The sequence below is a fragment of the Uloborus diversus genome, unplaced genomic scaffold (genome assembly GCF_026930045.1).
Source record: "Uloborus diversus isolate 005 unplaced genomic scaffold, Udiv.v.3.1 scaffold_625, whole genome shotgun sequence".
Lineage (NCBI taxonomy): Eukaryota > Metazoa > Arthropoda > Arachnida > Araneae > Uloboridae > Uloborus > Uloborus diversus.
In genome coordinates, this window is record NW_026558819.1 from 1 (window position 1) to 115,494 (window position 115,494).

Genomic DNA, 115,494 nt, shown 5'->3' on the forward strand with positions numbered 1-115,494 from the left:
ATACAAATACAAATACAAAAGTGACGACCAGCAACAGGCTCTGGGCCCAGCTAGACTGGTTCCTAGTCAATTTACAATCCCCAGTGAAGATCAATGGCCCTCTTAAAACTGTCTACTCCTTTGCTCATTACCACCTCTTCCGGTAAGCTGTTCCAAGGTTCCACTACCCTGCTAAAATAATAATTTTTCCTAAATATCCATGTTAGCCTGAGATTTAAATAGCTTAAAACAATGACCCCCTTGTCCTGTTTTCAGTGCTAAACTTTAGCCCCGTAACATCTTTCGTTTTAATAAATTTAAACAACTGAATCATGTCCCCTCGGTCTCTTCTTTGCTCAAGACTGTACATTTTTAGCCTTCTAAGCCTGGAATCATAATCTAAGTGGGAAAGTCCACTTATTAGCCTTGTAGCCCGCCTTTGAACCCTTTCCAATACATTAATGTCTTTCTTAAGATAAGGAGACCAAAACTGAACAGCATACTCCAAATGGGGTCTTACCAAACTTCTATATAAGGGCAGAAGAACTTCTTTAGATTTATTTGAAATAGATCTATTGATAAACCCAAGCATCTTATTGGCTTTGTTGCTAGCAATGCTGCACTGTTGGCTAAACTTTAAATCCTGACTTATTAGGACCCCCAGATCAGTAACTTTGTCTGCCTGACTAATGACTGAACCTTGCAAATAATAACTTGTACACTTATTTCCATGCCCTAAATGTAGCACTTGACATTTCCCAACATTAACAGCCATACCCTATTTATCAGCCCACTCCGTAATATGATCTAGATCCTCTTGCAGCTGATTTGCTTGTTCTTCATTTTCTACAGTCCCCATAACTTTGACATCATCAGCAAAACAATTCATGTTCCCAGAAATATTTTTGTGAATATCGTTCATAAAGACAATGAACAAAACAGGCCCTAACACTGATCCTTGAGGAACCCCGCTTAAGACTTCACTCCAATTAGAATAATTTCCCCTTACAACTACTCTTTGTTTCCTTCCGGTCAGCCAATTTTTTACCCAAATGAAAGTTTTCCCTCCTATTCCTATATCAGCTAATTTGCTAAGTAAAGCAACATGCGGTACCTTATCGAAAGCTTTTTGAAAATCAATGTAAACAACATCTACAGGCTTCTTATTGTCCAAAGCCGTGGTAACTTTGTCATAGAAATGTAATAAATTAGTTGCACAAGATTTACCTTTCCTAAAACCGTACTGAAAACTAGTCAATAGATTATTAGTCTCTAGAAAATTTACTATCTTAATTTTCATCAATGTTTCAAAAATTTTGCAAACCACCGAAGTTAGACTCACAGGTCTATAATTTCCCGCACTCCCTTTAGACCCTTTCTTGAAGAGCGGTGTAATGTTAGCCAGCTTCCAGTCCTCTGGCACTGTCCCCGAATTTTAAGAAGCATTGAAAATGTTTGCGATTACATCTGCTAATTCCTCTGCACATTCAACTAAAATTTTCGGATAAATATTATCTGGCCCCGGAGCCTTGGTCTCTTTAATTTTTTTCAAATGAAGTAAAACGTCATCCCTGGAAAATACAAAGTCCTCAAGCTGTACTATAGCTTGTGTCTTGTTGGTGTCAACTGTTGAGATACAGTTATCGTTAAAAACACTCGAAAAAAAGTTATTAAGAACATTAGCAATATCACTATCGTCCTGAATTAAAATTCCGTGCTCATCAACCAGTGGCCCAATATGACTATTTCGAACTTTCCCCGAATTAGCGTATGCAAAAAACCTCTTGGGATTCCTGTTTATGTTATCTGCCAGTCTTTGCTCCAACTCTCTTTTCTGAATCCGTACCAAATACTTAAATTTACGCCTTGCCTTACAATATTGGAGCCTATCTGCACTGTGACCTGTTTCTCTAAACCTATGAAAAGCAGCTTGCTTGTAATTTAGAGCGTCTTTAGTTTCCCTGGAGAACCACATTGGCCAAATTTTAGTGTTGACACCCTTTCTCCTAAAAGGAACATGATCCCTAACCGTATTCGCTAGATTTTCCTTAAACTCTGCCCACTGAAGATTCACATCGCTATTGTCCAATCCAGAAGAAAAAACTGCTTTCAAACTCTGCCGAAGTGCCACAAAGTCAGTATTTCTGAAATTGGGCACAAACATAAAATTCTCTACTTTGAATATCATATTTAATCCCAAACCTAATACTGTTGTGGTCACTATCTCCAATGTGTTCCCCTACACGTAACCCCTGAACAGAGCCTTCCATGTCGCAGAAAACTAGATCTAAAATCGCGTCCTGTCGAGTACCCTGAGTTACAATTTGATCTAAGAAACAGTCACCAATTACTTTCAAAAAATTCTCTTCTCTGCTATTACTATGGTAAAAATTATTCCAATCAATTCCTGGAAAATTAAAATCTCCCATTATGATGACTGACCCCTTGCTAGAAATGTCCACTAATAATACTAAACATCTGTTCGTCTTGACCCTGGCTTAAGTTGGGTGGCCTATAAATATTCCCCAAACGTAGTTTTTTGCCCTTATTCCTAATCAGCTCCAGCCAAATCATATCAATCTCATTAGGTTTATCATTAATTACCAATTCATTGCAAATTAAAGTGTCTCTGACATAAAATAAAACCCCACCACCTCTTTTACCTGCTCTATCTTGTCTAAAACAAATTATACCCAGCAATAAATAATAAATCATCATCACTTTCGGTAGCCCATGTCTCGGTAACTCCAATAATATCCAACCTCTCGACTATAATTATGCTTTTCAATTCTTCCATCTTGTTCCTAATACTACGAGCATTTGTATAAAAAACCTTAAGTAAGCCCATCTTACTTTTATTTAATGCTGCACGATTGTTTGAATCCCAAGTGTTAAAATATTTTCTCTTATTAGCCACCCTATTTCCGTTTCTACTAAAATCCCGATAGTTAGTACCCTTTCGAATTCTGCTCCTTAAATGTTACACATTGATTGGGAAAAAGTTAAATTCATCATTGCCACAATGGCTTAAACTTAAAACGGACTGCCAAGTTATTTTTACTCAATGTCTGACACTGACCAGCAAAGCAAGAGCTTTTTGCATCTAACAACACTTCTTAGGGATCATTCATTAATTACGTAAGAAAGATTTTGGAAATTTTTGACCCCTCTCCCTTCCCCGTGGAAGGATACGTAAGATTCCCCCCCCCCCCTATTCTTACGTAAGATTCCATTTCAAAACAATAAAAAAACGAATCTTACATACTTGGAATCGAAATTAAATTCACTATAATTAAATTAAATCTTTTGTGTAAAGAGATATTTACTAAAAAGTTGGAATCTAGTCTGAATGTTTTTACATTTTTTTTGTGTATGATGCGATACTAATTAAAAATAAAACATACCATACACAGTGAGATTCTTTTATTATATTTTACACTATTTATTCTTTGTAAAACAAATAAAAAACAGCTTATCTTAATACGTTTTTACCTCCCAGACGCAAATGAAATATAATCAATGTCAAATTGACCGCGTTATTTCTAATGTAAGATATCGTCTTGGAAAATATTACGTAAGAATAAGTCTGAACCCCCCCCCCCCAAAGTAAGGGTATGTAGAGATTTTTCCAACCCTCTCCCCCTCAGGACCCTTACGTAGTTAATAAATGACCCCTTAAAACAATCACTTCTTTGCTTCTCAAACGCTGCCAAAAAAAATTATCTAATTATAAATAAAATTATTCAATTTTAAGTGATGCAATAATGAAATAATGCCGTCTCGCGAGCTATTGCGCGAGATTCGTTGTTGCTGAGGTCAGGAGCGTTACTCGACCATTCGCTATTATATATAATGAGGATTGTTGTGCATTTATTATTCAAATTTTAAATTACTTGGATCAAGTTCAGTTTTCTAAATGAAACTCACTGGACATGTGGGGGGGGGGGGGATGTTTGCATAAATGTTTAAAAATAGAACCAATGAACCACAGAAAAATGTGAATGTAAAAAAAGTGCCCAGTTTAAACATTTTTTTTTGTTTTATTATAAAGATGACCCGCTTTGGGTCTACTTTTCCCACATGTTGCCAAAATCTTGTACGCGCTCGTACCCTGCTATAGTTGATTATTAATTTATTTAAGCATCGTCTTAACGATGCGGACTAAAATATGGAAATTTTATTTTCAAGATACGTCGTTGAGTTTTTCCTTAATTGATTTTGCTTGAGCTTCATAAAACATTCGGGTTCTACTCAGGCCCGTCATTTCAAAATTTTCCGAGGGGTTGACAAAGGTTTTACGTTAGGGAAAAAACGACAAAACACAAAAATACCTTATGCTATTATGTTTCTATAGACAAGGGGGCCAATACCCCCCCCCCCCCCCCAAATGACTGACCTGGTTCTACTGTGCTTTATTGCCAGCGCCACGGTAATGAAATCGTAATCAGGAAAAATAATGTTATTACTGCCGCCATCTATTAACTAGTGAATTAACTAGATTTGTGTTGCTGGCGTGCTCGTTCAATTGCACTAGCGGTATGTTTTTCAAAACAAAACCACAGACAGAGTTTTTAAATAACCATGTTATAAACAGATACAAAAGTTTATGAAATAATGGATCGTCAAAGTTTTACTTGACGTGCTACAGCAACTTAACCTATCAATAAACTTTATTCATATATCCACCAGTTAAATTAGTTTAGTTAGCATATATCTATATATCTGAAATCAATTTGAATTCGTCAAATTCCACTCTTCGTCCATCAAGTGTTCCTTTCTTGTATAACGCGAGAGGGTATCGAATTATAGCGAAATCTGCTTGTCGAGGAACTAAGTTTGAAGCGGTTTGCCATTTGATTTTGCACCCCACTAACCCTGGTTAGCATATGAGGGACCTGTAAGAATCGTAATAAAAAAAATTGACTTTCTTTAGTTCTGATTGTTCTGAAATGGTTCATAATATGTTCTTGTTGGTTTTAAGTATTGATTTGGTGACATTTACTAAAATTATTTAAGAAGTGGCTTTGCACTTTGCGACTATGATTTGAGGAAGACCTATCAGCTCAGCTTATTTTGCAAGTGGTCAGTGAATATAAAAAAAAAGCCTTTGGCATCCTGAGATTCCGATTACATATTTCGAAGTCTAACGGACAAACCAAACCCAACCTCTGCTCAAAGAGCGCCGATATTCAAAATTTAAGGGGGGGGGAGGGGGCCCAGATATTTACCCCATGGTTTAGCAAGATATTTTCCCCATAGAAACCGATTTCAATACAGATTAGAGTTATTACAATTTGACATTTTTAATAACCTATTCATTAATGGCTGGAGAGGAAATGCTTTTACATTTTTGCAAAGAAAAAAGTACTAAAAGCAAGGAAGTTCTAATTTCATAGAGACGGTTTGAACCCCCACTTGCCGTCTACCCTAGAGATCTTATATACGGAGAGATTGGACAACGGCGCGCCACTATCCGCCATGTTTAGTCCAAGTGTTGTCAGCTCGAAATGCTGCGCTGTGTGATTTTTTAGCTTTCCCGCGGAATATAGGACATTAAATCTTTTAAGAAGAGACTTATTTTTTTTTTCTCCTCGTATTTTCATTTAACTAAGTGAGTTCAAAGTTTGGAAATCCGTCGCCAATCGTTTCGTATCGTTATAGCGCTTACAAAGAAAAAAAATTTTTCTAAAAAATTTGTTCATAAAGATAGAAAACAAAGATATATTTGTGATCTGCACATTTCATTTCATAATATCAAAACCAGCCTCTAATTTTTTCGATACAATGTACAGTGATATTTGGGGCAGAAAATGCATTTCGGTCTACGGGCAGTGAGCATCTTTGGACATAAGATGGCCGCCGCTCTGAAGTTGTCCAATCTCTCCGTATTTAGGATCTCTACTCTACCCCATATGGACGCCTTTGCCTCTGCTCCAAACAACACAATGCGCATGGTAACTGAAATTAAAACAACTGCAGAAAAGCTTAGCTTCCTACTACAATTGAGCTGAACCCACTTATTTGGATAGCATTGTCCATCAAAATTGTGAGCTACGTTACAGTTCACGTTGATTTAATTTCATGAATTTATTACTAGTACCTGCTTTTCGACCAGATCCCCTACCGACCTTGAGCCTACCCAACGGGCAGAGCGGGTTTTCGGAAAGGGTCAGTTTTTTGGTGACTTTCAGTGGCGGCGATTCGGGGGTGGGGGTGCCCACTTTCTATGGTTTATTTATTTATTTTATTTTTCAATATAAAAACAAAACTAGAAATTATTTTTAAAAAAAGCAGAAATGTCAAAATTTTCAGAATATAATTATTTGTTTTTACTTAGTATATCGGTTTACGAAACATCATTTAGCACACGCAGTAACTTTTAGTTTATGTATTAATTGTTTAGAACAGTTTCCCAAACTGTGGTCCGCGGACCCTTGGCCAGGGGGTCCGCAGTGCTATCCAGCTAAAACGATAAATATAACTGACATTGAAGGACGAGTAACGATATTTTAATTCAAAAGGAAAGCATATGTTTGAGGAATAGAAAAGTTCTTGCTTAAGGTACGTGCCGGAAGCCATAAAAATCCTACGCATAAGAAAAATTACACACTTATACTAGAGGTTAACAGTGTTTTGTTCACTAACTTCAGAAGTAATTTACATTAGTAAACTTGGAGTAGTAATTTGGAGATTACATTTTTATTCCTAATTGAATTTCAAATAGAATTTTACGTCCTTAACTCAAAATAATAATGTAAGAGAAAAGAGCTCTAAAAACTATACAGAACAGTGAACAAATAAATTTAAAGGAAAAAAGCACAAAAAAAAAGTTTTATTTGTATAATTTTTTTTTTTTTTTGCACGCTCCAGAAGGGGGGGGGGGGGAGGGTGTCCGCAAAATTCGTAATTTCTCCGGAGGGGGTCCGCAGAGGTCTGAAGTTTGGGAACCTCTGGTTTAGATAATAGTAGATCAATTGTTTTACTTAAGCAAGTCATACTCGTTTAATGAAATTATTACCAAGTTTTTGTGACATCTCAAAATACTTTGGGGCAAATAATGTAAGTCTAATTCATGTCTAATTGTTTCTTCGGGGAAAGTTATTGCTCGCATAATTCATCAAAACCTTAAGAAAAACGTGAGTTAGTGAGTTTTTAAGTCAAAACCAGCCGAAAAAAAATTTTGTCCTATTTTTTTTCTTAATTTTTTTGCTGCCACTAAAAGCCTATGACTTTCAGGTGTCGTTCCCCTCTCCCCTTTCAGTTCCAATCGCCGCCTCTGGTGACTTTTATATTAAAAATAATTATCTGTCTGAGTTTATCCTTTTAAATACAAACAATGATTAATACAGAAAATTATGAATGCTAACAGACAGAGTCTAATATTAACATAACCTTTTTTTGTTCTATCAAATTCAACATATCCGCTTCGGGCTCACTCCCTCTTCCTGTGATAGTCCACTACACATCCGAACCATGCGCAGTGTGATCTCGTACTATACCTTGCTCTCATTTCAAGCAACCCTGTGTTGTGGAATAGGGATTGCAATATCGGACCAAAAATCCGATATCGGTTTCGGTATTATTTATTTAACGTGATACCGGAATACCGGTATTAGAAATTTCCCAAAAACCATTCAGAAACGTAATTTATCGTTGTTATTTATTATTTGATGCAAAAAATGCATTATTTACTTATTGTGAACAAATATAAAATGAAGAAACACACATCACTATAAACATAGGGGCACATATGTGTACCAAATTTCGTTCAATTTCATGCGGTAGTTTTTGCTGTAGAGCGGCCACAAAAAACTGGTCACACACAGACGTGACACACATACACACACATACACATACACACACACACACATACACACAGACAGACAGACATTTTCCAAAAATAGTCGAAATGGACTCAGCACACCTCAAAACGTTCGAATCCGTCAAAATTCGAAATTCGAAAATTTGCACGAATCCAATACTTTCTTCTATATATTAGATATAGAAGAAAGTAAAAATCAATAGCAAGATAACATAATACATAGGGCTCCGATGCCGATGGTTCAAAGATTTCCAATTGTTTTTCTCCAAACGGCCGATGGTTAAAAAAAAAAAAAATTGAATTTTGACATCTTGAATTCAAATTATGTTTTTCGCAATCACGTGTTTTTTTGCGTGTGTGCAGGCATGTGTGTGTTTGTGAGTGTGAATGTGTGGGTATGTGTGTGTGAGTGTGTGTGTGTGTAGGCATGCGTGTGTGAGTGTAGGCATGCGTGTGTGAGTGTATGCGTGTAAGAAATGCACGCAATCTGGAAGGTTTTCGCTAGAAGAGCAGCATCGTGAGGCCGGTCGACGGTGGTGCTGTAGAGGGAGGCGGGGGGAAAATAAAATCATAGCACGCCAAAAACAATCAAGTGAGAACAATAAGCAATCGTGATTGCTCAAAAATCAAACGGAAATAAATTGCTAAGATTGTCAGAGATTTGAAGAATCCTTCCCCCTCCCTTTCTTAATCTTGTCACCATTCTCCTGATATTAAAAAAGGGAAGTTTTTGTTTTATTAGTTAGAGTCCAGCTGAAAAAAAGTTTTTTTTGAACCACCTTAATGACCCCCCCTAAAATGTAGTCTGTATCCGCCCCTGCCTGGAACACCGTGCGTGCGTCTGGAAGACATTTTCCTTTACTAGGCTTAATATCAAACAAAAATTGTTCGTAAAAACTAAATTTAACTATGGCAAAGAACCATTAATACACAATTGGCACTGTTAATAAACTATAGGTAGTGCTGTAGTCTCTAGCTAATGGCGGCTGAAAGAAGTAAAACTAGCAAATGCAGTTACTTATAACCTGATTTTAAGCTCAGTGAATGCCAGTTATTTTTCATCGTGTTTATGGGGTATTTTCGTTACCATTCTATTGAAATTACATTGCACCACAAACGCCGAACTTAAATTTTTGTGAGGGCGGAAATTTTCAATTTGCCGAATGGAACTTTAAACACCGCCGAATGGTGATCATTTTGCCGAATAAAACTGCAAATTTTGCCAAATCGTCAGACAAAATTTGCCGAATAAGGAAATTTTTGGAAGGGGCGCCTTACCGCGAACTGTCTGAAGCCTATATTTTACCACTGAGGAAAAACGCATCGGAATGTTTTACTGCTTTCCGTAGTTTTTTATCTCACCGTAAGGTAGCATATTCAAGCTCTAGAATTGCAAGTCGAGATGTTACTGAATTGAATTCGAAAAGCATATTTTTTACTAATAATAGAGCTGGATGTCTGTCTAGACCTCAGAGATGCACAAAGCGTCCGAACCGTTCCGCCGATTTTCATGAAATTTGGCGAAAATTAGTTTGTAGCATAGAGGTGTGTACCTCGAAGCGATTTTTCGAAAATTTGATTTTGTTCTTTAATAATTGCAGTTTTAAGCCTATTTTTAACAGAGTTTTAGGTCATTCGAAAGCATGGAATTTTCTATATAAGATGAATTTTGTTCGAAGCTTTTACGAGCATTAGCAGGGTCGGATTTGGAAGTGTGGAGGTCCCGGGGCAACGAAGGAGTGAAGGCCCTTAAGCAGGGTTCGAAAAGATCATTATACTTTCGAAAATATCCGATACTTTGTTACATATCCGAATATTTTGATATATATGTATATATCCGATATTTTCGACCCGTGAAAGTTAGGATATTTTGTAAAAAATTTATTGTGGGGGCCCCTTTGTTGTGGAGGTCCCGGGGCAGTAACCCCGCCTGCCCTCCCCTAAATCCGGCCGTGAGTATTAGGAGAGCTTTAGGAACCGTTTATAGAAAACCAAAATTTAAGGCTTACCATCAGCAAGCCAAACGGTTCTTAACATAGACTAATAATAAGAGTAGACCGAGCTTTCCCAGACTTGCTGATGAAAAAATTGGTTCATGGATACATCATGTGACTAGTGGAAGGCTTTTCGAAAACTTGGGTAGCATGGTTGCTAGATAGCAACATTATCTATAGTTTGGTACTCGACGTATTTTAAGACGTAATGTGTTTTCGTTATAATTTTTTTTCCAGATGCAGAGATTGAACTGTTTTTCTTTTAGTTATGCATTATTTTGACATTAGTAATTAGTTTTTAATCACAGTTTTCAGTAACTTTTATTTCATTTGGAACTGCTACGTCAGCATTGGCGTGAACGTAATGTCGTAAACGTTTTGCGTAAACGCGAAAATGTACTAATCGGTATCTGAAATTGAAATTGTAGGTAAAAATTTACCGTTTGCCGATTCTTTTTGGGCGCTTGCCTCTTTAATTGCTTAGAGAGTTATTGAAATTGACTAAAGAAAATGCACAGTACTATCTAAACAAAAAACTCACTATATTAACAAAATATTTACAATTTAGAATAACAAGTTTACAAATCGGACTTCATAAAAGATCATTCTTCCGTGTTCCATCAAGTCTATTTATTTTATTTCTCGCTGGCGTTGATCGTCTGGTACGATCAACGCCCGCTGTTGCTAGGATATCCACCAGTCACATGGTTTGGTTTATGAGCAGCAAAAGGGTTGCCATAGCTCGGTCTATTCTTATTATTAGTCTATGGTTCTAATGATTCAGCTCGAGAATAAAATCAAAAATTAAAGATTCGCAACTCCAATAAACTATAGAGGGCGCTGCAGCCACTGTCTAATGGCGGAAGAAAAAGGTAAAACAAACACACGCCGTAACTTATAACTTGCTTTGACGCTTAGTGAATGACAGTAATTTTTCATCGTGTTTGTGGGAAGCTTTCTTTCCTATTCTTCTGAAATTACATTACACCACAAACTGTCTGAAGCCTGTAATTTACCCCAAGGAAAACACGTGGAATGGAATGTTTTACCTTTTTCTTTAGTATTATTAATCACCACAAGGTAGCGTATTCGAGCTCTGGAGTTGCGAATACATGGAAATTATTTTCGAAACAGAAATTAACTTTTGTATGTTACCATGGTGACGTCTTTTACTCCCTTTGGTTGTTTCATTACTCTTGTTTTAATATTACATTTTTAAAAACGTATTTATTTTTGCGATCCAAATCCTTTTCTTTTATTCGCAACTCCAACGAACTATAGGGGGCACTGAAGTCACTGTCTAATGGCGGAATTGAAAACTAAAACAAACGCACATGGTAACGAAGAAAATGCTAAAAGTGTTGTGATTTTTGTTCGTACGTATGATTGTTTCGCTTTATTCTTTTTAAATTAATTTTCAAAGTCTTGTTGATATTCTGACCCACGTAGAAAGAAATGAGAATTCAAGAAGCATTACTAAACGTCAAACATTAATGCAAAGTACGTAGTTCGTAGTTCTAAGCAGCCATTTTCACGATGTTGAATTCGATATTTATCAATTCTTGATAAAACTAAATAATAATTGTGGCCTGACAAGAATAACAATTAATGCTAGAAAATTTAATATGACATTACAAATTATTACCAAAAGAAGATGATACTTCTTTGCTTTGCTTTGGCTAGCGCTTGTTTTACATTTGTAGCTGAGTTATTTCTCTTGAATTCCCGAATCGGTTAATTTAAAAATTTTCTGTTTCGATTTTTCTAATTTCTGAGTTACGATTTAATTGTGTCATGTTATGCAAATCATCAACAAATTTCTCACGGATATATGGTGGTAGTTTTCTTTTCAGTTGATTGACAATTATTTCTTTTTACTTATCGAATTCTGTAATCTTACTACCATTTTATTCCACTCATGATAAAAATTGAAAATGGTTTAACTAAAAACGCGAAATCTCGCCAAGGCTACTTTGCTCGCACAATGCCAAAATTATAACCCTAAACAAATTTGGCGAAACCTTTCAGCTGAGAATAAAAGGAATAAAGTAAATTCTTTCTCGGTTATTCATTTTGTTCTACGATAATATATTCAAGAAAATATTTTGCATACTGTCCATTCCAACTAAATGCTGCTGTAAAATATGGTAAGTTTAATTAATTTAAGATTAAAAAAACTCCCATATTCTTACAAATTCATACAAAACAATAAAATTTTTTACCTTGTAGAACGTTATCCAAGTTTGTTAATCCAGAATTTTCGCTTTCACCTATTATTAAGGAAATAATGAAAACTAACATTATTTTGAGGAGCTCGAGAATGCTACTAAGGGACGAATTAATTTCTGTAGCTGAAAGCAAACTAAGACACATCGATTGCGTTAATAAATACTCAGAACAAACTGCCTGTGTTTACGTCAACAGAAACACATGGAACGCAACGTGGCAAAGTTTTAGTTACATTCGCAGTTTTATAAATCACTGCAAGGTAGCGTATTCGAGCGCTGGAGTTCCGAATTAAAAAGGATTTAAATTAAAATATATTTTGTTAAGAAAAAGTCGTCTGCTTTTATTTCCTTTGAAATTAAATAACTAAAATATTGCCATTAAAACGTTCTTTCTATAGTGTTTAATTTTGGAAACTGTCTTATTTTGTGTTTTAAGTAAGGAAGGGAAATTTCCTTCATTTTTTAAAATATTTCTAAGGCATCTGCTGGTTTCTTTTAGGCTACATGTTAAGTTTTCAAGTCTGCAAAAAAATATAAAGAGATCTTGAAAGGACAAAAAAATGCTTAACGCATAGCAGACGTTAACTGCAAAATGACCTTTTAATTTTTCTACTACGGGCAAAGCCGTGCAGGTATCGCTAGTAATAAATATTAAATGGAAAGCGCTTAAACCCTAGAAAACTATTTCGAAACATTATCGTTTGAACCACTGCTTTTAATTAACTTGATTGCTCAATCTGTTATTGGCCGAAGAGCTGCTTTATTGCAAACCTCAAAAGCTGTTATAGTAATTAAATGTAACAGACGATCAATTTATTTGCTTGAAAAAAGTGCTGTTGACGGTGAAAATCTAATTCCCATAACAGTTTTCACGCGCTCTTCGTAATTAAAAAAAAAAATATTTTGACATGGAATTAATGGAGAAACCTTTTGGCTTCTTGTCAGAGTCTAGCTCAGTTCTAAGTTGAGTTTATGAAATGTATTGTGTCAATACATTGTTGTTCGTTGTTGTCCAAATTATAATCCAGTCAAATGAAGATGACCTTCAAAAATCCACCTTATTTACTTCACAAAATTTGTTAAGATTTTTTTATGAAAAATCTCAATTTCAAAAACCAAAACGATGGCATTCTAAGGAGAAGAGCAGGTTAGAATAAAAATCGTATATTTTGTAGATAATAAAAGAGTCGAACAGGTACAACATTTCACTTGTCTTGGATGTGACATTGCCTTTGAATATGATAAGGATAGCCAAAAAAAAAAAGTCTACACAAATTAAAAACATATTTGCGGCACCCTCAAATGGACAATTAAAAAAAACAACGATAAAATGAAAAATTTTAAAAACCCCCGACGGAATCGCAACTGTAGAATCAAGAGGGAAAATTGAAAATCCTTCTAAAAGCCTTATATTATTAAAAATCAATATCAAGTATTTTATTTGCTATTAAATAGAAACTGGCAACAGATAAACATTTTAAATCATTGCTTTTAGTTTCCTTGTCGGCCAACAATGAATTCGGTTATCAATCGCGTGAATAAAGGCTTAGCCGTTAATAAAATCTGCTTTAAGAAAGCGTTATGATTCGAATTCTATGAAACATGGAAGTTCCAAACACATTCTATCAGATGCGGAAAAAAAATCTCTTTATTTTGGTATTAAATTAAAAAATTTTTAACTATGTTTTTTCACTGCAAAAATCGCGAAAAGCCAAATTAATTAATTAATTAATTAAAAAGGTTTTTAATTAATATCTTCGTTAATTAATGTCATCCAAAGATGAAACCTAGCTAAGAACACTCTCGATCAACTCTCCTTTCGAACAATTTTTTCTTTTTTTTTTTTCAAAATCGGCCCATCCGTTTAGGCACTAGAGTTCCACAGACAGACACACCATACACAGATACGTAGATACGGAGTGATGACAGTCAGGACCCACCCTCGGTAAAGCTACCAAATGTTGCCTAAACCGTATTTTTTGAAGACTAATTTTCAAAAAAAATCGATATAGGTTCCCTTTTTGAGCTCGAGAATTGCATTTTGACTCTCCCCCTACATTTCGATAATGCCCCCTCCAAAACTAGAAACTGGATCAGCCCTTGGCCCCAGACGAAACAATCCAGGCAGCTGAGATATAGTCAGTAAGTTACCGCCCTCTGCTGGAATTGCCTGAGCTGGCGGTGTATTTCAAGTATTTGAGATACGGTTTCAAGATCGCTAAATGGCAGCACACTTACGGACAAAAATAAACACTGCAGATATTGGATGAGAGTTAAAGTTTTTTTTTTTTTTGCTTATGTTTCAAAATCAACCAATATCGTATTACATGAAATACACCGCCAGCTCAGTCATTTCCAGCCGAGGACTGCAGTTTCGTGCTTAAAAGCACTCATCAGCCTGGCATAGGAAAGTGACTGAGCTGGAGATGGAAAATCTCTTAAGGAAGCCTGTGCTAATTCTATATTAGCTACCAGCTTGTTTGGCACTTTTGGCTACCTTAAGAGGTTTTCCATCTCCAGCTCAGTCATCTTCCTATGCAGGGCTGATGAGGGATAATAAGCACGAAACTGCAGTCCTCGGCAGGAAATGACTGAGCTGGCGGTGTATTTCATGTATTTCTGCTTTAGCCCTGGCTAATGGGTGTAATTTACTGAACAATCCCGTATTGATTGCAAAGATCACATCCAACGAATGAAACGAAGGGTCATCATATCATCAATACGTATTGTTACAAATTCTGTAAATAGTAATTATTGTAGTAACGTAACCTGTAAATAGTTTCCCGTAATGAATATACAGCCCCTATACATTCGGTTGAAGTATATCGCCCCCTATTTTTCATTGATAAGATTCGTGAATGAATAAAAAGAAGAAATAAAATAACGGTCTACTATTTTCGAGAAGCATTTGGAATCTTGTGGAATATTTGAGAGTTCTCTTTCGGTGTGTATAAAAAGCGTCATGCATGATAAAGAGTTCAGTTTCGATTGAGAATTTGTACTGAGAGTGTATTAGCTCTGTTTATTGCGAGGCATTTCGCTGCGTTGTTTTTCGTATTTGGAAGTAAATACGTGTGTAACCGTTGAGTTTACGGTGCTGTGTGATATTTGCTTAATTGCTGATGATTAATTAACGATCTTTCCTGTACATAGTGTAAATAAATTTCCTGTGCTTTTAATCAAGAACTGTGTCGTCCTTTCAAGAAAGTTGGAAGTCTCGCCGGATCCGTTACAATTGGCGCCCGTCAACAACTGCTAAATTAATCATCAGCAATTAAGCAAATATCACACAACACCGTAAACTCAACGGTTACACACGTATTTACTTCCAAATACGAAAAACAACACAGCAAAATGCCTCGCAATAAACAGAGCAAATACGCTCTCAGTTCGAATTCTCAATCGAAACTCAAATTTTTATCATGCATAACGCTTTTTATACATACCGAAAGAGAACTCTCAAATATTCCACAAGATTCCAAATGCTTCTCGAAAATAGTAGACCGTTATTTTATTTCTTCTTTTTATTCATTCACGAATCTTATCAATGAAAAATAGGGGGTCCATATACTTCAACCGAATGTATAGGGGCTGTATATTCATTACGGGAAACTATTTACAGGTTACGTTACTACAATAATTACTATTTACAGAATTTGTAACAGTATCCAACGTATGATACAAACCTAGAGCTGCCTTCTACTGCAGTCCAAAAGGCAAGCAAGGGCCTACATTGTACTGTGCTTTTCCCCACTTTCTTCGTTTTAAAGTCACAATGATACATTGATGATATCAATACGAATTACGGACAAAAGCTTTTGTCTCTCTATCTCTCTCGGATGTCTTTTCATCCATAAGCTCATTTTGCATTGAAAACGGCGTTCCCTGTAACGCCGAAACACGTGTCTGCAGTAATCTGCAACTTGTGCTTTTTGACGTTGTTATTTCTTACTTTACCCTTCCAGAAAGTTTTATCCGCTACTAGTAATATATTAGTGTTAACATGGCTTGGACTGCAATTGAAATTAACAAGGGGGATTTTAGAGGGGTTTTTTTTATCTCTCTTTGGAGGATTCTCGTTCTTGGGATGAGGTACGTAGCATTTGAGCATAGACTAAAAATAACGCAAAAATGTGCTAATCGGTATCTTAAATTGAAACTGTAGGTAAAAATCTTACCGTTTGCTGATTCTTCTTGGTCGCTTGTATCTTTTATTGCTTAGAGAGTTATTGAAATTGACTAAAGAAAATGCACAATACTATCTAAACGAAAAACTCACTATATTAACAAAATATTTACAACTTAGAATAACAAATTTACAAATCGGACTCCATAAAAGATCATTCTTCCGTGTTCCATCAATTCTATTTATTTTATTTCGCGTTGGCGTTGAGCGTCTGCTAGGATTAACGCCCGCTGTTGCTAGGATATCCACCAGTCACATGGTTTGATTTATGAGCAGCAAAAGGGTTGCCATAGCTCGGTCTACTCTTATTATTAGTCTATGCATTTGAGGGAATGCGTCATCAGCCTTTCGAGGGATGGTCCCCTGTGCTATGCAAACACAAACTTGCATAACCTTGACAATGTTTACACTTTTTTTGCTGTCATACGGAAGGAGTACTGGAGGTGAGTTGAGTTCGATTACTTTCATAGTAGTTTTATGCAAGTACTAGTGGTACCCGCACGGCTTTGCCCGTAATAGAAAAATTAAAAGATCTTTTGGTTCGCCTGTATATTTACAAATAATGTATGGTGAATTTTCTCGCCAATTGGCTTGTATCCATGTTACGGTTCCACGTTATGATAATTTCGTATCTCGCCAATTGGCTTGTGCCCATGTTACGGTTCCACGTTATGATAATTTCGTAATTTACTCGTCCATCTTATGATAATTTTGTTCTTAAAATTGGAATAGAAAAGAACCACATCGAATTTTCGAAAAATCGCTTCGAGGTGCACACCCCCATGCTACCAACTAACTTTGTGCCAAATTTCATGAAAATCGGCCGAACGGTCTAGGCGCTATGCGCGTCACAGTGATCCTGACAGACAGAGAGACTTTCAGCTTTATTATTAGTAAAGATTCCAAATAAAATCCGCACAAATTAAGTGCCTTTTTCACTGAACCTCCAAAAAAGAAGTAAACATTGTCAAGTTCATGCCTCAACGTATCAGAGCCACACTGCAGTGGACGCTATCTGAACACGTCCTAATGTGAACACTCCTATATTCTGAACCCATTTTCATTCCCGGCGAATACAGATTTCCAGTCTTCCTCTAAAATAAACACTCACATAATCTAAACAGTTTTGTTCGGTTTTATGAATATTTAGAATAGAGAATCAACTGTATACAATTTCTTACTTAAGAAATTGACAATTACTAATAAGGCTGAATTCGGAGAAGATACTTCGAGCCCAGGTGCAGTCCGGGTCTGATGAGTTGACTTCCGCTCCGCTGAGGCCTAAACCATTCCATCTTCTAAATAGGGGTGATGAAAACCAGTTTGCATGACCGATGACGATCATTGGCGTTTCTAAGAATTTTTTCTTTCAACGCAAACATAAATGAGCTCGTCCGAGCTCAAGCTTCTTCTTACCAGATCCAGACTCTAACCATGCATCTCTGTTTCAGGTGCGATTGTCAGCAGGGCAGCCACTGCGTCCGAGTCTTCGACGACATCTCCATCTCCGCCTACGTGTACCTGTGCAGGTCTCAGAATGAGGACATAGCGGTGTGGCCGCACGACAACTACAGCTCACAGACCCCTGCCATGGTCTGAAGACTCCCCCCCCCCCCCTCCCTCACCCCTCCTCGCATACCCATGTCGCTTTTTATTATTTATTGCCTATTTAAATCCGACTCGTCATTTTGAGAAGTGTATGTACATATACATGTGCTGGTCTTTTTCATTATCATTAAACTCTTTGTAAGCCATGTGACTCTGCTTTCTGTTTCCTCACAGTAGAATTTCTTTATGCAAAGCACCATATTATCGTCGCCTCAGAGCAACAGTAGGATATCTTAGTGTTATTCCTGGGATTAGATGTCTTACTGTTGTTCTGAGGCGACGATAAATAGGTATAGAGATGAAAAAACAACGTAAATGAATAAAAATTATCCAGAAAGAACAGCAACCCGATTGGTATATTTACCCTTGTATCTGACCCAATTGGTGTATTTACCGGTGTTCACGTGGTTGAGGTTGAGTTCTCTGATGACTTTTGGCGTGTGTTGAGCATTTTTGCACCGATAAAGAGGCTCCATGGTAGCCTTGAAATACTATCTTACCACGGAATGTATGGAAAGGCCAACATATGGTTAACAGGAAGAAGTGGACGCATCTATTAGTTTTTAGGGATGTCAGCGTTTGCAGATGTATGTTAGCCTCTAAATTGAGTAGAGTCTCATTCGGCGGAACACGTGCATCAAATTTTAATTTTTCTCCCTCATTCAGATAGACTTGTCTTGACTGGACCTTTGCCAATTCCATACAATCCGTGGTTGAACAGTAGCTGTATTTTCTTGATAATGTGTGCTTCATTTAAGTTTTTTTTTTTTTTTTAATCATATTTTAATACAAAGCTTAGTTGATCTTATTTTTAAATACACCTGCATTCACGAGCCACATCTGGCCCGCGGTTCGCAGATTTAACACCACTAATTGAGAATGTGTATCACATCAAATTCAAAAAAAGAAAAGGAATTAAAAAAAAACCTTATAAATAAAAAACTTTAATACAATTCTAGCAAAACATTTCTGCCAACAAAACTGACATACGACGGGAAAAGTCATTGACTACAATCTACAATTATTTGTTTCTCAGTCTTTTCACAAAAGACAACTCCGAGTTGTTACTTATGCCGTAGTCTTTCAATGGCTTATGATCCTGGGTCAGCTTCTGTCCATCAAAATACAACCAATACGTTTTCCAGACGTACCTCCAGCTTAATGTCCGCTCGCAACCCTCTCTTTTCTGAAACACAAATATTCAAGCGATCAGTCTTTTAAGGGATCTAAGGACCATTAACATTCAAAATTTTTGACTTTCTGGGAAAAAAATATATGTTATGCATCATTTAATTCTGAACAATTTGATACCTTATTTATTACCATACGTCGTTAAAAAAAGTTTCAAGTTATCGTAAAAATGCGTACATTTTCCCCATACAGATTTATGTTTACAGCAGCTGTTCAAGCCTCTTTTTCTCAGGTGCTGGTTTCTCGTTTTGCGTGCGTGATATCTCATAAAGTTTCTTATGTATTTCCGTAAAACTTTTCATGCATATTTGTCCAATTTATTATTATGATCTGACCTAAATTTCAACTAAAAATAAAAGTTAATATTTAAAAAAATATTTTTTCACCCAAAATTTTGGAAAATTTTGATATTAACTTATAAAATTTTGAAAAAAAATTGTAAAAAAAAAATAAATAAATTTAGGTTCAGATCATAAAAATGAAACTGACGAACGAACATGCATTAAAAGTTTTCCGGAAATATATAAGAAACTTTTTGAGATATCACGCACGTAAAACGGGAAACCAGCGAAAACGCAACCTGAGAAAAAAGAGGCTAAAAAAGCTGCTGTTAACATAAATCTCTATAGGGAAAGTTTATGCATTTTTTCGATAACTTGAAAAGTTTTTGAGTATGTTAATAAATAAGGTATCAAAGTATTCAGAATTAAATTAGGCATAACATATATTTTTTCCAGAAAGTCGAAAGTTTTGAAGGTTAAGGGTCCTTAGATCCCTTAAGAAACAAAATGACGCATAGTACACATAACGGGGTCGTTTCCATCAGTCAAAAGTAGTTTTCAGTCACTGAAGGAGAAAGAATGAGCAAAAAGAAAACAACATGGAGCGAGGAAAAACTTTTTTCCCCAACTTTTTAATTCTTTTTTTTTTTTTTTTTAATTGTCCGATTTTTCAAATAAGGCGTGGTCTTTATGACGTCACAAGTGATGAATTTTGGCGCGCTACTCCACTGGCGCGCTGAAAGTCGCTTGCTGTCTACCGCGTTTCCAGGTTATGATTATTCAGAAGCGAATTAAATATTGCGCTCTACGCTTGCTATCAACCGTATCGTTGCCGGTTCATGTGAGTAAAGAAGCGAATTAAATATTGCGCTCTGCGCTAATGGCACCAGTGAATAGCATTTCATCACTTGTGATGTCAAGTACGGAAGAGTAAAAAAGGAAATTGAATCTGCGCACCGATTAAAATAACTTTTTTTAAATATTATACTTCGTCAAATTATTTTGAAAAATGGTCAAATCCTATGTTTTTAAGCATGCTCTTTCAGAAAAAAAAAAAAAAAACTTTTGAAATTTCGGAAACGACCCCATTGTACAGCACAGTAACAATATATCAAAAATTCCCAAAAACTTTTTTTGCAAATTTTAATTTATAATTTCATTATTCTCAGCTCGAGAGAAAACAAAATTCTCATTTCACAAAATCGCAGTAGCTCGCAAATTAAGAGAGATGAAAACTTGCAAGAAGTTGGAATTTCTCCCCTGAAAATTGTGAATCGCTAAAAAGGCGATGAAAGAGAGCAAATGGCTGTGTTTAAACTCAATACCAACCGTACTAAGGTTTTATCCCCTAAACTGTTCGTATCGCAATTCCTAGAGCCGCTATATAGACATGCCGACGCATCAGCTTAAGTTTAGCCATTTTGGATTGGAATTATTCATTGCTGCACTGCTTGGTTTACCACAACACAGTTTCGGGTTTCGCCAAATTTGCCGAAAATAACACTTTATTTAATTAACAATTCACGTGCCGCTAATAATCGCTCGCATTGCACAATCACCAAACGGGAACAATCGAAAGAAAAGACAACCAATCAAACTCGCGCTCCGATCCAAAAACGCTGATCTTAAGCTGATGCGCCGGCTCGTATATATAGGAGCCTTAGTAATTCCCAAATAAATCCTCAATAGCAAATGATTGAGTAACTCTGACGTCATAAACAATGAAACTTGCGCCATGACATGATAATTTGATAAAGTGTTTTGGTAATGTTTGACATGCAGGGAAAGACTTTATTGTGACAAGGCTGAACTGGATTCGGTAGCTTAACTGTTTTACTGGCAAGACTGTGTCATTTCAGGGGAACGAAGAAACGAAAAAGTGACCAACAATGAACGCTATCTACTGGAATTTAGGGTTCATCCACTGGAGTTAGGGTTTAAAATTTCAACCAAACAGGCAATTCGAAATCCAATAAACTATAGGGGACGCTGCAGCCACTGTCTAATGGTGGAAGAAAAAGGTAAAACAAACAAATGCCGTAACTTACACCTTGCTTTGACGCTTTGCGAATGACAGTAATTTTTCATCGTGTTTGTGGGAAGCTTTCTTTTCAATTCTTCTGAAATTACATTGCACCATAAACTGTCTGAAGCCTGTAATTTACCCCAAAGAAAACACGTGGAATGGGATGTTTTATCTTTTTCGGTAGTATTGTTAATCACCGCAAGGTAGCGTATTTGAGCTCTGGAGTTGCGAATTGTTTTTTTTCAAATGTAGAAGCAATTTTCACCCGTCATAGCTTAACGGGCAATTTTCTGGCAGGGTTCGTAATTTTTTGGATTTTTAAAAAAATCAAAAAAGTTGGATTTTTTTTATTTTAATCGATTTTTTTAAATTTAAATCAGATTTTTTTTATTTTTAATAAATTTATAATTATTTATTACTTTACTAATAATATTTTTATAAACATAATATATTTCATACAGTAGACGAATTTATTCAGCTTACTTTTCAAACTAAGATAAGTGCTCTAACCAGGGTTGGCTTTCTGCCGGCAGAAACTGGTTTCTGCCCTGCCGGTGGCAGAAACTGGTTATAACCGGTAAAAACCGGCAAAAACTGGCAAAAATTAAAAAGCATCTTTAGTAATTCAAGTAATTACAAAATGATATTTGTTTAAGTAAACTAAAAAATGAAATTTCATTTCATCATTGTAAAAAATAGAATTCATTGTCCTTGATTTAGTTTGATCAGAAAGAGAACTGTTTAACTGCAGATGCTCCTAACATTTGTATTGATCTAAAGGACGAGATTCTTAAGAGCACTTAAGAAAAAGAAGTGACATACAGATTTAAACAGGCAGTTACTGGTTGTCATTTGTTAGCTTATACACGTCATCTAAAATGCTTGGGATTAAAATTATCATGTGCTCAAGAAGAAAATGCCAGAATTTTACTTGCCGATCCTCGATTTTATACCTAATATCACAGCTTTACAAAACAAATTGACCCTATTTCCCAAAACTTATTTTTCCAGTCAAATTTTAAAACCACTCCAGTTACTACATAGTGGACCAGTTTAAAAAATATATACAATTGAGGAAAGTTTCATGAATCTATGCTGGATCCTAGATGGCATCGCCATCTAGTTCTTTTGTTGCGAGAGTATTCTTTTATTTCTCCTCTATTCATATTAAATTCAGAAATCATTTATATTTTCAATCCACCTTTTCTTAGAGACAGCTGCAGAGTGCAAAAAACATAATGTTTGAATTTTAATGATATTGTAATTAAACTGTGCTTTGGCTAACATTTCATAATTTTCCCATGCTAAATTCCTATTGGGTATCAAAGATTTCTTTTATGTCATTTTTTTTGAGTTTTTGCCAGTTTCTGCCGCAAATGTGGCAGAAAGGGGTTTTTGCCATGCCGGTTTTAACCGGTTTCAACCAGTGGTTTTAACCACCTCGGCAGAAACTTGCCAACCCTGGCTCTAACTATTCAATACATTTTTAAAATTTATAAATACGTTATAATACTTCGATAAGAAGTGATTTTGTTTCATGCTTTGCTTAAAAATATGGTTTCCATCACCATGTACGTCTTAGTGTAAAAGAATATGTTGAGCAATTACTTTTCTTTATTATATCAGTGATGGTGTATGAGAAAAACTGAAAATTTTTATTTAGTTCTTATTGAATTGAACTGTAATTTTGGAGCAAAAGCAATATTGCAAGAAGGAAAATCTGCTTCACACATATCAAGAGGGATCTAGGTAGTTATGCCTGTTGAAGTCAGTGTTGCCAGATGGTCAAATCCAGATTTCCCCAATTCCCTTCCAACTTTTCCCCCAAAAAACGATGTTTCTACCAAAATTCCCCAAATTCAAAAATTATTTTTCCACTAATATTTTCATAAAATGAATCGACTTCCTCTAATATTTTTGGCTCTTGAAAAATTTTTTTTCCCCCAAATAGCCAAATTTTCTTATAAAATTCCCCAACTTTTTTTTTCTTCCCATTTTCACTTTTTTTTTGTCTTCTTTATCTTTTTTTTTTTTTAATTTTTACTAATAATAAAGCTGAAAGTCTCTCTGTCCGGATCTCTCTCTCTCTCTCTGTCAGGATCTCTGTGACGCGCATAGCACCTAGACCGTTCGACTGATTTTCATGAAATTTGGCAAACAATTAGTTTGTAGCACGGGGGTGTGCACCTTTAAGCGATTTTTCGAAAATTCGATTTTGCTCTTTTTCTATTCCAATTTTAGGAGCATTTTCCCGAGCAAAATTTTCATAAGATGGACGACTAAATTACCAAGTTATCATAATGCGGAACCGTGACGTGGGCAAACCAACTGGCGAGAAATTCATCATGCATTATTTGTAAATATATCGGGGAACCAAAATACCTTTTAATTTAAGAACATCCTTCATCACACTTATTTTTGCCTGTTTCACGTATCAACTAGTTACTCACGCAGAACTATTAATGCGAATTCCGTAGCATAAATTCCACATAATGCGAAATGTGAATTCCAGAAAGTTGAGCAAAGCTAAACCAACGCTGTTTGATACAAACAATGTAACTACCAGATGTCAAGACGCGAATTTAAATACGAAAAATATATTTTTCCCCCAGGTTTTCTCCCAAGGAAAAAATTTTTCCCCAAAAAATTCCCCTCAAAACCCATTTCCCCAAAATTTCCCCAGAGAGCACCAGATTTCCCCAAAATGGGGAAATTTCCCCCAATCTGGCAACATTGGGTGAAGTTAAGATTGTATAATGCAGTGTAGTTAAATTTAGAGCAACACATTCTAAAAATGCAAAATTAATTTATAAAAATAAAATGAACTCATTTTAGTTAAGGATTTTGATAAAACAAATCACTTGATTCAAATCAATTGATCAATGATTTTTTGTAAAAAATCAATTGATTTAAATCATGATTTAAATCAAGCTGATTTAAATCAACGAACCGTTTTCTTAGTAATTAAAATAACCGTGTAAAAGATTTTTCTCCGCGCGAGCACCATCATTGCAAAGAAAACAACCTACAGCAAGTGTTCCCAAAGTGGGTGCTCGCAAAAGGAGGGGAAGGATGCCGCATGCCACTAAGTGTCTACGAAGAAGCCACTGGTGACTAAAGATACTATTTGGAAACAAGGCGACTATTTTGTCCAAAATATGGCCAAAGACGACTATTTTGCAATCAATTGTACAAAACGGAGACTATTAATAAATTACATAAAAATTAATTCGGGTTGGTTGGGGGAAGTGGCTCACTGAGGTATGTGGGTGACCCCCCTAAAACTGAAATATGGATCAAGTTTTCAAACTTTATTACACTGATCATGTTAAATGTCATCACAGTGATTGGTTTTGCAAGTATTTGGGTTGAAAATAATATTTTTTTTTAAGTTATAGCACTTATAGCCCAGTAAATTTAGGATTTTTTGCGCGACAAATTGATAATTAAGAAATATTTTCAGAATCAGTTCCTCATAGCATATAGAATAAATCCTAAAAAGTCCTCTAAGTTTCCATGTGAGTTTCCACAAAAAATGGTGGATCAAAAGATGGCCGCCTAGTACTTTTTTTGTTTTCCTTATAACTCCGTCAAAAATGAAGATTTTTCAGTTCTAAAAAAACCGTATGCTTTAAAAGCAATACTGTTTCGATATATACCCTAAAAAAACCAATAAAAAAGTTCAAACAATTGCTGTTAGTTTTAAAGAGCTAAACAGATCAGCACTGAATTTTCACACCAAAAACTTTACATTTCATACAAAAAACACAATTTGTAGATCATGTATGTTTATAACTTTTTATGGGGAAATGTCGGTAAAACACAAGCACCAATTCAAACATAGATAGCATTTTTTATAACTGAAAAATAACATCTATTGACTAATATATGAGGAAAAACATTTTTTTTTTTTAAATAACCCAAAAGATTAAAAATATATGTATTTTAGTAGTTTATGTGTTCTGCTACATATTACATAGAACACAGAAATTTCAGTTTTTGGTGTCAAAACAAATGTTAGAAATTTTTCCTTTATTTAATTTTTTCTAGTCCTTTGACAATCGTTAAATCGAAGTTATACGGTATAATCGTTAAGAATATTTAAAGCATTATTTTAAAAAATTAGGATGAACTTTTAGTTCATTAATAATGTCTAAGATAAAATAAGACAATAAGTTTAAAGTCTTTTGTTTCAAAACTTTTGTAGTAAAACCTGTAAAGTTGACCACCTGCCTAAGTTGTCCGCTATTTTCATGCATAGAATTAGATCTATATCATATCATAAAATTCAACCTCTATAAGTTGACTACTAAATTAATGCAGCTTAAGTGGTCAACTACACAGGTTTCAATGTATAAAGTTTCAAAAACAAACTGTTCTTAAAAGAGGTCCCACTTATCCCAACCATTTTTTTTTTTTTTTTTGCCTTAGGACGGACAAAAATTGAAATAAACGTATAAATTTACTTTTACTTTCTAAGGGGTAAAAATGACCGAGTATATATTTTTTAAATTAGCGTTTTAAAAGGCAGGATTTTTTCCCCTTTAGCGTTATTTAGGAAAAATTCTTGGAAAATTTGCCCCGTTTATATGTCTAGCCCCCAGCAGTGAGTGATCCTACTTACATACTATGCAGCCAATGTATGTCTGTTTATTAAAGTACCATTGCATTAATAAGACATAAATGCTATTTCAAAAAAAAAAAAAAAAATACTATTTTAGACATTATTTTCTGCATCTGGCGACTATTTTTCATATTACAGGCTTAGAAGCAAATCTTTTTGGAACAGAGCACGGTGGCAACCCTGTACGTGGTATCAAAATTTTGTTGTTAATGTAACAAAAAAAGCACTATAATCTTTACTAAAAATAAAACTGAAAGTCAGTGTCTCTGTCTCTCTGAATGTCTGTTATGCGCACAGCGCCTATATCGTTCAGTCTATTTTCATGAAATTTGGTACAAAATTAGTTTGTAGCATCAGGGTGAGCACCTTGAAGTGATTTTTGGAAAATTCGATTTGTTCTTTTCCTATTCCAATTTTAAGAACATTTTACCGAGCAAATTATCATAACGTAAACGAGTAAATTACCAAATTATCATAACCTGGAACCGTAACATAGGCGAGAAAATTGGCGAGAAATTCATCATCCATTATTTGTAAACATACAGGCGAGCCAAATGACCTTTAAATTTTCTACTAAGGGCAAAGCCATGCGGGTACCTCTAGTTACTCATAAAATCTTACCCGGTTTTCCGCCTCCAGCTCAGTTACTTCCTATTCTGGGCTGATGAGTGCTAAAAAGCACAAAACTGTGCACACCTTGTGCTAAAAAAAAGCTCTTTCAAATGACACAGAATGCTAAAGGTTCAGGAAATCTTTGATCCCCTTTTGTTGGCAATTTATGTGAAATTTTAGCTTAAAAAATTAGTGACAGAAAACTAACTCGAGATTTAAAAAAAAAAAAAAACTCCAAGTGCAAGCTCCTAGGGTTTTCCAGTAATTTTGTTCCAAATTTCACCATTGTATGTGCTATGGGGCCTCCTGAATGTGATACAGCCCCAATTTCTTTAACAACCAGTCTTCAGGGCAGAAATTAATTATCAATTTATGCATACTTACAGATAAATACACGCAAAATTAGCCATTTTTAATATTAATTTTCTATGGAAGAAGGAATCATTTATTTTAAATGAATAATTATACTAATTTGAACGAGTACACTGTGTATTATTGCTGCTTATTATTATTATACATAACCAGTGGCGTAGTTACGTACCGCAAGATATTGGTTCTGGGGCCCCCTAGAGCCCCAGGGCCCTGGATTAAGATATCGGGGCACCTAGGACTAACAATTTTCTAGCCAAGCCATTTGCTAAAACAGATTTAGCCATTTGGGGGCCTCAATTTCAATATCAAAAGATTTCTGGAAATTTCAACTTCGATTCCCTTCCTTTTACATAACATTCTAAAAACGCATTTGTGGACCACTTTCGAACTTGCCCCGGACCTGAATTTTTTTAAATCGAAGTTCCAAAAAAATATTTTAAGGACAGGGTTGGGTAAAAAATAAATAAATAAATAAATAAAAATTGAAAAGAAGGTTTTTTTTTGAAAAAAACCCAATTTTTTGGTTTAAACCATGTTTTTTTGGTTTAAATCTGGTTTATTTGTTTTTTTTTTTCACAATTTGTTAGAAAAACAATTTCATTTTAAGAAAATCATGAAAATTTTATCAATTAACTCTTACGGAATGTTTAATATTCATATTTGTACCTGATTTCTTAATTAATTAAATAATTAAGAGTAAAATCTTGTAAATTTCCTCATACGTAGAGATTTCTATAGGAGAATATTGTTTGAAAATCTTTAACTATTATAAGAAATACAATACGTAAATGGGCATTGATATAAATAATGAAAGAATTGATTTACTGTGATAGTTCAGACATTATTAATCACTACAAATAACCAAGAATTCATTTTTGTAAATTAATGTCCTCATAATCATAGCTATCTACTATAAACAAAAAAATAAAAGTAAAGTTAAAATCACGCATTCTTAAACATTTAAAGTATTTTGTAGTATCTACAAATGAATCACAAGTCTAATGTACATTACAGAACTTTAAAAATCAAAAGATCAACGCATATTTTGCTTAAAGATTTTTAAAAAAGCTACAAATCATGTAATTTTCTTACCTATTGTATTAATGACAACAATTATAGAGACGGGACAAGTAGGTTTTAAGAAAATCATTATGTTTTCTGTTATAGACATTATTTCTCCTAGTTTAATGCATTTAGGAATACAATTTTTTTTATCAAAGAAAAAAAATAAATAATTAAAAGCCTCAGTATTTATAACATATTTTAATAATGAAGACTGTCATAAAAATTAAAGTTTATTGATTCTCCCACCATTGAGACTTCTTTTATTATATTGGGATAAAAAAAAGTTCTTTGAAAGGTGAAAATTTGGCATTATTATTATTATTATTTTTTTTTTCAATAAGAGCAGTGAGTTACATGGATATTTTCTGTTTTCATAATTTTATATATTTTCTTTTCTTGTTCCGACTGCACATCGTCTATCGGGGATGCAAAAAGTGTGCAAGTATAAGCAGAATTTTATGCCTACTCTAAGTGTGTTGTTGGAATTCTTTAGTTTTTTTTTCTCTTGTCATTTAAATATTCTAGCGTTAAAGTTAAAATTTATATACACTATGAATTGCTTCAATGGTACATAATCTATCTCAATAAATCTTAAGTAATCAAGCAAATTAGGTAGTAAATGAAGTTTTGGTTGAAATATGCTTTTCGGACTATTTTGAAAGGCAAAAGACTGAAAAGTAATTAATAATTGAATAAATAAAAAAAAGAGCTACAGTGAAACCTGTGTAAGTTGACCACTGTGGTGCACTACTTTAGTGGTCAACTTATAGATATTGAATTATATAAGATCTAATTCTGTGCCTGAAAATAGCGATCAACTTAGACAGGTGTTCAACTTACAAGGGTCGTCAACTTTACAGGTTTTACTGCACTAATTTGATTTTTTCTCCATGTAATGAAAGAAAAACTTAGTTGGTCTCCCTTGTATAGTTATGTATCTAATAGGAAAGCTGCATTGATTGAAAAAAAGAAAAAAAACAAAAGAAAAACTATTTAGCAAACTTGCATTATCTTAAAAAATATTAAGTTTCTAAATTTATTAAATCTGTAATTCATCTATAAAGCTTTGCTAATTACTCTTTGCAATAATATGTAAAATTCATGAAAACATCTGGAGTAAAACGATAAAGTTTTTGAAAAAAAAACCATGGTTTAAACCAAACAACCCTGTTTCAGGATAGCTTTACAATCAAAATTTTAAAACTTCAATTTTGAAACATTTTCAAAGAAGGTCCCCAAAACTTGCTTTCGTTCTTAATATTATCACCAAAATTCGCTTAAAATTGCGTTTTTGGAATTTCAATTTCGAAAATTCTGGAGCGGAGCTCTCACTTCAACCCTTCCTTGTAACGTCATCAAAAGTGGCCTACAATTACGTTTTAAGAATTCCATTTCGAAACATTTCTGGGGCAGAGCGCCCAGTCCCCCCCCCCCCCTTCCACTGATGAAGGTGTCTTAAATACCAAAATATTGCTGGAAGAAAGTCACTGACCCCTCTTCATTGCGTTACAAAAATGGCTTACAATTGCGTTTTTCCAACTTCACTTTCAAAAACTTTACGACAAAGGACCCTGAGCCTTCCTTATTATAATTTATTTTTTTTTTGGGGGGGGGGGGAGTCGTCGCGATATTTAGGGGGACACGCCCTTGCTCTTAGGGGGATGGTCACCCCTGAATATAGATTAGCTCTTAACAGGGGAGGTGCGGTCTCACAGACCGCTCAAAAGTTCATCCTACACCCCTATTTTATTTTCAGTCCGATTGAATGGTTTTCCCAATAGCTTTTTGTTTCATGACCTTGAACACCCCCCCCCCCCCTTGCTTATCAGTATCTTTAGACAAGTGCATCTGGTTTAAATTTCATTGCATTCTTTAGAAGCGGTCTGTGAGACCGCACCTCCCTCCCCTTCATTGTTATTTTCGGCATGGCTTTTAAAGTTAGAACCGTAAATATAGGACCCTTTATCTTATCCGTGTTGTGCGGACAAGATACAAAATATTCTAGATTAGGTTGAGATTTTAAATGTTTACAAACGTTACGCAATAATGTTCTAGGGACAATGAAGGCTGAATTTTTCCTCGAAATACTAATAGTTGTACGGCTGTCAAAACTTTTCCGAAATGTGATATATTCAATTTTGTGGTACTAAAATATTTTGTATACATTAAAAAACTAAAATGAAATCATTAAAAAATAATAGATTCGTTTTTATTTCGAGTAATTAGTTATTTACTGTAGCATATGATTTTCTCGAAAAATCTTAAGACTCTTAACAAAATTTCCTCGGAAAAGAAATATATCGATTCAAAATTCAAAAATATTTTTTCCCTGAGCTAATAAAAGTTCAAAGAACATCTGAGGGAAATTACAGAAACGTATCTTAATTACAGTTTTTAAAAAAATTGTAAATGGTGCGGTCCCCTGTTTATGTCCTACTTTTTCACCTCCTCTGTTATGGATTAATACAATTTTTAGTAGGGGGCCCAAAATCAGATTTGGGGAGGGGGCGAATATTTGAAGTTACGCTACTGAACATAATCATACACAGCATTTAATGACTATTTCACGACTACAGGAATAAATTTTAAATTCGTGACTTTCATTAGCTGAATCACTAAAGTCATAAATACATGTGGAAATCCTGCCAAGTCAACATAAAAACAAAGAAAACTTACCAATTTGGTGACAACATGTCTTTGTATTGCTTTCTTCAAATCAATCACAGTTGCTTTCTGTTCCACGACAATGGAGTAAGTCTGTCTATCTGCACGATGAATAATAACTGTCATAGCACGTCCATGCTCCAACGCTAGCATGGAATTCAACTCATCAAGCGTAACACCGGACGGCAGATATTGCAAGAGTGGATCAGTTTTGATAATATCAAGAATCCCACTTTCGACAAATGCTAAAGCTTCTTGATGTGACATAGTTTCTGTTTCTAAATCAAAGGTTCCATCGTCCGTATGAAGTGAACTTGGGTGACTTTCTGCCTCAGGAGGGTTAATAGATTTTTCTTCCATTGTAAATTAGTTTTATAAAGCACTGTAAACAAAGTCTTTCACATTTATAATTCAGATTTAGGTGAAAAACTTATAAAATTCAAAGCTCGTCCATCCTGTTGATGTAAACAAAACTGTTGTTGCCAGAAAACTCGTTTAAATGTTGTCTTCTGATACTGACACTCTGGTTGCGTTCGACGAAACTCACCGGTCGACCGGTAAGTAACGGGTACTAACCGAAGCGTTCCATGATCAACCGGTTACCACAGCGGTTACCATTCTAAGCAGTTGATTGGTTGATTGGAGCAAGTGATCATTAGCTGTCACGTGATTAACTAACCGGTCGCTCTCGGTCGAGCTCGTCGAACGTAACCTCTGTTGTTCGATGAGCAACCGGTAGCTCACCGGTTAGCTGACGTTGCTAGTTGTCACGTGGGGTGCGTTCGACGAACCTCACCGGTTAACCAGTAAGTAACTGGTTACTTACCGCAGCGTTCTATGATCAACCGGTTACCTCACTGGTTACCATTCTAAGCAGTTGATTGGTTGATTGGAGCACGTGATCATTAGTTGTCACGTGATTAACTAACCGGTCGCTCTCGGTCGTGCTCATCGAACGCAACCGTGATCAATCAATCAGTCGCTACCAGCTGAGCTCGTCAAATGTAAGCTCTGGTAGTGCTTAAATACTTAAATATTACAGCTCAATTAAATATTTCTAGAATTTTCCATGGATAAATATTCATCACTTATATTAAAAAATTAATTTTTATTTGAGTATTTTATTTTAGTTTTTCGTTCTATTTTTATCTTCATTGAAAAAAATATGGCAACAACCATTTCGATTGATTGTTTTGTTTACTTCGCACTGGAAGGAAAAACGGGAAGTAGTTATTACTCATTGTTCAAATACCTTTTCCCCGTTTATCTTTTCGTAAAATTTCTGTGATAGCATGTGATGCAAAGCCTTTGTTATTGAAAGAGACCGTGAAGATTTTAAAATTTACCTCCTGTCAAATAGTATGCATCTCTTTCTTTGAGAATTCATTACTTTTCTTATCTTTTTTTGTACTAAATGAAACATGGATCTTGAAAATTGATTTTTAAAAGACATTTTCCTAACTTGTCTGAAATATAGTCGCAACTTCCCTTTTTTTCCTGTTAAAAGTTTTCACATCAAATATACCGATGTAATTTTAAGTAAAGGATTTTAATAATAGTATTGTTATTATCAATATATGTTAATTTAATTTTGTTTTTCATTGTGGTAAATTACAATCGTTTGAAGAATGTTCAAAAAGGGTTGCGAATATTCTGAAGGAACTTTCTGGAGTTCAAGTTAAAAATTAATGAATAAAATCAGATAGTATATTATTTTCTTTCATCAAAAACAATCGGATTTTTATATTTTTTCATTTGAATTATTTGAAGCTATTTAAGATCAGAACTATTTGTGTGGACTAATCAAATGTATTTTCAGTTTGCAACTAAGCATCAGTCTTGATCGCAGAAATTATTGCATTGTTGTGACTTTTTTTATCAGTAATAGATATTCAAAATGTCTGAAAAATCATTAATGATAACCACAAATAAAACTGATCTCAGAAATTAAAAAAAATATAATATGCATGAAGTAACAGAAATTTTTGACTTATGAAAGTCGTTGTGACTTTTATAACTTGTCATCAGTAATGTCTATTTACGTTAATTTTAAAGTAATACAGTCTTACCTTGAAAAAGCGAAAAAACTGAATACGAAATGCAGACCAAGATAATTTAGACAAATACGTGAACATGGTTTGCAGAAAATTTCCTAAGTTTGCTGAAAATTTCGATGTTTTTTTAAACAAATTTCTGTAATATTATTATCATTTTGATGAGCAACAAATGTTGATCTTGAATTTTGAGGTACCTAAATCAATAATATTTTATAAAATGATTAAATGTATTTGAAAAAACATTCTGCTTGCATTCTTGCATAGTCGTACTCCACTCACTTTCAACGTTACATTTTTTCGGTTGGCCGCGATATAAGACAAGGCAGGAATACCCGATTTTTCGGCAGAAAATTTTTAAACAGTCATTTGAGTTTACAGACAGTTAAATTTTATCTAGGTCTGATGAAATGTTGATTTCGTCCTGTGAGTTTATAGTCACTTCTTTATTTATCAGATAAAATAAAATCTGGCTAACTTGAAAAAATTATCATGATCCTTTGAGTTTCTTATTTACAGGTCGACTGTATTTCATATTTATTTAACAACTCATTAATTAGTTAAATGAAAATTTAGATTATGTAATCGATTTTTCACATATTAAATCAAGTTAGACTATCAAATTATGTATATGTTGAATATATGATTTCATGATTATCACACACACACATACACATGCTTTTAATATAAATTAATTGATGCAAAAATTATCTTTCCCAGTTTTTGCATTTAGCTTATTAGATTTTATTTTTATTTTGCTTAAAAGTTAGTATTAAATTGTGTACATATGTTATGTGGATTGACTTTTTTGTTTTTGTTATGCTATTGGTATTAATAGTTCTGTTTGTTTAGTTTTTGACAATATTTTGTTGCAGATACTCTATTTGTTATGTCTGATTTTGCACCCAGTTCAAATAAACCTAAAGCTTCAGTACTTTACAGTCAAGAACTAAAATGTAAAAATAAATGTGGATTCTATGGAAATCGTGAATGGCAAGGTTATTGTTCCCAGTGCTACAGGGAACTAAACCAAAAAATAAAACCTGTTCATGACTCTAAAGGACCCTCGAAAAAGTAAGCTGTTCTATAATTCTGTTAATTGGTTGTAAATAACTTTGTTTTTACTGTAGAACCTCAATTTTACATATTCTGTATGACCAGTGGTAAAAAGTGTTTACCAAGTGAGAAAAATTAAAATCATAGACAAGGGGGGGGGGGAGCATATTGTTTAAAAACTGACACTTTCCCAATGGACTAATGGAAGAAATCTATTCTGTACTGCTCTTTTGTGTTTTGATACAATTTCATTTATAGCTCGTTAGTTCTATGCTTACATTTTTTTTTTTTTTTTTTGCAAATTTCCCTCTTGTTTGCTTTTGCAAATAAAATTTGCTTTTGTGGTTTTTATGCTTTGACAAGACAGTAAGATGGAACAGAAAGAATGCCAAGAAGATTTCAAACAGCTCTAAGACACAAATTTATCTTTAAAAAAAAAAGATCCAGGTAGAAAATTTATGTGTGTCTTGTAGAGGAAGTACGATTTAGATTTATTTGGGGAAAATGTACTAAGCAGAGTTTCTGATGAAGACCAAAGGGAGACGTAAAATCAGGAATTTTTTAACAATACAGGTCTGACATTTTTTTACAAACCAACAAAAATGAAATTGGAAGGGTATGAAACGAACGACATATGAAACGAATGATGTGAAATCAGGGTCCTGCCATACTTGGTTTTTGAATACATTAATGACTTAAATTTCATTTTTTCATTGTTTTTAGTCTCCAGTACTTGTTGTAAAAATAATTATTTTATTGTGCAGTGCTGTTTGATGTGTTAGTGTGATTCAAAATTATAAAGTCCATTAATACCCACTATTTCATCTTAATTACACATGCAACAATTTTATACAACATGATAAATAAAGCTTTTACTCATTGTTATGATTTTCCTTAGTATAACCTGTTATATATTTTCTTCATTCTTAAAAGTACAAATTAGAGATGGGCGCTCAGTTCACAAATTGCTTAAAAGAATTGATTCTTTCAACTGAGCGAATGAGTAGCAGTTCTCAAAACACAAAAGGCAATCTTCTATTGAATTAAGTCTTTTGGCGAATCGCAAAGTGAGTTAGCCAATTCACTCACTTGGTGATTTGCCAAAAGACTTGCAATTTCTCGCCTACTGTGATCACAAATCGGTGATTTTGCTCGAAGTCTGAAAGCTTGAAAAGGAATTATAACTTATTTTGAGGTTTTTTTGTAGGTCCGTTCCCAAGACAACGATGCTTCTCAATTCAGAGAAAATAAAGAATGATTCACGGAGTTACTTGAGGAATTATTCCCAACTGTTTTAATCTGTTGTATTACTGTTGATAGACAATGGCTGTAGGATTAAGTTATTTAGATTTGATTATTTGGAAATTTTTTCTCATTCTGAAAAGCGTGTTTGGGGCTATGTTATCTATCCAGATAGATATTTTTAGAGTTGACGTGTTTTGAAAACTATAACCAGAGCTGCCAACTGCTACGAAAAAATTGTAGTTTCTATGATTTAAAGTCTTAAGTTGCAAGTCTTTTCATCCATAAGCTCACCTATTTTTTTTTTGTAACCTCAAAACACGTGAATGTAGTAATCTGCTATTTTACGTAGTTATTTAATATTTTTACTAATTTAGATTTTAAAAATTTGGCAGCTCTGTCTATAACCTCTCCTTCTGTCGCGGACTTTTGGGGACTAATGTCTAAATTTCAATGGGGATTTTTAGAGACTGTGGTCATACTTTTTGATGGGAAATTTTCAGTTTTTTTTTTTTTTTTGTATTATTTGAACCTAATTGTTGAAAATGCGTCACTTGACGCAACTTTATTTTCAAAGTAGACCGTGCAAAGCTGGGCAGCGTGGTCAGCTGACAAATATTTAGCATAGCAGCATCTATCAAGAAAAATATGCTCCAGAAGTTGTGCAAACCTGCAACAGGTTTCTTGTGAAAGAATATTTTTAAAAGCTGGATAAACTGTCACTGAAAAAGGATTCGACTTTCTGCAAAGAAATTGTTCAAGATGCTGTTTTTGAGTAGAAATTCTGGTCTCTTGTAAATTTAAGGAAAGAACGAGCACACATGACTTCCTTTTACTCCAATTTAATGTCATTTCCCCATTTCTGGCATTTTTAATGTGATTCAATAGTTTACTCTATAAATATCACCAGCAGTGGCCAAATTGAAACGGATTAAAAAAATTTAAAAAAAATCGCCAAATTTGTTGCCAAGTTGGCGACCACAATGGTGATATATCACCAAGTGTCCGCTAAATTATAACACCACTTAAATTTACATTGAAATCAACAATGATTTTCCCCCATAAAGGGGCAAAAGACCCCTTTAAAAACCCCCGAATGCAACCAAAAGGAGAGGTGCACAACTAGATTCCACTAGGAGTCTAGGTCCGAAATTTCAACTTTCTAGGACTTACTATTCTTGAGTTATGCGACATACATATATACATACAGACGTCACAAGAAAATTCATTGTAATTAACTGAGGAATCGTCATTACGGATATTTCGCATATCTATATGTTCTTAGGCACTTATCCACATCTGGTCGAGTCGAAAAAAACTCAATATTCATTCGAGAGTGAGTAAAATGGAAATCAAGGTCAATTTTTGAGTGATAAATTTTTTCGTGAATACAATAATTCCTTTTTCGTAAAAGGAAGTAAAAATAAATGATTTTAGTATTTATTTATTTATTTATTTATTTGCTTAGTAAGTGGATTGGTGAATTGCTAAAAAGAACTAGTTCTTTTGGTTGGCTTGCCTACCACTAGTACAAATAAAAAAGAGATGTTGATAGCTTTTGACACATAATGGTTCTTCTGATCTGTATAAATAAAACAGAGTGTGTGTCAGTCACCTCCTGGCCGGATGAAAAGGTCGAGAAGTAGGAAATTTTGGTTACAGGTGCCTTAAATCAAATCCTGATTCACACTTTGAAGCAATTTTTCCAAAATTTGAATTTTTTCATTTTTATGTAGATTTATACCGAAAAAGGACATAATAACAACTTTTTCTGTGTGGAGAAATAACTATGTTGCTTTGAATTTGGTACTGCTGTTGGAAAGCCTATAAAAAAAAAACCATCGGAAGTTTTTCCCCTTCATGCCAAAGTTCAAAGCAATGTAACTACAGTTGAACTCGCTTATAACGAGCCCTGATTTAACAAGAACCGGGATTTAGCGAGAAGTCAGAAATATTTGGTTGGTACAATGTTTAAGACTATGGAAGCATAACTCGTTTTTAACGAGCAAACCCTGCTTAAAGCGAGCAATAGTTTTGGGATTCATAAAATTTCTATTGACTTCCAGCTCAGCCCTTCTTTCTTTGGTAAATTTTCTTTAACATTCCAAGGTCAACTAATGTTAGTTTGACAAAACACAAATCCCTAAAACAAGTGATTATGGCACATTTTTTACTTTGTGAAGCAAAGGAATATTTAAAATTTATATATGTTTTTATATGTGTATTCCTCAAGAACAACAACATAAGAAAAATACATTCAGACAGTTTAAAGCAAAGTAATCAACTTCTTTGGTACTGTACAGTGATTAAAAAGTAGAAAAAAAGCAACTATGATGAACTTTTATGATTTTTTCCACGCACTCGCAGGGCCGGATTAACGTCTATTTACGCCCCTAGGCCAAACTTAGAGATTACACCCTCCTACTCCCTTCACATATTCGAAGTGTATCGAAATCGTAACCCCCCCCCCCTTCTTTCTTAGAGGCGTAGCAGCGTCTGGGAGATAAGTGAAAATTTCGCGCCCCTTCCCCAGTTTGAAAATTAAGGGATGGGTTTCATTTTCAATTTTCCCATGGTTAATGTTCAAAAGGGGGGGGGGCTGTGGATTTGCCGGTGCACTCCAGAAATTTGCCAAAATTGACGCTTCAGAAATGCAATTTTAGACCATTTAACTCGAAGTAACGGTCATCTTTGATGATGTTAGAGAAAGGGATCGGTTAGGGAACTCTACCCCTCCCTTTTCGAAATTAAAGTCATAAAACTAAGCTTTTGAAAAACTTTAATGATGCTGGGAGACAACGAAGAAATTGAGGTCCTAAAACAATTTTTGATGAGCGGGTTGCTTTAGCAAGGAACTTATTTGAAATTAAAGACTGCAACATTCGAAGACATCTTTTATGATGTTAGGGAAATGGATGGGGTTAAGCCATTCTCCCCCAGAAAGTTTTCTAAATTAAAAGCCTAAATACTTTATTGTGAGCCATCTTTAATAACAAAAGGAGGAGGGATGGAATTGGGTAACTCTCTTCCGTAAATTTTTCGAATTTAAAGTCCTAAAAACAAAGCTTTAGACAATTTTAATAATGTTGGAGAATGAACTCTGCAGCTATCCGGATTTTTTTTTTTTTTTCTAAGTTCAGGTCCTAATCTTAGGCGATTTTAAATGAGTTGGAGAAGGGGGGAGGGGATACTGAAGTCAAGGTCACTTCCCTGGAAAATCTTTGGGCTTGAAGACTTAAAAACAAAGTTTTAGATGATCTGTTATGATATGAAGCCTTTGAAAAGAAAACTCTAAATATACATTTGTAGGACTTATAATACATCTGATGGTGCTGGGTAAAGGGATTGGGGGTTTGAGGACTCTTTTCCGGAAAATTTTCGAAATTTTAGACCATCTTCAAAATGCTAAAAAGGGGAGGGGGACCCTCCTGCACAGATGTTCAAAAGTTGAGGTCCTATGAAAAAAATCTCGATAATGTTCGGAAAATATAGAAACACTCGGAAACTTTTTGAAACTAACGTTTCATAAAAATCAAACTCAGAAAAACTTTGAAGATGTTAGTAGAAGTGGGTTGGGGGAATCTCTTCTGTAATTTTTTTCTGAAATTAAATTTATAAAATTCGCAATTTTAGGTTACCTTTGGTGACGTAACATGATGGGATTAGGCTCAGAAAACGCCTCCCTCCCCATATTGCTACGTCCCGAAATTTTCATTCATTTCTTAAAATATGTTATCAAACATCTTGCCTCAATTTTTCTTTTTCAAAAACATTTAACTGTTTTGGTTTTCCATTGTGAAATTTTCAAATTTTCCGCCTCAAAATGTTTATCTGTTCGGAAAACAAATGTCTGTAGCCCAAGGAAAAAGTTTTTACCGGTTTGAGCTGAGATGATATTTAGCAGTGATATCTGAAGTATTTTTTCCCCTTTTTATTTACATTTAGATATCATGACTCTTGAATTCCTTGATAGTTTCATTTTTTACCTTGAAAATATTTAAAACTGCTGGTCTCTCTCTGTAAATATATTTAATTTTTCTTTTATTTTTATCAACTTCGTTGTGATCTAGATGATGTTTTGAAAAAAAAAAATATTCAGAAAAATAATATGTTGGAAGTGAAACCCAATAACAGAGGTAATTATAATGGAAAAGATAGAAAATTGTGTCAATGAAATTATTTATTAGGAAACTTGTATGCAATGCTTAGTGTGGAGAACTAAAGCTGACTATGGTGAATATTTTGTGTACAAAATAGGGGATATTATTGGCAAAAGCCGCAGGAGGTCACTGTGAACTCCCCAAAATTTCCTTATGCGTCAAACAATGTCTGACACTTTGGAGACAATATAAAAATATTCTTTAAAGGGATGTCTATTGTCTGTTTTCGTTAGATTTTGCTACACGTGCAATTATGCATACTCGTGTTTTATCATTGCGTAAAATTTGAAACTTCATTCGGTAAATTAATAATTTCATCCCTTCAGAGATTTAAGCTTCGGGCGCCGCTAATTATTGACTGTCAAAACTAAACATGAACTAATAAATTATTAATTGCAAAACATATACTTATTGACATGATTTAAAGACATCAAGAGAAAAATTGTTTCATGAACAAGTTTTTTACATTAAACACTTTCTATATCATAGCTTTACCGAATTTTGAAATCATTGTTTAAATCAAAGATATTGAAAATTTAGTGTCACTGGGGTTTTGAAAACCAGTGGGGGTGCTCAAACACCGAACACAATGGACCAAACAAGGGCAATTTTTCAGAGCGTATAACTCTCAAGAAAATGTGCTTCAGTTTTATAAACAGAAACACTAGGCGGAAAATATCTTATTTTACTTCGGGTTTTTACAACAAAAAAATTTTACGAGAAAAAATAAATAAATGAAAATAAAATAAAGTAAAATAGAATGAATTAAATTAAAGCAGAGAAAATTTTAGTGAAAATCAAAACACAAATAGTTTAGGAACAAAAACACAACAGTATAATTTGTTATTTTTGTTAAGCTTAGCTAAATATTTAAAAATTCGTCCCTTTTTGTATGGCCTCTTTTTTCTGCTTGTAGAAAAAGAGGCCATACAAAAAGGTTTTCATCAGTTTTCTGCTGATAGTGGGGGTGCCCGGCACCCCCGCAAATATTGGGGGGGGGGTTGCTGGAGCATTGCAGCTCCCTTGGAGTCGGCGCCCCTAGAAAATTATCTGTTTTGACCAGAAACAATACCTAGACTCAAGCATTACGCCCCCTCTCATCTAATTGCTTTTTTCTGCTCAGTGGTAAGGTCCCAATCAGTTCTAGCTGTATTTTTACTGTCCAAATACTAGCATGCCACTTTCCTTTTATTTTTCTAATGAGCTGTTCATTTTTTTCTCCTCCTGGATATGCGCCCTTTTTGGCTTGCGCCCCTAGGCCAGGGCCTAGGTTGGCCTATTGGGTAATCCGGGCTTGCGCACTCATTTTTTACGAGCACTCGGATATAACGAGCAAGTATGAGCAAGTATTGCGTCTCTTTGTGCTCGTTATAAGCAAGTTCAACCGTAACAAAAACCAGATGATTCAAGAGGGTGGTGTATTTTATTTCATTGAAATAAATAGCAATAATTTCAGAAAAATAAAATTTATTATTTTTCATTTTTCTTGAGTATCATGATGCAGTGATTTAAATTTATATGTATATTTTAAATGTTTATGTCTTCCTTCTCTATACTTATAGGGTCGTGAGAAGTTACAGTGATGCTCATGAAAGCTCAATTAGTCTTGGCTTCTCAAAATTTGAGGAGAAAAAGAAGCAGCATTCAGAGAAAAGAAGTAAAACTATCAAAAGCATTATTAAAAGGGGACACACATCAAAAGGTATGAACACTTTGCTGTTGAAAATAAATGAGAATTGTCCTTAATACATTCATCTCAGGTGAAAAATACTGCTCTAAAAAGTAAATTTCAGGTGTTTTGTGTTTGATTTTGCATTATGTTTTTTCCCCTCCTTGGATGTTTGGTTGAGTTTTTATGAGTTTTTATTTAATAAATATTGATGGAATAATTTCGCAGGAAGTTAAGTACAGAAGACCCTCGTTTTACGTGGTTTAAGATGTGACACCTTTATTTCATTTTACGCGGATGAGTTTTGGTTTTACGCCAATGTGGCAATGCAAACAGATAAAATTTTCCCCTCTTTCAAAATCCAAACTCCTAAACATTGCAGATTACGCGTAATCAACTGCATTTTGGCGTGTTAATAATCGAGCTTAGGCCACTGGAGACATTTTATGCGATGGATTCCAGAGCTCTTTCCCGAAATAAAGTTATTAAATTCACACAGTTCAGAATTCACCGGAAGAAGAGCTTTTAGGAGTGACAAAGGAGGCCAAAACCAACGAAGATACCGACATCGATGACGCACAACCAAATGCGTTCACATTGAACATTTTGAGCCATTCCTAGACAACGATCTTTCTGATATGTTCGTGAAGGAGGATTCGATCATGGAAATGACACAAGTGATCATAGATGCATTAATGCTTTGCAAAGAATTACAGAGACAAATTCATAATGAATGCCAAAAGATTATCATAGCCAGCTCTTCTTTATAAACAGAACATGAAATTATTTATGTTTTCTTTATGCATTTTGTGCATAAAAATCGATATAAGTACACATTGAACATATTATACAATTAGTCATCACTAGCATGAAGTATTTTGTTATCTACAAAATCAAACCACTATTTCAACATTAGTATTAGGTTTCAATTTACGCGGTTTCAATTTATGCGGCATTTCCGTGGAACATAACCCCCACGCAAAACAAGGGTCTACTGTACAATTAAAAATTTTTGTTCCCTTTTTGTGAGTAGTTAGGGCTATTTTTCAAAAACTTCTGTGTCTTGAACAATGATACTAAAATTTATCACTTTGCAGTTCAAGACTTAATATTCATTTTGGCATACTATGTTTGACATATGAGTCACTTTGCTGAACGACTTTATTTACGCTTAAATAAAGTAGGATTTAAAAAAAAGTGAGAGAAATAAATAAATATTTATCTTTCTGCATAATTCAATGTAGACAGCAGAAAATATCATTCCCTAACTCTTTTGTCAGTTTCTTTTTTTTGGGGGGGGGGAACTAATTATCCAAATCTCTCTCAAGTGATATTTATCATCGTTAGTTTTCTCTTCAATTTATGAGGTGAACCACACCATGGCTGCTGACTCTCGCTGGTAAGCTTAATTTAGTTTAGCTACCAGTTTGGTGGCACTCTCAGCAATGAGCTGACATCTTCCTCCTGCTTGGTTATTCACTATTCCAGACTGAGAGTCCATACAAGGAAGAAACTGCAGAATTTGGATGTGATAACCTCTCTGTCGTTATCCTTCATGGATTTTATAATGTGTTTATCAAACCTGTATTATGTGTATGTGCCTAGGATTCCCGTTAGGGTGGGGCAAACATAATCGCATTGAGATAGTGGTTTCTAGTTGCCTGCCCTCCTGGTACAGATCTCAGAAATTACTTGAAATTATAGTCCTCCTCTCCTCCTAAAAAAGAAAGAAATGCTATTTTTGGTCAGCTGAGGACAGAAAAAGTAGTTATGTGACTCTCCTTCGGAAATTTTTTGAAATTGAAGTCCTAAAATTGCAATTTTAAGTTATCTTTGGTGACATTTGGAAAGAGAGTGAGAGTCAGGGGTTCTCTTCTAGGGAGGGGCTGTTGCCCCTCCCTATCCCTTTCTGGCTACCCCCATGTACATATGACACTTAGAACATTTTAGATCAACTGAGGATTATTCCAGAACATGGTAAAAAGTTCTTCTGTGAGGTCATATATGGGCTCATTGATATAAAATATTTTAAACTTTAATTTTCTTCTATTTATTGCAGAAAGTTCCACTCAGTCGCCATCCAAAGACATCTTTACGATCGCTGAAATACATCAACTGAGTAAAGATTTACAGCTGAAAGATTCCGTTGCAAAGGATGTCTTTAAGCAGATTCAAACCCAGCTGGACATCATGAGCAAGTTCTATGACAAGTCCATTGATGAGCAGTCTGAAGTGATGCAAGATTTCTACAATTTTATGTCTAACAGACTGGAGACCCATCCTGCTTACCAAGGTAAATATAAAAAATTGAACGGTCAAATATCAGAAATTTTTTATATTTAAGTATTTTATGAGCTGTGTGTAGTAATAACTGGTGAGAAGTGCAATAGTTAACATATGTGAGTGTTTTCGAAACGAAAGGGGAATGTAATGTGCTCAAGTTATGAATACTGACTGATTTATGCTTAAATTAGACTATTTCTCAATTTAAAAAGTGGTGAAAGAGAGTACAGAGTTTCAAACTATGCCAACGTATAAATTAAAATTTAAACAATGGAAAGCAGGATATTTTGTCTGCTCTTATCAGAATTCAGGAAAAAAGCATTTGAAAATTTTTATGCTTAAAAAAATGCTTAACGTTCAACCCTGATCTAGTAAACTCCCAATTATCCGTAGATGGCTTATCCCCAGTGCAGATTATCCGCAGTCTTCTACACTTTCAAAGGAAGGGAGGGGAAATACTGATGATTAACAGATTGTAGCAAAATGCTTTCATTTTAACTTGACAAGTGCAAAATCTACTTCTAGGTTTTTCTATTTCTTTCTTTCATCTCCCTTCCAGTGAGGTCAAACCTTCCAAGGTCGCCAGAACCTGATTAATTGAAACTTGATTTTTAGATCTACACTACTAACTGCTTTAAATCTACACTACATACTGAGTTTTAGATCTACACCAATAGTTGCAACCAGATTTTTTGATTAAGGCCTTATAGCTTTAGAGCTGATTCTCAGGTCCTTACTTATTCTTAGATCAACACTAGTTACTGATTCTTAGCTTTACACTACTCACTGACGGGGGCGGCATTTCAACATTTCATTTGGGGGGGGGGAGGCGAGATTTTTTAAACATGAATCACCTTTGTATAAAATGACATGCATAAAAGGAAAACGAAGCGATCATAAAATGGATTTAATATTTAAAAAACAATGTGATTAAAACGAATTACATTTTGTGACAGAAGTTCAGATCTATTTTATAGGTTGTCATAAAAATATTGTTTTGCCCGTTACTGAAGTTTTAGTCTGCGATTTTTGGAGCCAGGCAATAGAGAAAATTTAATTACTATTTCATCAATGTCCAGAATAGTATCTTATTCTATTGCAAGTACAGCTAGAGATGAAAGCCTTTCTTGTCCCATTGTGTGCTTCCAAGATAACTCTTCAACCTCCTGAGACAAGAAAGAGATCTTTCATAGCTTGCTGAGCTGATTGGAATGGTTAAAATCAATTGAAGCAATAAAGCTATGTTTGAGAACACATTTTTTCAGCCTTTTCTCTTTAAAATAATCAAGTTTACTTTTAAAATCCAGCTGGTCTTCATTTTTCATCATGGAATAATACAAACGCAATTCACAAAGCAATTCTTCTTCTCTCATGTTATAAACTTTACTTATAACGGAAACATTTCCTTTTTCTTTCTCAATATCTGTTCCAGAGAGTACAGAACTTAAGGCCAACAGCACAGATAAACTATTTTCATAAAATCTTGTTTCGATTTCATTCGAAACCGAATCTATAATTCTATACAAAATATCGATTCGATGATATGATTTTACATCATTATGTGGATTTTGTTCACCTCCTCCAAGTTCATTAGGAATTTTTTTGCGCCTTTTTAAAATTGGCCCAGAATAAGAATTTTTTTCGCAGAGTTCTGTCACAAAGCTCCATACTTGATTAAAATATGCATAACTGCGAAAACTATTAACAGTTTCAATTGTCGATTTAACTAAAGCTTGTACAACCTGAAAATTAAGATTAGAAGACTGAAGAAGTTTTGATAGAGTATTGGATTGTTCAAAGATGTTTCGTAATACAAACAAAGTGAACAAAAACTCGAAAAAAGTCAAACATGTCAAAAGGACGTCAGCTTTTCCACCATTTGAAGAGTCGTTTTCTGATAATTCTTCTGGGGTTGAAATTACTGCTTCAAAATTATTAAGGAGAGCTTTGATGGCTTTAACTCTCGAAGACCATCTTGTGTCACTGCATGATTGCAAAACTGTAGAGCCTCCAGAAAATTATTTGTTAAAGCGTGAATTTTTTCAAAAATGGCATGTCTTTTATAATAAGATTTTATAAAAGAATAGAATGCATTGAGTTGTTCAAATGCGTTTCTCGCAGAAGAAATCGATGAACAAGCTCTAACTAGACACAAATTCAAGATATGAAAATTGTTGTAAGGAAAGGTTGGCTTACCTTTTCTTATCTCGATAGGCAGCGGTGTGATAGTTGAGTTTTCTGAACGCATGAAGAACAGTCAATAGACGAGTAGACGAACAACACGTAAAGATTTAATTAGGAATGACTAAAAACTAAATGTACACATGTTATAAAATATATTCCATACGGCACAAAACAGATACACTCACACTATATCTAGAGAACAAAAAAGAAACCACTGAATTGGGAAAAAGGGAATTGTGGGAAGGATAAGTATGACGTCAGAGTGGCCTTGGCCTTTCCAGATTGTATCGCTATGCAGAAATGATTTACCTATTTGAATATATGATTAGAGTACAACATTCCCCCCTTAATCGTATATTCAAATTACAAAACTTAAACTAAATTTAACTTATTTCTAAAGTCAATAAACTTGGGCTTAGGCAAAGGTTTAGTAAAAATATCTGCAATCATACAGTTAGTGTTACAATAGGTTATCTTAATTATTTTATTTTCTTCTATTTCCTTCAAAAAGAAATATTTCACGTTAAGATGCTTTAACCTAGTTTTCATTTTCCCATGTTGAATCAAAGAAATTGTTGATTTGTTATCCTCAAACACTTTAACAGGTAATTTTTGAATTAGGCCAAAATCTTTAAGTAGATCTAATATCCATTTCAGCTCTTGAGCAGCAGTGGCTGCAGAAATGAGCTCAGACTTGGTTGAAGATAATGAAACACAATTTTGTCTCTTAGTGGACCAAAATATAGGATTGTTCCCTAAGAAAAATACAGTACCCCTTGTTGATTTTCTAGTGGCAAGGTCAGATGTGAAATCAGCATCTGTGTAACAGGTAAGAGTTGGTGGGCTGCTAGAGTCAATTTGTAAATAAATGTCCTTCGTTGAGTCCAAATTTTTCACTATAACCTTTTACAACAAGGCGCGCTTTGCAACGTGTTACTGTTCCGTTTTCATTCTTCTTCAGCTTAAATACCCATCGATTTCCAATGGCTTTCTTTCCAGGTGGAAGATCAACCAACTCCCAAGTTTTATTCCGGGACAAGGATTCGATTTCTTCATTTATTGCTTGAAGCCAATTTTCTTTTTCTGCTGAATTCATTTTAACTACATCTTCAAAATTTTCAGGAACATTTGTAATTTCATCGGCAAGAAATCCTAAGCGATCTGGTGGTTTCCCTTTGGTTTTTCTTTTTGATTGTCTACGCTTCTCTTTGGGTATTTGCTCTTCTTCAGATGTCAATTCGGATTCATCGACAGATTTATCATCATATTCTTCATCTTCGAGTGAATCTTCGACTGGTGGAGGAGATGAAATTTCAACGCTGTCAGTTATTGAGCAGTCTTCGATAAATTTTACGCTTCTACTGACAATTATGCGATTTCCACCGGTGTATATTCTGTATCCTTTAGAACGTTGATCATAGCCAACGAAAGTTCCTTCAATTGCTTTCTCGTCCAGCTTTCTTCTGTTTTCCTTATGTACGTAAGCATAGGCTGTGCAACCGAATTGTTTCATATGAGCTAAATTAGGCCTTCTTCTGCTCCAAAGTGCATATGGCGTCTTCTCGCAAGCTCTAGTTGGAAGTCTGTTCTGAATGTAATTTGCAGTAATAATAGCTTCACCCCAAAATTGATTTGGTAGTTTGCACTGGGACAGCAGGCATCTAGTCATCTCTGTAAGACTTCTGTTCTTTCGCTCACTTACTCCGTTTTGAGCCGGTGAATACGGAACGCTGAGTTGATGTTTGATACCGTTACTAGATAAAAAATCTTCCATTTCACTATTTATGTATTCACCGCCGTTATCAGTTCGGAGAGTTTGTATAGTTCTTCCAAATTTATTTTTTTGTCATGCCTACATAGTCCTTTAATTTACAAAGAACTTCACTCTTTTTAGCAAGTAAATATATGACTGTGTATCTAGTATAATCATCAATAAATGTGACAAAATAATGCTTTCCACCAATACTGGGAGTGGGCATAGAGCAAACGTCACTGTGAATGAGTTCCAGTGCTTTACTTGCGCGCACATCAGAAACTTTTGGATATGGAAGTTGCTGCATTTTATTTTTAATACATTCTGGACAATTGTTACTATGACAACAATTATCCAATTTAATTCCATCAGCAAGATCTTCGCGTACGAGTTGCTTGATTGCGTCATAATTCCTATGACCTAATCTTGAATGCCATATTCGGATACAATTTTTATTTTTGCATTCAACTGCAATATTAGCGTTTTCAGAGTGTCTATTTAAAACAATTTTGTATAAACTGTCATTATCGGAATGCGCATGCATAATAATCTCATTATTCTTTTTCACGAAACAATGTTCTTTTTCGAAAAGTACAGAGAATCCCTTGCTTGTTATCTTCTTCACGGATATTAAATTACTTTTTAATTCTGGAACAAAGTAAACATTGGTCAAACTGATATTTTGCAGACCGTATTCATCATTCAAATCAATATTTACAGTTCCAATGGCCTTTGACTTCAAAATTCTTCCATCCGCTAAAACTATATCAGCTAAGGATTTGTTATACTTTAATTCCGAAAATAACACCTCATCAGAAAACAAATGGGAGCTAGAACCAGAGTCCATATAAAGTACTATTTCATTTGTTTTTTGTTCGGAATAATGAGTCGGATTCGCAATAAAGTTTCTTTCGGTTGACCTTGAGACGTTTTGATCTACAGGCGCCGCGGGAGGGGAGGAAAGATCTTCGTGTGATTTAGGAGATTTTGTAGGGTCGGCGATCGTGCAATGTCGAGCAGGTTTTCCGCCATTTTTGGTTCCATGAAATTCCGATTTCTTATTATTGGAATCGGCTTTATTTTTGTTTTGCAATTTAAAACATCGATCGCGTGTGTGACCGTACCGCTTGCAAAAGCTACATAATGTATTCGAATTCTTATTATTATAATTTCTTGCATTAATTGCAGTTTTAAAAGCAGTTGAAGCGTTAGGATTTCTATCCGCTTGTTGCTCTATTCTTCGATTATATTCATCTGTTAGTTTCGTTTTTACTAAATCTGATGTTATAAGTGCTTCATCTCTTGCTTCTAAAGCAGTGATGAGATTGTTGTACGATTCGGGAACCGAAACTAATAAAAGAGCTGCTACATGTTGATCTGGGATATTTTCACCGATAGCTTTTAGTCTTTCGACTAAATCTGTCATGTGAGTTATGTGTTCGATCATATCAGCATGTTCAGGCATCTTTATAGAATATAATTTTCGCAACAAATATAGTTTACTGCTTAAATTGGATCGTTCGTGTATCGTTTTTAATTTTTGCCATGTGCTGGCAGTTGTTGTTTCACCTTTTACATGAATAATTTGTGAGTCGTCTATGCATAAATTAACTATAGCTCGCGCTTGTTTATCTTTCTTTAAAAATTCAGCATTAGGTTCAGCAGGCGGGGGCGTATCAAGAAGATCATCCAGCCCGTCACGCATTAAGAGCATTTGAATCTTGAATTTCCAAGTGGCATAGTTGTCGGAATTCAGTTTTGTTATTTGAGTGGAATCTTTAAAATTTGCTTGAGCCATATTTAGTATTTTCTTATTAAACACAGTTCAATAGAAAATTATATATACAGTCCTAACTTTGTTCAGAACTTCAACATATACACTGTTAGAGAATATCAGTCTCATAATCAATGTTGTAAGGAAAGGTTGGCTTACCTTTTCTTATCTCGATAGGCAGCGGTGTGATAGTTGAGTTTTCTGAACGCATGAAGAACAGTCAATAGACGAGTAGACGAACAACACGTAAAGATTTAATTAGGAATGACTAAAAACTAAATGTACACATGTTATAAAATATATTCCATACGGCACAAAACAGATACACTCACACTATATCTAGAGAACAAAAAAGAAACCACTGAATTGGGAAAAGGGGAATTGTGGGAAGGATAAGTATGACGTCGGAGTGGCCTTGGCCTTTCGAGATTGTATCGCTATGCAGAAATGATTTACCTATTTGAATATATGATTAGAGTACAACAAAAATAGCAATGGATATAAGAGGCCGAGGAATTTTCTTGTGAAATTTGGGTAGCTACATCACTACGAACCTCTCATATTAGATGCTCCATCATAACACTGAGCACGCAAATCTGAAATTGTTAGCCCATATGAGGAAATTATTTCTTTAATTAAAACAAACAATGCTTCTCCATCAGTTTTTTCTGTTCTGTAAAGACCGGCAAATGATTCATGAATTTCAAAGTTACCATCAATGTATCGAAAAACTATCGTCACTTGTTCATGTCTAGAAATGTCCTGAGTTTCATCAACTATTTTAGAGAAATAGCGAGCTTTTTTGATCTCCTTTCGCATCTTATCAGTAATTTGTGTTTTACATAAATTGGGGATAGTGTTCTGATGTTCTTTATGCACGTAAATGAATGATTTTTCTTTGTTTTGAAATGGTCTTTCGATCAGAGGACAATCAAGGGCAGATTTAGGGAGGGGTCAAAGGGTCAGCTGAGCCCCCCCCCCCTGTGACAATAATTTTATTAAGGTTATTATTAAACCTCATTTTTTTTAGATTTAAAAAGATAGTTCATGCAGTCAATTTTAACCTTTTATTTGCTTGGTTCTGTAAGGTATTTCTTCTCAAGGCATCATAATTCAAAGGATTGACTAGATTTGTCTGTAGAGCTTTTGCAATTTCAAATTTTTTGTTCATTGTCAAAAGAACACATATATTCACTTGCGGTAATGTTACTAACCTGTCTGCCTAAGAAAACTTGACCTTTGATGAAAAGAGGGAATATGATACATGGCAAAATTTAGGGGGAGGGGGTAGTCGTGCTTCGTAGCAAATGAGAATGGGTAAACCGTGCTTCACTAATATTTTTTCACATAGGAGGTTTAATGCTGGCCATTGAAACCTGACCCCCCCTAACAAAAACTTCTGGACCCGCCCCTGAGGACAATCCTTAGCTCTGAGTTCCATCAACTCTAAAAAATTTCCCCTGTTATTTGAGGATATTTTTTCGCCGTGTCCCCTCAAACTAATTCCTTGACGAGCACAAAAAGTTACGGATTCACACACTTTTTTCAAATAGAGGCAATTTCCTTCAACTTCTCTGGAATACTGTTTGTCAGGTTTAGCAGAAACAGAACCTGAAGACAGAGTATCAATAAAATTCAATGCATAGCATACTGCCGTTTTATGAGATGAGCTTGCATCGGGAATTTTAAATTTTGCGGTTGCTTTAGACCATTTACAAAAGCCATGAAGAATAAAGGTTGGCTCAGCATTTCGTTTTTTAGCATTAGAAAAGGCTCTGCAAGGGAAGCAAAACAATTCGTTAGCAGAAAGCTGTATTTGAGCCATGAATATAAACTCTACCATTCCTTTCTGAACTTACGGCGCTTTGGATCAGTTAGAAAGGAAGAAAGTTCCGGCTGGTAAGGTCCCAAGGTGATATTTTCTTTTGCATTTTGAGGGCCATTAGCGGGATCTCTCTCGTGCAGTCAAGGGCACGCATATAGGGGGGCAAGGGGGGCTCGAGCCCCTCCCCCTTTAAAATTAGAACTTCCTTGCTTTTGGTACATTTTTCTTTGAAAAAAATGAAAAACATTTATTCTCGAGCCATTAATGAATAAATTAAAAAAATGAAATATTTTAATGACTCTAATCTGCCCTGAAATTGGTTTCCATGGAGAAAATACCCTCCTAACCCATGGGGAAAATATCTGAGCCCCCCTCCCCCTTACAATTTTGCATATGGGCGCCCTTATGTGCAGTTGATTTGATGTAGTAGTTTCTACATCAATTTGATCTCTTTCAGTCGAACTTTCTATCGGCATTTCACATTCTTCCGTGTCTTTCACTTCTGTTTCACTTTGAGCATTTTTTTCAACAGAATTTTCATTGGGAGGTACAGTTCCGTCTGATTTTGAATATTTTATGAAGAAATCCGTAATGTTTCCGTTCCAACGTCGCTTTTTCGTGCTTATAACTGTTGCAAAATAAAAACGCTTTTTCTTCAACTTCAACAGAAACCCACAGCAATCAGAGCAAAAAACTTCAAATTTTACTCTTGTATCAAACTACTCTTGTATTATACTGTATGTCCTCCTACAATTGATTCAGTCACAGTCCTGACGTTATCAACAATGAAACTCACTCCACAGCATGATAATTTGATAATATGTTTTGGTAATGTTTGACGTGCAGGGAAAGGTTTTATTGTGACCAGGCTGAACTGGATCGGGTTACTTAACTGTTGAGAGTGACCAGTACTGGTGAGACTGTCATTTCAGGGGAATCAAGAAACAAAAAAGTGGTCAACAGTGAACGCTATCTACTAGAGTTAGGATTAAAATTTCCACTATCAAAATATCACCAAACAGGCAATTGCTTCGTTACAATGTAGAAGCAGTTTTCATCTTTCCAGTATTAAAAATAATATTTAAAAACTTGATTTTCTTTCATTTTCAAAATCTACATAGTCCCTTACAACCACCTTTTTTGACATGGTATGATATCTCCTATGCTACAAGCTCTTAACGTTCCAGGAAAATCTATGCGTCCCATCCTTCACTCTCAGTTCCCACTCTGTTCGGGTTACAATTTTGTGCTTATTTGTACTTAAATGCAATTTATTAAAACTCTCCACTTGAGTAAGCTTTATTGGTACTGTGCTGTATTGTACTACTGTCATTCATTAATGTTTGGTAAAAGATAAGTTTCATAATAGGGTGGTTATGCTACAGCTCATGTGGAAAACACGTCTAGGGTCTAGGTTATAACGGTTCTACCTTATTGTCAAATTCATGACTAATGTATCATCTTTTTTGTGATTGAACTTTGTTTGATGTTGGCAAAATTTCTGCTGATACTATCTTTACTAATAATAAAGCTGGATCTCTGTCTGGATGTCTGGATCTCTGTGACGTGCATAGCTCCTAGACCGTTGGGCTGATTTTCATGAAATTTGGCACAAAATTAGTTGGCAGCATGGGGGTGTGCACCTTGAAGCATTTTTTTTTTTTTTTTTTTTGTAAATTCCATTTTGTTATTTTTTTATTCCAATTTTAAGCCCATTTTTCTCATTAATTTAAACGAGGGAGGAATACACATTTTTAAGTTTTAGGTCATTCAAAAGCTTGAAATTTTCAGATGAAGTTTATTTAAAGTTTCCACGAGCACTCGGAAAGCTACAGGAATCGCTAAAGAAAATCAAACTGCAAGGCTTACCCCAAGCAAGTCAAATGATTCTAAAAATGATTAAGCTCGGGGAAAAAAATCAAAAGTTAAAGGTTATTTCTGTTTTGAAAGCAAATTCCTTTTAACTTTTGAAATTAACTAGTTAGAAAAAAACTTAACTTTGAAAAAAAAACTGAATTTAATTTTTAAAAAAAAACTTAAACACATAGCAGATGTTAACTGTAAATATACAAGTGAACCAAATGACCTTTTAATTTTCTACTACGGGCAAAGCCGTGCGGGTACTAGTGGTGCAACATCGATGGCAAAACATTGATGTTTCAAAACATCGATGTTAGAAATTAAAACATCGATGGTATTGATACATCAACCAAAAAACATCGATGTTTTCAAACATCAATGTTATAAAACATCGATCTTTTTATCAATATATAACATACATTTTTGAATGTACTACACTACAGATTTACATATATGATTATCTCAAACAAATGTTTCTTAGTAGATCAGTAAATTCTTTTGGCATTGCGTCAATTCGTTAAATTATAGCTATTATTTCAGAAATTTCTAAGCAGTCAATTCTCAAGTCATGTATACAATTTAATAAGAATAATTTTGCAACATCTTGATACTATAATAATACAAAAAATGATAGTAAGACATCCAACGATTAATACAAACTAGTATAGTGCTAAGAAAATATTTTCGAACTGAATGAAACTAAAATTAAATCTACATCAAAAATGAATCTAAGAAAAAATGTATCATAGCGCTTACCGTCAGTTGAATCATGAGACAGAGTTGTGCAAATTATACTATAAATACAGAATTAATTCTAACAACTATTTTTTAAGAGAAAAAAAATGTGTTGTACTGTTAGTGCTACATAATTAAACACAAATCGTAAGTTAAAGAAAATGCTAAGGCAACTATCTAAAAACATAAATTAACTTTATTTGGATTCCACATACGAAAGGGCTTCCAAATTGCCCTTGGAATGCGAACTGCCACGAGACGACCAAGATCAACAAAAATCGAGCTATCGAATGCCACGAATCCACGATCCATTAACAGAAAGACAGCTAACCATATTGAACCGACAGGTGGGAAATTTGCATATCGAAAAGCGCTCTCTTGCGCACAGGTATACTTGACGATTTTTATGGATATTTTCCACATAAGTAAAAGGGGGACGAACTGTTGGGGAAAGCCGATAAGTATTATAACCCTCAACATTTGGTGCTGACAGTTTGGAGAAAAAGAAGTTTGTTCACTTTGTCCCCCAGAAGCGCATTTCTCTTTTTGCTGACTATCCCACCAGTCAGAGAAAAAACTCCTTCCGATGGGACGGAAGTTGCCATCACTGTCAAATACTTTAATGCAACTTTTACTAGTTCTGAGTTTTTATAGTTATAATTTTTGCCGTAGTAGTGTATAGGATTTTCCTTTAGACTGAGAACTGGAGCCTTGAAATAGACTACAAGTTCTGGCACCAGTCTACCTGTGTTGAGTTCTTCCAACAGCTTTGACCTCTTCCTCACACTCCAATTTTCTTCGACCATTTTGTGGTGGTCTTCCCAAAAATCATCCTCTACGCAGAAAATTTGATCTTATAAAATGTGTATAAATAAATGAATTTTTTGAACAATTCCATAAGTAAAATTAATTACCTGGCTAGCAAATTGGAGCTGGAGACGCGTGTCTGTCATCAGATTCCGACGATTCAATCTCTTCCTTAATTTCACTGTTCAGATTTTTGAAACGCAGATCGAGCAATGATGACATAGCAAAGAAACGATTATTTTCGAGGTTACCAAATCTTATTGGAAATTGTTTCAAAATATTGAATTTCAACTGCTCAGCAAGCTCTGAAGTGCAAACCATGCCCTTGATTTTCTTTTCCATCAGCTTAACGATTGGTATAACACAACTTGATGTTATGAATGTTTCTCCAGATGCTTGTTTTGTAGCAAATTCTATGCTTTTGTACAGTGAGACGAACTCCATCAAAAACTCCACGTCTGAAGCTGAAGGCATTGGTGGGGCTGATTTACTGAAATTTACGATGCTCGCCACATCCTGTCTTAACTTAAGAAATCTTTCTACCATGTAATAGGTAGAATTCCATCTAGTTGATACGCATTGAATTAAAGTGTATTTAGTTTTCTTCTTAAGTTCATCTCTACCTACCACGCTGTGTTTGAACCATCTGACAATGCTTTTAACTTTACCAAGGATTGAAACTACATCTGGCAACAACTCATGCGATTTTTGTGCCATTAAACTCAGTAAATGAGCAAAACAGTTACCATGCTTTTGTTTCCCGTATGCTTTTTCCACTGCACCTAAAATATTCTCCCCTCCATCAGTTACAACAGCAGTAACTTTTTCTTCTTTTATACCCCATTCAGAGCCTGTGTTCTCTAGGTGATCAGCCAGATTTTGGGCAGTGTGACTTTCATGCAATTCATAAACACCTAGGATGACAGGTTCAAGCTCCCAATTTTCAATAAAATGTACTGTTACACCAAGAAAGCTTCTCGTTTGGCACGTTTCAGTCCAAATGTCAGTAGTGAGACACACATTTGCCACATTTTCCAGTCTCTCTTTTACAATATGGACAACCGTTTCATATTTTCGATCGATCAACGAATCAATTGTTCTCCGTGATGGAACTGTATACAACGGCGCAGTTACTTTTAACAAATGCTTAAAATCTTCATCTTCAACTAGTGAGATAGGCTGGAAATCCCTACAAATCATGTATAATATAGATTGTGACACTTTGCTATGCAAATCACCACCATCTTTAAAAGAATTTAGATTACAAAAACTTTCTCTCAAAGTTTTTTGATGGAATTTTGGAACTAAAGCATCTTTATTCATTATTGCAGCATTCAAATTAACAGATTCAAGTTGACGCAGCTCTTCTTCCTCTTCTGATAGAGTTACAGTAATTGAAGCATGGAATGGGTTGAAAGTCTGGATTCTGCGATTTGTCTTTTGCTTTAGGCTTCTCTGAGGACTGAAAATGTTTTTCATGAATATCTCCATGCTTTGAACACAGGTGTCCAATCAAGTTTGTAGTATTTCCAGATGATTTCAGGGATTTCAGGCAAATATTGCATTTAGCTATTGTAAAAGAGGTTTTCAAGAAATATTTCCAAATAAGACTTTTAGGCGGCATAGTCGAACTCCAGAAAGGTTTCCTCACTTCAAGTAAATTCTTATTTCACAACATAATTTCCACAATAAAAAAAAGCACTTTACTTCACAACACTAAATAAAACGACTAAAACCCTTAAGAACTTTATGTCTGCACTAGGATTCTCTAACCAATTACGTACAACACGACATAGCGCAAGTCAACAGAAAAAAATAAACAAATCAGACAGGAGGGAGCTTTCCTGCTGCAGCCAGCGCCGTTTATGTTTATAATACCATTGAAAAAAATCCCTATGCTTATTTTAAATGCATTCATTACTCCGTTGAAATGGAAATGGTTTTGAGAAATTCCAGATAATCTAAACATTGACAGCAGCCGATTTACTTTCTTTGATTTTTTTCAATGTTATTTTCCAAGCAATGGATTCAGTATATATCTGAGCCTATTTTGCATGTTTTTCAATCGATGTTGCTTCTCTGTGAGAAATTTTATTATAATTAAAAAAAAAAAAAAAAAAACATTGAAAAAAATATCGGACCAAAAACATCGATGCTCCTAAAATATCGAAAGTAAAACATTGATGTTAAAAACATCGATGTTTCCAAAACATCGACATCGACATCGCACCCCTAGCGGGTACTGCTAGTTTTTCATAAAACTAAACAACAGATAGTTCACTTTGTGTGTTGAGCAAATAAATATTCACAATCCCTTGCTTTTTCAGATTTGAATAGTGAGCAAGTGGACGTTTTGATCGACAAAATTGAAGAGAAGCTGATGATACACATGCACACAACAGTTTACCATCTGATAACCTCCGAGAATGAAGAGAAAGATCTGGCTCTGCAAAATCGAATTCGAGCTTTGAACTGGATCACCCCTCAGAGGCTCGGCATGGAGATCAACGAGAGCCTGCCCGGGGTTAGAGCCTTGGTCGATGATGCTATCAATGGTAAGTAGGATATTGAAATGCTGTCCAACTGCATGAACATGATAGTTAGTAGTTCAAACTACTAACTGCAACTTACTGTCTGACTGCATGGACATTTTAGTAAGTACTATTGATCATCCAAACTACTAACTGTAACTTACTGTCTAACTGCATGGACATTTTAGTAAGTAGTCTTGATGATGCAAACTACCAACTGCAACTTACTGTCTAACTGCATGGACATTTTAGTAGGTAGTCTTAATTATCCAAAACTCTTTTAACCAGAACCTTGTTTAAGAAATCTGGTTTTCTTGAACTTCATTTTTTGGTAGTTAAACAACATGTTTTTACTTTAAAGGTAATGTAAGGGGATGTTAAGGAAAGAGAAACAATTTGCACAATTCCCTTTACAGGAGATAGTAAATTCAAAGCCAATCTGTAAATAAAATAGTTTTATTGAGAAACTAGCAGTACCCGCACAGCGATGCCCGTGCTAAAAATTTAATGGAAGTCCGTTGAATAAAAAAAATTGATGCCCCCTCCCCCTCTGATGTGAAATGATCGTTTTTCTTTGTATAAAATGCATACACACCTTTTCAAAAAAAAAAAAAAAACTATTTAAGTTTCCTTGGAATTTAAAACTTTTCGTCCAATCATTAAATTAGATTTACAGTTGCTTTAGAACTCTTTTTAACGAGTGAAGCGGTTTTTACTGCAATTTAAAATATTTCACCAAATAAACAAAAAAAGACATCAAATAATATTTTTCAAATGTAAAAATAATTCCACAGCTCTTTTGTTTATTGCCAACCTTGCACAGCAACCATGCTATCATAATCCATCCGTCTAACAAAAAAAAAAAATCCCGTGGAACATTCAAAAATCATCGTCAGAAAAAAAAGAAGTAAATGTCGTACATTTCACCCGGATAAAAAGAAATCAAAAGTGTCTTTTCTTTCAAAACAAATTGCCAAAACAATGAACTACATTAACGATTGCCTTAAAACAATCCTAGACTGAACTGCTCAGCGCCTAGCGTGTCAAGCGACCACGCTACCGGAACCCAGCCCTTTTGCGAGTGAAGCGGGTGTTTTTTCTTTGGCAATAATAAATGTTTCGCCAAACAAACAAAAAAGTATGAAATCACATTAACAGTAGATTTTAAATCTTTATATATTAAGAGCTGCTTTGCCAGGTCTGCCTTAAGAACAAAAATTGTGTCGAGTGACATAAAACAATAAATAAAAAAAGAATAACTTAAATAAAAGAAGAAAAAAAACACCATGCAAAATTACCCTTCCAAACAATGATGACAGATATTAAAATACTTTTAAGAAATTAAAATGCATAAGATGGATTTTAAAAGTATAATTATGGAAACATGAAATAAAATAAGTTTAAGAAATAAACAATGGATTCAAAAAGCATAACCATGGAAACGCGAAAATAAAATGATTGACAACCTGAATCAAAATGACATATTTCAAAATTGATTTAAAAACGCTTGTAACTTTTTTTCCTTTGAAGATAGAAGCTAATTTTTTCGACCATCGCTCAAGAGAGATCTGGAGTAAAAAACCTCGCTTTTTCCAATGCTGTCAAAAAGAAAACTGTGGGACAATTCCTTCACTTTTTATTGATAGATTTAATGAAGAAAGTAATGCCTAAATTTCAGCTGAGCCTAAAAAAGTTCGAGATAAAAACGCAAATTACTCCCGCCGTAATTAAGTTAGAGCATTGAAATAAATTGTTTAGAACGCAGAAAATTCTACCCTTTATAATTATATATAATATTCATATGTGCAAGTAATTTTTCACTCCTTTAATAGCCAATAATAGGCAATTTACGTGAAATTTGGGCCTAAATTTGAATAAAAAAAGAACTATTTATCGGATTTTCTAGTATCATAGCCTATGTTACTCAGTAAGAAAGCACCTTTCATACAGTGAAAGATTTTTTCAAATAGGTGCATTGGTTCCGGAGATTACCTCAAAGATATAAACACACAAAAATCCGCCCTCTCTCTTTATAATATTAGTAAAGCTTATTTTCTTAACTGCAAACATATGCTTCAAAATAAAAATCAGGTTTATTACTAGCACAATAATGATTAAAGTTTGTTTTATTTGTCTTATTAAGTTTACATTGTGTGTTATAATTTTGTATGACACCTATTTAACAAACTTATTATTTACAGTTATAGTAATGTAAGTGTATAATCTGTGTCAGAGTAACGGTAACGTAGTCGCTTAATGATATTGGCAAATAATAAATGGATTTGGGACTTTAAGGCAATGTAACTTTAAATTTCTTCAAATAATTTTTTTAATTGAACTTTGATGCAATTTAATGGCTATTTTATTTATTTGCACTGATTAGACACTTACTTATTATACGCTCGACCAGGAATCTCACCAAACTTTTTCGTAAAAAGATTTCAACGGCTGAAGCCCTTGGCAATTTTCTCAACATTTTTGGAGCCAAAGACTACGTAATATTGTGTCTCAGCTTTCATGACTAAACATCACCATTAAAAGAACATTTAAAACTTTTGCTAATATCTAAATTAAGCTGCCAACTAAATTCCAGAAATCTTTATACAGCAGACAAAATTTCCATTAAGTTGTCTTGTTACACAATTTCAAACAATCGCCAAATCTTACTACTTATTTTCGAAACATTTTGAAAGAAAAATTTTAGCATCATTTTATGGTCACCAAAAGTATCTCAGCATTTGGCGACAATATCTCTATTAGTGACAGACCATTTTTCAAAGTAGGGAAGGGAAGTATTATCCAAGGTATCTCAAAAGGATTACCATGAATTTAATAACATTTTAAATAGCATCAGAAAGCCACAATAGTTGAAGTATCCGAAAACAACTAATATAAGTATAGGGGGATTATGGCAGGCTACATTTAAAAAAAAATCATTTTGTATTTCAATAGCCAAATAAAAAAGGTTTTGGACACCATGTTCAAAAAAAAGAAAAAGACAAATCTTTTTAAACAAGTGAAGATGGGATTGATAAAACTTTTTTACATCCATGTAGATAAAATCCATCCATTTGATTTTCTATGAGAAATGTGGTATTAATAAGCCCCCCCCCCCATGCAATGCCTGGTAGTAAGCTAGTGCAATTAAAAATACATCACATTTAATAGTTACTTTGCAATTGAATACATGTTTAAATCTTAAATTTAAGTTTTGGGGGCCTCCTGAGAGTCATTTTTAAGTATTCTCACTTATCCGAAGTCTGGTCGCAATCACTTGGGTCAATGTTGTGACTATAAAGGATTGAATACTTCAAAAAAAATTAATACAGACAGGCTAAAATGTCGTATCAGTCAAGTTTTCTCTCGGATTGCTGCTGGTCCATCAGATCAGCAGTTCAGAATGCCTTGTCTATAGTTAGACCCACCATCTTTCATTCCGGCAAATACTAATTTTTTACTGTTATGAACCTGGTGTTATTTATAATAAGAAAGTCGCCCGTCATGGTATGACGGTTGGAAATTTGCTTCTATGTACATTTGAACGCTGTGATTGCCTATTTGGTGATATTTTGATAGTTTAAGTTAAATTTGGTAGTTTAACCCTAACTCCAGTGGATTAAACATTAACTCCAGTAGATAGTGGTCATTGTTGACCACTTTTACGTTTCTTTATTCTCCTAAAATGAGTCTTACTAGTAAAACAGTTAAGTCACTGGATCGAGTTCAGCCTTGTCACGATAAAGCATTTCCCTGCATGTTAAACATTACCAAAACATATTATCAAATTATTATGCTGTGGCGCGAGTTTCATTGTTGAAACACGTGGGTTACTTTATCATCGGCTGTTATTTATATGAGGATTTAAGACTAATCTGAAAAGAAAATGTATAATTTTCTCAGTGAATGGAAATTTTTCATAATGCATTTTGTTTTTTAATTTGAACTTCCAAATTTCTTTGTAAATGAAATTATCTTTACTTGATTTCATGTAATATATCTTTGTAGATATTGTTGAAATGGATTCCAAAATCGCTCCTCAAGAAAAGATTAGCTGTATTGTGAAGTGCAGCAGGAATATATTCAACATAATCAACCTGTGCCAAGGAGTCACTGCCAGTGCCGATGAGTTTTTGCCAGCAATGGTCTACATAGTCCTGAGAGCAAATCCAACCCGACTGCAATCCAATATCAAGTACATCACCAGCTACAGTATTCCTATAAGATTAAGAAGTGGTGAAGGAGCTTATTATTTCACCAATCTGGTAAGCTCCATTTTGCTGTTATGCAGGGGTGCCCACCCCCTACGAGCAAGGGCGCACCCCCACCTAAATATCACGAAAGATTCCTCCAAAAGTAAAAGCCCCCCAAATGAAAAAAATACCCCCCCCCCTCCAGGTGGGCACAACTGTGTTATCCATGTTGTTAACCTTCAAAGCTATTATAAAAACGCAGAATCTAGAAAATATGTATTTTCTGTCTCTGATTTTTGCCCAAATTATTTTTTTTCTCACAGTTCATATTTTAAAAAAATGTCTTGGAGCATTTAATCATTTTAGAGCTTAGGGCATTATTTGCTTCTTAAAACTAACCCTGTACAAAATATAATCTTGAAACTGAACAAGTAAAAATAAAATTTATCATGGCAGAGCCAAAGAGAAAAAGGATTTAATTCCAAAAAGGGAAAGCATTTTAATAAGCTGCATTTTCTGCATCATTTACATCTCTAAATTCTATTTTTTTCTGATGAATGCTAAACAGCTCTCATTTAATCATTAGCTTTAAATAATTGAAAAATTTGTTCCCTCCATAAAGTTATTAGTGATCATTGTGAGTCAGGGTCATATACAGGGGGGAGGGGAATTCTTAGTGTTCACCCCCTCCCCCCGAAAAGTTTGGTTTGACATTTAAATGTTCGTTTATATTAAAAAATTTCCGAAGAATATTGTTCCAAAACTCAGATATCTTTCGGACGTAAATTAATTGCATAAAACACTTTCATAATAGATAACTCGATGACTTGGAACATTAGCACAAGTAGCGCAAAGCTCCATATGAAAGTTTTAAAACCCTCCCCAAAATTATTTTCCAGTTACGGCCCTGTTGTGAGTACTTTACTTAGTTAATATTAAATTATTACTAATTGTACTAATATTGGTTAAAGCCTTAGTGTGCAAAGCTGTATTTATAAGCAGGGCTTCAGAGTTGGAGAGAAAACGACTGGCTCCGACTCGCGGAATTTAGAGTCTTCAACTTCGACTCCTTTACGCAAAAATAAGTTCGACTCTAAATACTGTCAGAGTAGTGGACTTTAAGAGAAAATTTCTGAATTCGACTCCTTTATCTCAAAATCGGTCCGACTCTGCAGCCCTGTTTATAAGTCTTGAAATCTTCTCATTTTAAGGTATATTTTTTCTTTAATCACTTCACTGATTTAATTCCTTCTATTTTTCAGTGCTGTGCTGTTCAGTTTATTGAAGACCTGACCTCGGAATCTTTGAATCTGAGCAACGAAGAATTTGAGCGGTATCTTTCGGGCGAAGTTCCTGCTGGTTTGAATGAGGAAAATGCAACAGAAAGTGAAGCATTACGTATGATGCTCCAGAGAATTTCTACATTAGACAAAATACAAGAAAAGTTGGATGATATTACCGTAGGCATGGTTGATTTGAAAGATAAAATTGCTCAATCCGTGGTAATACATCTTTCAGTTATAACTTTATTAGCACTAGTTTTTGATAAATAATTTCTTTAAAAATCCATTAAAAATTTTTAATTCTTGTGCCCCGCAAGAGTTGGTGGTACCTCGAAATAGTTGATGGTTTTTTCTTTCATTCTGAAACTATTTTTGGATACTTGCAATATCTATACAACATTTCCCTCAAACATTTTGGAAAAACATTTCTTACAGTTTCTGTAGCAAACATTAGTATTGTTGCTCTTCAGCAACAATAGTGGCATGTATCAAATAAATAACATTGGAGAAAGTCAAGGTTTTATGCAATACTCTTTGTAACTGATTTATTCTTATGTATTGCAATACGAGCAAAGTATTTAGGCTGTTATGTTTACTGGTTAGTTTGTCAGTAGTCAAAATTAATTGTAGCATTCTTTTTCTTAATTATGTGTCAGTAATAATTATATTATTAATATGCCACCGCACATCAGTTATGTCAACTAATTTTCAACAAGTTTTTCGTAGATAAATCATTAAATTAAGATTCTCAATCAATAATTATTATAGGTTTTCAAATTTTTGATATGTGCCACCAGTGTCGCTAGATACAAAATGTGCTATTTAGACACTTTATGCTTAGAAATGTCATTTTTTCCTCGTTATTTAACTAAAAGTTTGTTGGTGGAATCTTTAAATTCATATATGTATATTTGTCAAATTTTGTTTTTAGGAAGATGTAAAGAAAAAGCCTTCAACACCATTAATTATAAATCCAAAGCCATATGTTATTCCAGCTGGTACAAATTTGAATTTAATACCGAAAATGCTCCGCAACAGAGTCGTGATGGAAGATTCGCCGGATGATATACTTGTGGACATTGACAGCAAACCGGAAAACGGGGACAAAGATGCTCAAGAGAACAGTGCAGCTAACACAGCCACACAACTCGCCTTCGGTGATAATCCACTTACAGACTTTCACAGCATGTCCTTGACTGAATCAAAAGTCTTGTGTCCTGACATTAGTCATGTTACCATGATGCAACCGTTGCATGTAACTCTACCTTCACGAGCCAATGGGGATAATTGTAAGCTGTTTTCTGAAATGTTGTCTGAGAACAGCAAGGCTGAGCCTGATGTCAGCCAGGCAGAAAATTTTGAGCCAGTAATAAATATAAAGGACCTCGAGTATCCCACCGAAATTTTCCCCGACAGTGAAGAATCCTCCAGAACAGATGAATTGAGGCCTGTAGATTCTCTAGACTACATGGACAATGTTCAGAACTCTTCCCTAAGAGGTTTGGTTGATCCACTCTCTCCTGAAGCCAGTTTCTTGGAAGAAAATTTAAACCTTCCTCCTCCACTACTGCCTGTTGTTGTACAAAATGTCAGTGCTGATGGAACTAACGATAGAATTTAGTTACAGAATTTGTAAATTTATTTATTGTGTGCAATACCAGTGAAGTAATAAATAGTTTGAAATTGATGTTGAATCTTCAAGCCATCCTTTAATCCTGTATTTATGAATGATTTTAAAAAAGAATAAAATTTTATGAAATGAAAATCATTGCTTTTTATTAACTTCATATTGAAACACATACTTTTCAAGTTATATGAAGTAATAAAATTTTTAATCTCCCCCCCCCCCCCTCCCTAAATAATTTTAAATTAAATCCTCAAATAGTTGCGAGTAGGATTGACCACTTGCACAGCCAGAATTTACCCACTGAGTATGGAGGTCATAAATGACCTTAGCTGTACTCTAAGCTATCACTTCAGGATTTGTAATATGTGTTAAAAACCAAGAGTTCTGGCGAGGGTGGGGGCTTGAACCTCAAACCTTCCTCACAGCATTATTGGTTGTAATAGAACAGTTCTTTTATCCTACACTCTATAATTCTATTCCAATATCAGGTGTACTGTAACAGAAACTTGTGTTTCAGGTGGTGTTTTTAATTAGCAATATGCAAATGACACTCTAATTAAATTTAGCCATATACTGTTTTGAATTCAGTACTGAAGTAGTGATATGTTTTGAGTGCTTTGCGATGAATTAAAAAAAAATGGACAAAAATCTTTTAAAAGAGTTTCATGAAGATATAGTATAGAGCAGGGATTCCCAAAGTGCTTGTTGCGCATCCTAAAATGCCATCAGGACAGGTGAGCAAAATCAAAAAGCAAATGCAGATTACTGCAGACACTTGTTTCAGCGTTACAATTAACGTCTTTTTCAATGCAAAAGAAATGAACTTATGGAAGAAAGACATCCGACAAAATTCATTCCATTCTTTGTATTGACGAAAAACATGTCTGCAGTAATCTGTAATTTGTGCTTTTTGATGTTATTTCTTACTTTAACCTGTAAATGCCTTAAGATTTATACTGTCTGATCATGAATTGTATGGAAATGCAAACATCCGGTTTACAGGCTGAAGTGGACGTATTGTTTAGTTTTTACGGAAACCGGCATTTGCAGACGTATGTTTGCTCATGAGTGGAACGTGTGCATCAAATTTTTATTCTTCTCTCTCATTCAGATTGACTCGTCTTAACTGGACCTTTGCCAATTCCATACAATATGTGGTTTAACTGTAAATAGTTTTTTTTTATTATGTTATAAGTTTTTTCAGTATAGTTGAAAAGAGTTCCTATTAAAATATCTGCTTTCTTAGTATGGGAAAAGTTCTCTAGAATTCATTAACATTTGGAAAAGTTTGGGCTTCAAAGATAATTATTTTTGTAGCCAGAATTGCTGAAGCCTATTGCATTTGCTTTTTAGCTTGAAAAAGATTTTAAGCCTTTTCACCATAAGCAGCATTCACTTCAAAAAACTCAAAATCCTAAATATACTAATCAACCCGGAAACAGAAACAGCGCAACTTAATGATAGATTCTTGAGATAGTTTGCAGACTGTTTCTTAATTGGGGTGCGAAAATTTTTTTAAATCCAGTGAGCAAATATTTGTACCATATTTTCTGGGATATAACATACATTTTTGTTTAGCAACATATTTCGAAGCATTTAACCAGCGCTAATTTAGATTTGATGATTAATCTAACACGTGTTTGTTTTGCAGACTATTTTTGGGTTTTTCAGTCTGTGTCCTAGACTGCAGAAAAATTTTTGCTGCCGAGCTTACCAATTTGTGAAGTGCTTTCAAAGTGTTTTCATTTCAAAATAATAAAACTCAATAAGATGAAAGTTAATTTTGAGCATAGGAGGGAAGATAATAATTGCCTTTGAACAGGCAAGTTTGAGGATGTTTCAATGAAGATGCAAAGAGAGACAATCACAAATCACCACACCTTTAAAACTTTTTCAAGAATTTATTTAACAATTTTGCCTAAATTTGTTTTCATGTTGCTTTACAAAATTTACACTAATTAAGAACATTACAGGATTAGGTACACAGTTCAATTTGTTATTTTCTATAATTCGCATATCACTATTATCTATAAAAAAGTGCACAACATTTGAAGCATATATCCACAACTCAAGACTCAGCAGAGAAAAATGTGTGAGAGCACATTTATAGACCCTAAAACTTTTCATTATTTCCACCACCATTGAAAGGCTCACATCATGTAAATACAACAGCGTAACTTTTAGAAAAGTTATATATAAAGCAACAATAGTTCATCTTTACAAAAAGTTACCAAGTGCAACCAATAATTTTTTACAAGTGGTGGTAAAATATGGTGTTCAGACATCTTATTAATTCAAACACATACACAGTTTACTTATTAAAATATCAACATTTCACAAGAATTTCAGCCATTCTTTCAAAATGTCTAATTCCTTTGTTGATAATAATTTCCTAAGATTTTAATATTAGTAAAAGGTCGGAGGCGAAATAATATATTTATCTACATACTGTACATAGGCACCTAGTCAGTTCCTTAAATGCTTTGAAAATAATTTTTAACACAAACAAATTTTCAGTGAACAGGTTTGGCACTAAAATTAACCCAAATACATTAAAACAACACATATGGAATGATACATTAATTGCAGCATTAATTTTAATTACTGAATAATAAAAATTAATTTACACTGACAAAGCTTGAGGAAAAAATTTAGTTAAAAGAAAAGGAAAAAAATTAGTGCTGCAAAAAATTCATTTCCTGTCAATCAAACATTAAGAAACACTGTTAATTTTTGATTAGTTTTAAAATGAAGAAATATAAAATTTACATTTCTTATTTTATCACATTCCATGTTATAGTAATAATCTAATTCAAACAAAATTCTTACATTTAACGCAACTAAAAATCACACATGCACACACATACGCATCTTTTTCATCAAAAATAAAAGTCTAACATCTAAAAACAAAAATCCACTAACATGATATGTGCAAAAGAAGTTTACACCGAATATTAGATTTTTACACTTATAACTTTTAAGCATAAAGTATAAAACAGTTTCAGGTTTAAGTTGTTTTAACTTTGTCCAAAAAACAAATTAATAAATAAATAACCTTCGAAATAGCATGTTTTTTAAACTATGGCATTTTTTTCATATTTACATAAAAATGTTAATTTCAAAATTAAATTAGTATGCTTCATTTTATTCATCAATATTAAATATTTGAGGTTTTTCAGACAGAACAACAAATAATTTAACCAGCCCTAAACTCATCTGCAAAAACTATAAATTGAGAATCGTAAAAATCGACTACCATGCAGAATTTTCATTTTTATGACATTGCCCTCCCTATTTTTAAAATAATCACCTCCTCTCAGAAATTAGAATAATTATGTTTAAAACCTTCCTTAATTAGGAGTATTTTAGTTTGCAAAAAGAAATATAGTCGGGCAATGGTCGAAATTTTGCTTGTTTTATTATAATTAATGTTAAGTTTGAACAGTCCTAATCCTCCAACAGAATCAGTTTGATGCATATTGTTGTGAACAATAAAAAATTTTGTTTTTAAATTATTTTTGTGCATTATTCCACTATTGCTCTTTTGGATTTTTTCATTGCTCTTGAAGATGCTCTGAGAGCCTATTTTAATGCATGCATAAATAATTCTACTTTTTATATTAAAAAATAAACAAAAAAAAATGCAGCTTAAATAATATTGTTTAAATATTACTACTAGCAAATGATACACTATATTTATAATATTACCTCAAGGAAACAAAATAACAAAACATAAAATAAATTGACATAAATAATTTTCGTGAGGTAAAGTTTGGCCCGTAAAAACTAACAATTTCGAAGACTCGAAGTAAAATATAAGCACTCATTCAAATAATATCTAATTTATAGGTAACATTCTTTCCGAAGATAAACACAATTCGCAAAACAAACACACTACACCAAGACTGAAATTCGAAAGGTCATACAAGAGGTATATAATACTTAGCAAACTAGAGGTTGTACTAATTAAAGACTAGTTTGAGAAAATAAAAAATAAGTCTTGCTAAGTCATTTTTTTCTTCTATAATAAAACAGCAGCTTATAATTAATCTTAAATTAAACACTCACACAACAGTAAAAAACACGCACATACAAGTAAAACACAAATTGTGAACAAATCTTAATAATAATTTTCCTTTGTTCACAACATAATTTTTTCAAGATCACAAGGAAAAAAAAAAAAAAACTCTGCAACTAATTACATAAACGTGCATGATATACATTGATTTATTATTCACAGTAATTTTATCGCTGAACTTCTAAAAAAAACCATACAATGAGTCCATTTACCAAATAAATGAAATATATAGCTAAAAACATAGAAAATTTTCATAAACCTTAGTACAAATCTTAAAGGAACAAATCATCGCATTTTTGCTAGTTCATCAAAACTATCAGCCTTAAGGCATACGTTAAAAGTCATAAATAAATTTAAATACTTTAGGAAATAATGAAACTAGTACATGAAACACACAACATCTATATCACTTACATTTCAAATATATTATCTCATATAGGGAATAAAATTCAATTTCAGTGATTAAAATGTTCAAAAAAAAAACACACATCATTCAAATAGGTGTGCACAAAAGAAGCACAGTATCAATTGTGCAAGTGTAGTGAAGGCAAATATGCATTTAAATAAACATCACTTTGCATAGATACATTAAAATGTACAGAAATCAATTTATTTTCTAGTTTTTAAAAATAATTTATCATTTACTAGGATAAATTAAGAGAAGAATCAAAATAAACATTTCATCAGTAAAAAAGTAAATAAATAACAAACATAATCAAGAAATACAATCTAATTTTTTTTAATATTGAGGGTTTTATGGCAAGGAATATGAGTTTGGGGCAAGTAAAGCTTCTAGTTAACGCACAAAAATTTGCAAACATGTAACTTAAATTTGGTAAATTTTCAGAATAAAAATTATAAAATGGCTTTTAGAGAGAAGATATGCTAATTATTATTTCTTCATTAAAACCCTCGTTAGCGCCAGGAGTATTTAGTGCTAGTACAGCATGAATTCAAGTTGATCAAAACTTCAAGTTTTTGTTAAGCATCGTTGAATTATAAGAATTACATGATTGCTTAAACCTTATAAATGAAAATGCCTATTTCACATAAATGCAAACTTATTCCCAACCCATACTCAAATTCTTGGAAAGTTTTGACTGAGTACTAATCATCAAGATTTCTTTATGAAGAAATATTATTAGCTTGTGTATCAATATAGCTTGATATTTAACACTATATGTAAAAACAACGTAACATAATATTTCCAAGCATAATTTGTTTAATATTGGTTAATGAAGATATTTTCAAGCCACTGAACTCAAAAAAGATTTAAAGTAAATTTAAAAAAAAAAGAAAAGAAAAGACTAGCATCAACTATTATTTTGTGATATATATATAAAAGCCCACACCCAAAAAATTAAATTTAGTTTATTCCAACTTTTATAAAACTAAAAGTAAAATAAATAAATAAAAATATGCCAATCATTAAAGGTTTTACAAAACTATTACAATAACAAAATTATTGTTCTTTTTTGGTCCAAGAGCTAGAAAAAATATCTTCTCTTTGAAGCCACTTCATTATGTATTTTTGCTAAGTGAAAGTAATAATAATAAACTAATGAACACACATACATTAACACCTTGGAAACCATTCTTTCAAAACTGCATTTTATTGCTGTCTCCGATACAACACTTAAATTTGCTTCGTTATTGTTAAAATATTTTAAAATATAAATTGCATAGCCACAAGGACAGTAAAGCTCCATAAAAAGTCCTATCAAATATAACATGCAGTCTTATAAAACTAAATTCAAAAGCAATATTTTAAAATCATAATTATGTGTAACAGCTTGTATTAAATATTTGCATAGGTAAATACAGACTTTTCTTGTGGAAGAAATACATTTACTTCACAAGTATTTTTGCTTGTTACTATAGCAAAACATAATTTTGACACCAAATATCATGTCTCTCTTTTTTTTTTTTTTTTAATATTTCCTCAAATCAACAGCTGAAATAAGAATTTTTAAAACAATTTCTTAATGCATAAAACCAAGTCGTTTTCAAAGTTTTAAGTTAAGCACATTTAGAACGATGGAAAATAAAATATTTATGTATAACAAATATTCCTTCAAAAGATAATACAAAAAAAAAAAAAAATTCTGAAAAATAACTAAAATTACAATACTTAATAACAGAAAACTGCTGACCTTGCTCAAGTGATTTAAATATATTCTTGATCTTTACAGGTTATTTGTACTAATACAGGCACTTATCTACTACACAGAAATAACATGCAAGGAGTATATTAATCATGATATTAAAATAATAATAAAATACATTCCATAGTCTGTTTATTGAATCACATGGCTTTAAAGTTCAATTCAATCTGTTTCCATGGTTATGGAAAGAAATAAAAATACAGTACATTCATTACATACAACTAAGCTTTAAGTTATGACATTTTTTCTAAATGTTTTTTCCCCTTTCTTTGAAAATATACATTCTTGTCAAGCAACTACTAGGAAAAAGCTTTTACTTAAAACTAGCAGTAGCCCAAAACTTTGTATTATGCCTTAAAATAAATAAATAAATATAATTGCAACGTGTTTCAATATGATTTGCTAACACAAATGTTCGGCATTCTTACATTTGCTTTGTTCAGCGTAAAAAAATGAATCAGTTTAATTAATGAATTTATTTTTTTGAAAATCTTGCATAGTTTTGTTTTTAACAACAAAAAGGGAGATATTCTTTGTAATTTTGAGGCACTATTTGAAGCTTATATTGTAAACTTTTACGTTACGAACATACTATTTTCAACTTTTTTATCATCTTAAATTATTTTTTTTAACATTAATTTAGTCTATTAAAAAATTTTGTAAGTTAAAGCTCTTTAGGTTTTCCCTTTGTAAAAAACTTTATTCCCACCTGCAAAACCACTCTCAATTTCCCATAAGCATGGTATCATGCATAAAAACATAATATTTGGATTAAAAAAATAATAAATAGTTATCATTGAAAACGTTAAAAAATATGAAAACATTTCATTAAAAGCCTCACCAAATATTTGCTACAAAACTCAAACTAATTTGAAACCTTTACTGCAGTTGAATAATTCAAATGTACATAATTTTAAAGCTAAATCATAAAAAATATCTACTTCACACTTTATGTAAAGCTCTTTATTTTAGAATTTTAATGCTCTCTAATTAATCTTTTTATGAATAAAATAATACCAGAAGTATTTCTCAATGCAATTTAGTCATTGTATTTGAACCTGTATCATCAATACTAAGCATTTATTTAAATACCTTCCTTCTTGAGTTAATTTTTTGGAACAAGTTTTTAAAGTGGAAGGACAGTGATGTCATTATATATCTCGCTCAAAAACAGAAACAAAACTAACATATAATAAATCATCATGCCATTCAAAAATCCTTAGCGTATTAACAATGTAATTTTGCAGATATTTCCCTGAAACTACATCATTTTTTTTTAAAAAATGAAAAGTGATTATTGAGCTAAGGTAAAGAAGCTTTCAACCGGACATTTTAAGTGGAAAACATAACTACAAAAAGTTCCCATACACCTCCTCTGGAATACACAGAACATTTTCTGAGGTTGAAAACAAAAATAAAACATATTTCACCGAGGCCTTCCTGAGAATAAGACTAGCTTCTCTTTTTTTTTTTTTGAAAGCAACCTAAAGCCATGTCAATACAGTCCTTAAAAACTGCTATGAAATCCTCATACAAAAATCATTACAAAAGTCTATATTAACAAACCATGCTTATTTCACTACAACACCACTCACAACGCAAAGCCAGAGCCCTAATCTCGCTTCGCTAAGTCCGATCCACTTCAACCGGTGTGAATCAGTGCCTCAGTTCACTTGCCAACAAACACGGAAAGATTTCAGTCACCAAAGTGATTGAATGTTGCAAAAGCAGGGAAAGGATAGTAAAATTTGGACAAAAAAACTGTGTTTCATTTTAAATTATGCTTCGTTAAAAAATTAGTAAGCAGTTTAGCTAACTGTGCAATTTGGGTTCATAGAACACAAAAGTAATTTCTCAACTGTGCTTTTTAAAGAACCCATAGAGAAAATATGGTTGCAGAGGAAAAAATAATACTTAGAAACACAGAGAAATATAAATAATATTGATCTTATATCTGGCTATGTATGGTTTGAAATTCCATCACCATAAGGATCCGATTGATAAAATGCAACTTTTGGAGCCGACGAAATCTCAGCTGTTCCGAGTGAATATAGATAGCTGTTTTTGTTCCAACAACCCCAATTTTGGTTCACTCATTCCAATTATCTTCACTGCAGGTCCATCAATGAATTAGTTCACTTGGCGACAAAAATGGTAATTTCTGTTCGCTAGGAAGGTCTGTGAAAGAAATGTCGATCAGTGAAAGTTCACCAGTCGAAATCTCTTTCACAAACCATCCCAGTGAGCAAAGACTGCCATCTTTGTTACTAAGTGAACTAAGGCGCTGATTCACACGCAGTGACCTGAATCTGACAGACTGAAGCAATATTAGAGCCGCAACAAAATAACTGAGGCGGCGATTCATGCAGGTTGAAGCGAATCGGACCGAGCGACAGGAGATCGGAACCCAGGTTCTCGATACGAAAAAGCAACAAGAAAAATTTCACACACTTTTCTCCGACACTCCGCCCGACTACTCGCTGAACATTTGGCATAGCTGCTGGTACTGCGTCTTCATGGGGCTGACGGCGTTGTAGGTGTACAGTGCCGGCGCCTGGGCCTGCGAAGTGCCAGACGGGAAGGACACCAGAGGAACTGCGGCGGCAGGGAGAATCGACGACGAGGTCCCCACGGTGGCGGGCTGCATGTGAGCAGGCAAGGGGTGGCTGCTTGACCCCGAATAAGGGATAGAGGTCGCGATGGCGGCACGGCTGGCATGGTGGTGTGCCGGCGGTGGCACCGGCAGTTGGGTCGAGGCAAAGGTGGCGGGGTTGGAATGTTCCCCAGCAGCGAGGATGTACTTCTGCGACTGGCTGGAGATGTAGGTCGGTTGGGAGAGGCTCGAGGAAGCATGTACTGAAGACCTGCAGTAGTTACTGGAAGTGAAAAAAGGATAATTAAATTACCATCTAAATGAAAATAGAAACATTTAACCGTCAACTTTCAGCACTAAATATTGAGACCTTAACACAAAACGATATAAATGATTTAGAAAGATTAAAACGTAAAAAAATGGCAAAGATATATGCTGCCATGTGCAGGTAAAGGGCAGTAACTGCAAATTTTTCTTTCTTTTTTTTTTTGCGTTTTTTTTCATCTATTGTACGTTATCTTTATTGTACAAGCTCAATTATTTGGTTTTCGCTGAAAAAAAAAGCGCGAAAAAGACGTTTAATTCCAGCATTTTCCTATTTAGTATTGAATTCAAAACGTGTTTCTTCAAATATCTCAAAAACTCATTTCTGCAGATACTGCCGTTTACCTGCACACAGCAGAATGGAATTGTCCCAGTGATTAATGACTTATGGAGATAAGTACAAATAAGAAGAAAGAAAAAAAAGATTTAAAAAAAAAAGATAAAATGAACTTTATGAAGCCGTAACGGTTTTCTTGATCCGGTCAGTGGCAATGCATTTATATAGGAAGTTAATGTGCAATAGACTGAGAGAAAGACCAAAGAGAAGACAGCTGGCAGATGTTCTCATAAACCTGCATATCATGAAAATTACCAATTGAAAAAAAAAAGACCAAAAATAGAGTTGTCTGAATGATAACTGTAAAGCAGATTACACATCCTAAGTTGTAATTTTGCAAGATTTTGTACAAATATTTAACAGTTAAGTGACACACAAAGAATTCTAATTAAGCAACTATCCTGGTACACTGACTGATGAAAAAGTGTTAACATTTAAGTCATGCTTTCAATGTTTTCCACTTTCGGTATGACCACAACATATCCGACTCTGATCTTAAGGGCACTTAAGAGTAGTTTCTAATAATGTGCAGTGCAGCATGATTTTTATTATTCTTATTAATGTTTTTTACACCCATGATTATTACAAGTGAACAATTACAATAGTGTTTTTTTTCTCCCCATGCATGATTTCTCCTAGGAAGCTTTAAGGGAAAAAATTGCAAGAACCAAACTTTTATCACTGAAGTGAAAAATGGTAAACTTTTTAAAATTCCCTTCTCCCATTGAAAAATTTCCTACTACAAATTTCAACTACATAGGATGCCACAGATCCCGCAGTGTTCTCCAGCCTTTTGGGAATGGAGAACAAAGCTACATTCTGCTAATATTCTCATTTAAAACTTTGAACTAGAGAAAAACCAGGCCTTTTTACATAGAAATGGGAAAGGAACAATTTTGTAGATTGAAAAAAAAAAAAAAAAAGAAAGAGAGCCATTGCTTAATACAAGATTCTTAGCTCTAGAGATACCAAGGCTATTAAAAGGAGTTTGCAAAAGTCAAAAAGTACAAACTTTTTTCTCTCTGACAGCAATTTTTAATACTTAAGAATGTTCATAAAAATCCAAAATAGTAGTAATTAATTATTTAAAAATCCCTTAAACTCAATTTAAAACTCACATTTTTACTGTTTATGTTTATTTTATTTGGTATTTTTCATTTAGTAAATACAAAGCATTGGCAAAAAAACAGGCATCTTTTTTGACCCAATCTATATACAACTAACTGGACAGGAATTTCAGTGTGTATTTAGTGCATAACTATGTCATCCGCACACATAATTTCATAATAAACTAAGAAAAGATACATGCAAAACAGTTAAAGCAATAGAAAACCAGACGTCAAATGTCACAAAAGTAGTCTGAAAACTGCCTGCACATCATATAAGTAAAACAAGAAAAGAAATAAAACAAAGATGTTGATTTAGACAGTAAAACTTGATTGAATTAAAACTTGCACAATTAAAAGTGTGTTAATACTACTAACCTGTACATGTCAGCTTGACTAGTAGTTAAATAGAGTGACTGACTGATATGCGGTCCTGGAGTAGTATGTAGAGACGTGGCCAATTGAGAATGACGTGCCAGTTCGTCATTGGAAGGCAGCTGCTCACAATTGCCAATTATAATGCTTGATTTCTGTAAAAAGGTAATAAATGATGAGAGCAGAGTTAAATTGTATCAAATAATATTTTCAGGTTGGGAGTTTCTGATAGAAAAAAAAGAACTCAGCGACAGACTGTTAATTGCACATAAAGTTCAAACTTGTTACTGCATTTATATATATTTTTTTACATTAATCTATATTAGTGCATAAATTTCTTTAAATAAATATTTCAGACAGATGAATTGTTATGTATGTGTGCAATTTCCTTATACAAATCTACATTATAGTTGCATTATCATCCATTTGTTTAGTAGAGGTAGTTTGATACCATGAAATTTACACGGGGGGGGGGGGGGGTGTTGAAATTTAAAGTAGTTTCAAAGCCTTACAATTTATTGTTTAAAACTATAAAATTGATCTGATCTATACAAACAAATTTTTGTATTGTTTCAAAATTGGTGTAAATTTTCAAGTCTGTAAAAAAATTGCACCAATTGAAGTTTGTCTGAAGTTTGCACGATCATTAGAACAAATGGGAATGAAATGGAATAGAAGGAATCTGCTTAATTTATCTAACACCATCAAAAAAAAAAAAAAAAAACATGTAAGTTAACAACCACATGCTGGTAAAGTTCTAGAATAGGGATCCTGAACGGTAGCCACTGGCTACCAGGCTCACAGAAAATGGATTGGCAACCTAAATGTATGTTGCCAAGGTTTAGTTGACTGAATGTCTCAGAATTGGAAGTCTGCTGTCGTAACATGACACACAGTATGATTTTGAATTAATAAAGAAACATATTGTTGCCACTTTCGGCGACTAAGACTTGATTTTTTGGTAGCTATTTTCAATGAAATGGTCACCTGTTGGCGACTGGCGACCATTAATCTAGAGCTTTACATGATAGTAGTATGAATCATTTAAAGGCAAGTTTTTGAAGTTACAAGATATATTACAAATGAATTGCAAAAATGCAATAAGAAATATCTTTTATTTAATCAACTTATAGATTTAATTTCTAATATTTTATGCAAAAGCAAATTATTGCCTACATACTTTGATACATATACAACCCTAAACCGGAGCAAATTCTAAACATATGCACATTACAATAATTAATAACTGTCAGAAATAAGTGGTCATTAGTTGCATTGCAACCTAAAACTTTGATTTGGTGCCTAGATTTCCAACCGTAGATGTCAAATTTGATGTCTATAGTTTTGAATCACATTGAAGCTTTTCTTTCCTGACTCATTGTGATTAAGACCCATGATTCACCGAAGGGCAAATTTGTAAAGGTAACTTTCCCAAATGCAATCAATTTTGACCTCAAACAATCTTTTTTTTTTCTGCATATTTTACAAAATGCTATTGGCAGCGTGTGGCATATAGTATATATTGATAGTGTGCTTAAAAAACATTTGAATACATATATTCAATTCATTAAAAATTGCACCTACTTGGTTTGTTTTGATGCCTAAAAATTTATACTAGGCACCATCATGACACCAAGATTTAAATTCTTATTTTTAACACTGATTAATAGTGAAAAAAATCATTAAACAAATGAGTGTTTTTGAACTTAATTACATTTTCAGAAAAAAAAATCTGAAAATTTTAATTTTAGAGTAAAAATTATTTTGCACTGCAGGGGTACCCCTCCCCCCAAGTTCAATGGCGCAAATCCCCCCCCCCCCCCCCATTTTTTTCTCAACTCTTTCCCATTTTATTTTTTATTTACTTTTTTTAATATTTTTATTTGTTTGTTTATTTATTGTTAATTATTATTATTATTATTATTTTATTAGAAAAGTTCTCTGCTATGCCAATGACATATACTCACAGACTAAATAACTAATTGAAATGAAATTTAAACAGAATAAAATAAAATAAATAATTTAAATTAAAAATAAATCAAAATAAATTTTAATAAATAAATTTAAAAATCCCCCCCCCTTCATTTTGATGGTGCAACTTGCGCCATAATCCCCCCCCCCCTGTGGACACCTCTGTTGCATTGATTCAAAATATTCTTAATACAACACTGAAGCTTGTTAAAAATACTTGGAAAAATTCTTAAAATAAAACATCATCAAAATGACCATGCACAAACCTGTTCTCTCCCACAATAAGGACTCTTCAACGACCGATCAGAGCTTTTAGTGTAAGTCCCCGTATAGCGGCTTGAGAGCACCGATGGAACGGTGGACGTGAGTGCCACAGGTGTAGCCTGGTGTTGAGTCGTAGGCAAACAATGGAGGTTCTGCAGGAAAGCTGTACTCTGCTCATCATCAGTGATGATCTCTTGCTTTGTCTGAACCACAGTCCCGACATTCAGTTGACACTGGTTATAGATGTTGGCTTGAGATAATATCCTCTTCTTCTGGCAAACATTCACTCGAGAGCTGTAAACGACAACAAATATTAGTATTGAAAGTGTGGACAACAGCAATATCTGTATTAAAAATTAGGGAAACTATAAGCAACATCAAGAATGATATTAAAATCGAGGGAAACTATAAACAGCAATATTAGTAGAAAATACAGTGGAAAATAAAGGAAATACTTTCTAGTAATCAAAGACAAAATTCAAAATCAATACATAAAAGGTTCTAATCTTTAAAGCTATACAACTTTGACAGTTTCATCAAATAAGAAATGGCTTATGTATAGGAGAAAACGAACATTTTTCGCTTTTGTTTATCATTCTTAGCTTCAAAATGTATATAAACAGAGAAAAGTTGTAAAGTGTCTTGAAGAAATTCATATGAGATCTTAGTGAAAATTCACAACAAAATTCTTATTTAGTTCCTAAAAGTCAAAAAATATATTAAAAAATCTGTATGTGAGTACAAATGCCCCTCCCCCCTTAAAATACTGATTGTTCTGATAAATAAGTGTACACATCACTGCTAAGTTTTGGATTTTTATTGTTTAGATGTTCAGCTACTATTAGAAATTTCATGCTTTATTATTACACATATTTTTTACTTAAAATGTTACGAAAGGAGGTAAATTATTTTCCAAAAGTGTTGGCAACCTTAATTTGCATTAGTTTTTTCTCATTCGTTCTTTCCTTCTTGCAACGAGATCATGTCAGCAGAATATGCAAATTGCCGGTAGCATTTAAGCTCCCGGCACTTTGCCTCATTCTCTTCCCTTTCAATTTCAACCCAAGTCAGACTTGGTTGTTTTCTTTCGGCAGCTCAGTTGAGTCTGTCCGTTTTGCCGATAGCTTCGGCTTACTGCTCTTTGACATGAATATTATAGATCAATATGTTTAACGTTTCATACTTTGACTTAGAATGTTAGCTTCAGAAGTCATTTAAAGTGTAATGAGCTACTTAATATTGTAAAGAACGTATTCTCAGTATTTCGTTTAACATGTCATTGTATACATTATAGCCATAATAAACAAGTTACTTTTTAAATTTGGCTCTTCATGATGTTGCACAAGATATATATGTTTTTTCAAGAAGTATCATATGTGCTGGTTAAGCTTCCACTTAAAGTTAATAAGCTGAGCACTTTCAAAAGCTCACAGTTTAACATAAAATTTATAATAAGTTTCCAAAAGGCTATCAAAGTGATTTTTCATATATAAGTGTAAAATGAATGTGATGCATTAAACCACATCATGAAACATTAAAAACTTACATAGAAATTTAAAAAAAAAAAGAGCAATGCTATTTTAGTTTTATATAAAAATACTATTGAATATGCATGGTCTTGCAAGATGAATGTCACCAAATAAACATTGTACAAAATAAAATTTTATTGGATAAAAATGATAAATATGAGGAGGAAAAAAACCTCCAGTTTTCAGCTCATGTCAAACATTTTTTTTTCCTATTTCAATTAACTAATTTGCTATCCATATTTCAATCATAGACAAATAAAAATTTGAAAATAGAAAACAACTCAATTTCGTTTGTACTAAGTAATAACACTTAAAACAAGTCAAAAAAAAATAAATAAATAAATAAATAAATAAAATTTAAAAAAAATCTTACTTTAAAATCTCTTTTTGAGGTTCAGGTTTAATGACTTTCGTTCCACAAATCATCTGATTCTTGATAGGACTATGCTGATCGTCAGAATCAGAATCAAAGACTGTTACGCAGCTCACTCTTTGATGGGCTTTAAAATTGACAGCTGCATGTCCAACAGATGCTCCAAGCTTCAAGGCAAGATTTCCTGTAAAATACCAAGTTTAAATAAGAGAAGATGAAGAATAACTAAACACCCATGAAAAAGTATTTCATATTTTAAATTAAATTTTCTTCAAAAAATTCTAAACAATAACGCAGCATTTAATTTGATTAAATTTTATACATATTTTATAATATTATATATCACTATAGACTAGTTTATAAATACAGTGAAATCTGTGCAAGTTGACCACTTGCGGTGCACTACTTTAGTGGTCAACTTAAGCAGGTGGTCAACTTATAGAGGTTGAATTATATGATAAGGTCTAATTCTGTGCCTGAAAATAGCGGTCAACTTACAAGGGTGGTCAACTTTACAGGTTTTACTGTATATATTACTTTACGAACATAGTAATAAAAAATACTAGTTTTCCAGATTTAGACAATTGAATTTTCCAATGATATATTTTTTTTAATTTCAGGAAAAATAAAACAAACCTTGGTTATCAGGCGTGAGAGGTAAAACACTGGCACAAGTAGTTGCAATGACTGAATTAGTCATGTGTTGTCCAGAAATCGATTTGATAACTTTCTTTTCTGATGAAATTTTCCCTTTGCTGAAAACCAAATCAAATAAAATAAGTATAATTTTAACAAGATATACTTACAGAGAGAGCAATTAAAATGTAACAGAAAATTAGAGCAATAGAAATATTTATTTTTTTCTTTTCTTTGATTCATTTTTATTTGACAAAATAATTTATTTTTAAAATATTGTTTTAAGTATGTGTCATTAGGAAAAGAGCATTGCCAGCTGTCTCAGTGACATGAGTGGTAATTTGCAAATCTGGTTAATCCTCATTTAACTGCCGACTTTAAGTTACTTGTTTATGACAAATGCCTTTCTATGTCTAAAGTCCACTCAATAAGTCAATAGCTGTTCTTGAAGAATGGTATTTTTTAAAATCATTTAAATTTTTTTTGTTGTTTTCCATGAGGAATATGTGGAATTTAGAGCATTATAACTATCAGACTAGAGGTCAAAATAAGATTATACGATTCGTCAAAAACTTAGTTATTAAAATATCACCTAAATATATCCTTTTCAAACTTAAAACTGAAAACAATCTACCCTGTTTACTATGAAGAAAGGTTTTTGCTAAGTGAACTTTTATTACAAATATATGCCACGCATTGCTGGACGTTTTTGTATGCAGTCAATGAAGAGGTAACCACTAACCGGTTGATTAAAAATAATGACATTAGGGAAATGAGTTAAACATAATAAAGAAGAAAATAAGTTAAATATAATAAAGAATAAAAAAAATAACTGTTTTTTTACTTTTTTTATTTGAATTATTTTGATAAGTCATTTTTTTCTTATTATTATTATCTTTAAAGTCAAGACTTTTGTAGAATAAATAAAAGGAAAAAATATTTTGAAATTTAAACATACATCACAATAGGGTCCAATTCTTCATCAGAGTCAGAACTAAGTGTGATTACACTAATAGCAGGGCTAGGTGTATCACATATAACAATGGTTGGCTTTGATATTTCTCTGTCAACAGCCACTGACGATTGCCGATGACTTGAGCTGAAATGAAAATTAATAAATAAATGAAATTGAAAAAGAAAAACATGTTGCTACAGACTTTCTATGGTGAATAACTTGAAATTGATCAACAATGCTATTGTTTGCCTTAATTTAAGCAATACAAAAGATGAAATACAGTGAAGCACCGTTTATACGTTTTTGAAGGAACTGTATGAAAAAAGCACACAAACGAAAAAACATATAATAGGTATAGGTTAATGTGTATTAGACTTTGCAGGGACCAACTTGAAAAACGTATAATTGATAAAAACGTATAAAAGAGAAACGTATGAATGGTGCTTCACTGTATATTGTTTTGTCTGATTCCTATTTTCAAGTGCTTTGATACTATTCAATTCAAACTGAAGCATAATTCGTTAACTAACATAATACCACAGGTAAAGCTCAGTTGAAAATTTTCAACAACATAAAAAGTTTCAATAAGAAAGGGAAATGGACTTTGCATTTTTAAGAATGATGTATGTATCTAAGTACATGATCATATCAAACTGCTATGCCGATTTTTTTTTTTTTTTTTTTAAAGTAATACAAGCAATACAATAAAAGTAGCTTAAGATTCTTTTTCTTGAAGCATATGTGTCTAATATATTAAACTGAGGATTATTTTACCCAATTATAAATCCATCGTTAGAAAGTGAGAAGCAGTTTTTCGTTTTCAATATGATGTACTTTTCAACTTTTATCTCACTATGTCTCATTCCATATCAAACTTTTTTGAAAAGACAGAAAATTTTGACCCCAGTAACTGGTTTAATCTTTAAATTAAACTGAAAGGATATTACTGTTTGACAGTTTCAAATTTAAATATCAGAAGAATCAGAGGCAAATCAGGAGTTTATTAAAAGACCAAAACAAATAACAAAGAAGTAGGTGTGTAAGAGGTAGCAAATAAGGATTTTAAAAGCAAAAAATGTTAAATTTAAAAAAATCTATCCCCCCCCCCAAAAAAAAGGTAAGAAAATAATTCAATTCAGCATTTTTTTTTTTTTTTTTTTTTGAATAAAGAGACTAATAGTGTACTTTGATTTGAATGCATACATAAATCGATTGCATCAAAATCAATACACACAAAAAATAAATAATTAAACAAACAAATAGTAAGACAGCATGGGAAATTGAGGAAGTCAATCAAATGAAAAGCTTGCTTGAGGGGATATATCTAGGCAAATCCATCAAAAGTGATAGAAGTGAAAGTATAATTTTGAAATTAAAACAGATTTAAGCATACCTAGCTTTGAATACAGGCTTGGAATTGTGAGACATCCAATGGACCGTTTGGTTGGGTAAAGTCTTCGACTGATGGGCGGCCGAGAATAAATGGCTCAGACCGTCTCCATTTGCATGTTCCCACTTGGGAGAGGTACTCTCTTTTAACCTCTTTCTTGCTGGGGACAGATGATGACTCACTTCCCTTTCCTTGCTTGGCCTAGAAAAAATAAATGCTCCATAGAATACAAAATAAAGCAACAATTTTAAATTGGTAGGTCCTTTCGGAAAAGATAACAGTTCCAAAAATATTTAAAGTTTATTACTTAATGTTCAATTTCACAGCTGAATCACAGATAAAAAATTAACAAAATGTGAATTGTTCTCAAAAAGCATTATACTGCATTCCAAAGCTTTCGGAATAACTTTACTGGTAGCAGCACAATGCAAAGGATAGTACTTTGGATGGGTGTATACATATGCCCGGGGCAGTTAACGCATCGCCTGAGCAAAGCGTATATACACCCGTGGCAGTTATCACTAGAATTACAACGATCTTTTAATACCTAGAAATACGGTGGGGGTCAGTTTGACCCCTGAGAAGAAATCTGCATAGTTTCCTACATAATGTTCTATATTTGTAAAAATTAGTTTAAAATAAACATATTTAAAATAGATGCAGTTTTTTAAAAAGAATACAGAGATTTTCTGGGTATATAATAAAAATTTTTAAAAGTTTAAAATACCCTTAAAAAAACCAGCACTGTTTCAGTTGCATTACAGAAGCTAGCGGCTAATGTTTCCTTTTATGTACAAAAAACATTTTAAATGCTTTAGGTTATTAAAATGATATGTTCTAAGAGACCTTTTTGAGTTTCTGCTCTGTTTCAGCATCCGTAAATGTACTTGCAGTTCTTTTTTTTCTCTCAAAAGGATCAAAATGACACCTGCCTGACTTTTAGCTGCAATCCTTTTGCTTAGGTTTAAAATATTTACAATTTTCTTTAAAACTTTTTTAATTTACACAGCATGATGATTTAGGAGGAGTCAAGGAAGGATTAAGCATTTTATGAAAATACGGAGTAGTAGTTAGCAAAAAAAGTTTATTTAGGGTCAAAATGACCCCACCTGCAATTCTAGTATTAAAGTGTTCATAACAATTGACTGCAGAATAGTCTACAAGAAAAATTAAAAACTGCAAAGCAATGATTGGTTACATCAATCCATTTATTTTCAACACTTCAAAAAGTTTACAGATAGAAAGAGATCATTTCATTAATATTCAAGAACGCTTTCTTTCCCAAAAGAAAATAAGTCTAAAGTTATACCGTGTTTTCTGAACCCGTTTCGAAGGTAACTGCACACTGGCGACGCTGCTCTTGTTGAGTCGATGGGACGACACGTTCTGCTGGATGTGACGATGCTGTTGGCTGGAGGTAGGTGCGGGACAATGGGCAGACTCTGCGGTCATAATTGTCCAGGGTTGAGTGAGGTTTGGAGCAGCAAGAGTTGCTGCCTGTTGAGGGAGCAGAGAGTTCAACTGAGTATTGTCTCTCAGATGGTCGTATACAGCAGTTTCTCGAACCTCCTGTGAAAAAATTGAATTTAAAATGAAGACCCCTTCCATATCAGACACATATATTCGCAACTCCAGAGCTCCAATACGCTACCTTGCAGTGATTAACAATACTAAAGAAAAAGGTAAAACATTCCATTCCACGTGTTTTCTTTGGGGTAAATTACAGGCTTCAAACAGTTTGTGATGTAATGTAATTTCAGAAGAATAGAAAAGAAAGCTTTCCACAAACCTGATGAAAAATTACTGTCATTCACTAATCGACAAAGCAAGTTAAAAATTATTTGTTCGTTTTACCTTTTTCATCCGCCATTAGTCAGTGGCTGCAGCGCTCCTTATAGTTTATTGGAGTTGCGAATAGGGGAAATTGAATCATTTATATATTTAGAGTAAACCCTCTGGGAGTGACCACCCGCTATTAAAAGAACACCTCCCCAAAACACCAAAGTTTTCAGAATGGATTTTTTTTCCTTTTCATTCTTTTCAAAAGCGTCAGACTAAACTATTCCCGGAATACATGATCAATTTCCATCATATTTCCCCCTCAAAAGGATTTTTTTTTAAATCTTTTACAGTTCTAAATGTTAGCTACTAATTCAACTAATACAATGATAATGGGTTTTTAAATAGTTTTAAGCATGTTTCCTTTTTCTAAAATTAAATCTGAAGTGTTCATCACTATATATATATATTTTTTTCTTTTTAATTTTTTAGTTTTAGGTTTCTTAAAAATCATATAGGAAGTTCCATTTTGCTCCCTGTTTTTAATAAGTAATGAGACAGTTAAAACTTTTTCAATCTTTCACTTTTTTATAATTTTTTATAGACACTAAAAACTCCTTTCTTACAGAGAGCTATTCTTTCTTTTTTAAATTAATTTCCACTAATTTATCTACAAGAACCCTACAGTTAAGTAATTTTCAAACTTACAACTGGTATAACAGCAGATTGTTCTGGCAATAAAGCAGCCCGTTCTAATACCAAAGGCCTTCCCCAAGATTCTGCCTCAGGGATAACTGGTTGCTGGAATGTTCTTTGTGTTGGAAGCTGTTGCCAAGATGGTACAAACATCTGACGATTGCTTGGCCAACCTGGCTGTACGGCATTCTATTAAGACAGGCAAAAATCAAACCCTCAATTGTGAATAAGAAAAGTATCTCACACTATATTTTAAAAAGTTCAAACTTGTTTTTAAAACTATTACACATATAAAAACCAATGATTAACTTCTCATTTAAGATTTTGCTTATTTACTTATTTTTTTTTTTACTTAACTACGTAATTTTTGTTAATTTGTTAGGCACAAAACACAAGTGTGTGTAGCCTAAAACAATTTTACAAGCAAAGAATTAGATCTTTAAAGTACCCTCTTCTATGTGTATAGAAATACACTTGTATGCACATGCTTTATTGAGAACATGACCTTTTTTTTTTTTTAATTTAACACTACATTTCAGGTAAAAACTAAAAACCAAATATTTGCAAAAAGTTCACACAAAGTTAAGAAACTATACTAAACTTGTAGAATCCTAAAATTGAGATTTTTTTTTCTTTTTTTGTTTTTCCTTCTTTAAAAAAAAATTGTAGACAAATTTTTAAATATTCTTTTTTTCACCCCATTACCTCTGAATTATTTGAAATCAAATTTTCTAAAATGTTCCTGTTGTGTTAAAACATACTATAAAAGTAGCACTGAGAAATCAAGTCAATAACAGAATCATTATGAAATTTACACAAAAACTAAAGTTATAGGTAACTTTAAAATATACTTACAGTTAATAACATTGGACGACCATTTTGTTCAACAACTGACACAGGTACATACTGGTGAGTTCCCACCTTGAAATAAAAAGCACAAAAATTATTTAGGTTTTAAAATAACATCATTTATACCAACACATTAAAAAAAAAAGAGAAGGCAAAAATTAAAAATTTTTCAAGAGTTAAAGAACTATTACATAACCATAGAATTGGCCAAGAATTAAATTTTGAACCAAAACAAAGAAGGTAAGGATTTTCTTTTAGATATACAGCTTATATTAAGCAAATTGATATTTTAAGCTCATTAATGGTTAATCACCTAGATAAATAGATATGTATACTTTTAGAAACTGCAATTTTTTGCATTTGAAAATGTAAATATGCAATTGCTCAATTGAGAAAATAAAAATATTATGAAAAATTTGTCTCGATCAGTTTCAATGGTAGTTTTTTACTTCTTCAGAAGACACTTAATGACTTAGGGTTGTTTTATTATTATTATTATTACCTGAGTTAATAAGGACTGTTGAATTTGTAAGGCTGGTGGCTGGGCTGCTTGTGCTGCGACTACAGGAACTATATGCTTGGCTGGGGAATTCAAACCTAAGAGAGATGAGAAAAATTAATGCATAAGCAATGCTTGAACATGCATAATGCATCAGGGGCGTAGCTAAGGGGGGGTTTTTGGGGACAAACCCCCCCCCCCCCGAAAAGTTAGTCTCAAAAAAAAAAAAAGAGAGAGAGAGAGAAGAGAAAGAAAAAAAAAAAGAAGAAAAGGAAAAAATTCCAAGCGATTATACATACATATATATATATATATATATATATATATATATATATAAGAAGTAACCCCCCCCGAAAGTCGGGTCTAGCTACGCCACTGTAATGCATGCTCTAACGACTAGTAACAAAATCAGTTGAAGCAAAGTTTCATTTGTATTTTACTTCAAAAAAGCAAGTTCAATAATTAGTTTAATACAACAAGAAGTTCTGTCTAGAACTAGACGAGCCTATTTTCCCGTATACCCATACTACTTTCTAGTACCTGATCAATATTCTCAAAAATAGCTAAAATCGTAAATTTTTACAAACATATTTTTAAAATACTTTAACCTGATTTCTAGGAATAAAATATTCCTCACTCATCTAAAAAAATTAGATGCGTAAAAAAAAATAGCAGCAACTTTTAAACAAAGCAGTTAATACACTTTTTTTCCATTAAAAAAATCTTTAACAGCTTTCAAGACGAAAAAATAATAATTAAAATTAATAAGCTCATTAAAATAAATACATCATATAAAAAAAATCGTTTCTTTTTCCCCTGTTGCCAAAAACAATTTTTTAAATAAATTAATGCATTTACCAAAATAAATAAAAACAATAAAATGTCAACTTAAAGAAATAATTTTCATTGTCAAAAAAAAAAAAAAAAAATTGTCTGCGCATATCTTCATGCAGAAACATAAATGACTTCGAGTTTATTTGACGAAAACTGAATACCTAAATTAAAACTAACTAGCGTAAAATAAAAACAAGTCAGATCAACAATAATTATTTCACAGAAAAAACCATAGCTGCGGAGTCGGAGTCTGAGTCAATCTCATTTTGGGGTAAAAAAAGTCGGTGTCGAATATCTAAGAATCGGAGTCAGTCATTTGTCCTCCGTGTATAAATTTTGACAAAGCTACGAAGTCAGAATCGAAGTCGGGGAGTCGGAGTCCGATTAATTGTCGGGCACAGAGTTGGAGTCAAGTGCCCCTAAATTCTCGGAGTCGAAGTCTGGAGTTTGGCGTCCAACAAAATTTGTTTGAAGTAAATCCGCCTTCAAGTACCGAATCTACATTGACTTTCAGTTTCCCCGTAGGCACTAATGTTAAGGGATTTGAAAAATTGAACAGAAAATTGTTCAAATCAAAAAGATATTTTATATACAAGTTTTTCATCAAAAGCTTTTTCCTACAAAGTTTGTTTGAAGCAAATTCGCCTCACAGTTCGGAATTGCCTTGAATTTCCCCGTAGGTTCTAATGTTTTTTTTAACTGTTCAAAATTGAACAAAAAATAGTTCAAATCAAAAAGTGAAATATGGGAATGAGGTGTCCTCACAGAGATCTTTCGAACAAAAACAAGTTTACATGAAATACACCGCCAACTCAGTCATTTCCAGCCGAGGACTGCAGTTTCGTGCTTATTAGCACTCATCCCGGCATAGGAAAGTGACTGAGCTGAAGATGCTAATGGGCGGTAATTTACTGAAAAAAAAGTTTGTTCGAATCGGACTATGCATTCAAAAGTTATTAGGGGGGGACAGACAGATCGACAGACATTTTTCCCCATCTCAATACCCTACTTTCCAATTTTTAATTTTTCAATATTTATTTAATTATTTTATTTATTTTTAACTTTTTTTTGTTTTTCGCGATATTTTTAAGATGCATTAAGCCTTCTTTCATGCTTTTTTCTTCTTTTTCTGACTTTTACTGGGAAAGTAGGCTAAAAATAAGCACCACACCAAGCATTCATCCAAAACTAGTAGCAAACATATTACTCACTCTGATATGGAGGACAAAGAATGGAAGATACACAGAGGGAAGGTGCCACATGCTGGAAGGGGTCAGCAGCACGGGCTTGAGATGCAGTTGCAGCATACAAATTGTTATTTACAGTGGGAGCAGCACTAACTCTTGTGGAAGTCTGATGCTGAGACAAGTTGATTCGCTGGAAGATGAGAAATTGCAAAATTAAACACTATGTTCATGCAGGTTATTTGCATAATATTTTGATTATGAAAGAAATCAGCACATTAAGATGAAATATTTAGTCTATATTTCTCTACAATTCCACAGAACATTACTTAGAATTTTTTAACCTATAAGACTTCACTGACAGTGTAACTATAAACTATGGGTCAAATAATTATAAAAATAGCAGTAAACTATCGATAACTCCAAGTCCCAACGGACTGGCCTAACACCTTTATTTCATTTAAGGGTAATTTCTTCGCAGCCTCCTCAAGAGTTTAGGAACTAATGAAAACTTAGAAATAAAGAAATATTAGCGTCATAAAGCTTCGAGTTATCCCAAGTTGATTGTAGTAGCAGTTACCATTTTCATCTACCTGCTTTCAAATATAATTCGAAAATTCCTTTGGAGAAATTGTGCATGTGAATTTAAAAAAAAAAAAGAAACAATTCATTATCATCACTCAGTTCCATTAACCTAATCATTGGAAGAAGAAAATGTCCCCTCATTAAAAGTAGATTACATAAACCCTGATTAGGAAATTGCAGTACTAAATTGAGTCAATAAAGTCAGGTTTTGTTATCATTTTATCACAAATTTGAGAGCTTGAGATACTTTTATGAGCAAATTTGGAAAATTAATAAACATAACAAAATGTTTAGAGTAAATTAAGAGAAGTTGAACACATAAAATGATGTAACTTATTATTTTATATTTGTGCTTAACTAAGAAACCAATAGGAAATAATTGAGTTGAAACAGAAAAATCTTTAAATGAGATATTTTTGGCATTAAAATAAAATATAAAAATTCTTCCCATCTCAACACAAACTTCGAAAGTATTACATTTAGAAAGTAAGGAAACATGTCTGGTAAATAAATAATGTATCATTAGTAACTTTTCATTATTCAAATAAGAAATGTGGAGAACATATAAGGCAGTGAGAAGCAACGGGATGTAAATGACAAAATCAAAAATTTGGAGATAACCTGTACAAATGGTAGGTGAACCCCTCCTCTGTCTTGGGGTCAGAGATAGTGCTAGTAGCTCTAGTAAGTGCTGCTGTACAGCATGATGCAGAAAAATGTTTTAATGAAAACCTACCCAAGGGCTGAGTTGTGAACGCAATTTACTCGAAACTTTAAACAGTCCAATTACATCCCTTTGCTTCTCACTGCCTTATATGAGAAGTTACTCGTCAGTGCTGAAAATTTATGTTCTTAATGACTATTCACGGTTAAAAATTGATTACAAGCAATTATACACAAGCAGATGATCAATAAATAGAAATCGGAAGAATTAAATTTAGGAAGCTGTAAAAAAATTTAATCAAAATTGAAGAACTTTGAATTATTCTGAGAAAATTTAAGAAAACTTCATCCATCTTTCCTAAGTTGTTTATCTACAAAGAAAAACCTACATAAGTATTTGGTAGAATTTTAAATAAAACCTCACACTCAAATGCTGCAAAACACTTTTCTATCTGTTTCGCAAAAAAAAAAAAAAAAAGTATTTTTGTTATTAATTGCTACTGATGATTATGATTATCCTGTCACACTTGAAAAATGGCTTCAAAATTTTAAATTAAAGTCTTTGAAAATATTACCTGGTTTTGCAAGTTCAGTTGGTTGTTGAACGTGAGAGCCACATTGCCAGATGACGTAAAGCCAGTTACTATTGGAATTTGGTTGCTGTTGTGGTCGAAATTATGTCTGTTCCTTCGACACACTTCCATCATCGTCACTGAAGACTTCACACTATTTTAATGAAAGTAAAACGCAAAAAATTACATAAATACTCTGAATAAACATTGAAATAGTTCGTAAATAATTCAAACTACCATAGTTGAACCAATAGCTTCCATAGTTGATAAAAGAACATGATGCATGAATAAAATATGATCTCATTCAAGCTTTTAACCACACATGAAAAAATTGTCCGAATAATAAAATTCTTAATTAATTATGGAAACACATGCTATGTATGAGTGTGTAGCACACATGCAATTACACAAGCACTTAGAACTTAGGAATGATATGATAAGATCTGATTCAGAAAGTTGCTCTCTTTCTCTTTCAAAGTTAGAGGAAAAGAAATAAACGTTTAAAGTGCAAAATTAGTGGTCAACATCAGCGACAGGATGACTAAATAATAATTTAAAATTTTTCCACCTAACTAAAGAGGCAGCCTACTTGAGCTAACTTATTAAAAATATATTACTCATGATGTTTTTGACCATAACTCTTAACAAATTCTTTATCGTTTTGCACTTAAGATTTAAAAAAAAAATGATTATTTCAAAAAATGGCTACTAATAAAATTACCACTGCCGGACGATGGAAGCTAAATAATTTCTCCAGTTCTACCTTTTATTACATTAGAATACAAAATGATTAACTAGCAACTAACACTAAACCTAAACACAATTGCAAACTTAACAGAAAATCAAACAGTTGCAATGACAGTTTCACATTAAACAGACATTTGAAAATTGCATACATGCAAATAATGTACCAGGTAATTAAAAAAATAATGCAATTTTTTGCTTACTTATTGCAGTGTCCATAGTCTAACAAATGACTGAGAGCCACAAAACTATGACTCAGAGCCTCCACAGGCGAGATACGACGCTCTTGATCCAGTGTCAACATGCGCTTCAGCAGATCTATAAACTCGCGTCTGTCAGCCTTCTCAGCTGCAAGTTCACCTCCTTCTAAATCATTTGGCACATTTACCTGAAACAATTCAACAAGATATTTTTCAAATCCTGAGGTGAAACACAAAAATATTCTTAATTTCTCAACAAAATTTAGTATTTTTACAAAATTTGATTCATATAATCATTTAGGATAAGATATCAGAAAAAATAAAATAATAAATTGAACTCTGAAACAAAGAATGATTAATATCTGATGCAAATAATAAATGTAAGCAATTATTATCTGAGGAGGAAATCCCCAGTTATGAATAAAAATTCATACATGCCACAACTTTTAAATAGGGCATTAAAATAAAAATTAAAAAGTACTTTACATTAGTGTACTATGCTAAGTCACATTTTTGAAATAGAGAATGACATCAAGATATTTCTAGAGATGTTATTAACTTTAATGTTTGTGATACAATTAGTTAAATAAAGCATCATTATTATAACTGAAAAATAAAGAAATGAAAAAACAAAACAAAATGAATAGTACAAAAAGGCATATTATTATTTTATTTTTATCATTAAAAAAAAACTTTTTTAAATTGTAACGTGAGGAACGTGAGGTGTTTTTAATTTTAAGAAACAGTAAAAGTGATTCAACTGGAAAACGTGGGGAAAAAAGGAGGTTTTTGTTTCAGTTACCAGAAAAAAGTGGTCTCACACGTGGAGCTTTCTCAACAATGCTGAAGTGATTTATAAATTTAAAAATTACAGTAATAAAAATTTTTAGAAAATTCTTTCAAAATTATATCTATTCCGTAACCAATCTAGATTATATGCAAATACGGCAAAAATAAAAAAAACTAATTTGTATCTTAGGAAGGGAACATGAATCGGGTTATTTAATAAAGCACATTTTAGTAACGTAGAAACATTAAACAAAAATTTAAAAAATAGATAACGTACAGTGCTTACCTGAGCCATGTCATCAAGGCAATTAAAAATATATTTTCTGGCTTCTTTTGATTTAATATTTGTCTCAGCTTCATGTTCCTCAGGAGTCTAAATAAAATAAATTTTAAGGAGATCAGTTTTATTTCTAAGCTAAGTAATGATATAAAGATGACACTCTAAAAGCATCAAAATAGTTAATTTCTCACTTTAAAAAGACATTGTTACCTTAAGTCTCCAGAAAGGATAGTTGCTATCTGTTTCACGATAAAAAAATCGAGTAGTTTTTGTTGCATTGTTTAGCATATGTTCTGCCGGCAAACCCTGAGTCTGACTGATGTACCTTATCTGAAACAAGATTTTTCAATTCATAGAGATATATTAAAAAGTTGCGAGTTCATAAAGCAATAAAACAAATTTGACTCAATTTTAATATCAAGAATTTTACAGAAATAATGATACATTATGTACAATTATTCCTTTCATGGTTTAATATGTTGTTATAAATCATTAACTAAAGGCATTCTAGTTAACTTGATTATTTATTTGAAAATATATATTGTTCAGTTTTTACAAACTTTTTATTGATCAAAATTAAAAACGACTGTATTGCACAAAGCAAAATTGGAATATATCTAACAAAAATTCAATCAAATTTATTAAAATTAAAAAAAATATTTAAAAGGAAGAAGAATTGTACATTTCATTTCTTTGAACACAAAATTAATCAGGAAGGAACTGCAAAACAGTCATGTTGAATGAGATTATTCTCTAGGGACAACAAAAATACTGAATAAAATTGCTGCTGCCTTTTTTGCACAAATATACAGAGATAAGTAAGTTTGAGTAATTCTTAAGTAGGGATTTGAGAATTATTGAAAGTTAATGAAACAGGGAACAATAGACAAGTAAATACAACAAACTATAATGCTAAAAAACAATGCTTGAAAATAGCATCATCATTCACTTAAAAGATTTGCTTTTTCTGATTATTTCTATCAAGACAAACAATTAAACTTTTGCTCATAAATTGCAAAATCTGCAACCACATAGTCCCAGGTTACAACGAAGCCCTTCATTAATGCATAAAGTAGGCAGCTTTAGATATAAGATATCTGAGCATGGTCACTCTCTTCAACATGTGCAGCTACTCATAATGAATGCTCATGACATAATTGCAAAAAATAGATATAAGTAAATGTTTCAAAAGTTTGGAGCTTTTACTTAACACTCACGTGTCATCAAATTTTCCATTAATGCAAAAGGGAGGAAAGGTTTTCACACAAGAATTACCTGATCATACTCCGAAGAACCCGGATAGAGGGGCCACCCGAGGAACAGCTCAGCTATGACACATCCTAAGGACCACATGTCAATAGCTTCACAGAATGGAAGACCTAATATAATTTCTGGTGCTCTGCAAAGAAAATGACAAGTTATAAGTACATACCTACAAATAACACAACATCTCACACGCAATATAGGTGGAAATTGTTTAGGCTCGTTATTTGGGCAATCAAGGGGGTCCATTGACCACAATCCCCTAGATTTTAGAAACATAATGAAATTTTGTATGTATTTGGCATTTTTGTACATATTTTGTTGTTTTTCCCCATTAAATGTATTAAATGTAAACCCTTTTCACCCCCCCCCCCCCCCCCCCCGCCAAGAAAATTTTGAAATGCCGGGCCTGGGAATGATTAACAACTTATAGCAACCTTCCCTACATGATGTTCCATGTTTAACAACTTTCAAACAACGTTAAAAACTGGTTATTTATATTAATTTTCAAAACAATTAAATTTCATATATTCATACTAATTTTCTATGCTTAGTTTATCTTTAGCAGATCTCGCAACAAGGGTATGGTATTTAATTTCAACTACTAAAAAATAATAGAAAAAAATTTCTATAGAATAATTTAATAAAACAAAGTTACTGCACATTTTTAAACAGAAAATTGGGGTATTATAATAAAAATTCATAATTATTTAACAACAGCTTTACTTAGAATATTTATTTTGCAAACTCCTATGTTTAAATCAACAAAACCATATTCTCAACATCAATCTCATCAACTCATATATCAACAACTAGTTGAATTTTATAAGAAGTCAAGAAATGTATTTAAAATATTCTTAATTTATTTAACAATAATTTTCAAAAGCACATATAATAAAACAAAAAGCTCAAAAAAGCATAATAGCATAACAGTTTTAAGATTGAATATGAAATAATTTTACAGCTATCTTTTCCTTATTATTTGCTTATATTATGAGGGAGGGCTTTAGAATATGTGGCACACTTGAGAAACAGAATGCAAATGAAAGGGGATAAAATTGCTCTTCAAGAGGAAATTCCAAGAAAATATTTCAGTGTAATAGGTAATTTCAGCAAAATATTTTTAGCTGAACACAAAACTTTGTTAGTCAATCACATCATTTATGACTTGTCACAATTCTTTTGAATGTAAGGAACACCAAACAACAGAAAAAATTAGAAATACTTCAATATAAAAGACTAAAATATGGTGTGACAGCTATAATGCCATATTAAGCACAAAAGTCGTATCTGCAGCTGAGCTCAAATTGAGAAATTGCTCTTTAAAGTTTTTTACCTCCATACATTTGATTCAAATTCCACTTTTTCACCAGAATTTTTTTAAAAACACACCCTGTTCACGACTGGACATAAAACATTGCATATAGATCAAATATGATATTAAGAACCACCTCGTGGCAATAACTCAATTTTGATAAAAAGTGCAGACATGACTTTTGACTTTTGTGTTCAACACGGCAGTATAAAACTGAACATGGGAAACTTCTAGAGCAGGAAACGGTTGTTATGTTTAGGGGAACAAAATTACCTGTAATAACGACTTTGAAGATATGTAGAACATACAGCCTTGGACACATGACTGGCTGATCCAAAATCAATTACTTTCACCCGAAAGGGTTGTCGTACAGGATCTACCAACATTATATTTTCTGGTTTCAAGTCTGCATGTATGAGGCCCAATTGCTGCAATACAAGTTTTATTGAAATCAAAATTATGAAATGCAAGATATATATATATATATTATGATTTAAAAAAATATGGTAAAATTGAATGCATTAATCTTTTAGATTTTAATTCTTTAAATACCAAATTTATGCAATATGTAATTATCTGATAGTGCAATTTTCCTTTATAAGTCATCACCATTGCACGGATTGAGATTACAGATGAAAACGATTAAAAAAAAAATCTAAGAATTTTGGGTGGAAAAAGAGTTATTTTCACTGGGGGGGGGGGGGGGAGATTGAAAATTGCAAAATTTTCTTGCCCAAAATAATAATGTATTTAGAAAGCTATAACATTTACGTTCCAAATTTTTTTCATTTTTGTTAAAATACATTTTCAAGTTCAGGTACTCCAAATGAAAACATTAACTTTGATAATGCAAGCTGCACAATAATTTAATTTCTTTGTCCACCAAAGGGTTTTTTTCCCCCACGGCTTCAAAAATTCAGGACATTTTATGTCTCTAATTGAAATAGAACAATATAAAATCATGCTGGGTTTCAAATGCTTAAAAAATAATACAATACCACAAGAGAATGATTATATGATTGAACTATGTTATTCTAACTTACCTTGTAGCATGATAGCAAAATGTGTCAAATTATGAAAAAAATCACAGAATGAGATAGTTTGGATACAAATATATGATACATTGGTTTGAAAGAAAAAGGCAGTTCAGGGGTCTGGCCAGAGGATATTTGGGTCCGTTAACGGACCCTTCACAAAAATCCGATCAACCAAAACGGACCTTTCAAAAAATCCGGATCAAACAAAACGGACCCTTCACAAAATTCTGATTAACAAGATCGGATCTGTCACAAATTGTTTATTGAAAGAGCAAATCTGAAAGCAAAATAACGCATATATTTCTGTCCGATAATTTTTGGAACCTTTTTTTAAGTCGAATTAGAGGGATCAGTTTATACAAAATCGGCTAATTTTAAAAAAAGAAAAAAAAATCGGCACTCTTGCGATGCTCCTGCAGCGATAAATAATTGCTACTGCCAAATAAATATAATGGTTGTTTGTTTTATCACAGCTAATTAGCAGCGACGTTGTTGTAAACTTTTCTGAAAAGGCATTGGTAAGCACTTTTCTCCACTCATGATTTAATAAACAATAATAATATATATCTGGGAAATGAACCTCAAACTGCAAAGGGATAGTAAGGGTAAGGAAAAAATATGATCGCTTCAGATAGGGTTACCAACTTGAAAACTATCACCACTTAGCGTCTGGCGTTGAACCTTTATAATGGCTTGATTAGAAAATATTCTCATCATTTTGTTGGCTTGTCAATATTTGTGTTTTTACGGTGAGGGTGCAATGTTAAATTGTTATTTTGAGAGAAAATTATATGGGTTTTGAGTTTTCGATGCTAACAAGGATAATTAACTTTAAATAAACTCTTTTAATTACCGGTTTTTTTTCTTTAGATGTCTACATTTTAAAAAATGCAATCTTTTAACATCCAATATGAGAATCATATTTTGTTCTTTTTTCAAGCTAACTTCGCTTTATTAGGATTCAAATAAATGAAAAGTCTCTTTATTTCTGTTAGAACTCTCATTTCAAGTTTTTAAAGCAAAATTCCATTTTCTGTTATGAGTCAAAAATTAAAATGCTGAATAGATGGTTTATTTTATTTTATTATTATTTTTTTTGTGGGGGGGAGGGGTCAACTGTGTCCACAGATATTAATGATATGTTATCATAGGACCCTAAAATGCAATTTTAAAGTAATTTTATCAAAAATATTTCTTTTACAAGCCGTTTTTATACGTATATGCCTTCACTTTGAGAATTGCGATCTCTTCGCATCCGCTATGGGAATCCGATTTTTCGAATTTTTGATGATTATTACGCTTTGTTAAGAGGTAAACAAGAGGTAAACAATTGAAATATCTGTTTATTTTTGTTAAAATCACGGAATTTATAAGTTTTAAATGAAATTCTGTGCTTTTTAAGAGTGTTTGGGTCAAAAAGTTGAATGCTGAACCCTATTCTGAATTTTGTTTTATATATTTATATTTTTGTTACAATTATTTTAAATATTGTACAGAAATATATCTAGTATAATTTAACATAATGCAAAATGATAGATACATATTGATACTTGAAAGAGCGATGCCCCCCCCCCCCCCCCGCCAAATATCAGAAAAAAGATCCAGAATGATTTTCTCGTCATAGAAGAGGAAAACACTCAACTTTAAGTTTGATTGATGCAGTTTGTGCCATCTCTAAATTCTAAAATTTCATTTTAACAAAAAAATTTTTTTTTTTTTTTTTTTTTGCGAATTTTTTTTATTTTCACAAAATTAATTCTATTTTCACAAAATTATTTGATTTTTCACAAAAAACGGACCCTGTGAAAAATCCTAGACAGACCCCTGCATTTACAAATACAAAATAGGGGAAACTTTTAATTGTTTTACAAGTGTGTTATGATTTAATGGGTAGCATCATTTCAACATAAAAAGTAATGTATTGAGAAATACTTATAAATCACTCCTTCATGAAGGATATCAAGAAAACAGACAACATGACAAGACGCTAACCTTGAGTTTTAGAAGAGCTGTCAATACTTGTTGTAGAATGGGACGGATGAATTTCAAAGAAAGTGGACTGAACTTATTCTGCTTCAGGAAGTCATATAAATTTTGCTCCAGCATCTCAAACACCAAGCAGGTATGGTTCTTGTGTGTGAAGCACTCATAAGCACGGACAAAGTTATACTGTAAATGAAAACAAACGAAATGCATTTAGTCAAAAAAGAAAGTTATACACTTTAAGAATTACATGAATAAAAAAAATAATAATTTAAAAACTTCAGAATTGAACATTATTTTAACTTTTAGATTGATATACTTTATAAATAGATTTGTGAAACATAAGTAATCAGTTGAATAACATTTCACAGTTGGCACAAAATGCAGCAATTAAGCAAAAAGACTGGAATTAAAAACTCAGTATGTTAATGAGTTTATATACACTCATTTAACCAAGTAGTATCTGACTGAGAATAAATAAAAATTGAAAAAGTGTTTATCCTCATTGAACAAAAGACAGGCTCTATGAATATTTAAGTCAGTATAACCGATATTTTTGACTTTCTATGAAAATATCTCCTTTTTTCTTTCTTTTTTGAGGCAAAGTACCTTTTTGGAACTATTTCCCTAAGGAACCCCACCCCCCTTTTTAAAGTAAGAGTGATTAATAACTAAAGCAAAGCAAATAAAACTATTCAACTGTAAGCAGGAAAGCCACAAAATATAAAAAAATTTCAAAATCAATAAACCTTTAATTATTTGTGAAGTGACTGCAAAATTTCGCACCTGTGAAAACTTCACAGCTTCGGACAGCACTGCAATACACATTTTGTAAATCACTTCTATAAGATACTATATTTTATCTTCCTTAATCAAATGGGTATATTTATTAAGTCAGGTTGAACATTTGTTTCTTCCTCTTTAAAATTTATTTTTCAATTAATCACACAAAATATTAAATCACAATAGTTTCAATATCATGGCAGTAAATTGGGCTGGTCCCAGGTAAAAGATTCTAAGGAAAAGGCTCTCGCATTATATTTAATGCAATATTAAACATTTTAAATCTGATTTTCAATAGCGGAATGGTTTTAGGGGAACCAATGCGTTACAACGACAAATATTTTGATCTTTATCCCTCACTTAATATTAAAATCGTTCAAAATTCAAATGTGATGCCTAAACTCAAATCATGGTTTAAAATGTTATAACAATTTGATTTATCATAGCAAAAACAATCTATTAACTAAATCTCAAAACTAGGTAATATTCTTTTTTGAAATTATTTTGCAGTTTCCAGTTGAAAAGACAACACATAGTTCTCACCTCATCAGCATTTTCTTGACTAAGCCTATGCAAAATGCTAACTTCAATCTGCCCTTGTCTAGCATAAGAAGGATGATTCTTCAATATTTTAATAGCCACTATTTCATTGGTCCCTTTCTTCCAGCACTTTACAACCTATATTGAATAAAATAAAACAATGATAATAGCACTTCAGACACAAAAAACTATAGTTACAATTAAATAAATAGAAGCCACAAAAGTCTAATATGCATAAAAGCTAATTAATATAACTACCTCTCAAATGAACATCTTAAGCCTTCTATAATGGAACATAGCAAGCTCATAGAATGAAAGGGGCTAGTCTCAAAGTAACTACTTTTTGGAGAATCTACTTAGAAATTTTCAAATTTTTGAAATCCTTGACCTGGCTCTAATAATTATTATAATTAGCAAAACTTCATTAAGGTGTACACATAGTTTGTAAGGCAAGCTAAAACGTGTTTAACAAAGGAACTTCTAAAAAATGCAAGTTTTGAGATTTACCCCTTCATTTTACCTGTGGAATATGTGTCCCTGAAGTTCAAAATTTATTTCATAAGATGCCTAACAAATACTTTATAAATTATATGTTTTCAATGTGTTTGATACTTCATCATCATCACTGACTTGACAACTCATTTAGGGATGTGGTCTTTTCCATCAGTTTCTTGAAGTTGAATCTATTTTCTGCCTGACTTTTCTAATTTGAGGATTCTATAGTTTTAAAGTCTCCTTGCAAACAATCCAGCGATCTAATTTTTCTCCTTGGAGGTTTGCCAGTTGGTATTGCATTTAGGATCTAAAGTGGGATGGAATTGGGGGATATGTGGGTATCATATTTTGAAATTTAATGCATTTTACTATGTCTCTATCTCAATAGTATCTGCACAGTTCAAAGTTATAGCTTTTTCTCCGAACTCTTTTTATTTCCACTCCCTCAAAAATACCAAGTAAAATTTTTCTTTTGAGACATCAGAATCTTAATATTAGCAAAAACAATTAATGTTAAAAACAACACCGTAATTTTATCTTAAAAACATAACAAATTCTTTCAACACAACTTCACATCTGCATTCACACTTTCATACTTCTACCTTTGTTCAAGATTACTATTTAACTGAAGATTAAAAGTAAGTAATGTCATTAGTTATCCAAATATTTCTGAGTTGAATAATAACCTAATCAAATATTAGAAAATAGCTGTAACTTTGTATCTTTAAAGGATCATATTTTCAGATATGCCTCATCCATTTACACAAAATCTACTGAAGCGGTTTTCATACACATTATTTTTGCCGCCATTCAATTCTTTTAGTTTTAAGAGCACAAAGCTTGTGGTATTTAAAGGGTTATAAAAGCACACTTTAAAACATGTTCTTGAAAGTAAAACTGATTAAATTGAAAGATTAATCATAGTTAATAGAATGAAATCGAAAATATGAAATAAAATAAGATTGCTTACTTGTCCAAATGTTCCTCTACCAAGAAATTCAAGCACTTCATACTGATTGTTGATGGAATAAAGGACTTCATGCTGCACAAGCTGATAGTCCCCTTCACTTCCGGATGAGCTATTCTTTGTGGTATTCTGGTTCCCGTTGTTGTTAGTTGAGTTCTTAAAGGAACTGGTGTTCGAACTGTGCTTGTGGTGGTAGTGGTGCCTCTGAGAGCTGTGATGGTGACTATGATCACCGCCTCTCTTCTGCGGCACTGTCTGTACTTGAGGCTGGGTCTGAGCATCGGACTGGCGATGCTGCTGTTGCTGTTGGGTCCTCTGATTATGTGATTGGTTGTCGACGACCAAGTGGACAACGGGAACTGAATCCAGTTCATTGGACTTTCGCTTCACCCCATATCTTGCCTAAAAAAAGAAAAGACAAACCTTTAAAGTTTACTACATTACAAAACAATTGGCATCATTTCTGACAATTTTATACTATGTTACATGTAGATAAATGCCTCCATTTAATCTGTTTTTCTTTTGTACAACTATATTGATTAATTACAAACAGATACAAGAACATTCGAGATTTCATTTGAAGAAAATCTAGATTCCATTCAATATTTTCACTTTAAAATATATTTCACAGAATCTGGTAACACTAAAGAAACCTAATAAAGATGGACATATACATCAATGCTTCAAAGACAACAAAACAATAAAACATCATGGTTAATGGCAGGAATTGTTGTACTGACAAAATAGAAAAAGGGTTGATTATCCTTATATATTATTTCTGTAGCCTGTTTTTGGTTTCTACGCGAGATTTTCCTCAATTCTTGATCGATTTTTTTGATTTACACCTTATTTTAAAGCTTATCGTGCAGGCTACTGACGAGAAATATACCCACGGTCTAAAAGTTTTTTCGGGCAAAAAAACCTGTTTTAAAGAACCAGAATGAGGTTTTCGGTTAAATTTATAACTGTAACTTGCACTGTTACCGACAGAGCTGAATAGCTTGATCGGCAGAGCGTTCGACTGGTAACCAGGAGAATGCGTGTTCGGGCCCACGTCCGGACATTCTGCATCAAAAAATTAGAAAAATATCGCACATTACATGAATAACAAATATGAGGGAATACATGAGATAGAAACGCTCCTAGCTGTTATGAAAACTTGATGCAACACGGAGCAAAATTGATACTCAATTGTAAGGTTTTTTTTTTTTTTAAGCTTTGGCTCCGGTAAGAAAATTAAAGCATAATGTAAGCGAAAATATAAGTATCAGGTTTAAGATTTCAGACTACAATGAAATTGTTTTTTGTTCAGTAAAATATAATAAATTGTATGTTGAAATATAGATTATTCTAATGAGTTTTTGACTCTTTGTACAAATAAAAAAATTACTACCTCAATTTAAAGGGTAATATATATATTTTTCTTCTTTTTGCAAAAAAACAAATAGCGTATCACATTTTTACTACATTTGAAAAGCTACGTTTAAAAAAGAACTCAGTTCAAATTATTTTGTATTTTAACCGTGCTGTTAAATGATGAATATGTGCTGCCATCTAAGCCATAACGGTTCAAACAGCCTGCGATAACAAATTGTAAAAAAAATTTCAAAAATAAAAACACTTCTCGGCAAGAAAAAAAAATTAAAATTAACCTGTGGGGGTTTTTTTCTGGTAGAGCGTTCGGCTATAAACTGTCTGAACTTCGGGCCAGTTTGGGCTGTCCGACATAATAGCAATTTTACATTAATATTACGCATTACATGTACTCATAACATACAACAGATGACACACGTAATAAAATAAATGCAGTGGGAATGCTATTTGGTGTTTCGACTCCTTTATGCAGGCTACAGTTATCATTCAGATAAGTTGACTGCTAATCGAAAGGTGTTCTTCCCTTTTTTTTAAAGCTTTGAATCCATTCAGACCACTGATCATAATGTAAGCATAAAAAAAAAGTAGATATACCTCAAAGGGAATCCTTTTTGTGCAGAAAAACATTTTCATTGTATGTTGAAATGTAGATTTTTCTAATAGCAGTGTTTGATATTTGTACAAATGAAAAAATACTACGCCAAATTAAAACTACGAGTTTCATAATCTTTAATTATTTATTTGAATACGATAGAAAACATTAAAAATATTATCAACTTCATTAGTAAAAAATCATTTTCTACTCCTCTGCTTTCGGCTGAAAAAAAAAAAAAGCATTTTGTCTATGTTCGAAAAAACGGACTCAGTTCAACTGGTTTTGGTTTTGAATTTTAAGTGTTCGATTAAAAGAAAAACAAGTGTGGGCATTTAAGCTGTATAGGTTAAAGAAGCCTGCTATGGGAAATTGTTGAATATTCAAAAATAAAAACTTATTTTTTCAACCGAATTTATTAGTTCTCTAGAATGTTTGTTTCAATCGCTACGTGAGATCTTCCTCATTCTTTAATCTAATTCCATGTTTTACGAATAATTTTAAATCGTATCATGCTGGCTAATGACAAAATATAGACGCATGATCTTATTATATTTTTTTCGGCAAAAAGCTTTCTTTACTGTGTTTTATTACGCATTCCTTCAATGAACAGCATTTGAAAAGGAAGGCGCAGTTGCTAGATTTGTTGGAGCATCGTACTGTTAATCAGAATGGCGCCAGTTCGAATCCATGCCACTAAATATCGCTTTAATGTTTCTTTTTTTTCCGTCAGATGCTCACATGGGCAGGACTGTATTTGCCACAACCTGTTTTTTCACGTGCAAAATTACTGATTTTTCACGTGTTACTCAGCCACTTTTAATGATATTTATATTTGCATTGAAAATATGTACAACCAAAAGGGTAGCGATGATCAAATTATCACAACGTTGTATTTAATGAGGTTTTGTTACTGATGTCTTCAAATTACATGCCTTCTCTTGTGTGCTTACTTTTTTCGGTTTTTCTTCCTAATATTCTTTCTTTGAAATTTTTAAAGAACGAAATGCCTTATGAAACGATTGGAAGTACAGTGCGGAGTTCCGCACGGGTCAACTAGTATTTAATACTGTAGCTGTACCCCCATAGCGATGCCATGCTAAGAATTTAAAGGAAGTCCATTGAATAAATGAAAATCCCCCTGTCCCTTTTGATGTAAAATAATCATTTTCTAAAACTAAAATGCGTATACACCTTTTAAAAAAAATTTGCAATTTGAATTATTTTGCCAAATAAAAAAAAAACATTAAATTACATTAACAGTTGCTTCAAAAGCCTTAAATATACTATTTTTTACCATAATTGGCTCTTAAAAAGTTATGGTTAGGAATTTCTGCACAGATACGACAAAAATAGCTTAGTAAAATGTGATTAATAAATTTCTAAGTAATACAGAAAACATCTTCCTTATTTTGATGAAGGGATTTTGGTGTGCTTTTATTTTGTTGACACAAATCTAAGAGAATCTGCCTTTTGGGAAATAACATCTTAATTTCAGGCCATTTAAAACTGTGTAAACCCCAAAACAATATTTTTTATCTATATCCAACAGCTGAATGTGTAAGTCAATTATGACAGCAGAAGGGGTTTTTTTTTTTTTTTCTAAATAACCAGGTGTAGGAGGCATAAAAGCAAGTTTTTCCTAATATAAATCACACATAATTATTTTATAAACATTACATTTTAAGATAATTTAAAACACACATGGATAAATATAAGAAGTTGAAATTTTATATGACTATTTATAGTGGATAACAATATTTAATTTTTCTAGATTTATTTACTGAATGCTTCACTCACACTAGAAATAAGTTGAAATATATTTTTGTGAAAAACAATCAGATATGAATATTTTACGTGCATTTCCTTTTTAAGAATTGGCGTCTTAAAAAACATCAAAGTAGAAAAGGTTAAATTTTTACATGAGCATTCGTGTAAGATCGGATTAGCTTTCATTATCGAACAAAAACACATACTCAATGGCTAAAAATTAAATTTTAGTACTCTGTTTTAATAAACTGGTACATAGTTAAATGCCGCATTTCTAAAGTATAAAAGTTGCATCTACATTATTATTAAGAAAAACGGTAACTGTCCCAGAAACCAATTTAAATGCTTAACATTTCTGTAACTCAGAGCCAGAAGGACCTAAGCCACATAATAGTAATTTTAAAGGAGAGAAGAAAACATTTTTCCTGGCACATGCAACGAATGGGACGCACGTTTTTTTAACCCAGGTAAAAAATTGAAAAGGTTTTATTTAAAGAGTTACATTCACTTGGCTCGATGTGGAACATACAATGCTCTAATAAACGGAAAATTGCAATTTTTGGACTCCAATTTTGGCTCTGAGATAAAAAGCTTTAGCTCTTAAGTTTTCATATCCTCAGCACTTTACACAAAAAATAGCAGGATACTATTTTTTTCGACACACAAAAACTTCTGAGAAAAAGTTTTTTTTTAATATTTCGCACTAATAATACCTCAAAAAAATTGAGACCTAAATACATAGGCGGATTTACGGGGGTGCCCGGGAGGTGCGCCGCATCCTCAACATTTTTGGTTGCATTTAAAAAGAAAATTTGAATGAAATATATTTTATCAGGAGAAAATATATATTTCTCCTCAGGAGTTTTGTAAAAAAAAACATTTCTTTTTCTACAGCTACAATGCAAGTTAATTTCTTTAAAATTTCAGTTTCTGCTTTTGAAAGTATTTTTTACAGTACAGTAGAAGACCATTATAACGCCGACCTATATAACGCAATTCTCTATAAACTGCACAACTTTTCAGATGTAAACAATAGGTTTTTAAGTTTAAAAAATACCTGTTTTGCTTTGCAAACATAAAAATAGTTAGGCAGAATAAATTTTGAAACAGTTTTCCATCTTTCCATCTTAATCCAAAGCTTTTAAATGAAAATTAGTACTCACAGTAAACAGAAAATACCAGATGGCTCTTGCAAATGCAACTGTTATGCAAACCATGAAGCTAGCAGAAGTGCAGTATATTGCACTTTCTTTTGATTGTGAAACATATTTATTTGTGAATAACTAATTGTAATATTGGTGTTTTAATACTCATTGAAAATAAAACTCATTCTCAAGTGCTAATATATAGACATATTCTGAACATTAGTTTCAAAATTTGTGAAATGATCTATATAACGCAAAAACCTGTATAACGCCTGGTCCCTGGGTGTCCGTTATAATGGTCTTCTACTGTATTTAAACCTTAGAACTCGCAAAATAAAAATTTTGGAAAAATTTTAAAGAGTGAGGACACAGTTTGAAAAATGTGGTAGCAAGCTATTTTCATCTGTGGAATTTTTCCCAACGTGCTACAATATACTTTTATCACAATTGATAAATTTTATGAAGTGATTAATCTGAAACAACAACTAACCACCCTTAATTCCTTATCTGCTGCGAATGGGAGTAGCAAAAATATGTCACATACAAAAGTTCAATATGTCTTGTGGGGGAGGGAGGAATAAACTTTAATTGGAAGTCTGCTTGGCCATTTTTGGAAATAATACATATAGCATGAGTAAGTTCTGTTTCTATGTGCATGGAATTTTTAGAAGATATATACTGAAAATAAAAGGTGGGGGGGGGGGGCCTAAAATGAGACTTAGCTTCCCTTAACTTCAGAGGTTAATCGGGCCTTGACCATAGCTAATAAAGTCAAAGAATATGACTATTGTAATATACTTTCTAAAAATCGTTATAAAGTCCTTACACATTATTCCAGTAAACAGTGCAATAAAACCACTCTGAAATCAACTAGAAACCAATATTTCCACTATAAAATTTCAAAATTTTCTGAAGGAAGATCCCCCCCCCCCCCCCCCACTGTCACTGAGACTGAGCACTGTCACTGAGTTCCGCTACTAAAAATAGTAGCTTTAGTTGCCTTTAATATGAAAAATAATCTCCAAAATCATTACCAGATACAGAAAATAGTTTCTAAAATAGTCTTTTTTTTTTTTTAAATAGCATTTGCCATGAAGTGGAATAGACCTACATGTGGGCAAATTTTCTCTAAACAACCTTTGAAAAGGAAAACTTCAAAAGACATTTTTCAAACTATAGCCCAATCCTGAGTAAACATTAGAGAAATCAGTACTGACACATTCAAGTACAATTTATCATTGTCTGATTGTTAATTAAAGACAACAAAAGACTGACTGTATATAAAAAAAAGAGCTTGAAGTGCTCATTCATGATATTTTCAATCGAAAGAAAATTAGCTCTATTAGTTGCAAAAAAATGAATGAATAGTATGGATGCAAAAAATTTTAAAACAAAAAACAGTCAAAAAAGGAGAGTGGAAACAAACTTTTTTTCAGAAATCGCGATTACAAAAACTAATCCTTTTACAAAAATCACACTCACGAAAACGATACCTTTACGAAAATCGCAAACGGTAAAAACGAAACTTTTTTTATACAAAAATATAAACATCACATTTCTGGTCGTGAATGTTTTAATACTTAATTTTCCCACTTTTTAAAACCATTGTTTTAAAAATTAAACACGGTCAAACTTTTCCTATTTTCCCCGGTAACTAAGGGGTAAACTTAAGAGGTTTTTCATTTCTTTTTTTTTTACAATTTTTTCTCCTAGAGGGGAAAAAACTAACTTTTTTAAGTATTTTAATTACATTTACTAAAATAGTCGCCGTTTTTAATAACTGATTGCAGATTAGTTGCTTTTTGCCCATATTTTGACTTAAATAGTCGCTTTTGCCGTCAAAATAGTAGCTTTAGTCGCCATTGGCAGCGCTGTATCCCCCTCCCCCCCACATCCCCTGTCTTGTTGCACCCCCAGAATTCACAGCCTAAATCTGCCTTATGCCTAAATAGATAAAATTACTAATAACCACTTGGTGACAATTATTGTTTTGTTAAAGCACACCTGTGCTTAGCATGGCAATATTTGTGAGTTCTTTGTATGTAAATTTAATTAGATCTGTTCACATAATAACTCACTTATTCAATCATACTTCAATATAGTATACTTCTTTCGTACTTTCTATACTTATGTATACTTCATATACTTCTTTGTTTTATGCTGGTTCATTTTACGCGGTTTCGATTATATGCGGTTTAAGATTTGACACCTTTATTTTATTTTATGCGGATAAGTTTTGGTTTTAGGTGGATGCGACAATGCAGACAGATAAAATTTTTTCCTCTTTCAAAACCCAAACTCCTAAAGAATGCAGATTACGCGTAATCAACTGCACTTGGTTCCAGAGCTCTTTCCAGAAGTAAAGTTATTCAACTCACACAGTTCAGAATTTATTAGAAGAAGAGCTTTTAGGAGTGACAAAGGAGGCCAAAACCAACAAGGATACCGACAACGATGACGCACAACCAAAAAAGGTTCACATTGAAAATTTTGAGCCATTCCTAGACAATAGAATGATCTTCCTGATTTGTTTGTGAAGGAAGATTCGATCATGGAAATGACCCAAGTGGTCATAGATGCGTTAATGCTCTGTAAAGAATTAGAGAAAAATTCTTAATGGCTGCCAAAAAGACTATCATAGCCAGCTCCTCTTTATAAACCGAACACGAAATTTATTTATGTTTTCTTTATACATGTTGTGCATAAAAGTCGATATAAGTACACATTAAACTTATTATATAATTAGTCATCACTAGAATGAAGTATTTTGTTATCTACGGAACCAAACCCCTATTTTAACACTAGTATTTGGTCTCAATTTATGCAGCATTTCCGTGGAACGTAACCGTAACCCCCGCGTAAAACAAGGGTCTACTATACTTAACTAAATGAAGCCACAGCTTGTTGTAAATTATTGAGTTTCATTTTGCTTTAGTTTATTTTTGCGGTTAAATATATTGGACTGAAAAACTTTAATTTACCATTTGCTAGAAAGTGTTTATATAAAACAGAATAAGAAAATTGCAGCTATAATTATGCGTTATTTTTAAAATAGCATGTTTCTAAAGGTTATTCCCAAACTAATTTATGTTTCACTAATTAGTTTTCACTAAAAAAGACAACTAGAACAAAGCAAGCTAATAAATTTTATGTTTGCTTCAAAGAAGCTTCATTCAAAACTTTAGTTATAATTAATATTATTATTAATGTTTAAAGGCAACAAATTTTTAAAACAATGAGTTTCATATTTTTTCATTAAATAGGAAAATTGCACAAAATTTACCGTTTTTCACACACAACTTTTTTCGAAAGAAACAATACGGTTAAACGAAGGTACGAGATTTAAGTAAGATCATCCACTAGCTATTAAAAAAAAATTTTCAACATTGGTTCAACTAGAAAGGCATTATGAACTAACAAGCAAAAAAAAAAAAAAAACACATATGGTATGGCCTAACAAATGCCATCTTGTTGATGTCAGCTCAAAATAAGTTTAAGGACGACTAAAACAAAAATTAAACTAAAAAACCAGTGGAAAATTTCAAGTATGCAATACTCTGCACACAGAAAATAGAAAGATTTAAAAGCATTTTTCACATTTATACACCTAAAAATCAAAACATTACGAATTAATATTTCTAAATACCGATTAATTATTCTGTATTTACAAGGGAATTTACTATTTCTTCCCTAGATTCCTTTATTTTTTAGTTTGAGAAAAAAAAAGTCTTTGCTACCCTCATTTTAAGACTACTTCGCTACAAAGTTTTTTTTTTTTTTTTCCAGTTTAAAAAAAGAAAAAACGAAAAAAATAGGTTTGTACAATCACTCAGTTTGCTCAGTATTATTTATTATTTTGGAATTTAAAAATTTGGTAACAAACCAAAAGCCGATGCAAAAAGATTGTGGAACAAAGACATAACAACGTGTTATAACTACGAAGTCTTCCTTCTAAGTGCAAGCGATGGGATTTAAAAAAATGACAGAAAAAACTGCGATTTTAGCTGATCAAAAGCTAATGAATACAACTTTCAACATTCAGATTATAAAAAAAAATCATTTCCCGTTTTAATAAACTAATGGAAAAATATTTTATTAAATGGCGCCATTTTATTTTCTTTTACTCGCGGAGATGACTTGGACAAATAAATAAAACAATATTTAGTTTAATGATAGCGAATGACAAATAAAATAAACATAGTAGAAAGTTTTAATCCAACCATAAAGGTATACTAAAATAATTGAGGCATATGTTTGACTCAATAATATTTATTCGTTCTCCTTGAAAGGAAACGTACACGTTTTTCGCCATTTTTAAATCCCTTTGAAAGAAATTTATTTTTTTAAGGGCATTTAAACCATTAAAGATATTTTCCGGAGGAAAAATAATAAAATAAAACTTACTATTGGCTTGTAAATTACATGCATTATTGCTGTGGTATATGAGCACCCAGAAACTTGCAGTTTTTCTAACTGTTCACGACCACGAGCTCAAACTATTTACAACTCTGAAGAATGAGTAATGGTTCGGGGGACACGGTGGTAACTATAGGATAACCTAGCCCCGCCCCTAGTCTTCTTCTCAATTTATTTAATTAAGTTTTATAAAGCGCCAAAGATCCTATTTTCTCGAAAAAGTAATGTCCGAAAGAAAACTTACCATAATTTTATGAACTGGAGGCATAATCACTGTGGTAACACTCAGAAAATTTAATTGACTTTAAGTATTCAACCCTCAGTTATAGTTCGGGAGTAGAAATAACGCATTGAAGACAAGATATCTTCACTTCAATGCATTGCTTATACTGACCAATGGGGTGAACGACCAACAAATGGGGGCCATCGATGGAAATCCTCCCACCCCATTGGATACAGTAAAAAAAGTCACTTTTTAAAATCAGTTAATTAATTTGTTTAAGTATGAAAGCAATAACCCATGAGAAAACTCAAATAAGGAATTAAGGAAAGGGATTACCACTGGCTTGTGTTGGAGAAATATCAGAGGCCGATTCCATTGAAAATTAGTAACATCGACACTTTAGCGCTATCTAAGGGAATGCTATTATTTTCCATGTAACCAATAAAAAAGAAAAATTAAAAGCTTAGTCTTTATCGAAGATATTTCTTTTTAAAAAAATCGGAAGGTATTTACCGTTTTGCCAAATGTTGCAAAAGTGAGAGCCCCTTTGTGGGTTCCAAAGTGCCTAAGCTCAAAAAAACAGGTAGCACAGCCCAATAATCCGAAAAGTGTTCTGATCTCTTTTTTTTTTTTTTTCAAACTAAACGGAAATGTCTGAGAATAAAATAAAACCAATGCACTAGCAGTCCTTGGTTTTTATTTTTATTATTTTGGTTTTTAGCAGTATGTTAGTCTCCATGAAACGCCTATTGTGACCGATCGTCCGATAGAAGAATTTATCCAGAAAAGATAACACAAGCGATTGATGAGCAAAAAAGAACTAAAGCTTACATTGGTGATTATTGAAATGAATTATTAATATTTTCTAAACTAGCAAGGCTGAATTGAAATACTTATGATAAAAGATACTTGGGTGCTTCAAAAAAAAAAAAAAAATCTTCATGTGCTAGCAGAGACACTAGCATACGAAAATGCATGTATGAATGATACTTGAGACTCCAATCTTGTTCAATTCTAAGATTTTGCTATGATCCGAATTTGAGAACATTTTCTCTCTAACCGGAGAGTTACTTTTGGCTGGAAGACAAGCAACGAATAACTAGAGATTGTGACTGCCAAATCACATATAAACAGCGATGTTTTAAAAGATATCGCAGGTTGCTATGTTATTCGCGCATCTGCTTCCATGAAAACCTTGTCTTACTATTGCAAATTTTCAATAAAATAACACTGAATGAATTATACTCCGAGATAATATTTATCTCAGCCAGCGTTTTAATGTGAAAACAAGAAAAAGTAACGGTGCACTTGCGCTATTATTTTTTATGCGGCGCGACCAAAAAGTGATGCGAGGAATTCGCGGATCACTATTTTAATCAAGCTACAATAGAAGTGTGAACATTTAGGGTGGAAAACGAATCTCCAGACATCAAGTAAATTTCTGCTACAAACTAAAAGCCTGATTTTCGATCACAACAACCAGGGGAAAAAATGTTTTTAAGTTTCGGATTCGTTTGAAAAACTAAGTTTTGCCAGAAAATAAATCTCTGTGTTCACCTTCTAGACAGTAAGGTATTGGGAATGTTTAAAATGCTGCTCCGCTTACGGAATGAAGAAAACAATATTTCAAAAATAAATGATTCGGTTTGCAGGAAGACTGTCAGTCATTTTATACTGTAGATGAAAGTTCAGCAAATCTGGTGAAGGTTTTAGTTCTCTTTGTATAAAGTGTCTAACACGAGTATTTTCGGAAAACCGACAAATGAATAGTTAATTTAAAACGAATAGTATCCCTTCTTTTGTTTTTTAACAAGAGCTTAAAAAAACACTACAGTCGAGCGCCGATTATAGTATCTGAACCTAGTTTAGATAGTCGGACAAGCAACTTAAGGATACTGACATACATTGGGACTTCTGAGAATGTGAAAAGGTTTGAAATGCATATTTTTAGTGCAGTAAATTTGTTACTATCAAATTCCTACAGCAATTTATCCAGGTTAGGATTTGGCTCTTAAAACTCTCCGAGTGTTTTAACTGTCAGAATGGAAACTTTCCTCACTTTTGTGGAGTTTTTTCTGAAAAACCTGTTAAAGTCAAGACTTGATTTTTGAATTAGCGACTTTCTATATAAATCTAAAAGTTATGCTTTCCTTTGAAACAGATGCAAAAATGAACTATTACTCATTTTAAAATCAAAACTTCAATATTCAATCTTTAATGCTTCTTTTCCACAAATACAACAAATCTTTAAGTACTTGCTTCATATGCAAATATACATGCTCATTCTAGTTACCACACAGTGCCAGATCTTTTTTCTCAGTAGGGGCAAATCTGAAAACTGCCGCCCTTCTTCCTTCAAGTTTTTATGTTAAATTTCAACAAAAAGAACTTAGAAATAGGGTGAATTTGCAGCCTCGTTGTTTATGTGGCTAAAAAACATGTTAACTACTTACCACAGAAGTTAATACATAAGTTAGCATTTTTCCAGGTTGGTTGACATGATTTCCCAGATTTTTGACAAAATTATTGATTTTCCCTAACTTTTGATCAAAACATTGAATTTTTTGATCAAAATAAAAAAATTTCACGATTCGACTTTTTCTATGCCTTTCTTGACCCATGGGAACCCTCTGTCTGCTGTCTTGCTCTTTATTTCCTGCTTCTACTACAGTTACTGGGAAAGCTAGAAATAGTTTTTCACATTTTATTTGGCGTAAATGGTTCAATTCTTCCTAACTCTTCCCAGTATATGTAAGATGCTCGAAGCTCCAAATATGCTGCTCTTATTCAGTGTTTGTGCTCACAGCATTGCCAGAAAAATGATATAAAAACAAATTTAAGATATGATGAGTGCCTTGGGCTAAAATGAAAAATTGTGAAAAAATTTTAAACTAATTTTATGTGAAAGGGGAGTTTACGCTTCCAGAACAGCAGTACGGAAACAACATACCGGTGAGCTGGCACTGGTATGTACATATAAATCTTGCACTACTCACAAACACTTTACCGTAAGATGTTAAAATTAGTTACGACACTTACAACTAGAGACGTACCGAGTAGCACTTTGGCCGAGTACCGAGTACTCAGCCTAAAGGGGTACCAACATTTGCTACATCCAGTGCTCCTTTATTGTATCACGATTCTATTTGTATTGAATGAAAGTTAGCTGGATGATTTTATTGCTTCTTTGCATTTGATTATGCTTCAGTCAAAGCTTCCACATACATGAAATGTACACAAACACACACAAAAAAAAACTCACTCTTTCTCAGGCAAGTGTAAATCCAGGGGTCAGATTCTTCTTAAAATGAACAGAAGTCGAAAAACTATAACTGCATTTAGGAAACTTCCATTTTCAGTAATTAAAAAACGGAGATCCCAATCCCACTGCTTTGCGGCTGGCTACTACAATTGTGACTCCTCATCCCCTTCCTAATGGTGATTTATGTACCGAGTTCCTCTAAAATCAGAAGCTGGATTTGTCTTTGTTTTCAGAACATTCCTTTTCCTTAAAATGATTATAGATGGAAATCACAAAATTCAGAAAAGTTGTGTGTGCCTAAAAAGTCACCAAGTGTCATATAATCAGACAATTTGCATAGCCTGCCCAGCACTAAGCATACAAAGATCAATAGTGTCAATAACCACTTCGCTTATCTATACAATCACTTTCCGTGAAAAATGTCCTATAGTGTGAAATAAATAAAGAGGAAACTTTAAAACAATACAAATGCAGTGCCAGTAACTGGTATTGATTCCTTTAAACAAAAGAATAAACTTAAATAATAACCTGGTAGGAGGAAGTGTCATGCAACTTTATCGTGGTGGTCCGGATGACATTTGGAATGACTGGAAGCTCGACGGCCGTCGAAGTTTTGATGCTCCTGTTGTGGTTGGAGCTAGTAGATGCAGATGCAGCACTAAATGGCACCACACTGCTGCTGTGAGATTGGTCCAAGACATAGTTGACTGCATTGGACACCCCTTCAGCAGCAAGCAAGTTGCTCCGTAGAGGTTACATCACTCACCTGCTGAGGATTTGCATACTCAGCACTGAAAATAAATGCAAGACATGAAAAATTAGCTTGCTTAAGATTTTAATGTCAAGCATATATTTTACCTATTTTCTAGAAGGGTACGTCTACTTTTCTTAGATTGTTGAATACAAGACCTTTCCGGGTTATCCCTCGTACCAGCGGCATTTACATTTTTTATTTAATAAATTAATGCACAAATGGAAAATAGTTTGCCGATAGCTTGCAGGCATAAGTGTGTACATGTGTCAGCCAATAGCTTGCGAGGGAGCGTAAGTAATATCTTACTAATGAGTCTACAACTGGGGGAATTGTCCCAATGGCATTAAATTGATCATGAAATGTGAATCAATCGCATTAATTGATTTATGAGTTAATTTTAGCATTTTTATTTCTTCATTAATATAAACCTTTCTATTACCGTGGTCCGCCTTTCCGCTAGCTCGTTTATGGCAGATAACCAGAACTCTACTGTATGGAATTGAGGGCTGTCCAAAAATAATGTCATAGTTTAAGGGGAGGAGGGGGGGTCATGAAATTGTGAGTTTGTGACCAGGGGGAGGGAGTAACAAGAAGTGTATTTGTTTTTTTTTTTTTTTTTTTGATAAAAATGCTTATTAAATACAGCATGATATGCAGGGTTCGAAAATATGATATTTTCGAAAATATCCGATATTTTGATACACATCCGATATTTTCAATCAGCACAAACTAAAGTCTTCAAAATAGTAAATGCATCTTCAAATCACTCTTTATTTTCTTATATTACAATTGCAATATGTAGACTTAAAATTAATATTTCTTTCATTATTTATATCTAATATTTCATTTTACATTTCTATCAATTTTAATGGAGTTAATTTAGCATTAGCTGTTTTACTCATTTTTCTTCTGTTAGATACTTTTACAGTTATATGATTCAGAAATAAAAAATATGCATTAGTCAGTGCACAGTCATAAAACATTTTCTTTTTTTCTGAGCAACATCTAAAATTTAATCAGTAGCGCAACTATGGGGTCTAGCGCCCCTGGTGAACGAAAGAAGTTGCGTCCCCCCCCCCCTCGTCCCCCCCAGGGTCGATCACATGGAAAGTCACTGGAGGTCATTCTGACCTCCGAAAAATTGTTTTGACCATTTTGATTGATTGATTTGACAAATAGGAGGCAGCATTGTAATTTTTTTTTCTTATTTTCTTTTTTAGAATTGTTTTCAATGATGCCCAATGTTCCTTCTCAGCAGATGTTATGTATGTGCAATGTGTATTATATGTATAAATACCTCCTCTAGATTTATGCAAGTTTTTTTTTTTTTTCTTTTTGAGCAATCATGATTGCTAATTGTTTTCACTTGACTACCCTTGATGTTTGGTTCCTTTTTCAACCCCACCATCCTCTGCAGGCGTGACTGTCCCCCGATAGCCGCTTCTCCTCGCCGGTAGCATCCATGTCCTACACAAACGCATGTTCATACACATACACACCAACGTGCATACATGCAGATCTGCGCGCACATACATACAAGCCTACACATACAAAACTATACACACGTAACCACCCAAGAAGAGGGGCAGGAGCCGTTTCTAGAAACATGTGAGCAGGGGCGGCATTTCAACATTTCATTTGGGGGGGTCAAGTTTTTTAAACATGAATTACCTCAATATGTAATAAATTACATATTGGTAAACAGGATGGGATCATAAATGGATTAAATATTTATAAAAAACACCTTTTAAAATAATTTAAATTTTAATTACTATATTTTTTATTTATTTTATCATAAATTATAGCACAAATATTTTGATATTACAGTTTTTACCTTTTAGAATGTTTTAATGTACGATTTTTAGAATCTGGAAATTTCGTTACTTTATTCCATAAATATGCAATGTCGTACATTTTTAATCAGCACGACTGAAGATGAAAGTCGTTTTTGTCTCATAGTGCTCCGAAGAACGCCAAAAAATGATCTTACACAACTAGCTGAGCCAATTGGAATAGTTGAAAAACAGTTGAAGCAACAAAGTTAAGTTAGAAAACCTCTTAGAATTTTCTCTTTAAAATAGCACAGGTAACCTTGAAAATTGTGCTAGTCTTCGTTTTTC

At 33.1% G+C, this 115,494-nt stretch overlaps 3 protein-coding genes across 3 annotated transcripts; 1 reads left to right on the plus strand and 2 right to left on the minus strand.

Moving 5' to 3' along the window:
* Window positions 1-18,778: 18,778 nt before the first annotated feature.
* On the minus strand, window positions 18,779-31,097 carry LOC129233683 (U11/U12 small nuclear ribonucleoprotein 25 kDa protein-like). The gene is made up of 2 exons (XM_054867663.1): window positions 30,665-31,097; window positions 18,779-19,003 (listed from the first exon to the last, which is right to left on the minus strand). Exons 1-2 carry the CDS (start codon window positions 31,010-31,012, stop codon window positions 18,839-18,841), a joined length of 513 nt encoding a protein of 170 aa, XP_054723638.1. The 5' UTR covers window positions 31,013-31,097; the 3' UTR covers window positions 18,779-18,838.
* Window positions 31,098-40,502: 9,405 nt separating this feature from the next.
* Window positions 40,503-63,775, plus strand: LOC129233681 (rab5 GDP/GTP exchange factor-like). The gene is made up of 7 exons (XM_054867661.1): window positions 40,503-40,510; window positions 40,727-40,866; window positions 42,893-43,126; window positions 56,382-56,609; window positions 60,591-60,847; window positions 62,038-62,277; window positions 62,990-63,775. The coding sequence occupies exons 1-7, from the start codon at window positions 40,503-40,505 to the stop codon at window positions 63,677-63,679; spliced, it is 1,797 nt and encodes a 598-aa protein (XP_054723636.1). The 3' UTR covers window positions 63,680-63,775.
* An 8,626-nt stretch (window positions 63,776-72,401) lies between these two features.
* On the minus strand, window positions 72,402-113,359 carry LOC129233682 (homeodomain-interacting protein kinase 2-like). The gene is given in 22 exon segments (XM_054867662.1): window positions 72,402-72,804; window positions 74,667-74,818; window positions 76,901-77,192; window positions 78,801-78,984; window positions 79,437-79,555; window positions 80,395-80,535; window positions 81,785-81,982; window positions 83,091-83,350; window positions 84,269-84,445; window positions 85,112-85,177; window positions 85,608-85,702; window positions 87,650-87,815; window positions 89,398-89,596; window positions 90,390-90,574; window positions 91,462-91,548; window positions 91,666-91,785; window positions 92,731-92,854; window positions 94,307-94,461; window positions 97,063-97,239; window positions 98,380-98,514; window positions 99,842-100,240; window positions 113,149-113,359. Coding segments are annotated over 19 exon segments (3,237 nt in total). The 5' UTR covers window positions 97,177-97,239; window positions 98,380-98,514; window positions 99,842-100,240; window positions 113,149-113,359.
* Window positions 113,360-115,494: the final 2,135 nt, after the last annotated feature.

What these genes read in the sequence shown, in the direction of transcription:
- LOC129233683 (XM_054867663.1), bottom strand. Translation starts at nt 31,012, where the DNA reads ATGGAAGAAAAATCTATTAACCCTCCTGAGGCAGAAAGTCACCCAAGT. An exon ending in GACATGTTGTCACCAAATTG is followed by an intron (nt 19,004 to 30,664) that starts GTAAGTTTTCTT and finishes TTTGTGTTTCAG; the next exon opens with AAAAGAGAGGGTTGCGAGCG.
- LOC129233681 (XM_054867661.1), top strand. An exon ending in GACCCATCCTGCTTACCAAG is followed by an intron (nt 43,127 to 56,381) that starts GTAAATATAAAA and finishes TTGCTTTTTCAG; the next exon opens with ATTTGAATAGTGAGCAAGTG. An exon ending in CTTATTATTTCACCAATCTG is followed by an intron (nt 60,848 to 62,037) that starts GTAAGCTCCATT and finishes TCTATTTTTCAG; the next exon opens with TGCTGTGCTGTTCAGTTTAT.